This window comes from Phaethon aethereus (genome assembly GCF_964289735.1).
Source record: "Phaethon aethereus genome assembly, chromosome: 8".
NCBI lineage: Eukaryota > Metazoa > Chordata > Aves > Phaethontiformes > Phaethontidae > Phaethon > Phaethon aethereus.
The window spans coordinates 10,242,702-10,386,880 of NC_138584.1; the positions used below are offsets into that span (position 1 = coordinate 10,242,702).

The 144,179-nt window shown below is 38.5% G+C and overlaps 4 protein-coding genes across 4 annotated transcripts in view; 1 reads left to right on the forward strand and 3 right to left on the reverse strand.

Annotated features, from left to right (window-relative positions):
- Positions 1 to 4,608: 4,608 nt before the first annotated feature.
- On the reverse strand, positions 4,609 to 14,557 carry LOC309407296 (coagulation factor XIII B chain-like; the record flags this gene model as incomplete). The annotated part of the gene is made up of 11 exons (XM_082002776.1): positions 4,609 to 4,991; positions 5,317 to 5,499; positions 5,970 to 6,173; positions 7,934 to 8,116; positions 8,800 to 8,892; positions 9,214 to 9,393; positions 10,848 to 11,024; positions 11,165 to 11,341; positions 11,821 to 12,006; positions 12,503 to 12,703; positions 14,476 to 14,557. 11 exons carry the CDS (start codon positions 14,555 to 14,557, stop codon positions 4,780 to 4,782), a joined length of 1,878 nt encoding a protein of 625 aa, XP_081858902.1. The 3' UTR covers positions 4,609 to 4,779.
- Positions 14,558 to 16,075: 1,518 nt separating this feature from the next.
- Positions 16,076 to 47,741, reverse strand: ASPM (assembly factor for spindle microtubules; the record flags this gene model as incomplete). The annotated part of the gene is made up of 28 exons (XM_082003160.1): positions 46,532 to 47,741; positions 44,750 to 44,893; positions 43,029 to 44,385; positions 40,999 to 41,100; positions 40,120 to 40,266; positions 39,003 to 39,248; positions 38,784 to 38,851; positions 38,091 to 38,232; positions 37,882 to 38,012; positions 37,008 to 37,183; positions 36,762 to 36,907; positions 36,599 to 36,684; positions 34,996 to 35,214; positions 33,899 to 34,115; positions 33,629 to 33,774; positions 33,419 to 33,547; positions 31,829 to 32,023; positions 26,353 to 30,975; positions 24,785 to 24,934; positions 24,309 to 24,475; positions 23,241 to 23,397; positions 21,800 to 21,949; positions 19,700 to 19,891; positions 19,092 to 19,284; positions 18,467 to 18,621; positions 17,415 to 17,591; positions 16,261 to 16,433; positions 16,076 to 16,181 (listed from the first exon to the last, which is right to left on the reverse strand). The coding sequence occupies exons 1-28, from the start codon at positions 46,832 to 46,834 to the stop codon at positions 16,076 to 16,078; spliced, it is 10,197 nt and encodes a 3,398-aa protein (XP_081859286.1). The 5' UTR covers positions 46,835 to 47,741.
- Positions 47,742 to 51,970: 4,229 nt separating this feature from the next.
- ZBTB41 (zinc finger and BTB domain containing 41) lies at positions 51,971 to 66,705 on the reverse strand (the record flags this gene model as incomplete). The annotated part of the gene is made up of 10 exons (XM_082003201.1): positions 51,971 to 52,614; positions 53,385 to 53,473; positions 54,484 to 54,589; positions 56,039 to 56,145; positions 56,670 to 56,765; positions 58,636 to 58,765; positions 60,119 to 60,266; positions 62,647 to 62,716; positions 63,340 to 63,547; positions 65,574 to 66,705. 10 exons carry the CDS (start codon positions 66,703 to 66,705, stop codon positions 51,971 to 51,973), a joined length of 2,730 nt encoding a protein of 909 aa, XP_081859327.1.
- Positions 66,706 to 86,302: 19,597 nt separating this feature from the next.
- The window catches only part of CRB1 (crumbs cell polarity complex component 1), a gene marked incomplete at both ends in the record, with an annotated part of 106,657 nt that continues 48,780 nt past the window's right edge, over positions 86,303 to 144,179 (forward strand). The window contains 5 exons of the mRNA XM_082003286.1: positions 86,303 to 86,378; positions 120,338 to 120,922; positions 126,441 to 126,636; positions 129,762 to 129,901; positions 131,117 to 131,299. Coding sequence (XP_081859412.1) covers positions 86,303 to 86,378; positions 120,338 to 120,922; positions 126,441 to 126,636; positions 129,762 to 129,901; positions 131,117 to 131,299 — 1,180 coding nt within the window. The remainder of the gene's footprint in view (positions 86,379 to 120,337; positions 120,923 to 126,440; positions 126,637 to 129,761; positions 129,902 to 131,116; positions 131,300 to 144,179) is intronic.

Consider the following 144,179-nt stretch of genomic DNA (forward strand, 5'->3'; position numbering starts at 1 on the left):
GGGAGACCGGAGGTTCAGAGATTCCGGCGAAAATCTTTAAGTGGGCTCACATGCAGATAAAAGACAGTAGTGTGGGTCTACATGATTAAAGGGGCCACTAGCAGGTTATGCTGTCGATCTAATTCGTAGTGAAAACAATAGCTTCTCGGGACAGGGGAAGAGGAACTCCATACACAAACATCCAGCACTGTGTAGAAGATGGAGCCCGCTGTGTGTGGGGGCAGCCAGAAGCCAGCACTCAACACACCGACTGGTTGGAGTGATTGGCCCATTATCCTGGGAACATGGTGTCAATTTAACATGGACCAGAAGAGCGGGGCCTTTGATTTGTTGCTGTCAGAACAGTTAAAGCTTACAGTAGAAATTACTATCCTCCTGCTCTACCAAACCTGCTGCTCAGTAAAAGAAAATTTAAATTATATGCCACTGAGTGGTGCGGTACTGCTCTCATATACACTCTACCCAAAAATTCCCCAACAACTACCTTCCCTTTCTGATATCAGACACTTTACTGGAGGCCCGTGATACCTGACTGACTGTAAAATCCAGCTATTTCACGTCAGGACTTCAGAAAGTAAATCACCACTTATTAAAACATAGGAAATTGCTCTGAATTCTACTCATAACAAATGTTCCAGAGACTGGCTTTTCATCCCTTTCCCTTCATTTTCCCCAGTTCTGCTCTTTAGAGAAGGGTCTTTTTGCAGTTACCAAATATTCTTGCGCTTCATCCAGAGCTCCTCAAAGGCAACAGGTCTGGGCAACAGGCCCGGGCAACAGGCCCACCAGTTTCACTACATGAAATATTTTAAAGCCAATATAAGTTGTTGAAACTTCACTGGGACACAGGTTCACCTTGGTTAAGATATGCCAGTCCAAATTAGCACACGCAGCGCTCTAAACTTTGACTGTTACCAGAAGTGCCCTCATCTGGGAGTTTATATCCCAGCAAAAGTCAGTTCCCTCAATTATGAGCCATGGAGGCAAGAACTTAACTGGAAAACAGAAATTTCAATCTATAAATGAATCTGAATGCCTTTTTGGCTGATGTTTGCCAAAAACCACATAAATGCAAGGTTGTGATGCAAGAGGAAAGGCCTCTCTGTTGTGACACAGCAACAGTTTTAAACTAAAAGAGGGCAGATTCAGACTAGATAGAAGGAAGAAATTTTTTTTACAGTGACGGTGGACAGACACTGGAACAGGTTACCTGAAGTTGCGGATGCCCCATCCCATCCCAGAGAGTGTTCAAAGTCAGGTTGGAGGGGGCTTTGAGCAACCTGATCTAGTGAAAAATGTTCTTGCCCATGGCAGGGGGGGTGGACTAGATGATCTTTAAAGGTCCCCTCCAACCCACAGATTCTGTGATTCTATGATAACAAATAAAAGGCTGATCTTGAAAAAATTTGCACAAGCCAAACTTTGTGCAGAAGTGTTATATCATCTACTTACTCCCAAGCCAGCACTATCACTGTGAAATGACAGAGCCGAGATATATTGCCATTCTGATGTTATTGGAAGGCTCTGCTACACAAGGAAAGGCACCAAGAGAAACAGGAAATAATTATTTTTATCATGCCTCACACACCCAAAAGTAACCCATTCTTTTCTGAATGTTTCTTAAGAAGAGAAGGCTGGGAGGAGACCTTATTTCTGGTTTTGGCTTCCTAATGAAAGAGTACAGAGACGATGGAGCCATACTCTTCAGACATAAATCTGCATGAAAAGAATTTACAATTAGATATTAGGGAAAAAAATTCTCTATGAGTGTAGAACAGACATTGGAACAGCTACCCCAGAGAGGTTAGAAAATATTCTTGGAGATATTAAAAACCTCAGCCAGACAGGGTCCTGAGCAACCCGATCCTTATTCTGCAATTCTATGCTTAACTATGCAGAAAGTCAGCAAAAGTTCAGGACTGTTAAAGAGTCAAATTGAGGTCTTTGGTATGTTGATGGTTATTTTAAAAGTTATTCGAGCACCATGGTTTGGCAAGTCTCTCTGCTTCCAGACACATTTAGGAGGTCAGAAACACTCTTGGGCTGCATGTCACTAAGTCTCATTTGCACTATATATTCCACATACACTAAGCATAGCATTTTGACAGATGGACTTTCAGCATCCCACCTACACTAGGACAACAGTATGCCTGAGCTGTGTGCCCACAGTAGCTTCTCTGACACCACAGCAGTGTGTGTAGCTGACCTATGTCTTCCCACACCACCTAGCCACATTGGCATGAATATATTCTGGAAAAAGTAAGGTAGTGGAAAGGAGTCATTAACAAAGTTTCCTCACCTTCCAAAAAGCAACTTGATCACTTCCTGTGTCTTCATTAACTTCTGTAAGAATTCTGTGTTCAGTTGGTTTTGTAATGTTCATGTTGTCTTTCTTTTTCAACATTTCACACAGATATTTCTGAGCTTTTTCAGATTTTGAAACCCAAGTTGTAGTGCTCTCTCATTTCCTTTCACTTAATTCTGCTGTGCTAATTAACAGAAATAAAATGGCCCCAGATTTCAAATTGCAAGCAACAAGTCTGTTTTCAAATAATTCATGCAAAAGTAATTGAAAATGGGAAAAATGAAAGAAATCCACATTCTCTTTACCAAAGAAAATACCTGGGTGCTGTCCTGAACATGCTGCAAAAAATGAAGAACAAGAGTATTAAATACACTGGTACGGGCTGGTGTTGGGAAGCAACCAGGAAGATGTTGATGTCATCAGGCCTGCAACAGGCACCACCACAATGATGTGTGGATGCTCCATCTGTTTCTCCCTGATAGCCAGAGAATGTGCCCTCCCTCCCCATGGTTCTTCCATACCATGGAAACGGGTTTGATCTCTGTGGTATGGTCAAGACTAGATTTGGGGTTTTGGCCTGATATGAACTAAGGTGATCAAGTGCAGAGCTGCTTGACTGGTATCCCTGGAAAGTCTCAATTATATCATATACAGACATATTACCCTTTCTCTTGGTTATTGATTCTCTTTTCACCGTGCTTGTACTTCCCTTTCTCCACCCAAATAAACAACCTGCCTTGAATTACTTTTTCGCTATTCGTCCCAGTTTGGTGACATCTATTTGATTTTTCTGATACCTAGGGAAAGCTGACCTTGTGTGGTGTTACCGATATGGTCACGGATGTACTAGTTGCCTTGCAAGATTTTGCTTACAAATCTAGTCCATCATGTAAACACCCTTCATGTTCAAGAAAAAAAGAGTTTTTCTTCTATCTTTGATAGACACAGGAATGATTAAGATGTAATAATTCAGAGACTGAAATTAATTTCTAGGTATTTTGGCCTCAGCACAGATAGTTTCTGGATGCATAGCAAGACTAGATGGCAGCTATTAAGGTAGCAATGCTCAATAAACCAAAATTTACTCATTTAAAAAAAACTTATCACCAATCATTAACTGAGTTCTCACACTATTTCTTAACTGAGACTCACCAATCTACATTACAATTGTTGTTCATAACATGAACTAGAAATAAAAGCTATAGTGAACATTTAGTTCAGATCTACATCAAAACTTCCTTATATTAAATTGCTAAATCTCATTGTTATTTGTCCTCATTTTTAAATACCGCTTTACAAAGCAACAACTTTTTAATCTTTTGAAAATATTTTGGAATGTTATTGTAAATAACATGTAAATGCTATTTTTATCAACCTTTTTTCCCCAACTATAGTTGACTGGTTTTGATTAAATAAGCAGAATTTCTCTATTTCTTGAATGCTTTAATTTCTTTGTTGTTTTATTTAGTCATGCAACACTCTCAAAAGCCTTGGAAAACCATACAGAACAGCATACATGCAATGATATCATAGAAATACAGAGTTTAGAGGTAAAATACAGAAGACACCCTTACAGTGACTTTTTTACTAAAGCATACTAAAATGGATGCGAGGCAAACATTCTCTATATTCCTGAGTTTTCTTCATATCTTCAGTCACACAACATGTTCAAAGGCAGAGCCCCAACAGTACCAATCTTGGTGTCATAGAATCATACAAAGTGGACAGATATTTTAATAGTTTAAATGCTCTCAATTAGTAAAATAAAGATGCTTGTTTGATTTTTTTAAAAAAAGAATAATAAACTACTGAATAGAATTTGCATATTTTTAGGTTTAAAATGGTTTCATAGATCCATTAAGCACAACCTTTTTTTTTTTTTTTTTTTGAATACTTGCTTTTTTTCCTTGTCCCTCAAGCCTTGTCCTTTAGAGAGGCCTCTTACCTGTGAAAGAAGAGATGGGTGCTGTTAAGATGTACAAAGAAAAAACAGGCATCTCCTTTCACTCTGTAAAATTATGGCTTAACATCCATTTGAAGGGCACAAAACTATCAGTTTAGCCATATTCTGTAGTCTCAAAAGCACTTGTGGTATCAAAACCACCAATATCCTCAAAGGGCACTACTTGCTCAGCATCTTCTCGTTGTGGCGCTTTGCTCAAGTCCTCCAGATTGTGATGTATCCTCAAATTTATCACTGTAAGCCTTACAAAACTCCTTCATCCTAAATTTTCCACACGTATGTCAATATTGCATTCTTCTGCTGCATTCCCCTGCTGCATTCCCAGCCCTCATAGCACAAAGCACTTTCACTTCCCTCCTCCTTCAGCCCAGACCCAACAATGCCACTGAACGCTCATTTTTCAAAGCTGACTGTAGTGATCTTGAAAATATGAGGCCATCTTAATTCAGCTGTTAATACTAGATAAAGAACATGCACGTACCTTTCCTATAGGCTTTCCTGAAGTCCATATTTATTTTCCTCTTTCAACACATCTTGGATACATCAACTGTCCCCTCTTACACTGCACTTGAAATAAAGTTGTACCAGATTCCGCTCCAAAATGGTTCTGTTTACAGTAAAATCCAACATAATCCCCATGGTAAAAGTAAACTTGATTCTCATAGAATCCTTGCAGCAACACGTTATTTTTTTCCATTTCATTTTTTGACAAAGTACATGGCTCTAAAGAGGAGAGACATAATCAGTGTTAATAAATCGATTATTTTTGAAATCATATTGTTTTGACTAGCCTACACTAAAACTGTAGATTATTTCCCATACCCTTAATATATTATACGTGAAATCAGTGTAGTTTTGGATACTGCAGGCATTTCACATTTAAGAAAACAAAAAGCCAGACAAGCTTACACTTGCTTCCATTAAAACTTGCATCTCTAGCTGAAAAAACTTGAGATCTTAAATTTCTAGTTGTCAATATTCAATTTATAAATTCTAAGTATCTGAATTATAGAGAGAAATAAGTGCGTATTTATCTTATCACACCTACCTATACAAACTGGTGGTGAAGTCCACTGTCCTTCAGTACAGTAGATTCTCTCAGATCCTTGCAAAAAATGATAGTCAGAGCAACTATACTGAACTGAAGAACCACTGTCATACTGGGTCAGGGGTGGGAGAGTAAAAGCTCCATTTGCAATAGGAGGTGGAGAGTCACATTTTCCTGTAGGAGCTGGAATAATGTTAAAAACATTTGAGAAACATTTCGCTTAAGAAACTAACAAATCGGCAGCTTTAAATACCTGTCAGCACTAGATATCTATCAACTCTCAGATAGTGTATTTTCTTACTATTTCATTATGTCTCAGATCAGAATGCAATCTCCTGCTTAATTCTAACAGTAAGAAATCCTTTGTGTGCATTTAACTGTTTACAGCTGTCTTTCTACAGAGCTTTGAGTTCCCTGGGCTTGGAGGACATCTCCTCCCTCATTTCTACAGCCCTTCCCATCAAAGGAAGGTGTATTGGTTTTCCATGCTTGGATTTATTTAACAATATAGCTGTCTTGTGCAAGGATATATGTGTATATCTGCATTATACATAATAGAAGTTTAGGATTTGGCCTGCACTGCCAAAGAAAATTGTTTCTAAATAGGTCTGAGATTGATTAATTAAAAAGGCAATTAAAAAGTATTCTTTTACCTTGCATAATGCATTTTGGATATTTCAGCCTGCCACGATGACACTGTGTCCTCCCAGGAGATAGAATGGTAGTCTGGAGAAAACTGTACCCCTGTTTACATTCAAACTCTATAAGATCACCATGTAGGAAAATTAATTCTTGCTGTCTCCATTTCAACTCTATGTTGTTGCTGTTCATATCAGTTACGTCAAGAATGCACGGTTCTAGGAAATAAGAACATGATTCAATAAAAAGCAACTTTAAGTGATTTCTTAGGTCGCTTTCGTAGGAGTCAAGAAAAAGTTCTAAATAGTTCTAAAATGTTTTCGAATCTTGCAAGAAAAAGAACTATAGATGCATTAAAAAAAGAATGCAAATGTAAAGAAATAGGCTGAAGTAACAGAAATAATACGCAAAAAAAGCCTAAACTGGGAACAGTAAATCACAGAAATCACAATTGTGACAAAATCTGGCTTCTACAAGTATTTGTAAACATAGGGCAGCTGGGTTTACCATTAAAGAAAAGAACTTTACTGTAACTTGAAAGGACTCTTTATAATGAAAATAGTCATCCATCAAAATTAACCTGTCAGATTTTGCTAGCCCTTCGAGGACAGTAGTAGTTAATACACAATAAATTTAAACCGTTAACCTAAGGAAGTGTTTTGACAGGTCTCTCTCTTTGCTTTTTCTTTTTTTATCTTTGTTTATCACTGTTAAAAGATTTAGATGTCTTCCAAAAACCTTTGGAAATTTTGTGTTCTTCTTTGGGCTTTTTCAGGTTATTCAAAGTCAATATTGTTTTGGTTGCTTTCTAACAGGTTTCTTAAAATTTAGCGCCAGGATCACATCAGGTAGCCTAGCCTTCCATTAGACAGTTAACCTTATTAACTTTTGAAACCACTGTTCAACCTCAATAAAGCCTGACAGAGGGACAGTTATAAAAAGAAATTTCTCCAAGTTCCACCAGAATCATTGCCTGATAGAGGCCCTTATTAATGCTTTGCTGAGGGAAAGGGAAGGATAAATCAGTTACTATGCATTTTGATGACAGTACCACAACACCACGCTGGCATGGATATTTTCCCCAAACTACAGTATGTGCTCTTTCTGGTCTGATTAGGTGAGGATTGAAAAGTAATCCCAGAAAACATGGCAAGGATGATGTGGTTATTTGGATGCTGAAGAGATAAATAACGCTCGTAGGAAATGAGTTTTCATTATTTCACAGGGTTTGTTAAATTTGAGTATTCAGATCCAAGAATGCTGATCTGGACCTTTCAATCCAGACAAGGTACATTTTATTCATTTAGAAGTAAGTAATTAAAACTGAACTGGTTATTTATTTGCATTTTCACAGTAAATTACAAACTTAAAGTGAGTCAATTTAACAAAGGATAATAGCAAAGTAGAATTATTTCATTACAGGAAGGAAGGAAAGGTAAAGAAACAACTCTTGTAGATTGTTTTAAACAGCATACATAAGAGCAACGCAGAAAAATCAGAAAGTCCAGAATGAAATGACAGATACAAAGACACATAATGAAAAAAAAAAAAAGGCTGAAGGTTTAAAAATGAAAGTCCATTGTATTCCTTGTGAATCATATCTAAAAGCCCACTTTGGCAATGGCTGCAGTCATTCTTTCTAAACACCTATTGAAGGACAGGAATTCACTAAACGGAGAATATAGGAGAAAGAAACTAGAGATACAGGGATAGTTATTTTCTAGACTAGCTCACTCAGGAAAACAGAGGAATATGTTTAATTGGGTATTTGGAAGAAGGTATTTGTCCTCCTGCCAAAGGACACCCAGCAGGAGTGGCCTAGGTATATTTGATTTTGGTTCATCCTCATATTTCTGGAATCTTTATTAATTCAAATGAAAGAGAAAAGGTGGTCATGAAAGGATTATCTAGAGGCTCTTCCCAGTTTTACCTTTCTATATTACATATGACAAAGTTTTCTTTTTGTTACAAGACTTACCTAAGCAAGTTGGTGGTTCTGTCCAGTTTCCTTGTTCGCAGTAAACAGTACTAGGTCCATCCAAAAAATGGTAATTCTGACAACCATATTCTACTGAGGAACCATTTTTGTAACTTGTCAATAATGGACCGAGAACAACACCATTTTTAATCACAGGTGGAGAGGTACAGTTTTGCTGCATTTCTAATACGAGGTCTAGAGATAGGTAATTAGATCTTTAAAACAATGTTAACACTGGTGAAAGTATCAGACTAGCAACAGATTGAACAAAAAATTTATACAACTAAAATGGAAACCAATATAATTTCTTTTTCAAATGTCACTTTCGGAAACTCTACACTTGCCTTACTGAATTGCAGACAGGCATTCTATTTCCCTCTACACTCTTCATCTATGTCTGTTCTTGATTCTTGCTGGTTTACACTCAATATAGATTAGTTCTTTTTTTGTGATGAGACTGTCTTTATTTGCTGCTTGAAATGTTTAGCCCATGTGCAGTTCAAAATAAACAAAAGAAACTTCACTGGAACTATGAATCAAAGGATCAGCAAAATACTCATGAATTTGCATGTTCAGACAACATTAACAGAAAGGGTACAAGATGACTGAAGGTAAATGCTAACGTACAAAATAAAATTACAAATACAGAACAGGCTTATAGACTTAGTTTATAATGACTAGAAACAAGCAACAATGGCCTTTCATTCATTCAGACCGCTACATTGATATCTGTAGCACATGCAAGCGCTTTCAACAGTAAGGAACTGTAAAACAGCAAAAGAGCAGTAAGAGTAGTCACAAAATGCCTCTAATAGCATTGGAGAGTATTGAAGGCCCTTTTAAATAGAAAAGCAATGTTCACCTACTCGTATCTTCACTGTGATATGTTTTGCTTGTCCTTACTGCTGCATCTGCCCCGAGTGATGGTGGTGCCTCAGATTCCCATTTATCCATAGCTCCTATAACCATAGCAGAAACTTAGAACCAGTTTTCTCAGAAATAATTCATTTTCAAATACAAAACAGACAGACACTGATGCATTGTAAAATGTAATAAAATCAAATATTCCAGGGGACAACTACACAAAACAGATGTCAGTTGAATTCACCTAGTTCATTCCTTTCTCTTTAAATCTGTAAACTATGAATTGCCTGCAAATTATGCAGTGCTTTACCTCTCAAGCATTTTAACAGAGGACAGTTTTGTAGATATGGAAACTGAGGCTTTCTAGAAAATTAAAGCATTTCTGTTCAGTTGTCTGTCTTCACAAAAGTACTAACCAACACAAATAGGGGGTGATGTCCATTTTCCTTTTTCACACTGGATTTCTCGAGATCCTCTCATTTCAAAGGTACTTTGACATTGTATACGAACTTTGTCTCCATTATGGTATGTTCTTCTAACTGTGATGATATGGGCATTAGGAGGAAGCGGTGGTGAAGGACATTTATTTTTTACATCTGAAAATACAAAATACATATTGTTTTCTCACTAATCAAAACCATGTACACAATTGATTTTACTATGCAGAATGCAAGCCTATCACTCAAAAGACATTTTTGGTTCATCCAGAGTAATTGCTTACTCCCATTTTCTTAACAAAATTGTAAACCAGAACAGAAAAGTGATTTTACATTCAACAAATATAAAATAGAGGTATTATGCTATTGCACTGCTATAAACAAATTTGTAATTTCTCCACATACATTTAAAACGTTCTTTAAAGGATTTCAGGAAATAGAGATTTTCCATACCATCCATTGATGTAATATTTAAAGCAGCTTATGTATTAATTCTAATGCTACAGAAGCAGCAGTAATCATAGCACATTATCTATCGTCAAATTAAGTTTGCAATTACTGTATCCTCAAAACTAGATTTAGGTCTTTTTTTCATTCTCCTGAGCACTTACTCAAGAAAAAATCCTGCTGTGTTATCAGAATAAATACAGGGCTGGGGTCCTAACACATGCCATTTAATTGAGAGATTCTAGTTCATTTTAAATGCTACTATGTCTTCTAGGAAAGGAAGATGAATTTAATCTTTGTACTCAATCATACAGTCTTTTACAAGATTAGCTATAAAGGAATTGCGAAACACTTTTACCGCAAACTGTGCTTAACACATCTATATTTTTAAAATGTTAAATACAGAAGTAATCCTCATAAAGGGGACAATATCCAGATAAGACAATGACACACAACTATCAAAGTATGTTAACAATACTATAAATGGTCAGCTAGCCTAAAAGTTGATTTGTACTGTTTTCTGCTGTATACTAAATCTCATCTGGTTCACTAGACCTTTCAATCTTTGGAAAGTTTCTTTTCTGAGAATCTTGGTTATCCCCCAATGATTGGGGAAGTGATAGTAATTGCTAAAGGTGTGTTTCTGTCCTCAGGATTACCTTTCTAGTTAATTCTGTTGAAAACATGTACGGTTCGGTGAGGCTGTAAAACTCTGAAAAGTACCACAATCTCCAAGCTCAGGAGGAACTTGTTACAAATTTTATTTTTAATGCCTCTCAAGAGGCCTGTCCCCACCTTGCAAGGCAGGATTAAATATGCTTGATTAAACCTTCATGTAATCTGAACATGGTTTAACTTGAGCTTCCGGGGCTGAACAACTTCCCTATGATTGTTGACTCCTGCTTCTCCACGACACAACGTACAGAGAAACAACAGCAAGAGACAGTATTTGCTCTATTGTTAGAGTCCACTGAAAACTTATTCCAATTATCGTTGCCTCCGTCCCTGCTACCTTGGCTCCATGCGCTTCAGTTAACACTTGATTTCTATTTAGGCTGTGAACTGGTATAACAAGCATATTTTTATTTTGTGTTCATAAAGAATTTCATGAAAGGTGCTAGTCTTTCACTAAGAATTTGACATAGTAAAACTATAAAAATAAGTACCTTCACACACTGGAGGGTCTGGGTGCCATCCAAAATAATAACATTGAATTAGGTCAAATTCACTGACAGAATAATGTTCCTCACAGAAAAAGTGAACTACATCTCCCTCTTCATAGATTTTCTTCACTGGATAGAAACCTCCATGTGCTATTGCACTCAAAGAGGAGCAAGTTATTTCTAGGAAGAAACCAAACAGCAGTAAAAACCAGTTGAGGAAGGCTCCCCCGCCCCTTCTTAACAAGCCTTTTTGCAAATTTTTGTTCGTTTGTAGAATAAATCACATTTCAAACAGAATTATTTTCCAGGCCATTACATACTAGTGCAGTTTGGAGTAAGGGACCACCCATGTGTTAGACACACTGCTGCTTCTGTAGTGTTTCCTCCTGCAGTATGATATCCGTCATCACATTTGTATAGCAGTGTTTCATTCAGTCGAAGCTCTTGTTGGGCTGTGAAGTAGCTGCCATGATGTAAATTGGGTACGTGACATGACTCTTAAATAAACAAAGCATATATGCATTATTATTTGCTCTTTTAGATTAATAACAATTCAAGTTATTAATCTAAAATTTTCATTAGGTAGACCTTAAAAGTGGTGATATACAAGGCAAAATCTTGGCAAATAATGAATAATTAAAAATGCAGTAGCTTACACAAGTTTTTCACTTGTCATTTGGGAAGAAAGTTTGGATGGCAATGGGTTTATTTGAAACAATTTCATCTATACTTTTATATTTTCTTATACATCATCTACACTTATACATTTTCATCTATATTTTACCTAAACAAATTCACAAAACTAGCAGCATGTGAAATCTGACAACTTCTTCCCATGAGGTACAGCTGAGAACCTACTTTAGGAGTACTCAAACGATAACTTGACATCGGCAGTTTGGCCCTACAAGGTACAGCAAGGACAGTAGAATTACATACATAAGACAGATGATAAAGGAGAAAAAAAGCAGAATCCTACCAAATTTTTTAGTACAGCTTGGCTGGGAAGACCATCCTTCTGGCTGACATTGTACTGTATCTTCAGTACCGCCGCTTGGAGTGTGGTAGCCTGGGTTACATTTGTACTGCAGTTTCTCATGTACTTTGAAGTACATTTCTGTACCATAAAAAGTGCCATTTTCCAAAAGAGGCTTGTTACATTTTTCTAAATGAACGGAGGCAGCTTGGTTAGAAAGAATTAATGGAATATTTCTGGTCTCTGATAAGCAGAAGGAGGGGTTTTTGGCTATCTTGATCTAATTTTTTTTTCTTGACCTGTTGAAGAAACTCTACCAAAATCATCAAACAATACATCAAACCAATGGTAATAACATGGAACACAACAACCAAGGGATCTAGAGGATTCGTATCTAAGGCGAAATTATCTATTAGTTTTCCCAAAACAAGGAAACTGGGCAATTTTCTTGGTGTTCCTATAAAAACATATATGGTAAAAGTCTTTAAAATATGTATTATTGTAAAAATATTCCATATATAAATATATGTAGTTTGGATACAAAAAGGATTGATTTCACCTTGTTGTCTTAACTTACACATTTTCACCCTCCTGCTATGCAGCTTCTGTTCCTGTATGTTCCAGGAAATCCAGCTAGAAAAGTTGCCTGCTAGAAGCAATGATGAGATTAATAACGCTAACTCACTGTAGCATTGTGGCACTGGAGACCATCCTTTTGCTGTACAAGTTATTCTTCCATCTTGAGTCCCAGTTTCAGTTGTATAACCCACCATACAAGAATAGGAAAGTTTTTTTTCCTTACGCATAGGGAAATAGTAACTTCTGAAATTATAATAGTACTGGGCAATCTTTCCATTTTCTATATGTGGCAAATCACAAGGTTTATCTGCAAAAAGATAAATATATTTCTCACTAAAAGTCTCAGCCCAGACATGAACTTTTTTGCATTAGTTTGTTTAATATCCGTTGGATTGATTCAGGCCTTCAAACAAGGTGAATGAAATTCTGAATACTTACAAGCAGGAAGGATCTTGTAAGGCTCAGTGAAATTAAGATATATTACAATTATATCAGCTTTTGTTCTTTAGGTTCACAGGAATAGCAGCTGTAGAATAAAACTTCCTAATGTGAACTGGGCAAAAGTGATGCAGGACACAATTATCTGACTCTTTATTTAGCCTAGAAGATGTAAGCATGAGCACCGTTTGCTGCATAAACATACTAATGCCTGCTCTAAAATCCAGTGGCAACAATGTCAAGATGAGCTATACCATAGCTCCTCAACTCAGCAGATGTTATCAGAACAGTATGACAAACTGACGGGAGGCAATATATATTTAAACTTGCTGAAGAAAGGAAATTTAAGAACAGAGTCAATGTAAAAGAAAGATGAGATGGAGGTTAAGGAAAGAACAAGAACTACTGCAATTAAAAAAAACCAAACCCACACAAACCAGTAGTAGGAGGAAACATTTAAAAGGAATTGTGCCAAATATGACATTAAGTTAGTAAAAAAAAAAAAAAAAAAACCCAAACAAAAACCAACCAAAAAGCAATACTTGGATTTCTTACAAAATCATCCATTGGGTCTCAAAAATCCTCTCCATGGAATTACAAGGCAACCTAACTTGAAGAATCAAGTTTTAAAAACTGAATCACCACCTATGAATCTCATTATAACTGGGCAGAATTTTCTCACAAGTTGTCACTGCTGCATTCACCCTATGCATAGCAGAACCAAAATAACAAACTACTGCTCCTTCACTCAGTAACACCACTAGAATTTACCGCATTTACTAGAGTTTTCTGGAAATGTAGTATTTTTTACCAAATAGAAAGTGCCAAGATAATTTTTTTAATAATTCCCTTCCTCACACAGCCACCGTATCACATCTAAATAAGTAAAAAACAAACAAACCTGAAGGTAATCACGACTTAAGTAATTAAAAGACAAAAAGGATTGCTACCTACATACCTTTTGTTTGACTTTCCAAAGGGTATCAGTGTAATTTCAACAGCTTTTCATAAGGACAAAACTCTAGTGAAGACAGAGGTAGTTGCAACAAATATGCTGGAGTTAAATATACATTAGCAGATACAAAATGAAATGCAAAAAGAGGGACGCGCTTTCAATTAATGGAGGTGTACCCTCATACACAGTCCACAGCTTTGTGAACTTGCAGTTCAAGGGGTATGTAAACTACATAAACCCAGGAATTTCAAGCAAAGGTGAAAATAGGGATAGGAAATGCAGAACCACCCCAGACTAGCTTATGCAGGTCCCGTTTGACTTCCACTCTTTTGCTTTGTGGTAAAGCCAAAACACTTCAATAACCAAGACACTTCAATATATAAAATGTTTTAATAGTACAAAATTCAATTTGTGTAAGTGCCTCAAAATCACTCAAATACACTTCAAAAGAAACTTTTTCTGAATAAAAGTCAATATTACAGCTTTGAAGCTTAGATAAAAACCTGTAGCCCTGAGCTACAGCGACAAGTGAATCATGATCATCAGCCATCTCACAATAAAATTATATATAAAAAAGCAGTGTTTACTCTTGGTAAAGATACAAAAAAATATTTCACTCAAGTTAGCTAGACTGCATGTTCTAGATTCTATGTACATTTATTAACAATAGAATTCAGTGTATTTACCTTCTGCAAAGAGTTTGCCTGAATACATCATAACTAGGAAGAAAAAACAGCTCTTAAATCTCATCTTCATTACTGTCTCCATCAACAGTTTCTACCACCTGTGAAAACTCCCTCAGTATTACTTTTGTAAATAATTAACTGGATTTTCAAAGGTATTCACAAATGCCTTAGTGTCCATGGTATTTTGTAACAAGTTATTTCACTGAAAACGCTACTTTCATTTATTTTAGTTCTCTAAATACCCTGGACTTGCAAAATTCTACTTCCTTTTGGCATACTTTACATCAGTAAAGAGGACAGAATTTATCGTTTTACAGTGAAACCAGGCAAGAAGCTTGTGGAACAATTTAAACTAATTTAACACTGTTCCCCCTCAGAACCTCCTGAGCTCCAAGTTTAAAGGGCAGGCTGTTATCAGTTATTTACCTTGGCTGAAATAAGAGGAAATACAAAATTCCCCCCTCCTCGAGCCTACCCCCATATAACCACTCAGTTGCATTCTATATATTATTCATTCTGGAGATTCTTACATTAAGAACATAACCACTACTATTACCTGTCTGTTGGGGTTTTGTTGTATACAGCTAGCCCCGCTTGAGTCTTTTTTTAAACAAACAAAAATAAAAAAAAAAAGAACCTCATTTACAATGCATTATCACCTAACTGACTAATAGCTAGCAGTTGATTTATCATCACATTCCACCCTTCGGAGGCATAATCTTTGAATTTGCGGGTGCAAGTGTATAACTTTACAGTTTTCATTTTCTTGGCTGTGCTCTAAGAAAATGCAATTCCAAGGCACAAGAGAACAGTATTTCAGAAAGATGCTGTGATGAACACTATCTATTCTGTCAGATGAGATGCATGCTTGTGTGTACTGCTCACTTGATGGGAAGAAAGCACTCCAAATCATCTCCCTTAAAATATCAGGTCAGAATTTCTAAATTCACCCTTACAACATCCCATTGTTCCATCATAATGGAATTACAACATTACAGCATCCAAATTACATCCAGATCCAATTTGGATACAAATCCAATTACATCCAAAACAAATTACAACATCCCGTTGTTCCATCCACTGTAGTGTTTAAAAAAAAGAAAAAAAGGAATTATAATTTTTTTCCTACAGACACACGTTATCCATCAAAACCTTATTAGACAGTAAACTCAGGCTCCCTCAAAACAGTAGTCACCTTTGAAACCCACAGACTATGCTTCCCTTCCTACCTATACCCTTCCAGATCAGAGAAGCCAACATAACTGACCCACACAAACAACTGTTTTTAACAGAATTTGACAATATTTAATCAGAACACCATACTATTTGCAACATTCACGGTTGTGTAATAACAATACATTACTGCACTAGTGAAATTTCCAGGGCTTAATGATTTTATTGTACAATTGCTTTTGGTAGTAATACAAAATAGGATTTCAAAAGCTGTATACAATGCAAAAAAGTTACAGAAATGTTAATTGCAATTTGAAAAGAACATTCTCAAGGGTAGCTTGACACTTATTCGCCTTCTTTCAAAATCATTGAGCTGTCTACTACATATATGCTGTACAAATACATTTTCATATACATCATTTACATTTTAGTAGCAGGCAATACCGAGTGTATCCACCACCATCAGAATTGCTTGCAAAGGATCCACAATTTCTTGCATGTTATCTTTCCTCAAAACCCAGTCTGGCTTAAGTCTGCAAAAATATTAGTGGCTTGTCATTAAAATATTGTATTGCCACAGCAAAAATAGCAGACTAATTTTTAAGCTCTTACCTTGAAACTGTTTTTATTCTTAGAGGAGTTACTGGAATGAAGGAAGTTCCACTTAAGAAAGTGTTTGTTTTCTGCTTCACAAGTGTTCTCTCTGCATCCATTTTGTGTTTACGAGCTGTAAGTTTATACAGGCTTTGAATGCAAGTAACTGCCCTCGGTATGCTTCGGATTTCCTGAGAAAAGGTGAAAACAGTACACAGTTAATACTACAAGTTCGAAAGCAACTTAGCAAATCAAGAAATCTGTTTTATTCAATGAAAACTGAATGTTTATAATTTAAGATGAAGTTCTACCCACAAGTACAGTGACACCATTTTAAAGCCAGCACACCTACAGGCCAGTGGTATAATGCTTTCAAAATACTTCACAACTAGTATATACCCTGAGATCTCAGAAAATTCAAGCTCTTACAAGTCAGATTTTACTAATTTCTCATTAAAACCAATTTTCACATATGTCATTGGCATATGTCTTCAATGATTGGTACAGAGAGACAAATTAGTGTCGATACCTGTCTTTATAGCAATGAAAGAATAATGCAATGGTCAGAGGTGACTGGTTAACTTATATCTGATGGATAAACAGTTAGTAAATGTATAGCACAGAACTCAAACTACCCTAATAACCTTATTAGAGAGTCTAGCAATAGGCATGAAAAAAGGAAATTTCTTTCAGAAGCAGGCTATATCTCTGTACAATAGAGTATATCAACACAAAGTCATGGACAATTATATTGCCCATTGTTACTGACAATAAAGACCTTAACTTTATCTGAAAGGCAACAGTGAACTTTCAGAAATGGAATAAAAGTTAATTAAGTGGCAACTAAACTATATCTAACACTACACAATTGATAATAAGTCATCAAACACTGTGGAAATTAGGGATTGCAGTATCATAATCTTGCAAGGACAGCACGATCAGAACCTCAATGTGTTATTGAATAGCTCTGGGTGACCAGGGCATACAAAGCACAAAATAATGAGTGTTTTCACCATCTTGAAAATGCATTTTTTTTTAATCAGAGTTTAGTCATAATTACATCCATAATAGAGAGGGATAGGGGAAAAAAACCACCCGTTACAAACACCACCAAAACATGCAAGAAAAACATGTTAAATCAAACTATTAAACCCAAAACATTTAAGTCTTACCAGAGCTCTTCTCGAATCCTTTGAAAGGATGGCCAACAAACAGCAGGTCTTTGTGAAAATGCTTCCTCCTTTCTCTGAAATTTTGTCCCCAGCTTTCCCTCTGTACATCTGCAGTAGGTCTAGTAACGTATCTACAGAATTTTCTACTTCATAAACTGCTTGAGTAGTTCTTTCATACTGTTATACAAGAAAGAGACAAGAGAGCTTATATAGACAAATCATTAAAATATCTCTGAGGTTAGAGGAAAAAGCAAAATCCATGTTCTCCTTAGATTAAATTTGTAGCTGAACTGGCATCCAAGCAATAAATATAATTTCTGTATGTTACACCATTGTAACAGGTTATAAAAAGCTACCCTTTGTGATTCCTCCCTTGTTTAGAAACCCGTAGAATCTGATTTTACGTTTAAAAAAGAATAATAGATTAGAATAAGTTTAGAGAATTTAAAAATAAGTTTAGCCTAAATGTTAAATTATTTTCCTGAAATAAAACTAAAAGAATTTCAATGTAAATGCCTGTAGGATGGATATAAGATCAAAAAGTATGTTTAGCAAATATTTTAAATTTCAAAGTTAAAAACTTTAGAACAGTCAGCCTTAAGTATTTACGAAAGTAATTCCTTCTGTGAGAAATAAAAAAAGTGTAAACATAGCCTATTCTATGATAGGAATTTGGGAAAGTGGCCTGTCTCCTGGAACATATACAATTCTACCTTAAAACAACTTCATAGCTTATCTTAACTACTACAGTTTTGTATTTCTACACAGTTTCATGAAATACTTGGGATACCTTACAATGCAATCAGTTGAAAGTATTACTACTTTAAACCCATGAAATAATTTTCTTTTGCCAAAAGGAAAATTAAATTATAATTATTACAAAGTAGATAACTGGTTTCAAAATAACATAGTTAAAATTCAGAAACTGGTTTTTTTTTATCAAGACTCTTACTTTTGTTGTTTCAAATATATCCAGAAATTGTGTGGATAAATAAATACTACAATAAAATAGTCTACAGCTTATAACACTGCAAAAGCATAATATTAGTTACCTTTGAAACATTAAGTAGAACCTGAATTGAATATCTGATCACATCCATGCATGGAACACTCCGGTTGCAACTTCGGATCAGAACAAAAATAGTGAAGATTGCTCTGCTCTGGGCCATATTTTCACAACAAAGCGGGGACAGCCTGGTAGCCACCTCTATTAATTAAAGAAAAAAAAAAAAAAACCAAGAAAAAACCCCCCTCTGAAGCTCAAGCAACTTAAAAATAAGAGAAAACCCTGATTTATAATTAAGTAGAGGTGCAAAGAAGTAAAACCAGCAATTACAATAGTTTTAATACCAGACTAAAAATTTGGCAGACAAAACAATCCACAGAGAACATGTACTGATAGTAAATATAATTGACTTCTGTAAGGCATAGTATTACTAGGAATGCCAGGAAATTAGAGCAATCATATAGCATTTCCTTTTTCTACACAACCATTTTAATATTGTTCTTAAATCAATAATCTTATTTTAGTCTGGAAAAAACCTCCACTCCACTCTAACAGTTCACATTTTACAATCATACAGAAAACCTAAATATCATTATGAAATCTTCTCAGCTGAAAAATTCCAGGTTCTATCACCCTGGAAATCTATCAGTATAATAAAACAATATACTGACCCAGATGCTTTAATGCTGCAAGAATATAAGAGATATGTTTGTATTTTAGAAGGTATTCAATAGCAATTGCAGTTCTGTTGCACAATTTGTTTTCTTCTCTGCTCTTTTCATTAGCCTTTGCCAAACTACATCTTAAAGCTTGGGTTTTTGCTGTGTCATTACGCTTTCTCCAAGAATATCCTCTCCACAATGCCTACAGAAAAGGAATTTCACAAAGAGAAAAAGGTTGTGAACAAGAGACAATAGAAGTTCCATTACCATTCCAAAGCAATTTTACACAGGTCCGACAAAGTATTTCATTACCTTGGTTATTAAAGCAATTACCATTCAGTGTTTAATCTTCCAAATACTGGATTTTCAAGACAAACTACCAGAACAAACATGCATATACACTCCACACACACTCCCACATGTCACCTCAACGGGTATCTGCTTAATACTGCTTCATGATCTGTTTGCATTTAGCTTTGATATCTAAATTGAAGACGACTTGGCTTGCAATTTAACTCATAAATTCACCAACCAAAGTAAACAGCTTTCCTCTCTCTAAAAACCCAGAAGAGAAAAAAAAATTAAAAATTCATAGTTTTCTTACAAGAGGTATTTACCTGAAATTTAATTATTCCAGCTGCAAATTTTCTCCTACGTCTGCAGGCAAGGAATCTTCGTACATTTCGCTGGATTACAGTTGCTGCATCATTTCTGTGATTTAGCCAGCCTCGAATCACATGTTGTAATTGAATGATTCTTTGATAATCTCTTAGAAATCTCTTCTGTTGCATTTTTGCTCGGAACCATCTCTGTTTAAAATTAAAGTGCCTCTCTATTTATTTATTTAAGACTTTCTCCTAAATTCCCTTTTCCTATCCTAAACAAGCATTGATAAAAACTGAAGATCTATTTTAACATGAACTTTGATAGATACAGGCATTATAAACATCACTAGCACCCATATAACCACCATGACACAGCTCTGATTGGCCTTGGGATAGCTGAAATGCAAGACCGTAGAATGAAATCTTAACTAGGAGCAGTTAGGGAAGCATTCCTTATATTATATTATACGATACTATACTATATTATATTTTCAGTTGGAAGGGACCTACAATGATCATCTAAGTCCAACTGTTTGACCAGTTCAGGGCTGACCAAAAAATAAAGCATGTTATTAAGGGCACTGTCCAAATGCCTCTTAAACAGTAACAGGCTTGGGGGATTGACCACCTCTCCAGGAAGCCTGTTTCAGTGTTTGACCAGTGTTTCTCGGTAAAGAAATGCTTCATAATGTTCAGTCTAAACCTCCCCTGGCACTGCTTTGAACCATTCCCACGCATCCTATCGCTGGATACCAGGAAGAAGGAGATCAGCACCTCCCTCTCCACTTCTTCTCCTCAGGAAACCATAGAGCAATGACATCACCCCTCAGCCTCCTTTTCTCCAAACTAGATAAAACCAAGGTCCTTCGCTGCTCCTCATAAGACATTCCCTCCACCCCTTTCATCAGCTTTGTTACCCTTGTCTGGATGCATTCAAGGACCTGAACACCTTCTTAAATTGTGCGGCCCAGAACTGCATACAATACTTGAAGTGAGTCTGCACCATTGCTGAATACAGCAGGATAATCACCTCTTTTGACCGGCTGGTTATACTGTGTTTGATGCACCCCAGCATGTGGTTTGCCCTATTGGCTACCAGGGCACACTGCTGACTCGTATTGAGCCTGTTGTCGGCCAGCCCCCCAGATCCCTTTCTGCACGGCTGCTCTCCAGCCACTTCTCTCCCAATTTATACTTGTGTCTGGCATTACTCCATTCTAGGAGTTTTCTTCCTCTTGGCTGGCTTTTAAGGAGAACCACCACTCCACTTTTCTCATTTCACAGCTCTGTTTTTCTTCCCCTCTATATACAGAGAAGGGAGACAGGGTACTGTATGCCAGATCTGAGCAAAAAAAGCCTTTTCCACCCATTCGCTCTTGCCTTAAGGGGAAAATGTAACTTATGGCAAGAGGTAACAGATTTCTATATATGGAGGAGTAGTAAAGCAAAGTTTGCCACACCATAATTGACTGGAGATAAGCTATTTTAGGGTTCCTGTTTCAGCCTCTCCATTTATCTAATGCTGACCTTCCATTATTGGTACTAAGCTAATGGTCAGTTTGGAGACCTGAAGATAATTTTTCGTATTAAGCAGTGCTGCAATACAGACCTGATTTTTGATCTTGCTTTTAGAGGAATAAAACATGGTTATATTAAAAATGCTGCAACTTAGACAGGCTATGGTACCACCGGCAGGTTAGAAACATCCAACCACATAAATCACTGTATGCTAGGGGATTGTTCGTGTAAGGGGATGCTCTTCATTTCACGAGCCTTACAGTTTGTCATGTCTGATCTCTCCTACTTCCAGTAGGATGTAAAGAAATAGGCTAAGACAGCACTCAGATTCTTTTAGCAAGCTTGAGGGTCTGAAGGAAACAAACTTTCCCATCCATCCTCAGCTTTAAAGTCCTTAAGCCTCCAGAGTCTGTTGAGATCCACTCTATTATACTTAGCTGGTTATAAGCAGCATTATTTAATAAAACACAGTCCCCATAATTTAGCTTTATTTTCACATGTGAAGGAACTACGGTGTCTTAGTGGTACAGCTTAGCTGACAGAAAAGAAGTTAGACTATGTTAAAAAAAATCATTCATCCTTAATCAGACTAACCTGTATTAGAAAAACAGACGAGATCTGCTTTTGTGCAAGTTTTAAGATGAGGTGAATCCTATATGCCCTTTGAATTTTAATTGCAGAGATATGATGATATGCAGCTGCTGTAAAATAAAGTAGTCTCTTCTTTTGTTTTTGTTCTAAAATCTGTGGAAGGAAAACAAAACAGGGAACATCATTAATTTTCATACTCAGACACAGCTGACCATCTATGCAGACCACAGTATATAGCAATATGTTATTAGATGCTGAAGAATCACCTCAGAAATCATTACCTCAGAACTAAAGTACGCTACCTTTCTTCAGTACTGGGTCTCTGAGCTAAACAATAACACAGAGAAGTGACTGTAAGCAACAACATTGATCTATAGCAGAGAACAGTTTCATTGTAAGTGTGTGTGTGCAAAAGTATCAGTTATAGGTAAGCCACAAAGATCTGAGAAGCTAAAAACACGACCAACAATGACAACCTATTTTAGTACTAAAGGATTGTGAGAAAAGGGTCAAACTGTATTTTGATCTACTCTGACCCACACAATTTTCAAAGTAGTCAACAAGAATTTGGGTTCAACAACAAGTGATCAGGTTCTCCTTTTCTTGCCAGCCAGAACTAATGCTAAAACAGCTCTAGAAATACTTTACATCAAAAGTATAGTTTTAATTTGAAGTATACCATGCTTTTTTCTGACTAAAGCCCATATAAGTGCTTGCAGTTTAATGAGAGCTCCTCTAGTTTTGTTGTATTTCATAAATTGAAGCCTGCCTTCCTGTCAAGCCCTCAGATGTTTTCAGATAATTACAGCAGCAGTTTTTTATTGAACAAGTTTCCTTCTTGCCTTGAAACCTCTGTGTGATTTTTGGATCAAACATGAAGCTTTGGAGCTTCTGAAAAAGATTTTAAAGAATGCATTGATAATTAAACTTTTGTTCATTCCTGTCATGATCAATATAGACTTATATGGTAGTTCTAGATTTTTTTCCATCATAAGAAAAAGGACAAAAATAAAATAGGAAATAGAAGCAAAGTCATGCTACTAGTTTATATAAAAATACACTTTGACAATTTGGAAGGTCTTTTCCCTTACCTAAATGGGGTCAAAATATGGGCAATTTAACTTAATCCTTTGTAAGCTATAAAGCCAGCAGAAAATTTTACATTTTATCTTGTATATCTTGTAAAATATATAAATATTTTATCAGTATAGACAGGGGTAATTCAACAACTGGAACTGTTTGAAAACAAGACGCAACCTCATTGCTCAAAGCAAAAAGGAAATTTAATATTTTGAAGATTGAACAGTTTTGATTTGAACAATCTTTGTTCTAGCCCCACCTTTTTTCTTTTCTACACTTCTGCATATTGATGACAAAAATCACTCAAATACATTGAAAATTTTTAAAGCAACCATGACATAGCAGAGTCCAAGTGAAAACATACCTTTAAGTGTCTTCTAGCCCTGTACTGTCTATATGCCAATTGAATCTTAACTGCAGCATTCTTAGTTGCCAGAAACTGATGTTGAATCATTCGTGCAGCAAGGGTTGCTCTCCATCTTCTTTGAATGGTAAGTGCACAGATCTTCATTTTTAAAAACCTAACATAAAAATGCATCTTTGCTTTTTTCCGAAAGTTAAAAACACTTGCATTACGGTTTACAAAATTATTAAGACAGATATTGTGAAAGCAGAGCTGTTATCAAGCAAATCTTGGAACACTAGAACAAGGGGATAGCCAGCAATGTTGGCAGAAGGACTATTTTAAAATAGAAGATGCTTTCTGTTTTCCCACAGTAGGTACTTCCAGAACTTGCTGCCAAAAGGAGGTTGGGGAGGAAGACAGCAGTTTAAACTGCATTAAATAGATTGACATACAACAGGCCCATAAAAGGATAATGAAGGCAATAGGCAAGGATGTAAGTTCTAGCATCCATAATCTAACAAGTATGGATGCTGAGAGAGGACCCTAGGAAGTGGTCAAGTTAACATACTCTCCTTAAACAGCATCTTCCACTGCTATTGGCAGAGGACACAGCTCTGAGTGAGATGAGTTATCAGGCTGATCTAGTAGAGTATTTATTGTAAAACCGCCTCACAGCAAAATAAACACAAACTAGTTTAACTATTTCATTATGCATTATAATGAAATAGCTTTTTGTTATAGCTATTAGTTTTATACTGGAATTTTAACAATATCCAGAATAGCCTTCCTGTAAAAAAAGAATGATAAGTGAAAAAAGATCAAGGCCTACTCTTTCTAGATCCCCAAGATGCAAAATTTAAGTTTGTGAGGTAGCTTCCAGTCCAGAAAAATATTTAAACATAAGAAAAATCTTGTGCAGAATAATCCTACCTGCATCAACAGGATTATATTCATGTACGTTACATACATGATGCGGGGTCAGAGCCTGATAATCTATAGGCATTTGCCAGAGTGCAAAACAGTACTAAATGATTATATAACAAAAACTTTGAAAAGCTGAGAAATTTATATCAAATTCAGTATTACCGGGCCCGCTGCTGTTTTGTTTTGAAGTGACTCTGGATAACACATATAGCTTTTACCACAGATGCATATTCCTTCCGTGCTCTGCAGCCTCGAAACCAGGCTTGAATTACTTGTGCTGCTCTCATTTTGTTAACCCACTGCCTGGCTTTATATCCTCTATATGATGCCTATTAAATATATGAAAAGGAAAAAAAATTCAAAACTTGATTTTTTATTTTGTTTAATGGAACAAACAAAATTAAAAGGAAAAAAGTCACATTAGCATGAAAGGCTTTTAGGATTCCTATCTCTACAGTATAACAAATACTTAATTTCTCACGTCCTGAAGATGTTTTCTAAAGCAAGTGAAACACATCAGGGAAACACCACAGATGCCCCTCTCTTTAATGTCTATAAAAATAATTATGTCATGAAGACACAAATATAAGAGAAATTAAAAAAAAAAAAACCCAACAAAAACCACCTTATCGGATTACCTGAATTCTAATGGCAGCTCTTTTCATTTGACGGTATCTTTGTTGTTCAATATTTCGCATCTGATGGGCTCTGTAGTGCTGCTGTATTAATACAGCAGAAAACCTGCACTGAAGGTATTTCTGTCTCTCAACAAATCCACGGAAAAATGCCTTAAAAGAAAAAGAATATTTCACCACTTGCATGGTATTGACTGGGAAGGCGTTTGCATATTATTAAGTACAGCTGTATTCACTGACTTGTTAGAAAAATAACAATATAAGTAAATATATTTCTGATTTCCCAATTAATTCTTTTTTTCTACCCTTTTTACCTTTTTTTCTACCTTTTAAGCAAAGTAATCATACTTATATTTTTCAGGATATGCAAGTTAAACATTCAGAAATTTACTAAAACAGCTACCAATTTCCCCCAAAACATAGAGGTGAGGAAGGCACACCTGTTTTCTTATCTATTAAGCAGAGCATGTGCTCTCCAACAAGATAATAGCAACCTAACAAATTATTATGAGAGGTTTTTTTTTTTTGCTTTCATCCCTGATTTGGGGGAAAAAAACCTAACCCTTTCCTTCCAATAATACCCTAAAGAGAAACACCTTCCCTTAGGGTAAAATAACTAAGGCCACCACAGGAAGTCACTTAAAGCTTTTCCCAGAAGGGGAAAAAAGTGTACTCCCACTACATACAAATCATAATTAATATAAAGAAGAAGGAAACATATCTTCCTCCCTCCCTCATCATAAAAAAAAATAAAAAAATTGAAAAAGCACTTCAGAGTAACTAATCTTCTAAGCTTCTTTGAATTTACAATGGATGGATATTTAGCTCGCTACATGGAGATTAAGAACAATTCTCATTACTTCTTGCTGACCACACTTTTATTGCATCAATGATGGAAGGAAAAAACATCAAACTAAACACTTCCCACTTCCTAGAGTACCTCTGAGAAATCACAGATACAGTTTCACGCTAAGTTTCATGTGGTGCCACTCAAGATACCAACTGAAACATACACCAAGAATGCAGTTTCTCTCCTTATATTCCTCTTCAAAATGTTAGGCAGGCACTCAAATTAGTCTAGATTGATTTACTCATGCCTTCCTAAATACAAGTCTTAAAGAATGCAGCAGTCCTGCCTTTTTTGCCATTTACTTCATTTTATACCCAATACCAGTGCCCACTCATTTCAACATATCAAGACAGCCTTCATTCACATTCCAATCAAAGAAAACATTAAGATACTAACATGGTGAAATCCAGCTAGAATAAAAATATTCTTACAAGAACCACAGAAACACACACAAGTATCAGAATTCATTTGAAATAGTAAAATTCTAGTGGAGAAACAAGAAGAAAAAGCGAATGTTACTTCTTAAGTTGAGTGCCTCAGCAAGGAAAGACAAAACAGACTGAACTGTGCAGTGTGGTAGTAAGCTTTACACATCTGCCGTGCAGTACGCTTCAGAAATGAATTCTATTTTAACATATAGGTTTAAACGTTTGTTTGCAAGAGCAGCAATATTTAAAAAACAACCCACCCCCAAGCCCCACTACTATACATTTAAAAGTACCTGGATTTTTATTGTGCTTTCTTTAATTTTGTGAAACCTCTTCTTTTCAATGAATCCTCTGACTCTAGCCTGCACAATGATAATGTTCCTCCGTGTTTGTAAGTAAGTCATTCTTTGGTATTTCACAATCAAGTGGGATCGGTAGCATTGTTGTAAGACAACTGCTGCTTTTTTATAGCTTGCATACTCTGATTGAGTTTTATGCATTAAGTAATAGGCTCGTAACGTAATAGCTGCTGTTCTAAGTTGAATAAATTTTCTACGCTGCACAGCCATCTGAAGAAAAGACTGAATCTTTCTTGCAGCTCGTACTTGTCTTGCTATTTTTCTTGCTTTCATACCACGGAAGGCAGACTGAATAATTACTATTGCTTGCCTTTGAGCAGAATACTCTGCTTTCTGTAAACGAGCCCTGCGACATGCTCTGTACCACCTCTGAATAGCAACTGCTGAACTCTGAATCAACTTATAGCGAGTCCTTGTTCTTTGGCATCGGAACATAGACTGGATCATTATTGCTGCTGCTTTCTTTTCAAGAAAACGCCTCCTCTCTATGCGCATTTGTAAGAATGATTGTATGCACCGTGCAGCAACATTGGTTTTATACAACTGCCGAGCTTTTTTAGCACGAAAAGAGGACTGAAGGCAAATGACAGCCTTTTTTATTTTTGCATAGTTTTCCATGTCAGCTTCTTTTGCCATTTTGGCTCTGAACCTTTGCTGTATAACTCTGACAGCCCAGCACAACTGTTTGTAATATCTATGTTGTCTGTACATGCGATAATTAGACTGTATTACAATTGCTGAAACATGAATGATTTTCAGTTTCCGTCGTTCCTTCATGCCTCTATAAGATGCTTGAATAACAAGAGCAGAATTCTTCATTGTCAGGTATTTCTTTCGTTGATTCTTTCCTTTAAAGTAGGAACGATAGTAGTTCTGTATAACAATAGCTGCAATTCTCATATTTTGATAGGATCTCCTATTCTTGTGCATTTTGTAGGCTGACTGTATTGTACTAGCAGCTGAATGCATATGCTCAATACTCTTCCGCACCCTGATGCCTCTGTACACAGCCTGTATATGAATAGTTGCTCTGCGAAGAGAAAGATACTCCAAAGTATGCTGTCTTGACAGAATCAAAGCTCTGTATCTTCTCTGAAAGACAAGAGTAGCTGCTTTAAGAGAGAGATATCTTTGACGTTCTCTAAAAGCTTTAAAATTTTTCTGAACAACAATAGCAGCACAGTGCATTTCTCGATGTTTTTTTGCTTGCCTGTCTCGAAAAGCCTTCTGAATACAAGTTGCTGCTTTCTTTAGTGAAGAGTACTGCTGTACTGCAATTTTCTTTAGGTTATTGGCTCTGTGCCTCTTCTGTATTAGCTGGGTTGCCCACTGAACTTTTCTGTAACGGCAGTACTGCCTATACATTCGGTAGTTTCTCTGTATTGTAAGTGCTGCCTCATGTCTTTTCTTCAAGAAACATCTTGTTTTCATTCCTCTATAGGCAGCCTGAAGAACTAAAACAGAATTGTACAGTTTTAAGTATATTTCTCTTACACGCTTCCCTTCCCTGTAAGCACGATAACGTTGCTGTATGATTACTGAAGCACGCCTGACAGCTTGATAAGAAATGTAAATTTTATGCATTCTTAACATTGCTTGAATAACTGTAGCAGCTTGATGCATCTGCTGCATTTTTTTTCTTACCACAAAGCCTCTATAAGCAGACTGTATGATAATAGCAGCATTAAGGAAGGACAGATACTTTTGACGTTGAATTTTTGCTAGTTTTGTTGCCCTGTATTTTCTCTGAATTACAACAGCAGCTGTCTTAATGGAAAGAAAATGTTTTCTTTTGAGAAAAGTTCTAAATCTTCTTTGAATAAGCTCAGCTGATTCACTCATAGTTCTTATAAGTCTTCTTGTTTTCATACCACGGAACGCAGCCTGGATACAAAGTGTAGCACTTTTCATAATCATATAGTTGTGAACTTGTGTATTTCGCTCCTTACAAGCACGGAACCACTGCTGAATCTGCCTAGTTGCCAGCAACAATTTTCTGTAATCCCTCTGTTGTTTGTACATTCGATAATAAGACTGTATTATCACTGCTGACTGATGCATAGTTTTTAACTCTTGTCGCACCTTCATGCCTCTACAGGCAGCCTGAAGGATAATGATAGATTTCTTTAGTTCCAAGTACTTTTTACGTTGTACTTTGCCTAAGCAAAATGCTTTATACTGTCTTTGAATTATAATTGCTGCCATTCTCATTGCCTGATATTTTATGTTCATTCGATGCATCTTAAATGTGGCTTGGATACAAATAGCTGCTTGATGCATGCAGTGAATTCGTCGTCTAACTCTCACACCTCTATAAATAGCCTGCATTTTGACTGCGGCTTTTTTTAAAGACAAATATTTCTGCTTTTGATGTTTAGCATGCGTAATTGCACGATAATGCTTTTGAACTACTATAGCTGCAGATCTAAGTCTTTCATAGTCCTTTTTGACCAGGTAAGATTTGAAGGCAGCTTGTATAGTTGTAGCAGCTTTGTTTTGTTTGTTCAATTGTTTCCTCACAGTCATCCCACGGTAAGCAGACTGCAAGACTAACACAGCTGCCTTTGTTTTTAGATAAATTGCACGTTCATTTTTTTTCATACAGTAAGCTCTGAAGTATTTCTGAATCACTACAGCGGCTTGTCTTAGTTTCTTATATTTTAGTTGATTTACATGCATTCTGTAATAGGACTGAACAATTGTTGCAAGAATATGTTTCTTTTGAATTATTTTTCTCACAGTTTTCCCCCTCCATATTGCCTGAAGACGCACTACAGAGTTACGCAGCTGAATGTATTTTTGCCGTTGTTTGTGGCCTATAACACTGGCTCTGTAATGCTTTTGGATAGTTAGCACAGCATGGTTGATAAGTCTGAATTTTTTCAGAGCCATGAATCTTCTGAAGGCTGACTGTATCTTAGTAGCAGCAATACGTTGTCTTCGAATCTGCTTTCGTACCTTCCAGCCACGAAAAGCTGCCTGTAAAGAAAGCACTGCCGCTCTTGTTATTAAGAAGTTCAGTCTTTCCTTGTTGCCAGTCTTATAAGTTCTGTACCACCTCTGAATCACAATGGAAGCTTGAACCATTGCCTTGTATTTCATTCTTGCAGCATGAGCTCTAAAAGCAGTCTGAATTTTAATAGCAGCTCTATACTCAAGTTCAAGCTTTTTGCGTACTTTATAACCCCTGTAAGCTGCCTGTAAGCACACAGCTGCTTTTTTAACTTGCAAGAACTCCTGCCTCTGACACAGTTGCTTTCTGTACGCGCGATAATGCTTTTGAATGACAATGGAAGCACTATAGATGCTTAAATAACGTTGCCTGTTCCTTCTCATTCTGTAGCAAGCCTGGAGAAATACTGCAGTCTCCCTCCACCTCTGTATTTGTTTCCTGACAAGATAGCCTCGAACTACAGCTTGAATTCTTATGCAAGCTCCCTTCAATTTCCTATAATCTTCTTTAAGTTGAAGAGCATATCTATGAGACCGATACCTTTGCTGGACAAAAAGCGTTGCCTCCCTTAATGCACAATAATGCGTATGTGCTTGCTTCATCTTTACAAAAGCTTGAATCTTCACTGTTGCATCTTTCAAGCTTTTAAATCTCTTCCGGACAACATAAGCACGGTAACTTGACTGAATTTTTATCACAGATCTCAACATGCAAGCCTCTCTCCTAGCTTCCATTCCTCTGTAGGCAGACTGTAGGACAATAGCAGCCAGACGCATCCTCTGGAAAGAAGCAGCTGCTTTTTTAGAAGTGACATGTGCCCTATACCAAGTTTGAATTACAGAGGCAGCATTTTTAATCTCTTTGTATCTTTTTACTTGTTGGTATTTTCTCACATGTGACTGTAATGTAGTAACAGATTTTTTTAATCGTAGGAATCTTAGTTTCTCTTTTTTCATTCTCCACAGTGACTGAACAACACAAACTGCTTTTGTTTGCCTGTATACTTTACGTGCCTTCATGCCTCTAAAAGCAGCTTGGAGAGCTATCACTGCTGCACGCTTTTGCAAATAGTCCTCTCTTTCAATTTTTCCTAGTTTATAAGCTCTGTAATACTGCTGAATTGCCACTATTTTTGCCCTGTATTCCTGGTAAATACGTCTAGCCAGCTGACATCTGTACCAAGCCTGAATCTTGATAACACTTTGCTTAATACGTAGATACTGCTTCAGATCTCTGTGCATCCTATACCAAGCCTGTATGACAAGGGCAGCCCTCTTTCTTTTAGCCAGTTTTGAAGATTGCCATTTTCGGAAGTAAGCCTGAAGCACTAAAGTTGCTTTAATTTTCTGTTGAATTTTGCATTTTCTCCATCTTCTGAATGCAGACTGAATAGTAAGTGCTGAAGACTTCAAGGTTTCATATCTTTGACGATCTTTTTTTGCCAACTTAAATGCACGCAGATGACTCTGAATTGTAACAGCAGCCCAAATAATTCGTTTATATGCAGCAACCGACTTAACCATCCTTATCCTTGCTTGTACAAAAATAACATAGTATCTTAGCTGTAAATATCTTTTCCTAGTAGAGTATCTCCTCCAAGAAGCCTGCAGGGAAAAAACCAAAAAATTTAGTATTTCCTTCATGGTATCTCAAGTTAAGCCTAAATTTGAGGACTACCAACCTCAGACTTTTTAAGATCTCTTTATTCCTGCTTAAACCCTAGGAAGATAAGCCCAGACATCTACATTAAAAAAAACAAACAAAAAAAACCAAACAAAAAACCCCATAAAACCCCCACACCTAAAAGCCAAATGCTTGAATCATTGCTTTTTCTAAGCATTTATTTCTGGGGGAAAAAGCTAAGTTTGCCCTGACAACAAAGGATTCCTTTTTAAACTATTTGATAAATCAGTGCTTCTTTAATCTCCACTCCAAAAAATCTTAAAAATGTAATATTTAGCTTTGAGTAATAGTGGGGGAAAGTATCTTGAGAAACTGTATTAACTGCCCAACCACCAATTGGTAATTAATGTCTGCCATTTTGAACGTGTGCACTGCAGGTGTCATAACACTAAGAGAATAATTTTTATTTTTTTTTAAAGCTTCTTTAAGTAACATTTAGCAGCTGCAAAGAAGCAAGCCGAAACAATCTGATCAGTCCTTATGTTGACTGGTTTAAGGCCCAGTGTTTTAATGTTTATGGTATACCAAAATATTAACTAAGACGGAATAATTGTTGATTTAATAGCAAATTACCATTTCTCTCTGAAGAGAGAAAAGTTACCAAAACATCTCAAAAAGGGGGTTGGGGAGGTGTGGGGCGGTAGGGGGAAAAAAAGTATTACATTTTCATGAGACATCAGGTGCTGCAAGCAGAACAAATGACCCTGAGCAAGCCTTTTTCTTACAGGTTTCAGAGGGTTGCCTTGCTGTGTATCTCACTTTAGAACATGTTACCTGAATGACCATGGCAGATTTACTTCTGGCTTCCTCCAGTTTTGTCTTTTTCAGATTTAAAAAAATCATCCTGGCTAAGTATCTTCTCCAGTGCTTCTGGATGAAAACTGCTGCATTCACTTTCTTCAGGACGCGTCGACGAAACAAGAAGTTTATTGCAGATTTTTGAATTATCCGAGCAGCTCTGTCTTTTTCCTACAAAGAGTGAATTTCCACTGAACAGTTAGGATTGGAATTTTCACTCAAATTTTTGATGTATCAAAATAACTATCTAAAGCAATCTCATAAAAATTAGGCTTGTTGATACCACAGCTTTTCTTTAGTAAAAGAACTTTTCTGAGACACAACATTTATTGCAGCACCAAGTTCTTTGTAAAATAGTGTTATCACTTAAATCTGCAACCTCTCGCCTTCATAGTTCTTCCTCCTTCATACTCAATTTTTCAGCACTCTTAAGCAACCCATTTTTAAGCCTCAATATTAGTTTTCATTCATGAGTTTAAGATACCCTTACTAATGGAGCACACCAGAATGCTTTCCAGCTATATTCAAATAATATGAGTATATAGTCATACCAGCATACCAGCTTATGACCATCTAGTCCAGAGTTTTGTTTACACATACAAACCAGTGTTTTTACAGTAACCCAGAGCCTCTAGTAACAAACTGAAGTACATTAAAGTAAAAGGAAGAAAGAAATGTAACATGTCAATATTTAGATCATCTTGTTAGAACCCTACTATTAGCCTAACAAAGTGCACATGTGCACACTGTAAGATTAAATAAAAAAAGCCTGCAATGTTTAGGGGTTTTGTTTTTGAATCCCCCTACCAGCATCTTGACTATTAGTTATTTAAAAACAGTTATAAAGGGAATAAATGTTTTGTCACCATCATTAAGGCTATGTAGTTTTTATAAAGTATAGAAACTAGAGATGAGAAAGCTGACATAAATACAACCTCTGCCCCCTTCTACACCACAAATTCTTAGAATATTTCACTGAATGCTGTTCCAACATCGAATAACATGTATCTCAGTTAGACACAGTGGGGCATTTATCAACCTTAATAGTGTCATGTTTTTAAAACCATAAAAAGATCTGGTATAACTACCAGAAAAGCAAGAAACAAAGCATTAGAACTCATGAGATTCAACTCAAAACACTGGTGAAGTTTAGCTTCTGAACAAAAATAGTAAATCCATGCAGCAGTTTAATTACCCTTTTCATCTTGTAGACATTAATAGTAATTAAAAATTAACTACTCCCTTTGTATTTTAGGGAAGCAGTGCAACTGTTTTATATTTGAAATATTGGGAAAAAGGCTTAAGGGTTGACAGGCTTTAATCAGAACACAAAAGAAACAACAGTAGCCTTTAAACAAATGTAATTACTTCAGAATAGTCTTATACGAAGGTGTGTTTTAGTAGATTACACCACCAAGAAAGCTGTATATTCTGATAATAAAAAATGGTACTCTAATTTAAATTCTATTATGCTAATAAACCAGTATACTCCAAACAGTGAATTTATATTCTTTATTTACTATTTCTCAAAGTAGAAGCTATGAATATTGCACAGGCAAAGAGTACCTGAGAAAGTTTCAGTTCCCTTTTCAGCCTGTAATTCCTCCAAGCAGACTGAATTAATCGTGCAGCTCGAGTTTCTTGCCGAAGATCTAGAAGCCGCGAACACAGAAATGATAGGTAGGTAATAACAACCTATATAAACACAAAACACAGCAAGTTAAGATCTATATGGAAGAGTAGAATATGTTCACATCAACTCTAAAGGCATCTTACCTTCTCATCAGGAATTGTATTTGACATGTCTGAGTGATGAATCATTGCTGGTATTCCACCTAGGTCAGAAACTGCTGCATTGATTAGCTGGAAGTTTTTCCTTTCATTGTCCAAGAGCTCCTTGGACAGGACTGAGGTAGTTACAGCTTTGCAAAGAGAAAAAGTTTTGACAAATCAATTTGATTGCTCCACAATTTGACAAGTTTTTATGCACAAATTATGCATAAAAAAAGAGATTTAACATGAATTTCTGTACATCAAATAACTCACTTTGGTCAAACATTCCTTCCATAACATTTAAAGAAGTATCGGACTCTGAAGAGGATGAGGGGGAACAGTTTAGGCCCACTGTATGAGTTCTTGAGCATTCTACTGTTTGTGTTGTACGTTGGCACACAGCTTCCAAAGGCATGTAACATGGATGATAATGATGAATCAAATGACATAAGACTCTACCATCTGAGAAACACACTGTGAAGTTTTCCACCTATTAAATAAAATACAGTAAGATACAAGTTCCTTGAACTTTTATTACCAGTTAATTGGTATAAACTGGATATAGAATTTGTTATCTTGTACCTTTGAAAGTGACCAAGTGCAAACAAAAGAATTTACGTAGCTAGTGCTTCCTTTGAAAATTCACTGTACAGTGACATACAGCTGTGAGAAACCAGAAACAAGAGGCGTGAATCACTATAAAGTGAATCTCCAAGGGAAACATTTAAGAAACCAAAAAGAAACCAACCTTTCTACAGAAGGATTCCAAAGAAACTTCTATAGATACCTTTACACTATGTATGTAGTACAGTAATAAGTTTTGCATCAGTCTTAAGTGCTCTATTTTACCCTTCAGAAAAACTAGCAGGTGTGACTGTATTCTGACCAGAGACAAGTCTCTGAACAGGGCTGTTCTTCTTGGAAGGAACAAACAACATGTTCCTTTAAACAAACATCTCTGAGGAGAGGAATCTCCCTTATCCCAAACATTAGTTTAATTCTCGCAGTTCCTATGAGTGGTGAAAATTTTACGCAAAAATACCTTAGGATGAACGTTCATTGAAAAAAACCTCAATCAATCCCATTTTCCAGCAAAAATGTTCTATGTTTAAAAGGCATTTTTATGTATAAGACTAGCTAGAAGGGGAGATCCTTTTGCTCAAATTTGTTTAAAAAAAGAGCTGCAGCTGAACCCACAGAAAGATGGTTATTTCAAATCAGATTAAACAAAGTCCAGAAGGATATTTAAAACTAATTATCATTGGCGTCTACTACATATTTGATGACTTGAAGAACTCTGCTATATCAAGACTAAGCATTCTTATGACAGCAAAGGATATCTTTGCTGAAATGTACACAAAATTGTTTACCTTAATATTGTAAAATCCACAAACAGCATTAATCCATGCCATCAGCAGCTTAACATTTTCACTGTAGCTTTGAGGTGAGGAGTTACTACTATTATCTTCTTGTACTCTACAGCCATTTGGAAAAGTCTTGAGGGTACCCAATTGTGTTTTCCTCTTGTGTGCATTCTTTAAAAATTCAATTTCTTCTTTTAACTGTTCCACATTAAGAAAAACATCCACCTAATAAAAAAAATTTAAAAAACAAATTATTTATGCCACCAGCAGTCTGACATTTCATGCATTATAGCAGCTGGATGCAGAGGTATGCATGGCATATCTTTAGATAAGGCTTTTTAAAGAGAAGCTACTCTCACCACTTAGCAGTACCTGCCACACTATATCAGTAGCAGATAATCTGGACTTGCCAGCATAGATGCTAGTGTTTGCTACCAATCACTTCAAATAAAAGCATCTAAACCAACACTCCCTCTGTGTAAAATGGTTACTTCACTAGTCAACAGTTGGAGGAAACAGGCAAATTCCCTGAAACATCCTGTGTAATTTCACCATGCTTTCAGAGGAAACAACAGAGTCTCATCTGCATTTCTACCCAGTTCATGTACCACTCCTCCTCATTTAAGAGATTCTAAGAGGACTTGAGCTGGTGTTGTGATGGTGTGAGAAGATTTGGAGAACAAGTAGCATATCCACATGGCTTGGATAAAGCCACTGCTCACTGAAATGTCTTTAATCAAAAGCAATGCAACTGTGACACATGCATAGATGTGTCAGTAAGAGAACTAACTGGAGGAAGGTTACTATTCAATACTGTAACAGTAGTTAAGTAAGAAAATAGTTAAATTTGGTTTTTGTTAAGTTCTTCTGGCTCTCTGGCAGTTCTGTGGCTATAGTCTTTGAAATTCTTGCTCTAGATATAGTTAATTGCACTTACATTACTGACTACTTAGTGGTGAAATTCTACCTCAATCTGTATCTTATTTTACCTTTCATACTTTATATTCCTTCCAACTGGATTTGTCATCTAGATGCTTATTTTCAAAAGACTATCCAACTCAACTCTTAAAACAGTCTTAAGAAAACTATTTTTGCTTCCTCTATCAATTTTTTTCCAGTGGCTTTGAAACGTCATTGCAGTAATGCCTAGGAAATCTTCATTCTTATTTCAAGAATGTTTCCTCAAATTGACTGTTGGAAAAAAGCAGAAGAGCTATAGCTTCAGAGCTTACTCTATAATTGTCTATCAGTATAACCTCAAAATATCCTTTTCATTTAGTAGGAGATTCACCTGCATTTTGAGACCAACACTGTTTTACTCTTAATCATCAATTCTGTTAACATACAGCATAAACTCAAAGTTTTTTCAAAAAACTTATATGAATGTATACAAGAAAAAGCACAGTTGAAATATTATCTAAATGTATTGTTAGGGAACAGGTAGCAGATTTAGGTAAAGTTTGAACAGCACTTTGAACATACAAAGCAGATCATTCTATAGTCTAAATTTTGATCAGTAGAGGCTTTCACAGACAACAAGTATTCCTGAAAGACTGGTGTTTTCGTTTTCTCTCATTTGTAACAACCAAAGTAAGTAATTGAATAATACCTGGAAGGCAAAGACAATTTTCCACAGGAGTGCTAACGTTCGTTCTCTGTGTCTATCCACAATATCCCTGGAATCAACTGAAGCACCTATCAAATAAAAATTAAATTAAAGTGTGCACTAGTCCTCTGATGCACTGAGAATAACCCTGATTTCTAGGCCTCACCACTTTCATCTTTCAAGTGAATTCCTCGCTCTTTAAGGACATTAAGAGCAACATCAACATTATGCATCTTCTGTAGACGACTTATTGCAGGAACTCTCAGTTGTTTCGAAAGATTCCAGTTTTTGGTGAGAAGTTCCATTGTTCTCCTAACAAAGGGAATTTCACAGTTCAACGTCTTAGCTGAGCACATATTAAGTATTATACAAAAGAAAATAAATAGTTCAAAATAATTCTGTATCAACGCACACAAGACGAATGCCACATTGTAAATCCACAGCCAGATTGGTTACAGCAAAATCAAATTCATCAAGTGGAGTCTGAATATGACTGACAGGTAGTCCTAAGAAACCAAGATGGCGGGAAAGATCACCTTCACCACTCAGGAAGTCCCGAGAAAATGCAAGCAGCAGGTCTTTGCTTGCCTAAAAGAAAAAAAAAAGAAAAAAAAAGAGGAAAAAAAAAAGAGAAAAAAAGGTAAGATAATCTTAACACTGCAGTATTTGTCAAACAGAACACAATTTTCATCCCTTGTCCACCAAACTGCATTCCATATTTCCTTATCCAATACCTAAAATTATAATTTTTTTTTTTTATTATTTTTAGCCGTTTCACACAGCTTTAGTTTCATCGTAACTGGCTACCATGTCACTGAAAGCACACCAAATTCAGGAATACTTTTTTCTCAGTCTGTCTGCCTACATAGTACAAACCCAATCAAAACTTTTGTATGCCAGATATTGCATAGTCTGTCTTATCACAGGAAAATAACACAAAAAACTAATACAAAAGCCCATCAGACTGACTTGCAGTTTAAGATCAGCTGCAGTACATTACAGTGATATCTAAAAAAGAGTGCAGAACATCAGATTTAGAGAGGGAAGCCAGATAACACAAGATAATGGTATCCTTCCCACAGGACCAACACCTAAAAATTTTCTTGGGAATTCCTTAACATGACTGTGAGATGATGTGTTAAGAATGTTCATGCAAAAGGCTGAACAGCCAAGACTTGTTAAAGAAAAGTCCAGTCAGACAAAAAACTAAAAAAAAACAAACCCCATATTCTACATTGACTTTTAGGACAATACTGGAGGGAGACATCAAATCACAGCTCTCTTACCTTGAACTCTGCATCCTTACAAAAAAGGCAAGGGTCATGGTCAATCATTCTGGACCGTTTGGCACAATCCAGAAAGCAAACTAACAACAGCAATTTTTTCAGTGTGAATTTTGACAACGCTTCTTCATGACCTAAAAACATAGAACTCATTAAGCGCTAGTTCAAAAATTAAGTGCAAAAAATAACCCATTTCTGGAAGTACTAGTTACCTTCTCGGTAAAGGTGAGGCACAGTGGGATGCCTGTATTCAGCTGCAATGTCAGGGTTCCAAAGCAATCGATTCAGGATAAATAGTGCTAAACCAGTAACATCACTATTACTCTCCAAAGCTATCAGTTCTCCATAAACAGTCTAATATGAAAGAAGGGGAAAAAAGCAGAACCATTAAAAATTACCTCAAATACTATGAGGATTTTTTTGAACAACATGCATTACTGAAACTCTGAAGTAGTAAATGGTAATTAGTCTCTAAAAATCAAACAGTTTTTCAAATCGGTCACTGAAGGATAAAACCCAATTAAATTTCAGAATATCCAGGCTCATTTCAAAACATGTATGATCATCTACATGTGAGGAATCAATCCGGAAATTCCTTAAGACAGGTGCATTTTTCTCTAGTTTAGTAAAAAGTGAAACTGATAGGAACCTGCTTTTGTGTTATTGGTCAGGGAGTTAACTTTCACTTTTCTTGATTAAATATTTTCCTTTCTAATAAGGTAAGCACTTTTTAAAACCAAGTGTGTTGTAATAATTTAAAAGAGACCTAAACATGGTATAACTGAATTGAACCTACCTGGTTTATTAAAACAGAAAGTACAAAGAAACCTGAGACATCCCCTAATAAAAAAATATTGCTAGATGTCCTTTAAACTTTGATTATAGACCATAAATTCTGCACTTACCTCCAGACCTATACGCAGCCACAAAGGGTTGTAAGATAAAAGCCAGTTAAGGACTTTCTGCCTCTCTCCTGCAAGAGAGCATCATATAATATTACATCCAGCAAACATTTCATATAGCAAAAATTTCTATCACCCAATTTTAGATCAAATCAACTTAATGAGTAGAGAAAGGATTATTCACACAAGAAAAGAGAGGATGCAAAGTTTTAGTAATCTTACCTACATCTTTCCAGAGGTGTCTGTCTCTACGAACTAGCAAACGTCCAGATTCAATCTCAACTTCCAGCTTCTTAATAGCTTTAACCATTGCTTCGGATGTAAACAAACGGCAAGCATCACGTCGTAACTTATTCAGCTTACGATGAGCCGTATAAGCTTTTAGAGACGCTTCATCTTTCGTTGGTGCTTTAGGAACACTGGTTTTATGATGGTTCTCTTCTCCCAAGATAAGAGCAGCTGCATTTACTGTTTAAACACACGCAAAAAACATGCATTTACATGTCAAATAAAGGTAGCTTCGCCCACCTCATTTAATTTTCTCCTCTCTAAGTTCACATTTTGTTATTCTCCTTCTGACCAATGATTTTATCACCCAAGAAGCTTATCAGCTGTTGCACTAAACATATATTGTCAAGTACATGCATATTAGTCAAATATTTAACATAACAACGCTTATTTCATAAGCAAGCAGCATGAGGAATTCAGTCTTAAGACTAATTGTACCATCTTCAATTTTTTAGATTGAAGCTAAAAATAGAGATAAAATACTTTACCTTCATTTTAGTAGTGACAGCTATAATGTTTTTCAGCAGGTGGGGATTCCCCACTCAACACCCACTGAGAAGTGCTGCATCCACACATTCCATTGTGTGTTTCTTATTGCACAGCACAGTCCCCATTCAGGTGTGTGGTATGCTGTGCTTGGTGTGAGCAAGTGCACTATCCACACTTATCACAAGGGGAAAATATGACTCTGAAAAGGGTTAGGTAGTTATAAAATTCTACTGGGATGGGCAGCACTGTCTCCAATGCGAGACCTGCTTTTGTTTAGCATATTTCATATTTTCTTGCATAACCACCACTGAAACACATTACCAAATACTTGGTTTATGATCATCACAGTGCTAAGTCAGAGGCTCAAAAGGAAAACCCAAGTGATACAGAAAAATGAAAACCCAAAAAATCTCCTCTTACCCAAGAGCTTAATCTTACACAAACTAAAGTGAGAAGTTGGGACTAGTGTTAAGCTAGTACTACTATTCATTAACGTTAACAAAGCACATTATATAATGTTTAAGAACATTAAAAGACAAAGTGAAAATTCATGTACTCTTACCTTGTGAGGTGTTTGTTTTTACATTGAAGTCATCAGGGGTAAGTACAAAATTTAACCACCAGGTGAAACCTCGTTGCTGCTTCTCCTTCCAACGCTCATCATAAAACATGTTTTTAGCAGCAAAAGGCATTGGGTGTCTAGGGATGACTTTAAAAAAAATAAAAAATGTAAGTCTCTGATAACCAATATGCATTTCATTGTGGAAAGGATTAATGTTTGACATTCCATTTAGCACTATAGCAGAAAAAAGCAGATTGTTAGAATCTTCAGTGACTTGCAGATCACCCACCATTAAATAAAGATTAGCCACAAAATCAGCCACATGAAGTTATTAAAGCAGTAGAACAAAGACAATATTTCTAGAACCTAGGCTGTCTGCAATGCACATCTTGGGGCAAAACCAAGTTGAGTTGGATTACATCCAGAAAGAATCATTTTATAGATGCGTTTTTCTGATCAGGTCAACATAGTATTACTAGCTCTGCAAAATCAGTATCTTTTCGGTAAGAAATTTTCTCTTCTTAGGTATTCTGTTGTTGTATTAAGATGTTATCAGACATGGAAGAGGCATTTCACTGATAACCATCAGTCAGCTGGGAATATACCTTTAATGTAGCTTTTACACTTACAGGAAAAACTGGAGGCAAGTAACATTTACCTTCAACTGGCCTTGTGTTGCAACCAATTTTCTTACAAGTAGTCAAAATGGAACATGAAAGTTTGCATATATTTTTCTAATAAACATTGATTCATTGTAGGTACAATCTTCAATTTCATCTCAACTCTAATCAGTTGGGTCTTACCAACTACCAGCAGTACAGTAATTGTGACATTCAGTTCAGTGTATACTGTTTCACTAAATACCAGAAGTCTGCCTACCTGTTTTCAGTGGTTTCACAAACATTAGGTGAGACTGAGCCAATCCAGGAATGGGTTTACTAATTCTGTTGGTAGTTTTAGATGCTTTCTGAAGTGAAGAACCTATAGGCGTTAACACAAATATCAGCAATAAATATGTCAGTGAATGTTAATGTATAAAGGTTTATATCACTTATAAAGTGTGGAACTGGAGTAATTCCCCATGAACCCATACAAAATACCAGTTATCTCCTGTTGATGGAGAAGGTTAAGCAAAGCAGTTTGACTACAATCAAAAGGGAAAAACAGTTAAGAGTAAATAAGAGCTATCGTATTTCACAGTTATTCCATACACTAAGGAAATATACTGTTTACAATTCATTATCAGATGGATAGAAACACTAAGCTAATTGGTAAAAATATTCATTAGAACATGTGAAAGTATGTATTCCTGTAAGCATCAGGGGTAAGAGGTATAACCTTGACTGGCCTCTTCCCACAGTTTGATGGCATGCTATATTGATACTCATTTCAGAGCAGCCCAACTTGTGTTAAGTTTAGGCATCAAGGCATTAGCTAATAACTATTATCCACCACATAGTGATAGAAGGACTTAAAATAAAACACATGGAAAAAATGGAGATCTAGGCTTCCTCAACATATAAAAATACACACTTTTAACACAATCATTTTGTTACATTGACACCAAATGAAGGATTAAAAAAGTATGCTGTTGCAGATGGACTATAGTTGCTGCCTGACACTACCCGACAAGAAGCAAGAAAAGAGAGAATATAAATTACAGGCTGCACTTTCCTGCTTAGCTGAAGTTTTTCATAGAGCATTCGGTTCTAGAGAAGTGAAGAATTCATTCGAATCTCTCATGCACTTCTAATAAATTTTAAATACATTCTGATAATTTTAAAATTGGATCTTAAATGGATTAAATTAATGATGGGCTTTTCTAAGTTAACTTTTAGTAGTGAAATAACGATTTTTCTTTGTGAAACCCAGAGACGATGCCTATGCAATTAAAAGAATAACAGGTTATATTTCGCAGGAAAAATTTTCAAGAAGAACGTAACTCAAAGCTGTCATCATTTTTGCATTTCACAACTAGGATTAAGAGACACCAAAGTCATTTTGGGCTCACGGAATACTTCCTTGTCCAGCCCATCTATCCGTATCCCAGTAGATGAATAGAAACAACCTGGTAGATAACACAGCTTTTCCAGCTGCACACTAACATTGTTGTGTTATGCTTTTGTGTAGACTATCTTAAAAAGCCCAAAATCAATGTGTGTTACTGAAAGCTCCAAATCAAACAGATCATTTGAACTGAATAAAGCAGTGTATGTTATTTTGATCTAAAAGCCATGATGAATTTTTCCTGTTAGTTATATTGCAGGGACTGCATGAAGATTCTGCAAATTAAATGCTTCTTTCAGTTACAGAGCCTCATTCTTTTTCTCTTCTAGAGCATACTTGGGAACGGGAACATTTAGAAAACTCAGAATACATTGAAATACGAGAAGTTAACTTCTGATCTTCAAGCAAAAAAGTACTGTCAAGCTGTAAAGGCAGAAAGATCTACCCAAGGCTGACAATAAGCTAATTACAGACAGTAAGAAGCACACAGAGTGAATGAGATATGAGAACTACATGTTTGAAAACAAAGGACAACAGCAATGGAGTCAAATATTCACAATGGTAAGTGTAGACATGGTAAATCCCATGCAGCGAGTAAGTTTCTAGTAAATTTGAATTACATAACAAGGGCTCCACTTGAGAACTGCCAGATACTTTTCCTGTTACTGTCATTAAACAGGTTTACAAAAGAATAAAGTAAATTTGAAGCCAGTTACATAGCCAAAACTCTGACCTAGTTTTCAAATTTTTAAAATGCAGATAATATCTAACAAATTGCAAAGGCATACATTTCAGAAACATGAAATATTCCCCACTGTTGCTAGACAGTTCCATTTGATATTTAACTTTCATAATCAAAAGCATCTTCCAGAAAGTGCTAAATGAAGGAAATATTTGCTCACCAGCTTTCTTTCTCTGCCCTACTCTCTCTCGGTTTGTCGATTTGAAGGCTGATGGCCTCACAGTAATATGCATTTTATTGTCCACACTAGATGTAAGAGTTCTTTTTCTTTCCACTTCTTCCACATACGCCGGAGCTGTAACTCTACTATTTTCTACATATATTTCACTTTTCCTCTTACGACACAAAGAAGTTGATCCAGTATATGAATTTACTTTGTCATTGTGACACTTATTTTCAGCTGAAATGGGACCTATAACTGGAAGGTGTTTTGATATTTCTGCTTTTGTATGTACAGGTACCACATTAGCACATTCCATTATCGCTTTACTAAGGCATTTTTTAGATTTTGGCTGGAGGTTTTCCATTCTCTTTTCTTCAGCAGCATCAGGCTTATTTTTGATGACAGTGGCAGAAAGAACTGGACGCTTTTTTGGTTGCTCTCTCCGAGAAGAATGGTGAGTCTGAAATTCCTCTGTAGAAGGAAAACTGAAGTGATTTTCTTTGGGTTTGTCATAATGAACTACCTGTGATTCTACATTATGCTTCTCAAAGACTTCATTTAAGTTTTGTTCTATATGAACATGTGTTTTTGTCTCTACATCTCCATTTTTTTTCCATTTTGAGGGTAGGAATTTCTTTACAACGTAAGTCTCTGTAGCAGACGATATTAAAGCTGCCTCAAGCTTAGGAGTCTTTGATTGTTTATCTGACAAGCTGTCTTTCACAAACTGATCAGGTGACAAAATTGGAACAGACTGCTCTATTATATCTATTTCCACTTGATAACTGTCATTTACAAAAGAATCTGGACTTAAAATTCTCCTTGTACTTAAAACAGGCACAGATGCTGATTGTTCTGGAGTGCAAACTGGTGAAAGTGTACAATTAAGAATTACGTCATTGTTTGAAATGGGCAGTTGTGCTAAGCCAATAGAACTGTATGCACTTTCAGATTTTAATTCATTGTGCTCATTATCAGATTTTTTGACATTACAGCTATCTATTTCAGGCAATAACTCCTCATTTACAGCGGCAGCAATATCTGAGAATGTAGTAGATCTTCTCATTGCAAGCGGTGTGCAAACAGTATTGCAATGTTCCTCTAGCGTTGGTGCAATAGGAGATATTGGCAATTTATTTTCTGAGCCCACAAAAGAGTCATTTCCTGGGGATATACTATTTTGCATTGTGTTCTGATTTTCACAGGGTTGGAGTGGGCTCCTAAGTCTATCCACCTTCTGGGAAACTTGAAAGGTTTTATTAACGTTTTTGACTTTTGAAGTACTTTTTTTAACTTTTATTGAAGCTGATTTTTCTGAAGAGTTTTTCTTTTTTATAGTATCCCAAAGACTCTTCTGAAAAAGAACCATAAATAGAAGTTAGCATTACATATTTTTATGTGTAAAATGAACATTACTAGTGTATTCATTCGAAGTCTAAAAATAACATAAAAAGAACACCTAGTCCAAAATTCACCGTAAGTTATTTCCAGGCTTGAAAACAGTGGTTTTGGTCATGTTTTAATTTTATTCTCTAAGCTGTAATGTACCAGTACCTACTTTCCAACCCAGCTGAAAAAATTTGAAGACAATGGGCATTCCCACAGAATGGGAAACTTATCAATTTTTCATTCTCCTTCATTGAGCTTTCTACTAATAAAAACAGTATTTGTGTCAGCTATGTCAAAGTAATAGAATTAAGACACATAAACGCACTCACCTTTTTCTTCACAGGCTGCTCAGCAACACCCAGGAGCACAGCTTGATGTTTTACAATGCCATTAATAATAAAAGTTACCAGTTCTCTGACTTTTCCTTCTTCTAGTGGTGTCCATGTTACAGAAACAAAGATTCTTTGTCCTGACTATTGGAGAAAAAGAAATGTTTAATATCTAGCACTTAGGTATACTTATGTAATATCAAAGGGCAATCAAATCAAATGAGAAGCTGTATACAGCATGAAGTGATAAACAATTGTTAAATGTTTAAATGTAAATTTTCCCCTCCGACATGTAAATTTAAGCAACCTCTATCAAAAATGTTGTCTTACGAAAAGGGCATATTACTTCTTAATGAAACTAATCAAAGCAAGCAAGAACACATATAAATATATAATATCTATATATAATATTTATATTATATATAAAAACACATATAAATATAATACATAGTAGAAAGGACAAGATTTGAGTAAGGGTAAGTATATGAAATAATGTAATTTTTTGCACACATTAACCAAATAAGTCCTCTAAAGTAATTTTCAGAGAATTATATTTGGACTAACAATCAGAGGTTAATTTTTAGGACCTTAGCTGACTCTAAATAAAGCTGTCACTTTTTTTTTTTTAGTCAAATGACCTGCAAAGATGAGTTCTGACACACAAGTTCATTGAAGAAAAATTAAGACACTGCGAATGAACAAGGAAGTCGTGGAGCTATCTATGTGTGATCTATACAAAGATTCTTCATGCACAGTGATCTCCACCAAATCATTTTGGTGCTCTGCTGATATCAATACTAATAGACCAAAGAATGGTTACATCTCAAGACAAAAATCAAATCGACCATGAAAATGACAAATCTCTCAAGCATTTGATTTATACCGTAAAGCTGGTCAACAATGGCTAGCATTCATTAATTACTGTAGGAACTTGTTATTCAAATACTTCACAGTGAGACTCTTGTCTGTTTTTATAAGCACATTGTGGCAAGAGATCTCAGAGATTTTCCTCTTACAGAGACTCTGGAGAGTCTAGATGACTATAGATACATGTTTGTCTAAATTGTTCTTTTAAAAATCAGCATTGATCGGATGAACCATAGTTTATAATCCCCTGGGAATTGTAAAGACTTATTCCTAGATTAAGCCTGCTCTGCTCTCTATTGTGTTACCAACATGCATTACAGTGAATTGGAATCCTCTTCACGACAAGCTTTCCTCAGCCTTTTCCCCTAAACTGATGTCCTCCAACTTTTTGAGACGTCACTTTTTAAACACCTCTTATTCATCCGTCGCTAAAACTACATTCCCAGAAAACAATATTTTTTTTTTTCCACCTTAACTGCAACATAAAACCAAACCCTGCTGAGCCAGGATTTACTGCTTCCTTAAGCCTGTGACAGCCCCCCGGCCCCGAGAGGCCTAATCCCGCCATCTAGAGCTCCAGAATTGCCCTCCCGTGAGGCACGAACACAGCACCCACCACCACCACCCACAGCGGGGGTGCAGCTTTCAGGGTACCGGCTACCTAAAAACATAGCTCTACGCGCCCAGGTGACACGTGACATCTCCCGGGGGAGGATTACGTCCCAAACTCGTAACACTCGTCACGCCGGCGGAGGGACGTTCTCTGCCGCCGAAGAGCGAGCGGCTCAGGCGGGGAGCGTCCTGGCAACCGCAGGGCACGGCGCGGGGTCCCCTCCACACTCGAGCACACCCAACCACCCCTCCCCGCTCCCTGCCGCAGCTTCGCGGCCCCCGCGCCCCGCCCCTGCCCGCTACCTGCACAGAAAAGCGGCGGTGCTCAATGCTAAAGCCCCTGGCAGAAGCGGGGAAGCGGTCGACGACCACCTCGGCGTCCTCCGCGTTGGGGTTGTCGATGCCCAGGAGACGCGTGCGGGTCGCGCCGACACGCAGGCTGCCGAAGCTGAGGAACGGCGGCCGGGAGAAGTGGCTCAGAACCAGTACAGCGGGGCCTTGGTCCGCGTCTTCCTCGCCCCGCCGGGCGGCCCAGCGCCGCCGCCTAGGGCTGGCGGCGGAGCTCAGCTCCCACACCGCCGCTCCAGCGAAGAAACCCGCGGCCATGCCCGGGGCAGAACCCAGGAGCAGGACGGGCTCCAACTCTCCACACAACCAGCGCGCCGCCACCGCCGCCACACCAACCGCCGCGCCCCCGCCCGCCCGTTCAAACCCGGCACCCCTGCCAATCCCCGCGCGGGACGCCCCGCCCCGCCCCCTCACTTCCCCGCCAATTAGCGCTGGGCGTTTTATTTAAATCGCCCGACCTCGCCGGGGCAGGAGGGGGGCGCCGCCGTGCGGCGGCGGGAGGGAGTGGCCCCGGCCCCCGGCCCCACGCAGTCAGCTGGCCTCCTCCAGCCACCGCGCGTGAAGCTTCCGAGTGCGCGGCCTGGACTGGGGAAGGGGAGGTGGCCTTAGGCTTAGCGCTGGGTAGCTTGAGGGAGGCTTCAAAATTAAAAAAACAAAAAAACAAAAAAACCCGGATTTAGCAAAGCCCCATGCTAAAAAGCTCTTCCTATATTACAAAAAAAAAAAAAAAAAAAAAAAATCAATCAAGCAAAAGGAAACTATTTTTCTAAATATATTTAATTTACAAAATATTTTAAAATAAAACGTAGAATGTGATGCACACAAATTTGATGAAAAATATTTGCCTGATCTGTTTATCTTTCATGAGCTTTAAAACTAATTAGAATACTGTGTTTCCCTGATGTTTAAAAACAAAGGGGCAGAAATCAAAACTTAGCGCAAGCACCCCTGCAAGAAATCCTGTGAAGCAAGCAATGTTAAGACAAAAGAACTTTACTTTTCCATAACAAACAGAATTACACATAGGACTGAGTACTTCTACATTTACAGTATACTTCCTAGCTTTTCCTTACAGCAAAGAATTTCCCCTAAAAGACAACTTTACTTAAAGACTTCCATCTAAAATATCAACCTATACAGATCACATTTAAAACACGTTATCTCATATACCAGTGACAAAATATTATTTCACCTTATTCTTTCGTATAAAAGGACCAACATTTAAACATGATCAAAATGGTTATGGGGGATTCAAAAATTTTTGCCATTGTTACCTTTACTCCATCAACTCCTTTTAAACCAAAGCATTTCCTATGAACCGTGAAAAAGACCCTTACAGGCTTAAGCAAAGTGACTGCCCTGCATTATATTCTGCCAGTGTCGTTCTTCAATGCATATGATAAAACAACCAAAGCACTGTGGGATGACAGTGTAGAAAAAGATCACATGTGACAGTAGTCACAAGGACCTACAGATAAACGCACTCTATTTCCATTAAGCTTCAGTCCTATGGAGAACATGCCATCTGGGTCAGTTACGCATGTACGCTGAATGTCGAAAAAATTCTCGCCTCTTACTGTTTTCGTGGGGGGAAAAAAACTCCATCTGCAACAGCCTTCTCAGAATTCATTCGTAATTCTACATTCACGAACTTCTACACAGCAATTATTTTAAATTTAAAAACTCAAGGATCACTTATACCTTAGCACTCTGTAACACATTTCATGTTTGATCAAGCACGTTAGGAGGCAATTCCTTTGAAGCCTTCTTGAGTTCCGGATGTTCTTTCACACTCGTTACTAGGGAAATAAGCTTAGCTGTTTGATGATACCAAACAAATCTTTTCTCATTGTGTTCTGGCATGACTCATCTTTTAAAATACCTACACAAATAATAACCCAGACTAAAGTAGCACTACATTTTTAAGGAAACCACAGTCTTACAGAAGAGACATCATCATTGTAATTACTCATGTTCAGCATAAAAAGAACCCATGAGAGCCATACCTCCGTAGGAAAAGTGTCAGTGCTCAGAGGAAATTCCAATATAAATAAATAAACTGAACATAAAATTCACTTAAAGAATTATGGGCAGTAACCCAGACAACAACGAGAAATCTGTTTATCAAAAAATACAGAATTCAATGTTAGAACGAGTGCAGTAAGTTCTCAGAACCATGTAGCAATTTAGAGTATCAACATGGACTCGACTCTTCTTCCCAAAGGTCAGCATGTGGAAAGGACCAACTTTTTGCAATGTGTTCTTTAGAGGTGTTTTTAAGAGAGACCCGCTTCTTCATTCTTTGGCAACAAACGGTCAACTGAGTCAATGACTGCCAGATAAAACATAGCCTTTATTGTAAAAGTGCCCTCCAGATCAACAGGACATGCACTCTTGGATGAATACATATACATATTAAAATGGAGGTACCAGACGCCTAAGGAGTTTTGACCCATGCAGCTGTGAGGTGTAAATCTCTGCCCTTCAACTTCAGTCCTCTTAAGAGGAACTGTCCTCAATCAAGCAGAGACCAGCTACTTCCACCTACCGAATGAAGTACCAGTCCATGAAAATTTACTTTGCTATATACGAATTTTAAATAGATGTAAAGCCATAAGAATTATAGGTTGTGGTATTAAAAAAATAAAAACTATGTATCTAGCACATAAGCTTTCCTACTTTCTTTCACTGTCAACTGGCAATGATCCAGCCTGACCAGCAGGTAAAAACACTAACTAGTAGAGTTATCTGCAAACAAAAGAACGCCAAAGAACTAGTAGGTCATTTTTTCCAGGAATGACTAGTAATTCTGGTCACCCAAACAGCAAAGATAGCGCTCGTTTTTCTGAAAAACGAGTCCTTTTGTAGTCTGTTTCTTGTTGGGCACCCAAAACCATGAAGCCCTTTGGAAGATATAGACCTTAATGTTTTCTGAATAATCAACTGAACTAGAGAAAAAGCCATTATTCGGAATATATAAAAGGCACAATCATGAAAGAACTTTAAAAAGGACATTATCAAGTAAATATGCTCCAAATTCCATTTTAGTATTTTCCTAGAGTGCCTTCCAGACAGACTGGATTTTAAAAGAAAAAGGTTACCAACTAATTGGTAACTAATAGTTACCAACTATTTTTAAGCCACTGTTTTGTCAAAACCCTACAACATTTTTTTCTACTGTAGGACAGAAAAGACAAGAAATAACAAAGAGTTAGGGTTTTTAGTCTGAGAACTGCACTGACACCATTGATGTCGGGTTATTTTTAACAGTACAATCACAAACGCTGGAAATCATGTTTCATGTCCACATGCAGTAATATGAATATGATAGATACATGTCAACTTGAAAACTACACCTATAACAGCTGTTTTCAAGCCATGGAGTGTAAAGACAACAGAAACAGTTTTATTTTGAAAGGATATGAAGGTGGAGTTAGAAAGCAGGAAGGGTAGTACTTGATAGTGTCCTTTCAGATGGTGGCATTCAATGGCCTTATTATTGCTGTATATTTGCTAGTATTCAGCTTCTTACCAGATATATTTACAGCATGTCAGTCTGAACATTCCCAGAGCACAGCTCTAAATTTTACTTTAGAGATACAAACATAGAAGAGTTAAACATATGTAGTCCTGTTTTAAAAACTGAACTTTTAAAGTTTAGGACTTCTATTGTGCTTCTTTGGCTAAGTCCTATTTAAATATCGATAACATTTAAAATTCTATAACTCTGCCACTATCTAACAGCTAACAGAAATCTTTGGTGTGTTTAGGCTAAGAATCCATTAGGGTACAAGCTTCAAAATATGAACATTCAGGCAGCTCTGGCCCCTCTCCTGCAAACTGCTCAACACTGAAGTAGATGGGGATTAACAGAATCTAACACTGAAGTATGTGAATGGGATTTAAAATGATCCATGTCACTTAGGGTTTATAGAACTGCAAAGATAAAAGGACCTTTCCACCACAGATCACTTGTGCTCAGGACATTGGATAAATTTAACAGTTACAATAATACACATATACCCAGTCTCCCATTTTAAAGTTTCTTTAAGGTAATAATTTAAGAATAGGGAAGACTGGGGACAATTTTGCCTTATTATGTAATTCTTGTGAGGAATAATGAAGATTATAAAATTACTTCAGATACTTTCTTTGGCATAATATTCACCAAACACACACAGAATAAATATTTTTAAAGTAGGCTTAAAACAGAAAGCTTGATGAGGTTAAATTATACTAGATTTCATGGTGAATTACACTAGACTTGTAGTTCAAAATGGTTCTTTTGGAAAAAACCCTTATGCCTAGTAAATAAAAAGGTAAAAGTAAGTAAAGACATAAAATTCTCAAGAATTTGACTTTATGTACTGTACAAGAAAGTGAGAAACAAAGCAATTTCATTAGCAACTCATATGAGTTTTATAATTACTGATTATTTCTTTTTTTTTAAATAGAAGTTGAGTACTGTTATGGAAATAATATCCTTTCAATTCCTTCTCTATCACAGATAACCTGAAAACGGGCATGTGTCCCATGTGGGACCCTGGTATAACTTACACAAGAATAAACCATGCCAATCCTTTATGACCGTTCATAGATTAAAATGACCTCGCAAATACTCCCATTTCTTTCAAAGTTAGAGTGTGGGGCACACTTTAGACAAAATTGAAAAAGCAAGAAAAATGCATATTAAAATTATATAGGACTAGCTGTAGAAAATTAGACAATACCATTGTCTAGATCTTTTCACATAATTCTGTATTAGAGATCAAGGAAGAATTAAGACGCCAAATTTAGGCAGCGTCAGGGGGAGGTGATACTCGGGGGGATCACCAAAAACCCTGTTTAGTGTCTTCATAAAATATCTGACTCGATTTTCAGAGGAATTTAGTTCCTGTGTCCATTGGCTAGGCTCTAGAGTCTGGCAGACTTCCAGTTTGTGTGAAACTTAATTATAAGTTTGTGTTTTATATCCTTGCCTGCCCTTACAACTTTTAACAAACTTGATACAGTCTTTATTCTTCCAGAATGCTTTCTCTTACACTTAAAACATTAACTCAAAGTGAGATGCAGGAAGGCAAACAATTTTTTTAAATTTATAGCCAGATATGTAATTACATTTTTCAGCCACTACCCTTAAAAGGTATTTCAGAGCATAATTTTTAAAAGACCACCTATAAGATTTTTAAAAACTCTTAAAATCACGAGAAACACTCTTTCAGTATGCATCAAAACGTGCCTAAATGTTCAAATATTATGTAAACAAACCTGTTTTTCCAAAACTATGCAGAAGACTCATGAGTCCAAATAAAATATAAAATATAAATCTTAATTGCCATATCAGCCTTCTGTAGGCTAATGGCTTAGTAACTTAGGTGGAATGTTATGGTCTGATCATGAATGTTCATTGTTTGAAATATTCTGTACAGTAGGAGCTGTATCTAGCCCCAGCAAAGTTCCAAGATATGACTGGTCTCTAGGATCCAACATTTGCTCAGGCCTTACAGGATGAACAATATTTGCAGGTTGTGGAGTAAGAGTGTATTTTTCTAGAAATGATAGATCTGTTGCTCGTTGATAATCTGTCTGCTCAGGTTGTGGAGGAAGAATGCCATGTGACTGCGTAGTATGCTGCACTAGATCAGCTTGTGGATCAGACATCTGAACTGGTACCAGAGTCACAGGCACACATACTTCTGTAGATACATCCTGTAGCAAAGTTTTGGCTTCCGACTGATACGCTTTGGACTGTTCCACATATTGCTTATCCTCAGTTTGGTAAACTTTGTCATCAGAGGTGTACTGGACTGGTAAGGAGACTAGCTTTTCCTCTGAAGAAGATGTCAATGCCTCTTCTGCAGCCTTTGATCCATGAACATGATCGATATGATATTTCAGCTTGTCTTTTCGTTTAAATGTTGCATTGCAGTGTTGGCAATTAAAAGGTCGAGCATCTGAATGAATAACCATGTGTTTTGTTAATGTCTTCTTAATTCTAAAAGACTGATTACAGATTTGACATTTGTAGGGTTTCTCGCCTGTAAAGACAGAGAAGTAAGAATCAGGTATTCTGAGTAACACCATATCACACAAATATGCAAATGGATTATGGCATAGAGACCTAGTACAAAACAATTTTACTGAAAACAAAGAGCATATGTTTAGCATCAATTTTGAAATCAAGGGAGCCATTAGAAGTTTGTTTAGAAGTTATGTTAACGTGCCCTTCTCCTTACATCAATTCTCTCAACACTTGGGATTTCTGTCAGGTACACACAAAGATAATCAGAATAGAAACCAAATGAAAAAAGAACAGTCTTTAAACTGTTACAAAACTGCTATTAAATGAGCTCAATTTGTATTCCTATACATTTTGAAGAGACAATGATCTTCCCAAACATAAGGCGGGAAAACCAAAGTCAAACAGGTAAGGATATAAACCTTTCTAAAGGGATCAAATCCTTGTTTAGATTACCACTTGAAATGGAGTATTCTCTGGACCACAAAAATGATTAGAAGGTCTAGGTAAATTTGGCAAGAACATGCACCAGTAAACTAAAGGAGGAGGTGCAGAGAGCATACCACAAACCTGTGTTGATGATTTATCAGTATTTCAACTGGTATGTTCCGAAGGTAGTATTCAGGAGTAACCGACATATGAGATAGAATAAAAAGTCTTGCTGCTTCCTGCTACTCTTGCCCTGAATGCTCAACAACTATGATGAATTAAATAATCCCATCAATGTTGATGCATAAAAATACATTCCTACGTATTTCGTGGTTTCGTTGGAGTTTATTTTGTTTTTACCTGAATGTGTCCTAAAATGCATTTCCAAACTTGATTTCCCTTTGAAAACTTTCTTACAGACTTCACACTGGTGAAACGTGGCTTTGTATCTTTAAAGAAGAAAAGATACTTCACGTTAGATACTTTTTTTTAAACCAACTAACAATAAAGCTACGTGCACAGTCCTTTCTGAAATCTTTAACTACAAAATAGCCGAGCATCAAAGTTTCCAAATTTCCTCACTTATGTTCCTATTTCCTGGCATCTGCAGGATCAATTAGATTCTTCTAAATATTCAATCTTATTCTTTGCTGGGATTAGCACTTTCTATTCAAAGAGCAAAAGCCACTAAAACTTCTTTTCTGACCCCAGAAACATCCTTAAGTAACAGCTTTTGCCCAAAATCCACAAGAGGCTTTCATTTTGGCAGAATTATGCCATAAATAAAGTACTAGGAATGGTTTAGGCTACTGGCTACCAAGAAAAAACAAACAGAATAAGCAGACAATGTACTATACTTTCAACACAGACACATCTGTAACAGCTTCTACACAATGCTAATGAGTAGAAGCCATTAAACCACCTCATTTGCAAAACAACTAGGTCTCAGCTTATTTTAAATCTCTGAAAGGCTTATTTCTGGAGCTCAAGAATTTTAAAAATCTACTGTATTTTCAATTTATAGACATAACTCAGGTTTCCAAGTTTTTATCTACTTTCAGAGCCACTAATCTACCAGCTTCTAAAATACCTAAGTGTGCAATAGTTCTGAGAGTGCTCAAATGATGTCCAATAATTGAGTCTTAACTAGTCTGCAATTACAATATCACAAGCAAACCATCAATTTACAACAACATTGAGACAGCTAATTGACAGATTAAAATTTGATACTTTTATTGGTTTTATTTTATTTACTTAATTATGCTACAAAAAAAACATCTTGCTTAAACTGTGAAAATAATTTTCTGACATGTGCTTCAAACCATTATCTCCATCAAGACTAAGGTAATGGGCATGACAAACACAAAGACTACTAGAATTCTGCACAAACTTGCAAGTCCCAGCAAAATCAGTTACAGTACAGACGAATTTACGCAATTGTAAAAAAACCCACACTTACTTCTGCCAGACTTTTTCTCCTAGATGAACACTTTTATAATGAACAGTAAGGTGATCTCTACGGCCAAAACATTTTCCACATTCCTCACACTGATGTGCTTTTTCACCTACAAGGGCAAAATTCAATAAATTTTGGTTAAATCTTCTGGAACTTATTAAATGTCTACAAGCTGTAATTGTAAAACATACTGTAGATCCATGTTCACAACGTTCAGCCAATCAAGCTCTTCCATATCTTACTCAGAGAAGGATTCTCTGTTACCAAAGAACAAAATGCCAGAGGTAGGTTGGTTCCCGACTAAGGATTTTTACCACTTGTTGACTATTACTGACCGTCTGTCATTTCTACAAAGAAATTCACATTCATAAGAGACACTTCCCCAAACACGCACTGCATGAGAGGTACAAGTCAATGACTAGGAATCTATTCTCTTCATTATGACCCGAAATGCGGTATCATCAATAATTCAGGGGCTTTAAAAAGAAAAGCTTATTTAAACACACCTATTATTTTCAGCTACTAGTTTTTAGATCTTAAAATTACATAATAATATTTGTCTTTGTAATTATCCTGATTTACATAATTACCTTTTTCTTTTATGCTGCTGTTTAAAAGTATCTTGATTCTTTTTAGTCATCTTGAGATCTTCCACAAAGTGGCAGAATATTTCTTCTCAAGTAAGTAGGAGGAGTGTGGACAGTCAAAGAATGTAACTTTCTAGAGGGGGGAAAAGCAAATAGAGTAGAAAAGAGGATTTTTTGGGTTTTTTTTTTTTTACTTGAGTTTTCAAAGATTTCTTTATTTTATAGCAGGCATTATGATTTCAAACATCAAAAAAGAAGCTGTCCTTCAAAATAAAGGCTCAGTAAGTTTAAACGCTGATCACTTTTATATTTTCATGCTGCCTAGTATTTTGCCTCCTAGAAGGCCCCATTCCCTTTGGATCCTATTCCGAAAAAGGAAAAGTCCCTAGTGAATCTTGGCTCTTCCTATACATTTGATAACCCTTCTACTCTCAGTGCAACAGATGATTTTTCTTCCTCCTGATCATCCCCACCTGGCTTTTCTCCAGGTTGACTCCCATCACCTTCCTTCCTTCCTTCCCTCTTCTCTGTAACAGACTTCAGAAAACACCTTTTTGATGTTCTTACATTAAAGTGATCAGTGTACAAACTTTGACAGCAACTATGACAGCTTCTTCTGTGTTGTGGTAATAATGTTTCACACAATTGCTATTAAAAAAAGAAATCTGAACTCATTAAAAAATCCTCCTTTTTCACTTTTGCTTTTTTTATTATTATTTTTAAAGCAATTCACTGTTACATGTTTTTGACTGTCCCTCGGCTTTCTATGTTAACGTGGAGGAAACACTTGGCTTTTAAATCTTACAAACATGTAAGATTAACCCTACTGTAGTAGACCTTAAAAATAGTGAGAGGAACTTTTATCACGCCTAGAACATTGCATGTACTGAAAAAAGATCCATAATTAATTTTTTTTTTTATCTTATTTCAAAACAGTAATTTTGAAGCCAATTTTCAAAGAAAATGCCTACCTGAGTGTATTTTTTTGTGTTTTGTCAGATGGTCATGCCGAATAAATGTTTTCCCACATTCTTCACATTCGTATCTCTTGTCATCATGATGGACTCTTAGATGAAGTCTGCATATTTACAGTCAAATATAACCATAAAATGCAATATTGTTAAAATAACCTGTACTGCTAATTCAATTGAAAATACCAGAAAACACAGTCTATAATGCTTCACACAAATATCAGGAAAAAACTTTCTGTTGAGGTATGCTTAAACTGTTAAACAGTTTATGAGCTAAACTCTCACATCTAACGTTAATTTAGTAGGACATTTTAGTCTTCCACTTATTTTCTCTTTGAATAACAAAGAGAAATAACTGCAAAAGTTTTAGATGTGCAGGATAGTCAACTTTGTTAGAAGATTGGTATGGGATTCTATCTGTGTTTAAACCACTAACGTATTAAAAATCAAATGACTCCTCACAGATTATTAATATATTTTCAATAATTAAGCATGTCTAAAGCATTTACTGATGCTCTCAGAGTTGGAAAAAATCAAAACACATACATTACAAAGAATTATGTCGATAACATGAATGCATATATATGACCAAATAAGCAAGACAGTTTTGCAGTTTAAGTAAGAGCTGTACCTGTAAGAGCTTCCATGACGAAAACTCTGTCCACAAATACTGCAAAGATGAGGCTTCTCTCCACTGTGAATTCTCAGATGTTCTTTCAAAGTTGTTCTGTTTAACAAAGGCAGTAAAATTTAATTTTAAGCAATGTCACTGCCACTGTAAAGTGAAACAGACCATCATTTTCTCAATTTCTTTAACTCTGATGGATCACAATATATCCAAATAACTGCATCAATTTTTTCAGATACACACACATACACATACATTCAAAGGCAGTATGGCAACCTGCTATTTCCTGAACCAGCTGGGTCTAGAAACAATACAAAGAAAGAAACAAAACATCATCCCAACATACACTTGGACAACATCTGTTAAAGAAAACCTCAATTTGACACTATTTTCTATGTAGTAATTTCCTGTTACTATATGTATACCTAAGCCAGAGCTTTAAAGTCAGACTTGAAGAAAATCTAGATCATGGATGTTAATTTAACTTAACCCAGCACAGAGCTTATTTAAATACATATATATTTATAAACACATGTATACGTATACGTATGTAAGTCTACTGTTACTATTGCTTTTCCAATGCAGGAAAAAAAAAAAAGTGCACATAGTGAAAATCCCTCTCAAGCAAAGGAATAGGACAATAAAATTTACTGTATGCACAGCTGATAAGTGTGTCAACTCAACAAAAGGGAAAACTCCTTCATCTCCTTCCAGTATTTATTATAAATATTATTTTTTGAAGATTTTTTTTTTATGCTTTACACAAAAATTTTGACTTTTCTAATGAGAGCAACAACATTTAAATATTCAACTGCCTAACAATGTAAATGAAACTTGAGGTGTGCAAACTTACTTTTTTCAAACAGAAATTATTCTTGCAGTTATATCTGTGCTTATAGCTTGTTTGTTTACTATTTCAGTATTGCATTAGTACATTTTCTTTTAACACACACATACCCTATTGACCTAGACATACCCTACTGACCCTACTAGAAAATGCACATTACCAACAAAACCCATTAGGGACAAATATTCCTCTTACAATACTTCTGGGGGAGTCTTTGCCAGTCATTGGAAAAAAAATTAAAAATCAAGAAAACATATTGCAGTATACAAACTCAAATCTTTTCATATTCCCCAAATAGAACATAACTAGAATCTTAGTCACAGTTATTGAGACGAAGCTGTATTCTGTCAAAATTTAAAAAAAAATAAGCCTTATAAACTTTTTATGTTTCAGAACCTGAACATAAACCACCACTTGGAAAACTTAAAAGATCTCCTTTATAGAACAGTGCAAGACACCTGCACTGAAGCCATGTTAGCAACCATTTAAAGTTCATTTTTTTTTCCCCTCATACATGTAGAATGGAAAAGGGGGGTGGGGTGGGGAGCAGGGAATCTTATTTCTAGTTTTTCTATGCTCTTTTTCTATATAGTAGAATTTATCAGCCAACTTTTAGAGCTTCCACTTTTCAAAGAGCTAAATTAACATTTTTTCCCTCCATTTAGAGACACAACAGCAAAGGTCGTACAGTATTATTCCATCTTCCATGAAACCATGTTTGTACAAGTCCAATTTCTTCTTAGTCATTCCCACCAGTCTTCCTGATCTTCCTGCCCTCATCAGTATATTTACCAAATTATCTGTGGCAGAAAACCCTTTCCCAAACAAATGCAAGATGTTCTTACACAACACAGGAACCCTAAGTGAAGTGAGTTAGAGGTAAGACTTTCTTAATATAGTTCCGCCTCATAACTAATTACCTACAATTGTCACCCTTAATTTTAGAGGTCATCAGAAAATCACAAGCTACCTGGGGCTCTGATGCTACTGTTTAATAACTAGCCCTCTGAAATGGTCTCATTTATGTTAAAAACTCAAAGCTAAAACACAGTCAGAATCAAAGAAAGCATGCTAAATATTCTTCTGTTCTGATGAAGTTCAAGTAGTCAAGCAACTCCTTACCGTTCCCTAACAGATTTTCCACAGATGAAACATGTCCATTTTCTCTTTCCTCCATGAGTACATTCTATATGGCGTTTCAGATTTCCTGTATCGTTAAACTGGCGTCCACAAATATCACAAGGAAAAGGCCCTACAAGGAGACAGACATATATAGTACTGTTAAGTGTCAGTTAAACCAAATGAGATTGGTTACTTGTGAAAACCCTGATCAATTTACAAAGCAAAAGTTTTGCCTAACTGTGCTGGTTTTGGCTGGGGTGGAGTTAATTTTCTTCACAGCAGCTAGTATGGGGTTGTGTTTATGCTGTAAACAGTGCCGATACCACAGGGATGTTTTAGTTATTGCCAAGCTTACACAGAGCCAAGGCCTCTTCTGCTTCTCACCCCACCAGTGAATAGGCTGGGGATGCACAAGAAGCTGGGATGGGTCATAACTGGGACAGCTGACCCCAACTGACCAGAGGGATGTTCCAGACCACATGGTGTCGTGCTCAACATATAAAGCTGGGGGAAGGAGAAAAGGCGGGATATTGGGAGTGTTGCCTTCCCAAGCAACTGCTATGTGTGATGGAGCCCTGCTTTCCTGGAGATGGCTGAACACCTGCCTGCCCATGGGAAGTGGTGAATGAATTCCTTGTTTTGCTTTGCCTATTAAACTGTCCTTATCCCAACCCATGAGTTTTCTCACTTTTACCCTGCCAATTCTCTTTCCCCCATCCTGCTGGCAGGGGCAGTGAATGAGTTGCTGTGTGGTGCTTAGTTGTCGTCTGGAGTTAAACCACTAAGAAATGATTTGATGTTTAGTACAGTCAGCATATTTTAATTAAGACTTTGTGCACTTTCTGTTCAGGTAAGTTATTTCTAACACCTAGTATACTGGCAAGTTTCATGGTTGTAAAGCAAAAATTTAGAATTTATAGTCACAGAATCACAGAATCATTAAGGTTGGAAAAGACCTTTAAGATCATCATGTCCAACACCACCATGCCCACTAAACCATGTCCCTACGTGCCCACGGCTACACGTTTTTTGAACACTAAAAAGTAATTAAGCCCACTTAAGACTGACTGAAAAGCCAAATTCCCATTACTATCACCAGTCTAGTTCCTACCTGGCAGAAATAATTAACGGTAATAAAAAAAGTCTTTGAAATACTTCAAGAGGATAGAAAAAGGTCTTTGGAAAACTTCATGAAGAATCTGACTCCATAGTTGAGAACCAATTTCATGCAAAAAAGTTTTAAAACAAAACTCACCTTAATTCTTCTCCCTCCCCCCGCCTCCTTTGCATTTATTTAGGTACAATACAACACCTCCAAAAAACAGCTGAACAGAAAAGTAAACAACTAACTCTCCCACAAAACCGGAAAGGGGAGAACTGGAAAAGGAAGTGAGGTAGAAACCAGAGTGGTTAGGACATAGAATGGTGGAGGAAGGTTTTACTTTAAATCTACTGTTTACATGTCAGAAGGAAGTTTCTATACCGAGATGGAATTTTTCTTGATGTTTCAGTCTTGCAAATCGGGATTTAAAGTGCTCTTCACAGTAGGTACACTTAAAGGGTTTATCCTGAGAGTGAAGAATCATATGCTCTTCTAAATGAGGTCTTCGAGTGAAAGACTTCTTACAAATCTAAAATGATAATATGCTTTGTCAAAGATACATCAGTTATAACCAGATTTTTTCTCCTATTCATAAATTCTAACAGTTTAGTTCATCTGCTCTCTGCAGCAATGTAAGATTAAACATGTATTCTTCAAAAGCCTACTCTATCCAACTTGTAAAGCCTCGTAGTCAACATCAAAAAAATCTGTGTTCTACATAAACCCTAGTGGACTGCACTACATAAATTAGGGTGACAATCCATGGCAGCGTAAACTACTGGCAACTCTTGCATACAGTTATATGCTCCACCCCCACTTCTTTCTACTGACTCCAGCACTTACCACTCTTTTCGTAGGGTGTTTCAACACCATAACTCAGCAGAAAATAACGCAATGGAAAAAAAACTAAATAGCTTTGGCTTGGTTTTGGATGCTGAAACAGCTCATTTGGACTGTGGTAAAAGCTGTTTTAGCATAAGCTACTGTACAACTAGTGTCATACCTGTCCCTTTATTTCCCCTGGGAAATTCTCCGACAGCATGTATTAAAGAGAAAATGCCAATACCAACAACAAAAAAAAAAACCTCACAATATATTTTAGAGATACAGAACTTTCACAATGTTAAAATTATGTGAGCTTTTTAGTACTGTTTTCAGATTAATCAAAACCAAAACATATAATAATTATAGTAGTCATTAAAGTAAGCATGCAGTTCAATTACAGAATTGAAAACACAGCTCAAATTTCGGCATTTAAACTAGGTATAACAACTTAACATTGGGGTCCTATGCTTTAACATAAATCAACGTGGTGCTCACTGATTTCACTGTGAAACTGTTGTCATTGTTTGTAATACCTGAATCTAGTACTACGTAACTGTCATACATGAAATCGTGCAGTTTTCTCAGAGTACACCTGAATAACACTTTTAGCCTCAGAAAATCAGAAGCAACAGTTTTATTTGTTTAAAAACTCATTAATGTTAAATGTAAGTGTAAGAAAATCTCATACCTGTAAAGTATAATAGCCTTCTTGCTTTTCTTTACTATGAATACTCTACTGTTTCTGTGAATTTGCTCATGTATCTCAAGGATTAAAGTATGGCCACCAAATCCTAGTGTTCACACATGGACTAGAGCATAAATCAACAATCTGAAGAAATCCTGCAGCTTACATCTGTGGCACCTCAGCCCTCAGAACATACTAAACAACCTGTCACAGCTCTTAAGGGTTCTACATGTTCTCTAACTGCTATAAAAGCTAAAATTCTACTCCTGCTTTCAGTTCAAGTCCATTTTCAATGCATGTCAGCAGTACAAGAGCAGCAGCTCACTTTTTAAAAACTTCTACTGAACACAAAATTTTCAAGTAAAAAAAAAAACAAAAACAAAAAAACCCCAAACCACAAACTGGAGTTTACCAAATCATTCGTGTGGTAAGAGTACTTTCTGTGAAATGAACATCAACATGTTGCATGATTGATTCCCACTCTTTAAATGTTTCTTACCAAGTAACAAACAGAATCTGCAATATAACTTCATCTGGAAGATAACACCCTTTGGTCAATCATGTAACACCTCCAACCATGATACCATCACCAGCAGAACAAACACCAAAAATTCCTACAGTTGATATCTCCCAACCTCCTACTACATGTTTATAAGTGAAAGGTCACAAACAAAGCAAGGTTAGTAATTATGTTACAGCACCTAATGTTACAGACACACAGGGGCATATAGCAGTTTGCATAAACAAAACAGTTGCCCTGAAAAAAAAGTAAACCCCGCATTTGAAGCCTTAAAACATTATTTGGCACCAGACAGATGGAGAATGGACGTTCTACAAACTTGTTTTGACAGTAGATGTAGTTTCACACATATACCTCTCCTGCGGAAAATCAAGGAAAGGATTCTATGATTTTACAACCAGAGATAAATTTAGTACAAATTTAGAACTCTCTTGATGTGCATATGCAGCTAAATGAGAAAGTGTTTCATATTTGACATGTATTTTCCTCACTATTGAGAGAACCTTCCAAAAAAGTATACTTTATGGTTATGTTTGATGTGCATAATTAATGGCAGAGTAAATACTCTATTTTTAAAGCATTTGCAACACTCAAATCTAATCATCTGCAAACTGATGTATTTTAACAACAGTAATAACTGATCACATTAAAAAATACTGCCTTCAACTATTTTAGAATTCAATTTCATATCTACCTCGACATAAGCTGTACAGACCAAGTTCAGCCTTTAAATCAGCACATAAAGAGGAAGTTTATACCATCGCTTACGAAGCTTACTGAGATTTCACAGAAATACATACCACATTTTCATTTAAGTATTCATGTCACAAAGCATCATATCTACATAAAAAAACCCAAAAGTACTGAAGTATTGCTTACATCACATTTCCAGCCTTCACTCTTTGTCTTCTTTATAGAAAGAAATTCTTGTACATTCTCTGGATGAAACCTAGGAGAACAACAGAAGCTGAAAGTAGTTATAACTTTCCAAGATGAAGATCACCTAAATACTAGATATCCATTTCTAAGCTTTATGTGGCATGAAAGTTGATCACCAAACCATCAGAACAGAACACCGACAATTAAACAATGCTAAAGGCACAAGTAACTGGAAAGCAGTGTTGACTATAGACTCATATGACAACTGGTAAGAGAGAGGACAGCTTCAATCATAATGCTTTATGGATATTTACAAAGACATAGAAAAAAGCAGTATGTAAATATTAATACCTTGTAATTGAACCTGTCACAAACAGATTATTCACCTAAAGAATCTGCATGAAAATGGTTTATCCACCTATTATCATCAACAGCATAGCATCAACATCTAAAACCAAGTAAGATATGTTATTCTTCCTCCAAATTAAAAGCAACACAAGTATATTAAGACTGCTGCACTCCTTATGGCAGGTTAGTTGATACTGCTAATTTCCATGCCCTTTGAAAAGATATTTATTTGAAACAGTAAAGAAATAATGCTGAATATGCTATGTGCATGCATACATTTGTCTTCGCTTTTGAACTGAAAAAAACAATTCTTCAGACACGCAAGACAAATCTGCTCATACTTGCCTCTTCACATGCTTCGCTAAAGTCTTTTTGCTTGCATGCAGCTTATTGCAGTAGGGACATTTGTGTTCCTTTTTATGAAAGTCAGTATCACTAGAGTGTTTCTTTCGGTGTACTGTCAGGTTGGACTTTGTTGAATAGCGCTGATGACATATATCACACTCAAAAGGTTTCTCACCCGTGTGTACACGCGTATGGCTCTCATATTTGCCTGTACAACAACAAAAAGGTCTGTTCGCATAAACTGTAACAGGTATCACCTACAATATACACATTTAGGATTTGTTCTATAATCTCTCTACAGTCTCTCAAATGCGGTCAAGATCGAAGTACCTTCCACACACATCTAAAGATTTCTACTGGTTTACTCCACTGAAAACTGCATGGTGATCACATGTGTTTGATCCAAGGTTCCTCTATACACTTCCATCTTCACAATTCTTAAGATAAAAAGTAAAAATAAAAGGGCTCTGTATTACTGTTAAAACTGTGCGAGGGTTACAAGCCCCTCTTGTTCAACCCTACAGAATACTCTGTTCTTAAGTACTGAAAGTTAAACTACTACTCTTTCATTACACTGATTGTGAAGTACCTTTTCAGAACAGGGAACAGTCTTGCAACAAACTGGTATTTTTAAGGTACTTTCAAATAAAAAAAAAAACACTGAACGACTGTTACAAATCCTTGCAAATGATCTATATTTGGGATCCAAGATACTACCATAAACAAAAATACTACTCTCTCATTTCTTTTACGCTTGCATTCCCTCTTCTGTTTGCCAGGTTTTTTCTCAGAATAGAATTCCGTCCTGCACCAAGGATCTACCTACCTCAAGTCAATAACAGGCTCTCTGCTTTGTACTAGATTTTTTTTTTTTTCTCTGTAGAATACGCATCATACTTCTGGGAGTTAGATGAGGGGGAAAAAAAAAGGACCATAGCTCAAAAATTTAAAATACAAGTCAATTATCTACCGTAATACAAGCTTATAAAGAAATACTTTATGTATCACTTGTCTTAATGCTATTTCCTATGTATTTTTTGAGCACAAAACTAGAATTCTAAGTTATGAAAGTGCAAAGAGAAAAGGGCTTCCAACGTGTGCAAAGTCAAAATGTACCATCACAACCCTAAATACTCATAAGCCATTTATTTCTGTACGGTAGCCTTTCAATACAAATAACAAAGCTCTCAAATTCAGAAAATTTCCTATGGTACTTTAAATTTAAGATATGGCATTACAAGTACAGTTAAGTCCCACATTTTTAATATTAAATAGCTTCTATGGTACAATTTGTGACCCTGGAAAATTCATTTTACCTCAGCAAGCTAATTCCTACTCACACACAGTGTGTTTAACACACACACCAGCCCCATCCCATTTTCATAAACTCCTAAAATTTCAAAATTATGAAAGACACAATGCATCTATTGTAAGAACACCAAAAATGCCTAGAACTGTTTCCTTTCTAATTCCCATGATTGAAAGGAAGTCAATACCTTACATGACTATAATTCAACATTTATTCCAACTGAAAGAACACAAAAATTCTGGAGGATAGTAGTATTTCACTTTTAATGTGGGAAAGAAGGACAGGAAAGTATTGGATGGGTCAGGACTGGAATTTTTACTCTTCTGATATCTCAAGTAACTATACACCTAGATTTAACTATAACATAAACAGCCCTAACAGGTCAGATTAAGCTGACAAAGTATTACTCGGTGCTAACTACAGACCAGAAATATGAAGCTAGAAGTCAAGAGTGACTAGGTCCTAAGCACATACACATCATGTAGAACAGAAAAATTTCAGGCTGTTTGACAATAGTGCTGTTTTACTGCAGCAATGACAGCTCTGTTACTTAAAATTAATTCAGCAGAAAATACAGTACAGACTTCATGCAATTTATCATTTAATATCTTGCTATATTTCCCTCCTTTTTCAAGGCTGCTTTTACATACCATGCTAACAACCAGAATGCAGAGCAGTGAAAGAGAAACAAATTTAGTATTTGCAGATTTTTCAAATAATGCACTCAGTTCATTTATCGAAACTGTTTAGCACCACAGACATAACAACTTAACACACTTAGAAAAATTAGCAGCATACTGGATCAATGAGACAATCCAGAAATTCTGATCTTCACTCCCTAGGACAGAGAAAATGCTGTTTATTCCCACACGAATAGCACCACCATATGGTAAAAAGGAAAGGAATCAACCTAACTTGCTCTTACCTACTCGATCAAATTTTTTGTCACACTTGGGACATTGCAGTAGTTTTTTGCTACTGCTTTGAATGATGACTGGAGCTAAGCCTTCAGGAATATTTCCCACTGAATCAACTGCCTCAGTTGATTCAGAACCCTCCTCAGTATCATTCTGTTCTTTTTCACTTTGTTCTTCAGACTCTGAATCTTCACCTGACATTTCCTCTTCCTGTCCCTCTTCATCAGCATTGCATTCACTTTCACTGTCTTCAAATTCACTCCTATCAGATGTTTCCTTGTCAGAACTGACTTTTTCCAAATTGCTGTCAGAGGCATCACCACTTTCATTATCACTGTTATCAAATTTAGCTGGACATTTACGGTTTCTTGTAGAACGTCTAGTGGAAAAGCTGGCCTTCTCAACCATTTTTAACCCATGTTTTCTTTCCTGTGAAAGGGATCTGTGGGCTTTAGCCAAATGATTTTCTAAGGACTTCTTGTAACAGAAACTTCGACCACAAAAAGTGCACTGATGACTATTTAATAGTTTACCTGTCAGTTCATTGAGTGTTTCTACTGGTGTAGGTACATCAGTTACCACATCAGTCTGTATGTTAGAAGCACTTTCATTATTTAGTAACTTCACTGCATCTATGATATCTAAAAATTTTGCTGCTTCCAGCACTAATGGAATTTCATTTTTATATACAAAAAACTCAGAGGTGTAGAGAAACTCAAGCAAATGCTGAAAGACAGAATGAGTTACATGATCTAATGTGACGACATCGGTGCTTGGATTTTTGCTCAAGCAGGCGTGAAAATAACTACTCCCAACAGCCACTACAACTTTGTGAGCACTAAATTCTTTTCCTTCTACAATTATAAGTAAATCACAAAATGATGGATGTTTCTGTCTATCGTCATTTAAGTATTTAAGTAGATTTTTGTTATACTGCAACGAGCTAAGGAGCTTTCTCTGTTCTGATGATGGTGAAAGTTCTTGCGAAGATTCAAGCTGATCTGCAGGAGCTATTTCTGCAGACTTTGAGACAATTTCTTGTGCACAGTCTACTACAAGAATCTGCTCTGAAGTATCTTTCTCATGGCCAAGATGAACCTTTTCATTCAGATTTGCAGCGAGCCGTCTCCTTTTCTTCATTGCAGAAGTGCAACTTCAAAATCAGGAGCTTCATAGGTGATTGGCAAAAAATTCTTGTAGAGACTTGGTTCTCCTCCAGACCTTGAGAAAATACGTTAACAGTAATTTCATAATCTGCAAAAGAATTATGGTAAAAATTACTTTTAGCACTTAACTTAGCTTCCTTTTTCAGTAATGCTTTCTGTATTTCCCTCTTTCTCTATGCTGCATACCTTAAGCTTCTATTACATTATTAAAAACTCATCACTGACTATTCCAGACCATGGCGTAACGCTACTCAGAGCGAGAGAACCCACACTGCCTATTATTAGATCTAGAGAAGCAGCTGGGCCTGGTTTTGCTTGTCTCCTAGACGAATGTGGCCTGTGAAATACCGCGGGATGGGCGTCTACTGTTATGATTACACCTAAGGGCATTCGCTTCCCGTTTAACCCCAGCACGGCAAGCCAACCCTTCTGCTTTCCCGCCCGGTGCCCGTCCCTCGGGCCAGCTGGAGAGCCGCCCGGCGCCTGCCAGGGCGGCGGGGCTGCGCGGGCCGCCGGCACGGCCCTCTCCCCGCGCCTGTCACCGCCAAGTGTCAAGTCCGCGGCCGGGCTCCCCGCCTCCCTCGGCCCGACCCGCGGACGGAACCTTTGTCCGTGCGCCAGCAGGCCCGCCGCGGAGCCGAGGGACGGCCCAAGCGGGGCCCTGCGGCATCGAGCTCGGGGGCAAAGAGGGCGCCCCAGACCCGCCCCCCTCATGGGGGTGGCCGCGAGGGCCCCCACGCCTCCGCCGAGCGGGACATAAAATGGCCGCGCCTCCCCCTTCCCCTTCCGCCCCCCAGGCCCGTCCCCACCCGCTGCCCCGGTGGGGCAGCCTCACGCACCTGTGCGGCGCCGGGCGCTCCCCGGGGCCCGCTCGGCCTCTCCGCGCCAGTGCGCTCCGCACCCGCACCCGCCGCTTCCGGGTCCCGGCGCCGCGCGCGGCCTCGCTCCGTGCGCCGGCGTGAGGGGCTGACGGCGTCGCTTCTGAGCATGCGCGAGGGTGGCCCGCGCGGAGTCCTCGCACCCAGCTGGTGGGCCGGGCCGGGCCGGGGGTTTCCCAGCGGAGGTGGCCGGGGAGCGCGCAGCCCCGCCAGCATCGAGCCCCCTCGGCACATCCCTGTCTCCTCAAGCCCCTCAGCTGCCGGCTCGCTGCCGCCGGGGCAGGGTGGGCGGTGGCGGCCTGCGGGGTGGCGCCGGGAAATCGCCGTGAGCGGTAACCATATCGCGGCTGCGGCAGGAAAGCCACTCCTGTCCGTGGCGGGCGTTTCCGAGCGCCCGGCACCCGTGGCCTCCGCAGAGGTTTAGGGCGGGCAGCGAGACAAGTTTGTGTGGCGTGGCCGCTGCGGGGCAGCCGTTAGCGGCGGGCCGTGCCGAGGGCCCCGCACCACCCCAAAACGGCTGCACGCCTGAACACAGCCCTGTGCTTAAAAATGCTGTGTAAAAGCAAGGCGTGCTGTGCCTAAACCGCAGTCCGTTACAAGGAACTCGGGATTTCCAAGCTGCCGATAGTTTTCCTCAATAGTATTATTTTGCATTTGTGTTTTACTTGAGTGTTTTGAAGCACTTCACGTACGTGCTTGTGAAATTTCCACGCTTCATGCTTCCCGGGTGGCAAACAGCAGACCCCCGAGTGGCCCACGGCCCGGGCGAGCATCCGCTTGGGGGTGCAGTTCATCAGCATATCAGAAGACATCCATCCTTCCTATAATTACATTTTTAGTTTTGCAAAGATAACTAATTGCTAGTGACAATGTGACGCCGAAAATGAGGGGTTTTTTTCTGAGAGCTTTAAAGAACTATAATGTTAATGCAGGTTTAAACTTTATTCCACGGTACATATTCTGTATTGATGAGTATGATTTCTAAATTGGTATTGGTTATCACTTAGTATAATAAACACTGCGTGACTTTCAGGTGTTGCATTTTTCAGTAAAAACACTGAATATTCTCAAAGTATTTGTTACCTCCTGAGTGTTGTTATACTGTCTGTACTCACAGCCCTCTTACGCATTTTAATTGAAGTCTACAATTACTTAGTTTCATTTTTTCACTGTAACAGTACATTTAAATTAAATTATATTTTAATATTCCATTATTTCAAATAATATTTTAAGTAGTATCAGTTCTTTCATTCAGTTATTACTTCCAAGGTGAAACGATGGCATCAATAAGTAATAATAGAGCAATCAATATTACTATGTTTTTCTTGCAGTGAAAGCAAAAATCTACTTATCTTCGAGGCACCTGCTTTTTCAGGATGTTGCTTGTGCTTGCCTGACTTTCATTTCTATGGAGTCATAGTTCAGCTGTACATAAACTGTAAAAGTATGTTTCTCTATTTTGATATTGCATGGAAAAAGGAAGTTTTGAGAGCAAGGCACTGTAAGGTTTTAGCTGAACCTTACATTTCACTCTAATCTGAATAGCAGGTACATGAAAACATCATTTATCAGGTAACTGGCTTCTTGGATCTTACTGTTTCCACAGCAAATATCATCAGTTTGGAAGTATAAATCTGCATGCTTCATGAGTTTTTGTGAGTGAAATATATAGGGAAAATACAACCTTGATGAAAGCTATTTTGCCAGCAAGTGTAACCAAGCTAGGAAACTGTTCCATAGAACAGGCCTGAGACTTGCTTAGTTGTCACTGTACCGTAGTGGGATTCAGGTCTTTTTCAGTCTGTAACTACTAGATTTCCACAGTCCAGAATTTCCATACCTGTTCCCCGACATGGAAAAATTAATGCAGATACTCAACATACCGAATTTTTTTCTCTGAGACTTTATATTTCTGCATATACTTGGGAGAAGCTTCAAACGCAGAAAGTCATATTGCTAGTAGAAGCCATTTATTCCCATTTAAAAACATAGTGCCTGTCCTTAGATGCAAGTAAGCAAAGAATTATGGCCAAACAAAAATATTCTGGGCATAATTACTTCTATCCACAGAATTTAGAGTTAGCATCCAGTCTCCCCACAAAGAAAGTAGAAGTTGCACCTCTGCATTACAGCATGGACTTTGGCCCAGTCATCATTTTCTGTCCATTGTACTTTAAGAAGTAAATTCAATGTCTTTGATAGTGCCATTTGTTTCTTCTGTGTTGTTGGGGGTTTTTTTCTCTCTAGAAAAATACTTGATTTTTTATTTACTTGTTGCTGATATTATTTACTCTGTGTTGAGTACTATATGGTTTCTTGGCAGTCTACAAAGCATCTACATCTGTCCTAATTGTCAAAGTCTATGAGTTCAGCAGGCATTTTGACTTAGCATAAGCCTAGGTAACACTTTTCCTCTTTTGCTGTTTTATGCTACATGAAGGATTTAGTTCAAAGAAAAATTATACAATGCTAAGTGATCCATTACCATGGCTGGCATTACTACAATAATTACGCTCTGGAAACAAAATGTCCTTGAACTCTCAGGTCATTATGGTTCTTTCAGCATTAATTCTCTTATAGTTAAAGTGGTACAGGCAAAATTTAACTATATTAATCCTTTTTGTTCCAGTGCTTTTTCATACTAAATTTCCTTGCCAGTTAATAGAATATCTCATGTAGATAAAAAAAGCTGACTTTTACATTAATTACAGACAGACATTGGTCAAAGAATAAGTACTTGCATACCTATGTGAGACTGTACATAATTTGCAAATGCAGGTGTTTAGATTTGTCCAAGAAAATAATATATTTATCAAAGAAATATTCTTGAATTGTTGGAAATTAAGAAGTAGCTGTGTGCAAGAGGGTTTGGTGTTGGAGGAGGTGGTTTCATCTTGAAATACTCGTCTCCAGCTCAAAATCTTCACTTCTGAGACACAGTAAAACTAAAAATGATACTTGAACCAAATACAATTTAAACAATAAGCAGATAGAGAATCAACTCTGATCTAAAGCACTTAGCTGCCAACCAAACAGAAACAAAATTACATAAAAATAGCATGCAAGTTTTAAGACCTGGCTGAGTAATTTCAATTTATTCCCAATATATTAACAGCTGTTCACTGTAAGTACACAGTTATAAATCTAGTAGCATAAACATTCACATCCCCTTCTAAAGAGCTGCCTTCACTTTGGCCACCTCATTTATCTAAGTTAAATGTCTATCTCTATGGGAATTTTAGGGCTAATTTGCTGTGGGCTCACAGTGTATGATGCTGCTGAAACATGACCCATGCTGTCATTCACCTTTTTTGCATCCCAGATGTACCAGTGAAGGCAGGAACCTAGGGAGGAACCCACAAAGCCTCTACTTCCTCTAGTCTGAGATTTTTCTCTATTTTATTGCCAGGCACCCCTTACACACAAATGTTTTAAATTAGTCTGTGAAGTGAAAGGTTATAAGATTGTCTAGAGACTCCAACCAGTTTTCTAGCCAACAGTGCTGAATAAAGTCCCTTGCTGGAACCATTGCCAAGAAATTCTTTCAAATAGGCCATGAAAAGACCACCCCAGTCTCTCAATTCAGGTCTCTCTGGGGCACTAATCAACTGGAAGCTTGTTGTACTGTTATGGATGTTTGACATGTGAATCCTGTTGATCAGTCTTCTCCTCTTGTCTCCTCTCTAAAGTGCAGCAAGTAAAATGCGTAGAGAAGGAGGCCAGATCTACTCTTACTGTATCAGCCTGCCTCACTCCATTTGAGAAGCTTAACGCAGGGGAGGGCGGGCACCGTACCTCTGCTTGGCCTCTGTTCTTTTGAGTGTTCTGTTAGCGGGTATGGATTGAATAACAATGATCTTGGCCGACACTGTCTTTTCCGGGGGATGAATGCAGCATGGAAGTTGCAGAGAGCTGTATGGCTACAGACTCCACAGAGCAGATTTCCTCCTGGAACACTATTCCAGGGCAGCCCCAAGGTGAAGTTAGCAGCGGCCAGTTAGAAGACGCTCACTGCTGTCACAATAATGCAGAAGTTTTGTTAAGTCTGATCTCGGTACTAGGCTGCTGTACAGGTAGATTCATAGATGCGCTACGTTCCCTTCGCAGTTTGAAAAATATAGCAGCTGGAGAAGTCCTTGGGTAGAGAGAAATTGGCCACGTACATTCCTGCCAGTGCTTGTGGTGCTGTCATCCGTGCCTGCTCCACCTGATCCGCTAGTGCTTGGCAGCCCAGGGAAAGGAAGGAGGGCGAGGGGAAAGCTGAATGAAAGAAAACAACACTGGAGAAAACACTTGGTCTGCCCCTCTACTGATGTACGTCTCAAGAAGTGTTATAAAATCACTGTAAATTAAAGCTGTACCTCTTGCCTGACGCTGTGTAAAGAAGAAACAGACTTACATATTTTTTTCTGTTGTTTTGGGCCATGCTTTCAACAGAACAAATTAAACCTTTTGCAATAATACATCACTAGCAGCAAAGAGGTATTTTCCTATAAGCAAGGCAAGAACTGGGAAGAAATGTAATATCATTTATTAGTTCAGATGGTGTGTGTGACCATATGAACTGAAAACAGACCAGCTTTGCGCATGTGACCTCAAGAAGGCTTCACATGCCCAAAACCATCTTTATTTTTCCAGCCATATCGGCTGGATTAGTAAAAGGTATTGCCTCTCCTAATAAACCTTGCCTTGTTTATCGCCTTAGACCATCATGACTGCAACAATATTATCAAATTTCCAGCAAAAAACAGACTTTCCTGTACAGAAATAATCTTGGTTCTCAAAAACATATCATGAAAAAGTATGGGGTAAAACAACTTGAAAAGGTTTCTCTGTGTCTTACATTGCTGTATTTCTATTGCACTGCACAACAAGAGACCTGTAAAAGCTGCTGGAGCACCCTACGTGCCGAGGCCCTATTACGAGACAACAAGAATTTCAATTATGAAGGGTAGCAGAGAGCTGATGTCACTGTCACTTTTTTCAGTCAACCAGAAACCAATTATCCCAGGCTGACAGGCCCAATTAAATCATAGGGTAGAGGGAAATGCCAGCTATCCTCCCCTAGAGTTGGGTAATTGGGGCTTTATTACGGTCAGACCTGGTGCTGTTTGTTGGGCCACAGGATACGAATAAGAGCCATTCTGATCTTTCTCTCTCTCCATCCTTTCCATAAGCATTCAGGTTTTTTTACCTCGGAGAAAAGTAGTTGCATTTTACATTAAAAATGCTAATCTTTTAATACATATTCTCTGTCATAGTAGGAATCTGAAGGTGATTCTTTCTCTTCAAGTTTATAGGGAACATGAAAAGTTAGAGTTCTGCCATGAAAAGCCTCAGTTGAAGGCTTTGTATTGATGGATTCTTAAGATCCCTGGTCTTTTTTTCTAGTACTCTTGCAAGGATATAGAAAGTTTTTAACTCCTACTACTTTGAAACTTGAGTGCATGTTTGACATAGTCTTAAACTGATATACTGAGGGGTTGCCTAGTTTACTGTATGGGTTGTTTGGAGCTGAAGAAATGAGGCACTGAGAGTGCCAAGGTCCATTCTAGTTCTGGTTAGGACTTAGTCATGGCCCTCCAAGGTCTTAACGAACGCATTGCTTGTGATGACACAAGGAAGAGGTATTGAACTAGCTAGCTCACTTAAATTACCAAGTTTAAAAGCTTCTTTAATATTATAAGCAGTCCAGCTATGTTAACACGAAGTTCTATATGAGCTAAATGCCCTGTGTCTGTTATCCAGCCTAGCTTGTTTAGGGTATGGCACGATGCAACCAGATTATTTATGCCTGGACATAAACACCTTCTTGAATTAGGTATGAAACTGAACTGTGTTGCCAGGGAAAGCCATCTCCTGCATCTTTCCACAATGCAGCTCTGTCACATGCCTGTCCATCCCACTGACCCACAATTCCTTTGCCAAGTCAGAAAAGACCTCTACTAACAGCATGTTACAGTTCACGCTATCAGAGCCAACTTATGGCTGCTTGAGCTGTGGATGTGACAGGCGCTGTCGCATTTGAGCCACATAGTCACGCGCTTGCAGAATGCTTACATTGGCCAGTAGGAAGTGGACTTTGGTGCACAGGTTAAGATACAGCTATATATGCATATTGAAACATTTGTGTACAGTGTGCTCAGTAATTTTTATTTAAAAAAAAAAAATTGCCATTGAAGACATTTGCAGAAATAAAGTATAATGCATAGAAGTTTCCGAATGGGGTGAAAAATTAGAAGGCTGGCAATGGTATTTTGATGGAAGGTTAGTGCATGAAGCTGACAAATTACCAACAGCTTTTAAACCTTTGTGTCCTCAAGTAATATTTGCTAACTAATTATAAGGACAGCTAGAAGTAGTCAAATAGGCCTACCAGCTCAGTGTTTATCAAGGCTTTCCAGACGTCTTCTCTTTCCCTTTGTGATGAACCTTCACATGGTTACAGTTGTCAGGCAACGAAAATTCATCTCTCTCAGAGAGGCAGGGTGCTTTGAGGTGTAGGAGGAGATTAAAATGCTATTCCGTACTCTCCTTAATCACTATCCGTATGATTTGTAGATGTTATGTATTTTGAATCATAAAGTTAAAGGTATGTATAATCTACAATATATTTTTTCCCCAAATAAACCCGATTGTAAAATCTGAAGGAAGTTTTAGGGTTATATGAGCATTTTAATCTGTCATTGTTCATTTGCCTGAGGCCAATTTACATATTCTATGATGCATTGCCATCAGTTTACTTACAGTCAGGATGAAAGGCTGCAGTTAGGAAGCTTACATCTTACTCTGCTCACTATAAGAAAGAAACAGTACATAATGAAAGCATTATATCTGTTTCTGAAGCATCACTATAGTGTGAGAATTTTTTTAGGTGACATTCATTATCTGATTTCTTAATTATATTTGAATAGTAATTACAACATTTTCCCAGGAAAATATAATTAGATTCTGATATCAAGAGGCAGAATACAAGTAAATTAATTACACTCTGAGGCCACAATTAAAAACACAGAGCAAGACAAACTTGCTTCCCATCAAAAAAGCAGTAGTTAGAATATGCAGTGTGCAAGCACACAGCACAGAATTTAATTACAAAACCTCAGAAATACAGAATTAATTCTGCTTTGTTAGTGATCCAATATGCATAAACAGCAGCGTGTACAAGAAATCTCTACAGCAAGGTTATTTAAAAAAAAAATCATGCTAACCAAAATAAAAAAACATATCACCAGATAAATGACAACTGAGTTAGTAAAATGTCTGTATAAATGCAATGGCAGGATAAGGTCTTCCTGCAGTCATTCCAAAGTAAGCGTAACACTATGAAATAATCCTGTAACTATCACCTTGTCACAATGACCCTTCCAAATGAAAAAAATAAGCAAAATCAACTTGCTGCCTGGGGTGTCACTGAAACTAAACCCATTTCGGTGAATTTCAGTACAACATTATGATCAGCTGTTCATGTGTCTCGGCGTGGTTAGTTGCTATCCCAAGATTAACATTATTTCATTTTAGGAAAAAGCCTGCTTTTCCAGTAAAAATAGCTGAAAGGGAGAACCAGTTCTTAAATTAGTTTTCCTTTACTAAGCAAAATTGATAGAGTACTGTAACACTTATAAACAAAAGGCTAGCAGCTTTTCTTCTGGAGGAGTTACGCTTGCTCATGTCCCCTTCTATAGTTGAATTTTGTGCCACACATCTGTTTGCTAACATTAGAGCAGCTTCACCGATCTCAGCCACAAAGACCATGGGTGCTCTGAGAACTGTTTGGTTCGGTGGTGAAAGGGTTGACAGATACTTGGGTGTCTTTATGTGCTAAAGATCTACTATTGCTTTTCCTCTTCTGAGTGTTTTTTTGAATGCTGCTTATACTAGTGCATTTTATTTGAATCAAGATAGGGAGAAGAGACTTCAAAGTAAATCTAGGAGTGAGAATGCTTTCCTCTCCTCTGAAAATATTTTAATTTTTCCAAACTAAACCACAGATTGAAATCTTTACTATTTGTTTTCTACCTTGAAAATATTTGATATAAGAAGTGGCTTGGATTAGTTGAAAGATTTGGTTGAAGGAATCTTAATATATGTTCCAAACTTTTGAAAACACTTTTTTTAGTAATAAAAATAATTTTAGTAAAATTATTTTACTAGTCCAAAGGAAAAAAAAAAACAAAAAACCACAACAGCACAGCAAGAAGGTTATACCTTTTAAAATTGTCAAAACATTTTTCCAGCAATTTTACATAAAAGACAGCTAAAAAACACCCCACAGCAAAACACACAAAAAACCCCAACCACAAAACTCCATCCTCTTTGCTCTAAAAGGCTCTAAAAATTCCTGGCCAGCTCCACTTCAAAGAGTGGGTGATTGAAAGAGACCGCCATTTAACTTTGTATTCCCCGCTCAGTTTTGGGAAAACAGCGCTCACATTTACAGTGACATACAGTCCAAAACAATTGTGCTTACATTTGCTCATGATAAATGTGAATGGATAAATTTGCCTCTTATTATTGCTAGACAACATGTCAGATTTGCATCGAGCTTGGCCACATACAAATTTTTTCTTCCTGTCTTGAATTACAAGTGCAACACATATTTTCAGAATCAGTGTGGCTTCTGACATGTAGAAGGGTATGGTCCTGAAGATATGCCAGACTGTTAAGAGAGTCACGTCAAGTGACCACAAACAGTCTCCTAGGCTAGTGTGGCGGGTTGGCCCTGGCTGGGCGCCAGGCGCGCACCAGAGCCGCTCTACCACTCCCCTCCTCGCTGGACAGGGGAGGGAAAATGTAAAGAAAAGCTTGTGGGTCGAGATAAGGGCAGGGAGAGATCACTCCGCAGTTACCCTCACAGGCAAAACAGACTCGACTTCGGGAAGTTATTTTATCACCAATCAATCAATCAGAGTAGGGTAATGAGAAATAAAACGAAATCCTAAAAATACCTTCCCCCCACCCCTCCCTTCTTCCCAGGCTCAATTGACTCCCGATTTCTCTCCCTCCTCCCCCTGAGCGGCGCAGGGGGACAGGGAATGGGGGTTGTGGTCAGTTCATCACACGCTGTCTCTGCCGCTCCTTCCTCCTCAGGGGAGGACTCCTCACGCTCTGCCCCTGCTCCGGCGTGGGGTCCCTCCCGCAGGAGACAGACCTCCATGAACTTCTCCAACATGAGTCCTTCCCACGGGATGCAGTTCTTCACAAGCTGCTCCAGCCTGGGCCCCCCCACGGGTGTCGTCCTTCAGGAACAGGCTGCTCCAGCCCGGGTCCCCCCGCAGGGTCCCAGGTCCTGCCAGCAAACCTGCTCCAGCTGGGGCTCCTCTCCTCACGGGGCCACAGGTCCTGCCAGGAGCCGGCCCCAGCGCGGGCTGCCCACGGGGTCACGGCCTCCTTCGGGCATCCCCCTGCTCCGGCGTGTGGTCCTCCCCGGGTGCGAGTGGAGATCTGCTCCCCCGTGGAGCTCCATGGCCGCAGGGGCACAGCCGGCCTCACCGTGGGCTTCCCCAGGGGCTGCCAGGGAACCTGTGCCCTGGTGCCTGGAGCCCTCCTGCCCCGAGCTGGGGGCTGCAGAGCTGTTTTCACATGTTCTTACTCCTCTCTCCAGCTGCAAATGCTGCCTGCTAGTTCCCTGCCTCTTAAATGTGTTATCCCACAGGTGCTGCCACCATCACTGATGGCCTCGGCCTTGGCCAGTGGTGGGTCCGTCTTGGAGCCAGCTGGCACTGGCTCTATTGGACATGGGGGAAGCTTCTAGCAGCGTCTCACAGAAGCCACCCCTGCAGTCCCCACCGCTACCAAAACCTTGCCACACAAACCCCTTACAACTAGTTATTTCTATAGCTTCTGATGTAACGAACAGCAAATACAGCAAGTTCTGCAGGCCCAGCCTTCAGGAAGTTAATTCCATTTCTTGACGAATTAACCAATTGCGATTACCATGTCATAATGAAATTTAGTGTAATTATTTACTTTGGGGTAATTGGTTTCCAACTGTATTATGTTATATAAGGACATGTTACATCGATCTTTTTCACTAAATTAATACTGAAGTCTGACTTCGCTTCTGCAGGAGTGGAGGGTGTCAAGGTTAACATGGCGCGTGTTTTATCCATCCTTCAGTATTCAGATGCTGCCAGAGACTGTTTACTTCACTCCAATTAATCTCACTTAAGAAGAGTGAGCTGTGGCTTTAGACTACAGTTAATTTCTACCATTTAGCAACATTCAGGGCTACATTTTTGAAATAGCTCAGCATTTACTATTTTGCAGTTTAGTCCCAGCCAGCAACTAAGTCCCACACAGCTGCTTGCTCACTCCCCCACAGTGGGTCGGGGCAGAGAATAGGAAAAGTGAGGAAAATCATGGTTTGAGATAAAGACATTTTAATAGGTAAAGCAAAATCCGTGCACACAAGCAAAGCAAAACAAGGAATTCATTCACTGCTTCCCATGGGCAGGCAGGTGTTCAGCCATCTCCAGGGAAGCAGGGCTCCATCACACATAAAGGTTTCTTGGGAAGACGGACGCCATAACTCCGAACGTACCTCCAGCGCTTCCTTCTTTTTCATCATAACTTTATATAACAAGCATGATATCATATGGTAGGGAATATCCCTTTGGCCAGCCTGGGTCAGCTGTCCTGGCTGTGTCCCCTCACAGCTTCCCGTGCACCCCCAGCCTACTTGCTAGCAGGCCAGCATGAGAAGCTGGACAGTCCTTGACTACTTAGCAACAACTCAAAACATCAGCACCTTATCAACATTTGCTCATCCCAAATCCAAAACAGCCTCACACTAGCTTCTATGAAGAAAATTAACTCTATCCTGGCTGAAACCAGGACAGCGATGCTTCCGGCATGTGAGTTGTTCCCGTAGGTTAGCTGAAGACCTGAAGCAAAAGCCTTTCAAAAGTCTTGTGGAGATGTGGAGTTTCTGCTCTCACACCAGTGGTTAATGTCCTCAATTCTGAGTGCAGCTGAAAGCAAAGTGGAAATCTTACCCTGCTGGCATAAGGAGCTCCTGCAACACGTACAGGCCTTCAGATGGCAGTTGCTTTGAGGACTTTTTGTTTGCTACTGCAAACACATCTTTTCCTGTAGATGATTCTGTATGGGACAAAACAGCTTGCTTTTAGTCAAGGTATTGAAGATGAAGTTTCTGATAGCAAAATTGTATTTCTCTGATTGTGGTAACTACCTTAGAAGTGCTAGCTTAGAGATTCTCGTACGCCAGAAACTCAAGGTCTCTGATTTAGAAGTCTGAATCCCACAAAACTATATTTGGTGAACATTGGTGATGAGGTTCAAATCTGGGTGCTGAGACGAGACCTCTCAGCAGCTGCCTATGCACAACAATCATATCCACCCAGGCGTTCACCGTATTGGAGGAAGTTAGTATAAAAATGCTGTATTTATTTAAAAAAAAAAAAAAATCTTGATACCCAGGAAAATGGAAAGTGCTGTGTGAAATTCAGCCTATGCAAAGATCTTGGCATGCCCACACACAAAATTTAAGATGCAGTTCAGCAACTGCATTCAGCAACAAACCACCTGATGATTTAAGGGACCTTCTGGATACTAACAGAATATAAATCAATTACAGTAATAACGTCCACTCTTTCCCCCTCTCACATCCAACATGATGCTTAGAGATCAAGCTGTGCCATCTCCATCCAGGGGACATTTTCCTTTCACTGGCATGGGAACATGGTGACATTATGTATGTCATCTTCACCGAGGTCAGTATCACCGCCAGTGATTAAGATAGGTGTGAAATATTCTGAAGCAACACAAGTTTGGAAGCCAGAATATTTCCTTTTACCTTATGAACAATATAATTAAAACTGACAGACTTTCAGGATTGAGTTTGGTACAAAACTGTGGCCTTTGAGAAATGCATTGGCATTAAGATGAATGCTGTCTTAACCAATATTTAGCAGGAACTTGATATCCCTTTGGGGCACTTACTGTTACCTATTGTTCCCATAATATTATCTAATACTTTAACACAGAGGCCAAGATTTCCAAGAGGAATTTAGTACTTGCAGGACCCACACTGAGACACTTCAGAGATGCCTGCAGGGAAATGGTGCTTTGCACTTTCTGGAAGTCACATCCTTCAACTGGAAACCTGCAAATGAGGGACCTCCAAATCATCAGATGCTTTTCAAAACCTTGTCACAAACGGTCAATACAACGACTGGATAAAGAAAAGGGGAAAAAATTAGAAGGGTTATCAGAGATCAGGAAAAACTAAGAAGCTTCTCTATTTGCCTGTTACAAATATTACTTTTTGATAAGTACTGTTATGCATTTCCATTGCAAATTGCAGTACCTCTAAATGATTTATCACTGAAAACAAACATCGCTTGCCTCACCTGCAAGCACAGTGAGGCAAAACTGGGGAACGAATTGGTTCCCTGCCCCCAGCCCAATGCTTGGCCTGTGTAACCAAGTGGGTTGTCAGCTTTCTCTATTTGTGAAGACCAAAATTTGAACAACAGTTTTAGAACCATCTCCTACTTCCCAGCCTCTCCATATGACTGAAATTATCATCCTGCCCTGTCCCTAGGACAATTACAGTATTTACCAAAAGTAAAATGTTTACATATATAGTGTGTGTTAAAATCAAGCAACTTGGTTACTAATCCTGCCTTCCTGATTCTTGCTCTTTCTTCTCCTTTACACTGTTGCCTGCTGGAGTTGTTGGGTCTGAATTACTTCTGAAACCACTTAGTACTGATCAGGTGAAATTATGCTACATACTAACTTAAATCTTTTCCAAATACCTTTGAAACTGTTGCTTGCCTATACAACTATCTCCTCTGGAACAAATGTGTTTTTCAATTTAATTACAATACTTAGTTTTAGGACTTTATGGTTTGTTGTATGAGTTATCTCACTCTGAAGTAAAGAAAAAAGAATTAGAGGAGGATTTGTAAGTCTGTTGACATGTTTACTCTGCTGAAGAGAAAAGCATAAAGGTAAAAAGTAAATTTACAACCTATTTAGCATTTAATATATCAGTGCTTTTGTAAAACCACTATTTGGCTCATTTTTCCAAGCACTCCTGTAACCTTGACATTCACAGGAAGATTATTGGTACAGACAGAAACTGCCTGATTAGACGGTTCATTAGCAGCAAGGTACAGAATACTAATTGCAAATTTTCATCTGCATTTACAAGGCCTGACCAAGCATTCATCTGACAGTGGAATTGCCTCCCTGGTGATATCAGCACACACAATACAATAAAAACGTGTTATTTTGCAAAAAATCATCAAAGATGAGGATAAGTGAATCACACGCTATTGAGTTCTGCAGGTCCCAGGGGAATCCTGTCGTACCTTACAGAGTCACTTTGCTTTGCCTGCCTAAGTGTAAAATACTCAAGAGAGACTTCATATGAAAAACCAAAAAACTTAAACTCCTTGCCAGAAATGCAGTATTTGCCCCTTAACTAGACCATGAGCAAGTAAAAGGTCCTAGCAAACACTGCTTGAAATTCACGTAGTTAAAAATACAGTTGGAAGTGGAGGCTGGGTTATTGTTCCCACCATTTCTATCATGTCCAAAATGAGATAGCTGAATGAATCAACTTGATACTTTTTGTAATCTTTGGTTAAATTTATATTTTTGGTTAGCAGGTAGAAATCCATCATTACTTAGTAGGAAAATGGCTACACAGAGAAGCAAAAAAAGTAGTCATAATTTCAAAAAATGTATTACATTTAAGGAAGCAATAGGCTTGGCAGATCTTGCAAAATAATTTTACATTTTCAGATAAAGCCCTTCAGTTTCATAAAAACATTTATAACCTGCAAATTGGCAGAACTGGAAGCTCATGCTCTGCTGGGTCTTCCTGAAGAGAACTTTCGGCTTTGAAGTGCTACTTAGGCTGAGGAAGGAATAAAAAAAAAGCATAGCAAAAGTTCAAGGGGGAAAAAAAAAATTGTATGCACCAATAACAATGAAAAAGAAGCTCAAAAGAAGTAATATTTGCAGACTGATATAAGAAGTTAAATATAGTAATAAAATATTTATCTATAGAAAAGTACAGGCCAAGGGAGTTTCCAGTTGTCTCTTGTAGGCAGTTAACTTTGCAACTGTTGTGGGAAATCAAGGCACATAGTTGCAAGGTGCCTAATTAAAATGTGAATAGATCTATAGCAATTTTGTTAATGAGGTAAAAAACTTCCTGTTACAATACAACTCTCTACCCACAAGACCTTTTAGCCAGCCCTTATTCACATTGGTTTGTCTGTTGGTTTGTCCATTCATAATTACCCAAAGAGCTATAAGCTAAAAAAACCAAACACTATCTATGAGCTGTTTCATAATGAGGGTGTAAGTACCATAAACAGGAAGATGATCTGGTCAGGTCCATTGTTGTAGCAAACTCCATCATCCTGAGTTTTTAATGCTTAAGAATGTATTTTAATGCCCAAACCATGATGTCAGACCAGAGTGACTTCAAGCTCTTATGCTCCATAGTTTTCATACAATGAAGTTCTCTCAGTGGTGAAGAGCAGCACATATCTGTGATGAAAGTCATCAAGAACTTAACAGAGGCTACAAACAAGGAGTACTGCTGAATGCTAGCAAGAAAAGCCAAAGACCCTAGGAAAAAACAAGCACCATTTTGTTGTATAAAGCAGAAGTTTTCTGCATTAGGTATACCAACTGGGGACTCGGCTAATATAGGCTGCATCTGTGCAGAAAATCTAATGCTATATTCAGAGAATCACAGGATCATATGGGTGGGAAGGGACCTCCAGAGGTCTTTAGTCCAACCACCTGCCCAAAGCAGGTCTAGTTTGAGCAGGTTGCCCAGGACCTTGTCCAGCTGAGGTTTGCATATCCAAAACCTCTCTAGGGAATATTATCTTTAGCTCAGTTACTCTTCCACTCTTCCATGAAATCACTCACCTGCTCCTGACTAATTACCAGTGTTTTAATGGCCAGTGAACAAAAAGCATTTCATAAAAGCTTCAGGTTAGTCAGCAACAAGCATTCTGTAAACTCATGTCTCCCAATTCCGAAGGAATTTTACACTTTATATTAATTAACAGTTCTAATTTCTGCTCATTTTGTAGTTTAGATTAAAACTACCATAACATTTTACAGACTGGAAAAGAAGTACCAATTACTTAAGGAAATTACCTATAAATTTATTTGACCTAGAAGGCACAGGATGGCATCAATAAAAATTGCACTTTAAATTGGAGCAACATTGAACAATCAGAAAACAACATGCCTAGTAGTGAGAGGCAGAAGATACACAATTAATTAGTACTGCTGCCATCTGAAAGTTGAAAACAGCCCTTCTATCAGGCAAAAAAAGATATTAGATAATGAAGTCTGTTGGCCAGAGTTCCAGTAAAATATTTTAGAGGACATGACACTGACTAGCATAGTCTGATACCACACCGCACTGTCATTATTGCAATGAAGCAGTCGGAACAGAAAAGGGAAGCACTTAAGTGAAAGAAAATGGCAACGCAAACCCTTTTTCCCTGAGAAGATGGCATAGGTTCTCCCTTATATGACTGCAGAATCTCATCAGAGCTAAGCTGTACTGAGAAAGTACGGAAAATACATTTAGATGTTCTGTTTCACTGTGTACAAGTGATGTTCATGAAGTACCAATGCTACAGAAATTTGAACTTTCTCCTGTAGGCAACTTCAAGGAATTGGGGCAGTGATATGTTAATTTCGTTTGCTCCCCATTAAATTCTGGGATATGAATAGCTCATGAAGAAGAAGCAGCATTTGAAATAGGCATTGAGAAACGCAGAGCTAAGTTTCAAACAGGGTGAAAAAGCAGGTTTCTTTGGCTATCCTGAAAGCAGTTACATTTTAATAGCTTTCAAAAGACTTCAGTTCATACACTTGCTGTATGGCTTGTAATAACCCCAGAGTTATTTGGCAAATTATTTAATTCAAATGTCAACACATGCATTTACACACTATAGGTATGTTCTCAGATCAATGGCATATCTTCATGACTGATAAGTTTGATTAAAGATTTTACATATACTTGTGTAGCTTTCAGAAAAACATCCAGAATTAATGGATGTGACTTCTTCCTTGCAGTACTTACCATGTATTCCTCAGAACTGAAAATTTAATCTATTTCTGAATATTCGAAAGATATTTTTTTTTTTTTAAATTGACTGGTATGTTGAGTCTTCAGACCAAATACATTCTAACAATTGTTGGAAGTATGCCTCCTTCCTTAAACTTTTAGATTAGTACACAGTGTTTCCCTAATAAAGGTGAGATAATTGAATCAGCAGTCATAACCACTATAAGGCGATGCATCAAATTCCTGTTAATAGAGACTAGTCCCACAAAAACAATTTTTAAATTGTTCAAAATTATAATGGAAAACGTTGTTGTTCTAAGTTATATAGTAACAAACTTAAATAATTACACACTTAAAGCAGGCGATCGGCACTGAGCTTAGCTGCATAATTTAGCCCATCTGGAAGAATTCCCAGATGGCAGAATAGTATTTTCACATTCATGTTGTAATGCTTATATATTTTACTATCTCAAACAAACTAAGTAGACAGATGGCAAGGAGAGGAAAACATCCAAACAACTATAAACATACATATAAAACAAAGGGGATTACTAAAAGAGAAAGAGCTGAAAAATACAATTAGCCAATTACATTTAACTTTATAGTTAGCCATGTACTTTCCACTAGGAACCCCGTTCATCATAATGTCCGTAGCTTATGACATTTGACCAGGAAATCCAGCCTGGGTTGCCATCGGAGAGACCAGAGCTCTCCGCAGCCCCTGAAGACCGGAGCAAGGCGGCTCAGAGGAGCTGGCGGCTCAGCCTGTGGCAGCGTGGAGGCCTCCTGGGAAGCAGGGCCGACAGAGGTGCCGGTGCCGGGAGAAGCAAAAGAGGCCTGAGAAGATGTGCCACAAGGTTAGCGGCGGGTGAGTGCAGTTGCCTATGAATGAGGTGGGAAAGAGCAAAGGGCCTTGCAGCAGGAGACATTTTTAAATTGGTCACTGAGCGGAGAGAGTGGATGTGAAAGTGCCTGCCCGTTGTAAACAACTTCCTTAAATTCACGTTGGCATCAACAGTCTGCTCCCGACTCACCTGAGGCCTTAAGCATATGCTTGACTTTAAGTCTATGTTTAGTTCAATTATGTATTCATGTAAAGTTAAACACATTATCAAAAGCTTCCTGAACTGGGGATTGAGATCCCCTTGAATTGGGGAGGACAAAAGACAATACCAAATTTATTGAGCGTTATCTGTTTTACAGTAGTATAACACAGCAATGGCCAGGCAGATTTTTCCGGGTTGTTCCTGGGCTTGGGAATGCCTGGTCTCTGAACTGCAGCAAGGGGAGCAAGCGCAAAGCACTGAGGGCCAGGGGCCAGAAAAGCTGGTAGGAGTTAAGATGGCGGAAAGAGAAGATTCACTGCCAAACAGGCAGCTTGCCTCTTTCTTGGCCTCACAGCCTGAATGATGCTACAGCAATCATTGTTATGGTATAGCTTACCCATAGTAAACATACAAACTTAATGCTGGGTTTGTAATGTGCCAGAAGGCCAAAGTTTGTACTGGGATCACTGTACCTGACCATGGCTGCTGGGGCTGTTGCTGTCTTCCGGCTCTTTCCCTTCTGCTAAACCAGGCCAAGGCTTTAATAACTGTGAACAAAGTTGTAATCAATGGATGAGGCATTAGGCAGAGACAACTTTGAGCAGAAACAGAGCATCGCCTGTGCCGTGCAGCAGTGAAGGGTCGCAGTGCTGCACTGCCGTGGCAGCTGGGGAAGGCTCCTTTGAGTGCGGGCAGACTCATTGCACTTGCACCAGCCACAGTTGTCTAAGGCCAGCTCTGGCTAAAAAGAAACGGAGTCCATCCCCCCCTGCCCACATCCCCTTCTTCTCTTATCGGTCTTACTATGTCATCTCCTGAATCTGTAAGTGACTGCTTCCTCTATGAGCAGTTCAGAATTACAACACAACCTATTGAAGCTCAGAGGACTCATGCCAGCTCCCAATTATTGTGCCTTTTAGTGATGGCAAAAGCATTTAAATGCAATGTAAACAATAACAACAAAAACAAAACAAAGGATTGTGGAAGACAACAGGCTAATATCTAACTTTAAAAAAGATTGAGAATGGGGATGTTTCATCTTTTTACTTCATGTGCTAATGACGTAAGATACAGAAAAATTGCAGAAAGAGAGCATTTGTTAGCTGACTTTATGCAGGAAAGCGTGAAGTGTTTATACTATGAATCAAGAGTGTGATGTAACGGAGGTTTAGTAGAAGATAGCGAGTGATATATTTTGAAAGATTAAAAGAGCGCAGTGCCTTATCTGCTTGCGGTGTCAGTCAGACACAGTGCACCGTTCACAACACAGTTCTGCAGCAGAAAGCCAGGGAAAGACTCCAGTCCAGCTCGCAGACAAATCTGCACCAGGTTTGAAAAATCACTCAGACCTGCCGAAGTAAAACCTTTACAAGCACAACTGCCTTTTGAATCAAAGTCTGTAGGTTTGCAGTGAATAGGCTGATGAGGGGCACAGGCAAAGATGGCTTGTAGGGGACTGAGTGCCTTGAGTATTATCTCAGTTTCAGAGATGCAGAGAAAGCAGTGAGGATCAGCACCCGCCCTTTGGACAACAGACAACTCAGCAGAGGATGTCCTATCAAGATGAATATGGCTCAGTCAAGAATTAACTCTCTGCTTATCTTCTACCTCAGTTTTTTGCTGCTCATCCATTTAAAAAGTAAGATTTTCTCTTTTTATTATTGTTCTGACATGTCCTCTGGGTAGATGGCTAGATGTGCACTTCTAGTGGGAAGCTTGTGTTGTCAGAAAGCTTTAAAAATTTGATGGAGATGCCAAAAAGATTTGGTCCATGAAACTAAGTTGTATGAACCCATTGCATGATAGCTTTCCTGATCTTCATGCTTAAACATTTTTTTTAAATGGCAAATGAAAGCATTTTTAATACCTTGCTTCACATATTGAAAGCACAGCAACAAAATGTTCTGTTAAAAACCATACCTGTACTTTAAATCTGCACTTTGATACCATTCATCTAGTAAATTTAAACCTATCTGATTAAAATCTAGACTAATTTATCCTTTGCTAAAGCTGTTCATGTTATGTATTTTAGTAGCACCCATTGCTTTATTATATAAGCTTTTTCAATTACAACCTCTAGAGAAATCAGTTCTTAAACAACTGTGATATATTTGGTGTTCTAAATATTTCATTATGAGGGAGTGTAAAAGTCCAACTATTTTTTTTAGAGAAAATATTCTCAGCAAACTTCCACATAAACAGAAGTATGCAAAATATTGGAAGTCACAGTGGGTTTCCTTGATAATTTTGTCAGATGGTTGGGGTAAATACAAGCCAAGGAGGATAAATGGCCTCAGCTGGTGAGGTTGATATATGTTTATAAAAAGCAGTAGCTCTCAAACATGTTTAAAATGAAGACAGGCGGGATATGTGTCTGTCAGAGGAGGCTGTTTGATTTGTTTCTGTTGAATGTGAATTGCAGTAAGACAAAGCTTTGAGCAGCTGCCATTAAACAAGAAGGCTTGGCATTACCGTACGGTGTTGTGGTATCTGGGTCACCTTCTGTTGCTGCATCACTCAAATTGTTACTTGGACAGTTTACAGCACAACATAAATTAAAGACTGAAAAGCAAACAGATGCAACTGGATCAGCCAGCACTAACAAACACGCAAAAACATTAAGATACAGGAAAAAATACAGAATGTCATAGAAACATCATTTTATCCTAGTACTTTTCTCCCTTGGGGATGTACTGATGTGAATCAGGGAAGTCAAAATGTTCTTTCTAAATTAACTCACAACAGGACATATCCCCCCAAAAAAGAGAATAGATCTTCCACTTTCAAAAAGCAATTTAAAGTGTAGAATGAACAACCAGAAAGTATCTGAGGCAGTCTGCTACCTAATTAAAAGAAAGGGACCGGAATGGTGTTAGTTAAGAAAATTTCATTTATACATGAGGCAGGTAAATTAGAACAAAATATAAAAGCTTTGGGAAAGGAAATAAAAAGTTAAGTGCCTATAAAATTTAAAAGGTCCCATTAAAAATATCATGCACAAAGAAAACATTGCTAGAATGTAAACAAGAAAAAAGCCCCCCCACCCCCCCCACCCCAATCAGCTAAAGAAAGAAGATAAACACAAGTTTTGGCTTTGGCCTTGGGTGAGCTCTGCTCAATGCAGAATGCCAGAGGAAGGAAAAATAGTTGTATGTCATTTCGTGCCTTTTCCTTAACACAGTTGGCTGGGATGATATTTCAGATGTGGCATGAGTTTTCGCTGGGTTATGGCAACGTGGCCAGTCTCAAACAAGAGGCTTTTCCGTTTTGGAGGATTCTCCTTCTCAGGTAGATTGTAGTGGCTGTTGCAAACTGATGTGAAAAAAACTGATATATAGGACAGAGCAGCTACAGCAGGAGCCAGAATCAGGCTCAGGACCATATCTGTATATATTGATGCAGTGTATTTAGTGATCTTGATAGGTATTTTCTCTCGAGAAAATTTGTCCACCATTTGAAACTGCTAACAATTTCCATTAATAAAAATATAACTGTGAACAGATAAAACAGAAATTGAAGCAGAAGAATTGACTGCAATTACTTCCTCCCTTAAAAATTAAAGCTGAGAAACACTGAGATAGAAAAGCAGAGGATAAAGCAGAACAGAGACGATTTCTGATATTTATAAAAATCATATCAGCCATTATATTTTAAAATCAATTTACTGGACTTGTCTGTCCTCCAAACAATTCTAGTCTTAGGTCCTGTTTAAAGTCTCCCTTAAAATTATTTATTTTAAACAACTTGGGAAATAAATAGTATTTAGAAGCTAGGCCTTCCTAAAAACATATCTGCATATAACTTTTCAGGTCATCCATTTTCCTGAGGTGAACAGTGTTATGCATAGATTGAGGACTGTCCCATTCAGATAGTAGGTCTTTAGTAACAGTGGAAATGAAATTAAAGCATTTTTCAGGAATGTTGTTACATGAAAACAAAATATTTTAATATAGCAAAATTAATATGTTGAACTGGAAAGAAATCTAAGCAAAGTTCAACTTTATTAATAATTGTGTACTCTCTTATTTGCAAAATAGCTCATGTGTACTTTGGAATATATTATGAGACACTATTCTTTAATTCCCATACAACACTAAGTGTCAAACAGATGGTAAAATTTAAGAAAAGACATCTATAAAGTTGAAGACTAAGGTATTAAAGAATGTAGTCCTGTCACTTGTGGTTCCTTTTGAGTCCCCAGAATAAGTTAAAATGGTATTTTGTATTTGTTATCACTCATAACAACACTTAATATTAAATTGTACAACGACAGGGATTTCAACATGTAAATCACAGCCTTCCTACAAACAATACCAATTTTTTTTTAAATTCCAATTGTATAAAATGCTTTTGGAAAGACCATTTGTAATTAATTTAGTCTACCGGAGCCCCAACTGATACCTGATGCTGTCAGGTGCAACATCTGGACAAATACAAATATGGATGCTCAGAAATACACGTGCTTGATAAAAAAAAGAACAGGTGTAGTTGCATCCCTGCAAAGTTCTGTTTCCAAAAAGATTGTGGCTTAGTGCTCTCTTGGCACAGAAAAAAAGTCTGTTGAAGAGCCCTTGATGCCTCTTTGTACACTGGCAATAGCATCCATCAAGTTGCTCTGATGTTTGCTGCTGTCATATCCCTGAGGTGAAGGGATGCTGCTGGTGAAGATGTGGAGACTGTACACCCACTCAGGGGCAGGATTTCTCTGCTGGCAGGCAATGTTTATCCCAACTCACATTTTGTCTTCTTGACATCACCAGAGATCATCACCACCACAACTATGCTACAGCACAGCAAACCTGTGGAAAGAAGTGGGCAAATAGTTAGCATCTAGCCCCAAATTCATGTGTTACATGTCTCCTGGGGCTCTGCAAAACACATATTCCACAGGCTGTTTCCTTTCCACACTGGTTTAGCGATAGAGCTATGAATTGGTTAAAAGAAAACTGTACCTTCTTTTCTTAATTATCCTGTGCTGCTTTCTCCATTGGAAATTTCTGTTTTGCTGACACCGGTAGATTTTATTTTATTGGGGCAATATTAATTCAAATATACTAATTATCTTTCCATTGCCAGTCATTACTTTATATATCAAGGAGTTTCTCCAACCCATAGGTGCTCAAGTCTTAATATTATAGTAGTATATATTTTTTTTATAATTTTGTGGGAGGGCAGTGTTGGGGTTTTTTTTGTTTTGCTTGTTTGTTTGGGGTTTCTTGTTTGTGGAGTTTTTTTGTTTTCATTTTTGTTTTGTTTTTTACACAATCTCCAAAACAAAAACCACAAAGATGTCAGACTAAACAGAACCAATTATTTTTGCCTAGGGGACTTTCTATAAACTGTTTGAGGCTTTGTCTAAAATTGCAATCACATGAGACCCTACCAGTGGTCTTCCCCATTCCCTTCATGTGAAGATAGTGATACAGATCTGCAAATTCATTTATGCCTTGTGCCCATGGTTATGAGTATTGTATGCAAGCCCTCAATACACGTTGGTTTTATATAGTGTTTTGTGAACATAATTTTTTTCCACAAATTATACCAAATGAACTGCTTACAGAAAATTACTCTGGAGGGCATGCAGAGACTGTCAGCTCTGTATGAGGAGGGACCATGAATCATCACATCCAATAGTTGACAGGAAGCATGTCCCAAATCCAGAAGAACATTGATAACTAATTGCTGCCATATTATTGTCTAACAGGAATTGCAGCATAAAACTCTGGGCAGAGAGTTGCTTAAGAAACAGAGGAATAGAAATTATGATAAATAGAGGTATATTTAGGCATCAGTTTTAGAAGTGATTCTGTCAAGGGTCAAGTGCAAGTTCAGAATCTTTTATCTTAATTCAACATCCAACAACTCATTCTTTTTTTTTTAACAGGCTTTACAATGCATTATCTATCACTAATGCAGAATTATCTTCTTTTCCTTTCGTCAAAAATTCAGTAAAAAAAATTTTAATTTCAAAGCTATTTTTCTCCATTTTAATGACTTCATGACCTTTTGACAGAGCTGAAAAAAATTACTATTTACTTCATAATAGTTCCCCCAGATGTTCATCAATTAAGAATGGAATTTAATTTGGGATTGCTGTTAATGCGAGCAAAATATCTGAGGTTTACTTGCACCCCTTTTCTGCCCCTATGAGATGTTGGTTCTATGCAATTTTTCCCCATGGACAAGATCTTTTAATTTCCTGCAACTATTCCCATTACTCACACAACTTCTAATTACTACTTAATTACTATGTTAGGAATAAAGTTCTACTTATAAAGAAATTTGTGGTTTTGCTCATACTGCTCATCCCTCATGCACACTCAGATAATACAAGCAGCTTTCCAGGAAAGTATTATTAGGATGCGCATTTGATGAGCTCGTAGCAGATTTGGCACTTCAGCAGGTCCTCATTAGCCTGTTGTGGAGCACAGTGCCTGTCAGAGCTGCAATCAGCACCATGCAATCAGCACAGGCACCAGGAGCCCTACAGCTTTCCTCTGTCCTAGCTGTCATACATTGCATCTACATCATATCAAAAATGAAATATCTTTCAGATGTTTGGCATCATCTTAAGTGAGTTTAAAGCAACAGCTTCTTGACCCAATTGTAAGGTTGTTGGTTTATTTTAGATTTTTTCCTTTTCATGTATATACTTTATTATGGATAGCAACTCCCTCTCTGGAATCAAAAGAAATCTTAAGATTGTAAAGTAGTAACCCTGTAATTTTTAAACAAAGAAGTAACTTCTGCAAGGTGGATCCATTTGCATAAAAGTGCCATTAAAAACATCACAGCCACACCTGCATTTGAGCCTTTCATTTCAAATTCTTACGAGGCATCCTTAAGGTGCTACACCTATATTCCAATAACAGAGCAAGACTACCAGATTACAGATAACCTCTGCGCTGTGTGCTTTGTAAAATGGGAGCTGTCGACACTGAGAATCTCTGGGAGGTTAAACATTTCCCCACCATCTCGCATTAGTAATCCAGAAATTACAATGCAAGAAATCAGCATCTTTGAAAATTTAGCCCTCAAATGACATTGATTTTGGCAATACAGGATAAAACACTAAATACGTTCACAGTCAAGGAATAGAAAGGGAATTCTGTAGCAGGAACACTGATCAGTCTCTGTAAGCAGGTGTTGTTTGTGGCTAATGACTATTAGGAAAGAGTCTGATGGAAAAGAAAGGAGGTTGGGCAAATGCTCAACTTGCTGCACAGACCTTGCATGGATCTTGAAACACTGATTTGTGCAGCACCAGTGATAATGTACTGGAAAGACTGATGCTGGGATGTTGTAGTGTGTCACACAAGCAGAGAACATAAACCTAATGTTTTCATAGGTTTATACAATCCAAATCTTACAACTATATCTAGCTATCCATATGTGGTTTTTCCCCCCCCTTTGTTACTTTTGATGAACTGGACACCTAGAGAGTCCTGTCGCAGTGCAACTCCCTACTCCTTTTCCTCTCTGCAGGAAGAAATTCAGGGGAGAAAAAGTGCTGTTTAGAGAATGCTCAAATCTTGATGGCCAGATTAAATACTTCCCTATTGAAAAGCCATATGCAAAGGCAAATATTTTGCTATTATATGTTAACAGGAATATGACATGCAAGACAAGGGAGAGTAATCAATCCACTATTCAGTACTGGCTATATCCACTTTTGAGCGCTGCTGTGAGAGAGGCAGGCAATTAGGAAAATGCTGAAAAGGAACAGCAAAAATAGGAAGACATTTAGAAAGATGTGCCCTATGAGAAAGGGTCACGGGAAGAGAAGCCTGAGGGAGGACATGATTACAGTCTTACCTACAAAAAAGATAGTGGCAATCAAGGAAGGCAATGAGATCAGTTGCTCTCTGTGACCTTTGGAAGGGCAGGCTCTGAAAAATAATAGATTCCACATGCAGCAGGGAAGATTTAAGTAAACTTTCCCAATTGAAGTATAATCAAATTCTGTATCACAACTTTTTAATGAACTGGTTAGATAGATACCTTCCAGAGAATGTCTAGACTTCTGTTTCACAGCTGGTGTTACACAGATGAAGGGCAGTCAGCACCACCTTGGGGGGATCTGTGAAGATCTCAGATAATGGATCCCCAGAGAAGCACAGGTCCCTACTTGCCCCAGGGGCTGCGGTGTCACTGAAGCTCCTGGGCTAGGCAAGGGCATGGCTCCCTTCCCTCCAGGACCACAACCAGGGATTATCTGCTGTTCAAAACAAAGACAGCCCTGCACCCAGCCCTGTTTGTTGCATCAACAACAAAATTGTTGCCTAAATTTCAGTTAGAAAGTAGTCTACTGTTATTCTTTGAGACATCAAGTACCCACTCTTAATTTTTTTATACCTTAGGCTTTAAATAAGCACTTTGGGCTATTGAAGGCACTCATTACAGTGGGGATTGATAGTCCACCCCATGCTAGAAATAATTTCCAGATTTTTGGAGTCAAATCACTTATCTTTTTACTTGCAATTTGAGTATCCTTGATATATTTTATTGCATCATACTGCCAATATCATTAATAAATTGATTATTAATAGTATAATTTTCATGGTCCAAAAACCTGGAAAGGAATGGAAAACATGGATTGTCTGCTGAACCTAAATTTTACAGCCAGTTTCTCGCTCCATATAAAAAGGTGACGCAAGAGTGGAACCTAATGCACCAACACAAATATCAGGAAATTCCTAGGTAACTTTCAAGTGGCCTTTCTGGACATGCTACAACAACTAGTAATTAACAGTGTTCTAAGATTCTTCACTCTGATGCTTCATCTAAGAGAAGTTTAATATTTTATTTTTAGGAGAATAAAAATAAATATTTCTAAAACACTAAGATTTAGAAAAATGTACATATATATGCTGCCAACTACCAAGCAATAAAAGGGTATGCGCTAGTCCATTTTCCTTAACTCCTGATATGCAGTGCATTCCCTCTAATAAATAAGTTAGAGAAATAGCAATCTAAGTGCCAGGGATTTGCAGCCAAAGACCTCTCAAGGATACTTGTACTTTTTTTTTTTTATAATTCAGATGTCAGCATTAAGAAAATCATTTAGACAACGCTTCAATCTCTAGGCAGCCTTGACTATTCCCTTTGCTCTTTGTGACCGCCCAAAAAGCAAAAAAAAGTCCTGATATTTACATTTTCTAAGGGAAACCTTTAAACTTAATTGACTCATCTAGAGTCACAGACAGTAGGCAGCAAGTAGATAAGTGATGCATATTATTTTCTAGATTGATATCACAGATTAATTTGTTGGTTTTAGAGACTGACATGTTTCATCAGTTCTCACTGCACTTTTCTGTTTCCTCAGCCATTCACAGTGCCATAACATATGAGATCCCTCTCGCACCAGCAAATAGCAAAAAAACCCCAACCCAGATAAACCTTTTCTCAATTAGATTCTTATGGTTGCTTTACATTGATTATATTTTATTCACCCATAAAATGGGTCAACAGAAAATTGCTTCCGTCTTTTGACAAATACTTCAATTGACAATGCTTCTCCACGGGCAGCCTGACACGCGGTGACACACACACCACACAGCTGCCACTGGAGCTCTAAAGGACTCCTCCAAGCTGAGCAAAACACATTCCTCTCCAGGCATCAACAAAGCAAGGCTGCAGTTGCTGCTGCAACTCCAGGGTTAGGGCAGCTTCTGCCTGCCTGAAATCTTATCAGCAGGGACAGAAATCAAAATATTTCTAGGTCTAAATATTTCTGTGGGTAGAAAAGGGGCATAGGCTGCTAACCCATTGCATACAGTGTCCCTGCTCCAGCAGCTAAGGATCAGGGCACTTGCCTGGTGCATTATTCTGTGCTGGGAAGTGCTGTGCTTGAATAATTGTGGCCTGGGTGGATGCCCAGGGGAGAAACTCCTTACTTTTTACTGCTCTTGCTTGCCTGCCCAAGGCCGAGCATACTGGAATCCTGTTCCTTTAATCTTTCCTTGAATAATGAGACAGAGAAAGCATCTTTAATTGCATTAGTCAGGGAGACTTCAGACAGGATGCATTCCTTCAAAGTGTCCTCAATTACAGTGACTGAGATCAAAATTGTGGATAAACAAACTAGCCTGCACAGCCCAGTCTAAGAACTGGGCCATGGACACATTAGCCTGACATTTTCTTTGCTGACAGTTTGAGAGGTACCACAATGTTCCTGCATTGTGGGACTATCCTCTGAAGTAGTTACGCCCAGGGCTGCTCTAATTCACATTTAGACTGCCAGGAGAGCTATAGAAGTAGATGAAAGGCAGTATGCATTGGTCACACTCTTCCCTTGACAGTTCCTGTTCTCCCTTGTTGGCATTTCTAAGAGGGATGGTACAGAGCACTTTGTTAGCTCTTTGTTTCACAAGGAGGGCCCTAGCTCTGAATTTGACTGTGACACATTTCTTCCTTTCTTTTAATGTGAGCTAGAGGACTTTGCAAACAACGTAATTTGTCAGGAGGCCAAAGCAAGGACTTTGAGAGACAGTCATAAGTCTGCAAGGATCCAAGCAACTGCAATTTAAGTAACATGCACTGACGGATTACTTACAGCAGGGAATCCAAAACTCTTACAGTAATAATCTAGCCTTGAAAAGACATCTGTATACAGCAGTACCTTCAAACATGTTTTGCTAAGCTTTGTGGCAATTTGTAGGTACTTAAAAAGCGGCTGTGGTACTGCTCCCACTATGGCTAAACATCCATGAATCTGAACATAGTCAAGTGTCCACACAGCTGAAAGAAGAGATCAGGCTCTGTTGCCAGCAAAAAACCTGCAGTACAACTCACCAACCTCCTAACAGCTAGAAAGAGAGCCCCTGAGAGTATGTCTGAATTAATACACATCACCTTGCTGCTGCTTGGAGATCAGCTGCCTCTGGTGCAGAAATGGTGTAGCTGTGTTAGCACCGTGCTGATTCCAAGCTCGTGCTGAGAGGCACTGTGCCATGCTAATACAGCTAAATGGCACCTGAATCAGAGCTGGCTCAAAGCATGCAAAAAGGAGCACCCACCTACCTATACCTTGTTATTTATATAGGCATCTTTCCAGTGTCTCTCAAATGCGAACAGACTATGCTAAATATACCACAGCAGTCTGCTGGTAATCCCATTTTGGTGGAGTGGAAGAGTAAACTGGAGCTATGAATTACATACAGAGTTCTGGAAATGTTAATTATGGACCACAGGAGATGCAATTCAATTGCAATGGTCAAAATATGGCCACATGGTATGTAGTTCATCTTTGAGTATGCTGACTCCAAGGGCAAAAACACTGCTGAGGTTTGACACAGTGTAAAGAAGTCCTAACTATACCTGCTCTTCTCCAGCAGTCCCTTACCTTCCTTTGATAGCCTCATGGGTAAGGTACAGAGAGAGGAGGTACCAATCTTGTAAGATAAGCAAACAGAGACTGCATAACAAAAGAAATATGTAATGACAGTGAGAGAAGAAGCCAGTGAATGACACTGATATATCAGAGATTACATCAGATCTGTTGAATGGGACAAAAATGGCCTTTGTAGTCTCTTCCTGTTCAATCTAAAAAGCAGAAGTCAAAAGAATGTTGAAAGTAAAGCTCCACTTTGATTCCCACCTTAAAATGTAGGAAAATATGAAAAATGCATTTGTGGTAATGATAATCCAAGCCTCTTTGATCACTATCTGTATATGTATTTGGAGCAGTATATATCATGACAGCAGAATGCAAATAGGTACCTATACAATGCAACTACAAAAAGGAAATATCTGGCCAACATTTTGTAGGACCCATCAATTTAGACTTTCTAGCTAAACCCATCTCTTCTCTCACATTAAACACAGCTGACATTCATAATTCTTTATTCACTATTAATGGCACTGAACATTTTGCAAGCCTCAGTCCATGTAAAAATGCCCCTCTGCTTGATATAACAAGAACTATCTATTCTGTTCTCTCTTGAGTATGTCTTAAATGTCTGATTCAATTTAGTCTAACATCTACCCATTTTGGAGCTCATGGAAAAAGTGCAAGAGTAAAGTGACTAAAACCAGTTGCTATTTTAACATTCAAAAGGCTGTTTTCAAAGAACATTAGATTTCCTGAAGAACAGACAACTCAGAACTTCCACCACTGTCCATGGTAGTGAAGTGACAAGACTGAGGTGTTTGGAGGAAAACTTTCATGGGATTAAACAGTAGAAAGAAGGATGGGTACTGAACACCTTTGAAGAATCTGGATAAAAATCTTTAAGAAAGGAAGAAGATTCAGTTCTGCACACACAGCAGAACAAAATCAGATCTATTTCTACTACATCACTTCTACTATAGCCTAAAAGCCATAAACACTCCTTCAGATACTGCATTTTATTTGGGGAAGAGCCCACAAGTTCATAGATTCATACAGGCACTTTCTGTTCCCACAGATCTCTGTAAGTATTCTCACTGCCCGGTGTATGAGGAAAATAGCTTACAGGGGACCTGCTGTATCCCCAACCATCATCTCCAAGCTGACAATGGCTTTGCTGCAGTAAGATATACATACATTGTTGGTACTTCTGCTATTCCATGAGCAGCATTCAGCAGAGTTGATTTCAGTATTATTTTTTCTGGTTTAACTTTGTAAGTCCACTTGTTTCAGTGAAGGTGCTGCTGTGCTATGTCCAGTCAGGACCAGCATAGCTTTGCTTTATACAACCACAAACCTCCTGGTTATAATCAAGAGGGGTTTCTTTTCAAGTTGGTTGAGAATTATGCCTTTTGAGATACTTGTGATGCACCAGAAATAGGACTACATACTTTAACCTTAAAGAATTTGATTGGCTGGCAACAATGATCTCTGCTCATTATATCCCAGCTCTTAAATTAAACTTTGAGGGAACTGCATTCTTCATTACTACTAAAAGCAAATGGAGACTGTTATTACACTTTACAGGGATTTTTGTGTAACAGATAAGCAGCAATCAGAAATGTGTTTGCATCGTGAATTGCATAATTTCTTCTTTGGGCTAGCATAGAAACATGTTGTTCTAGAGGAAACCCACACAACTACTTGCCAACACTATTTAATTGTGCCTCAGTTTCAGACATGCTGTGACAACTTTTCTACAGACAGGGGAACCCTTTCCTTACTTTTATTAAGATAACTGCAAACATCTAGAGAGCCAAGAGACTGATTTTTCCTGTTGTCTTTTAATCCTGCACATCTTTTATGCCCTGTCTCTGAATCAGCCTGAGGAATTCCAGGTCTTCATGGGTGACTGCTTCTTTTCTGCAGTCACTGATAAGCATCAACACTTCCATTAACCACATTCTTACTGTAAACCTGGCTTCCCAAAAATAAGGGCTTTTTGTGAAATCATTATGGAAAGTTCCGAGAAGTAGACGTATCACAGGTAACAGGTGCTGAGCTTTCTGCTCTAGTGATGCAGTTTTGAGCAAGTGCATTGGACTAATGATCTCCAGAAGTCCCTTCCAACCTTGTCTATTCCATGTGAACCATTATATGAACCATTTTCAGTTTAACTGAGCCCATTACTATGGTGCTGGTAAAGCAGTCATTTCAGGGAGTATATCAGAAGTGCTGTCCAACCAATTCTGGAACATTTATTACCATTCAGTAATAAAAAGATAATGAGAGTTTGTGGGAAGCTGGTTAGTGGCAGGAAAAAATGGGAAGTGGAAAGTATGAGGAAGAAGACTGCAAAGTATATTTCAGGCTCTATTTGAAAAAAAAATGGACAGAAAAAATCAGTTATTAGCTTCATAAAAAAAGAAATCTAAAATCTCCACTCTGTTACCACTCTAGTGCAGATTTGGTGACAATCTTCAGGACCCCCAGCAGAGCAGTAGCGCAGTAGAAATGTGAACATGGTCCTGAATAAGACCCCCTGCTCAGAAATGCATCCTGACATCAAGGCTGAACACAGTCTTAACACAGGGGAAGCTCCTATGTGCAGAACAGAGCTTGAATGTTATAATGAATGCTCAGCTGCCACAGGAACATCTGCAAAACTTGTCACTTGCCTCTAAAAAAATTCTAGTGTTTTTAAGATCTTGACCTCAATGAGAGGTCCAGTGATTCAGCCTTTCATACTGCAGTCATGCCCTATTCCAGCTATTACATGCCTCATTTCTGTTAATCTTCTCTAATTAGTTCTGCTTCTCAAGTGAAGTCTTGGAATCTAACATTTTCCTGTGCTAATAGCAAGGGCTTTGCTTTCATGTTCATGGTCAGTCCAGCATGTCACCTTGTAAAACTCATTTGTCCTCCTAGCATTTACACTTGTATATTGAGTTTAAGTTTAGGCATTAGTTTAGACTCTAAGACTTTTACTGACTTTAAAGTTATCGTTAAAGATGTGATCATGCCCAAAGCCAGCAGTCATGCAAGTGTGGAGGAACAGGCTTCTTTTGGATTCTTTCTCTTCCTTGCAAATGTGCAGAGAATTTTTTTCCATAAAAATACTTTCAGCTTTTTCCTCATGCATGTACTGCATGTTTTACAAAACACAAGCAGATTGAATCTCATAGCTTGCAAGTAGGCAGCATCTCAATTTTACAGGTGAGAATGCTGAGCTGGAGAAGGGTGAAGTGAATAGCTTGCTTGCAGAAAGCTGTGAATACAATCCAAATGATCTCCCTGTTCAAACCACTAAATTTAGATCTTGTGTTTATCACTTCATATGTTATACACACATATATATATTAGGAGGAGAGGACACACAGTTTTCCAGATTTTTGTTGAACCTGAGAGCGCCATAATGTAGCAAGTATTCTTCTTCCTTTCTTTAAAAGATAAAATGATTAAGTGTTTATACATTCTTGCAACAAACAGAGGCAGTCCTTGTATCTGTGATTTCCAGTGCTAACTCTAAGGATTTCCTTTGTGTATCACTTCTTTTATTTGACAACTCTTAGCCTTCTTTTGTGAAGGGATCAATATATTCTTTGTAGTCACTACCTTGCCATCCTATAGACTTCCCTTCGGAAGGATTGGTGAGATTCAGTGATTACTAGAGGCATAGGATGGCCAAGGTGTGAACACTAATGGGAGGAGGCATCTGAGCCCCAGGCAGGAAAAGACACTCTTCTCCAGCTGATATTTGATTCAAAATGGCACACTATTTTCAGGTTAACAAAACTTAACTGGGCAAGGGGGAAAAGTCAACCCTCAGCAATGTATAACAGCCTACAATCAATTTAAACAGCTTAGAGCATTGCTGCTACAGGTCTGGATAAAATTTGCAGTTCATCTAAAAAAGTCATCCGGGTTCACTGCTTTTGGATTTAATGCTATCATGAATTGCAAATAGACATAATACAGGAATAGGGTGATGATAGAACAGCAAGCATCTCTATGGTTAGTTTCTGTTAGGCATAGGCAACATGGGCATCAATCATAGGCAATAAGTAAGAAAATCTGTTAACTACTCAACCTACTTCCTTAAAATAAAATAAATTATAATAAACATGTAAATGCAATATCTAGAAAATATTATCCTTTTCAATTTCAAGTAGTTAACACCTAACTCATATCTGAAAATACTACCCCTGAAGTATTTTGAGGAGTTTATGGTACTTTATTCCATAGAAACTATTTAGGAGTTCATTTTTCTTAAGCCTCCTCAGTGGAATTTATGAAGTCATTTAGAAGTCATTAACAGTGGGGGGTTTATTTTTCCAGAATTGCAATGATATTGACTAATATCCATCTAAACCCTCTTACACCTGATTATCCTGATGCTCAGAAACAGGACCAAAATAATAAGGAAACCCTTCATTCTCCCCATCTCTAAGGCTGAGGAGGAAAGCAGAGCACACATGCACAAAGAGACAATTCACAGCAAATTCAAGACCAGTGCTTAACTTTAAATCCTGAAAACTGCTCTAAAGGTGAGTAGCACCTCACTCTGCATGAGCCTTCAGTAGAGCAGAAGTACTCCTGTAAAGAGCTTTGATGCCAGAATTCAGCCCCATATAAACTGTACATCTGTTCCTTATTTGCCCTTGTAAGAATGTGTCTCCTCTCCAAGGATATTTCAGAAAAAAATACACTGTAGGGCTGAATTAAATATGCACCTTAATTCTGCACTGACATGGGAACAGAATACTCAGCACCTTGCAGACCTGAGCTCTGAATGTGATTAGATCATGCTCTAGACTGTTGCCACAATCATGGTGTGCCACAAGCAGAGGTCGTGGTTCATGACACCGAAGAAAGTATCCTGGAATTACGTTAAGTGGGAATACCCTCCACCTTTCTGTAGGTGGGCAATGGAATATCTTTCTATCTGAGGTATACTGTTTAAAAGAGGAAAAAAATATATTTTTGATTCCCTGTTCTTTGACTTTCTCAAAAGTGTGCTTGTTACAAATTAATATGCCAGAAGCTTAAATCAGAATGGTGCCTATTGATTAGGGACTGGAACATAGTCTAGAATATAATATGCAACAAGAGTTAGGGAGGAAAAGCATCCTTGCAAATTGCTTTAAGTCCTCCTTTAACTCCAAGTTGTCACCCAGACACGTTCATAGTGCAGTAACTTAAATACCTCCATTTTATTCTCTCAGTCTTGCTCAGCGCATGGTGACAATGGTTTTATCATTGAAATAATATCTTTACAGAGCACCCTGAGTACTGACAGCTCTTTTCTCTTTCCCTCCTTCACACTGTCACCCTTATATATTTGCCTTGACATTGTCTTCACATTGTCTTGACATTGTTCTGACAGTTATGAAAACTCAATCACTACAGCAAACAGCCGTAACAATGCAGAGAAGAAAAAGGAAAAGTGTTATGAAAATTGTTAAGGGATTGTGAATAATTATAGACTAGGGAAAACAAGATTTTGCTTTTTCAAAATCATATTCCTAATGAGTTTTTAATAAAACCTGTTTTATAAAAACTTCAGCCAAGGCTGGCAAAAGGCATCTCAGTAGTCAGTTGGCAGTTATGGGTTCTATACCTGAAATTCAGATAGCCCTAAATGACAATCCCTCAGGTTACTGCTGTGAGTTCATCTCCTATATGAGCTACTTGAGCTCACCTCTCAGGGAGTGGGGCATGCTGGATTACTGTGAAATGCTGTTTCCAGGAACTCTCCAGCTACGCATTCTCCTAAGGATGCTGTTCAAACTGGGATTCCTTTTGGGGGCAGCCAGGAAAGAAAGATGGCAGAGGAGGAAGAATATCATAACAGGTTAGCTGACACATCACTTCCCTTTACTAACAATAAAATAGAATTTTGTTTTGTTGGCTCACAGCTTGGAAGAGAGTAGCCTAGAAAAATAGCATCTCTCCCTAGCAATCAATCTAACAAATTCTGAGTATTGTGGCAACAGGCAAAAAACCCAGCATGAGTGGAATATGTTTAGTAACATAAAGTGTTAAGAGTTCCTCTGGTTGAATTAAACTTCAGAGCAACTTCTTAACTGACTTGTGATAGTAGGGACACACTGAAGTGCTTTGAGTAGGAATTCTGATCATCAGGAACCATAGCAGGGGCTTGTTTGGGTTGGGTTGGTTTTTTTTTATATTTCAGAAAAGAAAAACCTGTATATATACAGTTTTGATGCTAATCCAAATTCTTGGTACTTATAAAAATACCTACGTAATACCAAAGTTACTTTTAGAAACAACTTTATATTATGTTTGCATGCATACAACCCACATCTTACCTGAAAAGCATAGTGAAAGCACATCCATTGCAAAGCAGAACAGAGCTCATCAGCAGGGCAGACTACATTGCTCTGTAGGTGGCATGTAGTGTTTCCTACAGATCAGACAAGCACTAGCTCTCCAGAAGGAGCATAGTTGTCCCTCTCCTGCTCCATTACTGCAGCTTGCTTTCTTCTAAGTTAATTAGGGCAGGAAGACAGTCTGAATCCTGCTCCCTTTACTGCAGAGCCCCAGGCCTTTCTCAGAGGCCCTAGGGACAGCAGGGCTGGTAGCCAGGCACTGAACCTCTCCTCAGAGAGCATAGACTCTTCACCAACATCTCCCAAACTGCAGGACTAACGTGGCAACAGACACCCAAATGATGTGGCACAGACTTGGGCTCCAGAGCTATAAGAAACCTTAGCCCACCCCTTTCCACCCCCGTTAGCTCCCTAAGGAGCCAAGGAAGGGCAAGGCTTGTAATCTGCGGATAGACCTGCACCTGGCTCTGCATAGCCACCCCAAAAGGAATCTGACCCACATTGCTGGGGAAGTAAACTTTCTGCTTTCTCAGATGTAATCCATGAATGCAATACATGGAAAATACAGAATTCCTGCGTGTATCTCCAGCACATATATTTAAGACTGCAAGATGAAGAAAATGTTAGTAAAAGCTTCTTGTGACATCAGAACTCACAGAAATAAACCTCTTTCAGTCAACAAATGTAATTTGTTGATGACAGGAATGAGTCAACACATCAAATAATGAACACATGATGCTAAGAGTAAACTGAGCATGCACATATACAGACTGATGCTCATCTGGTTAATTTTGTGGCTAATTTCATATGTTCAGTCATGATGACTAAAGCACAGAGGCAGAATTAGCCTAAAGAATTATTAGCAGAAACAATATGCTTACATTTATCCAGGGAGAAAATTAAGCTTTAAACGCATCTGCCTGAGATCACTTGATGAAGCACGGGCTGGATCCAATTAAGAAAAATGTCACAAAGGAGAGGGCTCCACATAAGTGCAACCACTTTTAAACTGTAGACTCTGATCCATAATCTAAATGCTATGTTGGATGATGATACTCCAGTTGCCCTGGCAAGCTGAATTGACAAACATTTTGGTGCTTCCTTCCTACACTGTTATGCCTACAGGCTTCCTTGATTATTAATGGAATAATATTTGTTACAGTAGGCTACCACACACATCAATACCAAAGCGTCTTGAAAAGACACCACAGCTGAACCTCTAATTAAGTAAGATATTTTGTTCCTTTTAAATGAGACACTGTTTGAGGAATACAACAGCAGTGCCTTGTTCTGTTCAAGGCTATCTATAATTAATAATCCAAACAATCAAAGGAAATGTGATCCTAAGAGAAAATTGCTTTTGAGAATCCCCAGGTATTAAGTACTGAGAATTACTTCCCAATCTGTGCGGCAGTCTCTCAGCACAGTGTGTTGTATGATGCCCTTTGGGATGATAAAACAAGCTCTGTTGTAGAGTGCTCTGCAAAAAATGCTCCCAGTGAGAGCACTAGATATTTATCACGTATTCATTATTGCTATCAAATCTTACTTAATTTTTTCCTTGCCAGACCTTTAGTATTACACAGATCTCATTTATTTATATAGCATAATTTAATACAAAGGAGGGTCAGGATGCTGCCCTGTAATGTAATGTTAATTCTGTACTGGATAAGTCTGGACTGGTATCATTGTGAGGAAGGTCCCTTCCTCCAAAACAGGGTATTCTTTCTGGTTTTTCATCATTGTATGGCACCAAAGTTTCTTTAGATAGAGAAAGCTTCTTGATGTCAAACTGTGGAGGATTTAGTTCTCTCCTCCTGCTTGCTAATTTTACCTTCCGCTCCCCAGCCACTACACCACCAACACCCTGATCTCTCCCTGTGTCTTAAGAGCAGATTTGCGTGACATGGAACTCCACTGTTATTGCAACAGGGGTGGCTAAAACTTATATCCAGGGGAATAGCAGAGCAGAGCATCTTTATTGTCCTCCGAATCATTTTGTGGAGTGTGAGCACTTCAGCACAGCTCCGGGGGCATCTGTGTTACCCTGTCGAGCTGGTTCCTTGAGAGACCTTGTGTCCTGGGGCTACAGTTACTGCAGGCTCCCTTACCAGCTACACGAAGTTACCGTAACTTCCCATTGCTGCCCTGTAACTCCAAGTCTGCTTTGGATCAGGCCTCAGAGGAAGAAACAAAGAATTCATGGAAAAAATCTAAGGCAGAAAAGTGAGAACTAGGAAAGGAAGGAGAGACAAGGAGTCAGGTCTACCTCTTACATAAATTAGAGGAAATAAAGATGGCTATTAACAAGGAAATAAGATAATAAAATACCTTCCCAGAAATGACACCAATATACTGATTGCTACTGGATAGTGTTTATTTATTCATGGTTTTAAATTTTGTATCATTTTGCTGGCAAAAATTTTACTGATCTAATTTTGAGTAAGGCTTGATGGATACCTTTTCATTTATAGCAGATATTTAATGCCCTAATGGCAGGTGTTTTTATTATAAAACACACCACCACATTACACTTAGAGACACAATTTGACTTTTAGTGATATTCCTCTAACATGAGAGGTTTATTACTTAGTGTGTTCCGCAAGGAAGGCTCCTGGGCATACCCTGATGCTGGTGAATGTTCTGGTGTTGCTTTATTTCTACAATGAAGCATCTTACAAAGGTTTCAGAGAAAAGCATCACTAATTATAGAATGGGTTTTCAATACCTACTCTTGCTCTTCCTTTGGGTCAGTCACTCCTCCTCAAACGACACACGCACACTGGAGACTGGGATCAGTGCTGTGAGACCAAGAGATTCCCTGTGAGATCTGACTCTGCATGGCTCATGCTAGTATAGTTGGTGTAATTCCCCTGAACTATAGTATGCTTGCACAATGCTTTGAGCATGAAAAGTGCTTTGAAAGCACTAACACTTCAGTGTAACACTTAAAAAAAAAACCCCAACACGTCCTCCTTCTTCACGTCTGGCACATGTAGGTTTGCAGCTTGAGATTTTCTTAACCTGAGAAAAACAGTTCAATCTGAAAGCCATGGCCAGGGAGCAGCAAGTGTGGGCTGCTCTGCAAGGGAAGGGAAGCTGGGAGCAAAAGCAGTGCCCATACCTTGAAGACATCAGTCCTACTTGACCTGAGCAAGGCAGGCAGAGCAGGTGATGGCAGCTGGGGTTCACCACAGTCTAGTGATTGCCAGACAAGTCTATAGTGATGTTGAAGTCAATAAGTCAGGATCAGGATCAGTTCTGGGGCACAGTAACCAGGGTCAAGCTATGGTCCAGTGATCACCAGGCAGGTCCATAGTGAGGTCAAGGTCCAGGTCAGGGTCCAGGACTGGATCACTGGAGTACACAGCCAGGCAGATACCAAGGGTGAGAGCCTGAACTTAAAAGCAGCTTCCAAGTAAAGGAGTGGGGAGATCCCTGCTGAGGCTTCCTAAAGCCATGGAGCTGTGCTGTCAGTGTCAGCCCTGAGCCCTGGCAGCCAAATCCTCAGGAGAGGGGACATATTCTGGGCTTGAAAGGCAACAAATTTCAATAAAATCCTGTACCTGAGTTGTGGGCAATAACAAAAAAACAAAGATGAGCTTGTGATCCATCACTTCAAGTGAACTTTGGGATAAAAGGCCAGTCTGACATCCTGCTTTTCTGTGGGGAAAGGTTCCTGATACTTTGAGTTAGAATAGAGACTTTAGTGTTGTAGAGATATAAGGTGCCTTAGAAACAACTTTGGCTATGGCTAAACTGCTAAATGGTCTTCTAGGGATGATGTAGCACATTACTGAACTGAGTTATTAAAGTTTCCAAAAATCAGGCATAAAAATGAGTTTGTGAATAAACTATAGCTCCAAGTTTTTTTTCTGTTATTGTTATGTAGGAGACAAGGAAGGAAAATTGTCACCTCAGCGGAGCGTCTGGACTAGTGTGACGCATACAGCCTTGAACCCTCTGAGAAAGTCAGGAAGTGACTCAGTCACCCAGACAAGTGCTGTGACAGAAAAATATGCTAGGGCTGATGAGAGCGGGAGGTCTACCAGCCCTGTCTGGCCTGGCAGTGTCACAAGCTCAGTGCACTTTGCTGTGATCGCCACTACACAGAATCATCATCGTCTTCTGCTGTAAAGTGAAAGGCAGCCAAATGGGCTGCGTAAATAACCATGCGATAGAGCCAGCTCCTTATCTGAACAGAATGGTAAATGTCAAACTGAGGACTTGCTTTGTAGATACCAGTAGAGTAAGAATTCTGATTTTCCCAGCAACCTCCAAAAATTCATGAGTACCTCTCATAGAAATAGCTTCTGTTGTCCCACAAACTCAGTTCAATCCAAGTTCTCATATGACAGAGAAGACAATGTGACCAACAGCTGCTATTAGCTTGGCTTTTATTTAGCTTTCATTCTTTCATTTGATTACACTGCATTGCTGTCAGGGGCAATTGAGTTCTGGGGTGTCAGCACGCAAGGACTTGGCCATCCTCTCTAGGATTGTAGTATGGACAAGGAGAGGGGGGTGGCTCTTAGGGAAAGGTGGAGCTGGTGGAACACCATCTTTGCAGGTTATATAGCATGTTGGGGGTGGACATAGAGTTTTGCCATTAATCAGCAAGAGTTCTTGAAATCAGGGGAGAGGAAACCATGGTGGTCTGTGGACTAAGACCAGTAATTTCATATCACATGACTTATAGTCTTATTAGGATCTGCTTCTGATTTTACCCTTGAAATAAAATTTTGTACAACCATAAAAGATATCCATTCTTCCTCTGTTACAAGTCAGTAGAATTTTTAGGATGCTACACAGTACAAACCGTACAGTCTGTTTGCAGGTCAGGAAAGCTATCACAGGTCTTGTGTCAGAGCTGTGACCATGGCAGAGCTTCACTGTTACATGAAACTAGTGTTCAAAAGACTAGCTCTCTGCAAAAGTTCATGTTATAGCATCCTTCTGTTGGGCCTGTGACTGATTTTTATCTGTATGAGGTCAGTGAGGGCAACTTGTGCAGATCATGATCACATCATTGTTCTTCACCAATCTCAATGTTATGACCTTGGCCCTGTGGGTAGCTGCTCTCAGCACAGGAGCTCAGCAGGAGAGCAGACGGAAACTCCAGTTGTGCCAGTTCCCCCCATTAGACTTTAGCCTGTCCCAAAATACAAGAGCTGCGACTTTCCCCAAGCAGTCTCTAAATTGGTAATTAGCTCATGCGGAGCTAATTGTAGGTGATTTCTATTGAAAATAACTTAGTAAATAACAGAAAGGGCTGGAATGTGAACTCCTCTACAAAGTTCATGCTGGAAAAGAATGACCTTTGTTTCTTTGTACTCGCTGTGCATTGTAGCTGCACTGAAGCTTTCTTTTGATTCCTCTGGCATTTAAATCACAGTGCACTGTATTTCCAGCAACATTATGCTGATCTGCCACATGGCTGATTACTTTTTTTAAAGTCTGGGGAGACAGGAGAAGCAGCATCATGATTTTGATATGAGAGTACTGTTACGTAGTATGAAACTGAAACTGTGTGAGAAAAGGACTACGCATTCAGCAAGCCTAGAGGGACAGTATGCACTCCGGTGGCTATTGATATCAGTGCGATGCTGAAGTTGGAGCTCATCCTGCTGTTCTGCTGCATTTTCTTGGCTTCAGCCACATTTAGTTGTCAGCTGTGTTACTGAGAACCTACTGGAGGCAATCTCAACATCTGCACGCATCAGTACACAGCTTTGCACCTAGAAACTTTAAAACATTCATTTCCTTAGAGACTTCAGAGCAGAGCATAGTAAGCCAGCTGGGAAAAGGAACAGATCTATAAAGCCCCCTATGTTTTGTCATGTTTTTTTGCCCCTGTTCTTGTACATTAAAAAACATCATATTCTGAATGTGCGGATTTGGCTGTGCAAGAAGGGATATAGTGCATCTGATATGATGTGCCTTGATGGGATCTTCTGGTCACCCGAACGCCATAAAAACAAATGCTTGTGGGGACTACATTGAATTAGGAGTCATCAAAACCTGGCTGTGAACACATGCCTGTGTGATACACCTGACCATAACATTTTCCCTATTATTTACTTGTGTAGTACCTTTCACCAATGAGCATATACATATTTTCTTGAAGACAAAATTTAAGCATGACTTACAGAGGTGAAAATCTAATTTTCTGAAGTCTGTGATTTGCAAAGTGGAAGTGAAAATATCCCTCACCAGAAGAGAAATTCTTGCCTTGTGTTACAGGCTGGTATAATGCATTTCTAACAAACAGGGCTTTAAGCCTATCCAATTTTGACTCACAGAAGGAGATCACATCTGGGTCAGTGTTACAGACATTTGAGGCTATGTTTTAAAATCACAGAACCTTTATGCGCTGCTGTATATCGGAATCACTGCTGTATGCTGCTTTTTACATTAAGAAAAGGAAAGAGGTAATGAAGCGGAGGGCAGAATCACAGAATCTCTCAGAATCATTAAGGTTGGAAAAGACTTTTAAGATCATCAAGTCCAACCATCAACCCAACACCACCATGCCCACTAAACCATGTCCTGAAGTGTCACGTCCACATGTTTTTTGAACACTTCCAGTGATGGTGACTCCACCACCTCCCTAGACTACCTGTTCCAATGCTTGACCACTCTCTCTGTAAAGAAATTTTTCCTAATATATAGTCTAAACCTCCCCTGGCGCAACTTGAGGCCATTTCCTCATGTTCTATCGCTAGTTACTTGGGAGAAGAGAACACAGAAGAACCACAGATAAAGGAGAACGAAGAGGATGCTTTCTAATGGCTTTCAAAAGCAAACAACACATGGACACAGAATTTGAACCTGAAGTAAATTTTTTACTCAATTTTTAACCCCTGTACTCCAAGCTCAGTAGATCAAAGATTTAGCAGCATTTCTGATGACTTTTTGTTTCCCATGTTAGTAGTTAAGCACAGTGATAACACGGCTGCTTGCATGTTCTAGCCTAAATTGAAATCTCAGTGCTGGAAGTCCGTGGTAGCTGGTCGGTGCGAGGGACAGCATCTCCCAGCTCAGCCAAGCCCCAGCTCCTTGCTGAGGCTGAATTCAGTGGGAGCCAGGAGCTCAATGGGAGCCAGGAGCCTCTGTCTTACACAAAGGCAAAACGCCATAAACTCTTTCCAGACTCCAAAGAAGCTGTGAGACCTTGTGTCTCTCAAGGTGAGATCTGGCCTCTTTGAGAGGCAACAGCTCCTTTGCTCCCTATTTTCCACTATTTGGAATTCAAACAGAACCAGGAGCAACTGGATTTCACCCAAACTCACAAACTGACAGTTTTATGCTGTGTTACTCCCTCTGTGTTCCTGAAAATCCCCCCATTGATGCAAAGAGGTGAGACTGTGCTTTGGTCTTTCTGCAACCCTTTTCAGCTCTGGCACCATTTACTCCATTGTTCTGCCATGCGCCTGCTTCCAAGGTGTATGTTTTAGCCTTCCTCCTTAGTGTAACTGTGAATACAGGTGGTATCTTTCCAACTGCAGGCGTTGCTTTCATTTTTCCACTTCCCCTTCCCCAGCACCACTTGCACCCCTCACTGGGTTTTGATATCAGGCTTGGAAATGCCAGATTATACTTCCAGTAATTTTAAAAGGCTTGATGCTGCCATGTTTGTACCTCTTGGGAGCAAGGCAAGAGCAACACCTTTCACAAAAGCATTACAAATCCACCCATCCAAACAAGTGCATCTAGGCATGCTGAGAAACCTCACTGAGGGCAAGCAATACAGGATAACGGTTTAAAGTGTAAGACATAATTCACACCCCTAACTAAACCACCTATATTTTCTCTCTTTATTTCTGCAAAACCTTTCATCTCACAGGAGAGATCTTTAAACACACACAGCTCTGTATCTTGAGTTATATGCTGAGGATATCCCCAGCTTTAATGAAGCCCTAAGAGTAGTGCATGCAGGAAAGGTATTGATTGAATCCTTAGGACAAAGATATTTAACTTGCAGAATTGTTGTGGTTTAACCCTAGCCAGCAACTAAGCACCACACAGCCACTCGCTCGCTCCCCCATGGTGGGACAGGGGAGAGAATCAGAAGAGTAGAAGTGAGAAAATTCATGGTTTGAGATAAAGACAGTTTAGTAAGTAAAGCAAAAGCCACGCACGCAAGCAAAGCAAAACAAGGAATTCATTCACCACTCCCCATGGGCAGGCAGGTGTTCAGCCATCTCCAGGGAAGCAGGGCTCCATCACGTGTAACGGTTTCTTGGGAAGACAGGCGCCATCACTCTGAACGTCCCTCCACCCCTTCCTTCTTCTTCATCCCAACTTTATATGTTGAGCATGGCATCACATGGTATGGAATATCCCTTTGGCCAACCTGAGATCAATCAGGTGTCCTGGCTGTGTCCCCTCACAGCTTCCTGTGCACCCCCAGCCTTCTTGCTAGTAGGCCAGCACGAGGAGCTGGACTGTCCTTGACTGCTCAGCAACAACTCAGAACATCAGCACATTATCAACAATTTCTCATCCCAAATCCAAAACATAGCCTCACACTACCTTCTGTGAAGAGAATTAACTCTAACCCAGCTGAAACCAGGACAAGAATCACCAAATCTTTCCTACAAGCAATCAAGTTTATTACCTAAATAAGATTGTTTCAGATTTTGAGCACAATAAGTTTTCCACGTTCTTTGCCTCTGAAGAGCTGATACAAAGGCAAACTTGAAGCTGGCCCCCAGGTTCCCACCACCACATTTTGCAGTTATTACTCACCTGCCTATTTATCTCCCATGTCCCACTCTGGAGGAATCCTGTTCTATAGCATCAAGAATAAATTCTGCTGTGTGAATTCAACTAAAAAGAAATTTCATCACTTCTAAAGGGGCAAGGAACACCTCATTACACTCATGTCATTACTATTCTGCAGACTTAGAAGATAAGAGTGTGGAGATGTATCGTAAAACTATTAAAAAGGAAAGTTATATTCAGATAGAGAGTATACAGTGGCAGGGATTGCACAGCAGAAATCAGTTCAGTTTCTACATCAGTGTCTGCATCATTTACTGTAATGGATATCAGCTACCTTCTGGGCCTGATCAGCCACTGTCCTGCATCTTATACAAAAAAAACCCACCTGTGCATAGTAAAAGCACACTGATCACTAGGCACTATTAACTTAAACTGCAGTGCTGTAGTGCTAAACATAAAGGTAAAGAAGCAGTGGATAAACTTTTTTATTTGCATTAGCAACCGGTCTGTTTGCATTGCTAGTAGCACCATGCCTTGATGTCCAATTGAACCAAAAATCCTCCAAATTCAATCTGTAGGAGCCCTGTTGAGCTCCTGGGCCTGGTTCTCCTCCTGTTCCCAGCACAGGCACTAGGGCATGATGCAAAATAAAGTGAGCGCCAAAAAATATTTACTTTTAGAAGTAAAGAACACATTTACCTCATTTTTGAGATGTTTATTTGTCTGCTGCTGACAACACAAGTCACAAGCTAATGAGCTGCACCCATTACCCCTTTTCTCCAGAACTCCTGCACTAGCTGGAAAGCTGCCGTGCATGTGTGTGCACCAAGCAAGTGCCTTTGAACTAGCACACCTCACCGTGGCATGATAAAACAGTCATTGCATGGCTGCTTTGTAGGAAAACCTGTCAAATTGTTGCTGTGTTTAGTCTTATCAGTCAGCGCAGCTCTAAGGACTGCTGCTGCTGAAGTGCTCGTAGGGGAAGGAACTCTGGGATGGCACAAAGGCAAAAAGACAGCGAAGGAAAATGACAGCCAACAGTAACAGCTTTCGTCTTGGAGATCAGCACAAAATTAGTGGGAGCTTGCAGAAATATTTGGAAAATAGTGAAATGAAGACATTGATTTAATAACCAGTTCTGTAATTTGAATCACAGATAGCTTTAAAGTGTTTCCTAAACAACATCTTAAAATTTTAATGCTATTCAGTTGTTACTCTTATGCTAATATACAATACTTCTGCTTCAGGAAATAAGTTAATTTACTTTCCTTGGTTTTGCTTGTACAAATGTACCTGAAAACAAAATTGGCTTTTTTGATAGAAATGTAATATTTGTGTAACCGCCTTTTTTCTTTTCTGCCTGTGTGTGGTGGTGGTTACTATGGTAATAATAGTGATTCAAGATTTAAAGCCTGAAAGTGGTTTCTATAACAACATGCTAGGATATTTTGGACACACAATTGAAGTTAAAGATTCAGGATTAACCCTTTATGACCACAATATTTGTAGACACAACGACAAGCGCTTACTTGTTTGGTAAAAGATTGTTCATACCTTCCCAAGGTACGCTTTCTCATTGAGTAATAATTCCAGTTGTGGACAGAGCAGGTCAGGTCCTGGGGCTGGTGCTTTCCTCCCATATGAAGCTTGCAAAGGAGAAACAGCACCACAGAAACTACAAGACACTCATTACATTAAATAATTAAGATGCTATACAAATGTTTTGGGAGATGGGAAGGGAAGGGGTAAAACAGCATTAAGTGCAATGTTTAGGAAGGTTGAGACTTCAGTCTGGAAATCAGAACTGTGTGGAAAAACTGAAATAATCTATTCACAGAGAATCTCGATGGAAAAGCTATTTTGAGGGCTAAGATAGCCCCTTACCTGACTGTTTTATCCAGAATGGCATGGTGTCATCTGCCCCATCTGCCAAATGCTGATCCGTGAACAGCACCTCAACCTTTCAGTCCATGGTGAAGGTAGCTGATCCCAGTCTCTGTCACTGTCGATTATGCAGCTGTGTTCACCTCTTCCCTAGCTCTTAAAGATACATAAAGATTGAATATATATGCACACCCACAACTTTCCAAGGTTGTCTTTGCAAGGAACTTTTGTCATAGTGAACTGTATTTTCTATGTCATGGTGCACTGCAGATAAATGGAGACATACTTAGTTTTTCCAAAGCCAAGCTCTTTTCAGGCAGCACTAAATGCCTTGGGCATATTTTAATATTTCCAGTTAAATGCTGATTATCTCAAGATCTCGCTAAAGTCACAGAGCTTGATATTTCAGTGACACAGATTTGCACACATGTTTCAAAATCCCAGGGGCAAGATTTAAACAAGAAATGAACACAAGCATAGTGTGTGAAGGTACTCATTTCTAACTCCAGACACTGGGCTATCTAAACCCTTGCTACCATCATGTTATCCTATGACTTTCATTAGTGACCTTATTTGATCATGAAGTAAGCCTTCAGTTGTGAAAATATACTGTATGCTGGTTTTGATTCAACAGAAGACAGATTGAAATAGTAGCACTAAGAGAAGAAATGGTTGCTTCATTTATCCCTATGAAATTTTATCTTTCTAGTGATGAGCCACAAGGAAGATGTCAATTATATAAGCTGCTTTAGCAAATTAAAAACAACAAAAAAAACCCACCCAACACATTTTCTGGGTTGTTTATAAAAAAAACAAGTAAACCAACCCTTTTTTTTTGCTGTTGTAATTCGATCATTTTTTCCTTAGGAGTATTTTTAAAGCTTCATTTCTCAACTCATAGACCAGCATATTGGTTTTTTGCTATCCATTTCTTTCCAAAATATATGAGTTAATAAAAAGTCAGACTTTGCTGTGAACTGCTTTATCTGCATTAGCTGATGTAGCTTCCTAGTTTTAATTCAAACATGTGAAGCAATAACTCGTTAAAAAAAAAGAGAAATAAGTCCTTCTCAAAGCACAGTAAACTCAAATGTTGATGACTATATGGGTATCAGGAAGTTCTCAATATTCTCATAGGTTTTATTTTTTCATAGAAAATAGACTGTCTCTGTTAAGAAGGTCAGAAAAATCTCTGTAGTGTATGTAAAAGACTCTGAAGCTGTGTTGAGAGCTTCTGTGAAGCTTACAGTCCTCCTTCAGGGGAAGAAGGCACATTTGAAGAATAGCATTGCAGAATACAAGCAGCCTCCAGGCACGATGAGATGATTAGCAAAGTGCAGGCATGACCAGAGTCAAGTGAACTCTGGTTCATAACAACATGATTAGCATTGATTGACATTTTATTTTAAATTCTGCTGCTGATTATGATATTTCACCAACTTGTAGGGTTGTGTCCTAGAAGAACAAGTCTGCTGAAAGACATTTCTGACGCAAACAACCCAATACAGTTTGCTAGGTGTTGTTTCTGGGCTTTGAATGGCTGAGGTTGCTAATCAGATTCTCAGAATTTGGGATCATAATTCACTTCACTTTTGATTTTATCAGTTTAAGGTAGCAGAATATTTTGAAAAGCACACATGAACTCTCTTAAGTATTCAATTCAAACAGGCTCTAGAAAAAGAAAAATATCTCCAAATTATCAGGAAAAATATATGGATGAGCTCTTCAAAATTACCTGCTCCGCTGAGGAACACTAGTTTCCTTGTCAGGAGTCAGAAAATTTGTGCCAGATGGCTTTGGTCCTTTCAAAACTGCTGCCCTGTTCATTTTAAAGCTTTCCCACTAATTTAATTTTGCCCTTCTATGCTTATTGTCATATATTTCTAACACCTAAAACAAAAATTGTTTTCTATCACTATAGTGGTTTCTGATCACTAAGGAGAAGTATTTACCAGTCAAAATTATGCATTTTTAGTGCCGATTAGCTATATAAGCTCAGTTATTCATACACTAACCAGATCACTTTAATGAATTTAAATAAGCTAATCCAAGAGGAAAAAAACTATTGTCCTTTTTTTGGCATTTCTTATACTTAATAGTTTGTGCCAGTTCTTGTAAAAGATGCAGGTATTGACATGTTTCTGGTAGTACTAACGATTTGCCGGTAGATGGCAAGCTTTACTGCAAAGAATTTTACTGACAAACGTCTCATCTGCATCAGAAGGCTTTAACTATGGGGTAAAATGCTTGGCACTAATTCCTTTTGTAATTAGATTAATGTACCAATGTTTATAAAGGGACTGATAATTACCTCACGTGTCAGTCAGTGTAAATCCAAAGTGATCAGCATTTTGTTTCCATTCTTCTAATCTTACATACAAGTTTTAAGACTCTGTCAGAACAAGTCACTGCTGAAGTGATCTTAATTGCTTAAGAACGAAGACGACTCCTCTGCATATCTAAGCCAGAACATGAGGCCTTTTCAGGTTATCCCTCTGCAACCTTACCAAAAACCGAGCTCCCCAACGCACCGAAACATTTCCCTGCCTTAGAGCTCTTTCCTCAAATGTAGTAGAGGATATTCTTTAGCAATTAGCTCAAACTGAGCCAGCCTTTGCATCAGACACCATCATACTCTGCCACATCACATTGCAGAGCATTGTGGAGTTCAGTTTCCATGTGCTATGAGCTTCTTCCTCTCTTATTTCCACGTAGCTCTCAATAGCTCAATAGTTTTGCAAACCCATCCTTACACATCACTCCAGAGCAGCAGGTAAACTGAGTTTCCATGGGGCAGGAAGGGAGGTAGTGTAAATAACTTGTCTCAAATAGGTGGAAAATACTTAGCAGTCCAGGATACAAGGATTTTTCATTTAGGAACATGGCTTTTTTCAAAAAAATCATGGGAATGACCTGGTGAACTGCATACTGTTTGACAAACACAGAATGATAATTGCATACCCTTTGATAATCACCTTTTTTGAGATGCAGTTTTGCTGCTGGGGCAAAACTACTGTATAGCACCCCTAACAAAAACTCTTGGTCCTAGCCTTTAAATCACAAGCAAGCTAAAACTCAGTAGTTATGACATCTCTGCTAAGACCTTCAGAACTCCTGTGTTCATCAAGAACTATACAAATATTAAAAATCACGGTACAATGCATTAGAATGAAGTTAATATTCAAAAAACTTCATTGTTCTGCTCTAAACTTGTAGTACAAATAAGACAAAAGCATCCTCTAGGGAGCATTGGATTTATTGAATTATCTGTTGGCAATTTCTGCATAAGAAATTTGTTTTATAAAACCAGAGGAGTTGAAATCAAGATACTAGTTTTAAAAAAATCCAGGAAACGTTTTCTGTTTCATGTTTTTCCCATTGTGTTGTCACCTTGGAGACAAGTTGGTTGCCTTCACTACAGACTGTGCTTTCAGGGCTTGCTTTCCTCTTCTCTCATTTTCCATCCACTCAGAGAGCGCTGAAGCTTTTTAACCAGCGCTCAAAGCTAGTGTGTTGCTATCAAAACTGCAGACTGGCAAATGCTTCAGTTTCCCTCACACACAGTCATTACAACAAATTGAGTTGTTGCATGCAAAAACTGTGGAAAAGGAGTAATAGTTCAATGAATTGCTTCTCACATCACAGTGGTCCTGCTTAGGAAGCACTTGAATGATTGACCTCGCCTCTTGTAGTTTACACAGTACAATAGTTAGATTACATTATAACTTAATCATAATTAATTTCTTCAAATTTGCAACGTTTATTCAAACATGCACTTTTAATGAATTTTAAGTAGGTAGACAGGCTGAAATGAAAGCTTTTTAAAGTTGTGCAATCCTAAGAAAATTGCGGGATGCACAAGTTCCTAAGGAGCACAGCTTTGCTCATTTTAACTGTAATTAATAGATTGCAGTAAGCTTTTTATTATGCAGGCTAAAGAAAAGAAACTAAATACATGGGTAATATACAAAATTATGTAAACTAGGACATCAGAACACACATGAGGAGGAGAAAGGTCTGTGATACTGCTGGCTATGGAGCAAGTCAGTACACCATGGCTGATGTCTTGAATTTTGCATTCAGTGAGAGCTGCGAGCTGAGGGAAGTACAACTGACACTTGCATTGGGGTGAAAAATCTGCTCCCAGTGCAAAACTGAATGTTAACAGGTTTGGGGATGGTAATTTTAAAGGCAGGCTAAATCAGAAGTACTATTTTTGTCCTGATTTCCTTCAAAGAATGGGAGGTAAAGCTCTAGTTCTTTTGCAAATCAATGTTTATCTTGCTTTCTTAGTCAGGTCTATCTTAGCCTGCATTAAAGAAAGATAATCTTTACCAAGAAAAGACCATAACTTTTCTAGGTATTTCTCCTCTGCATCTCTGGTGTATATGAGCATGACAACAGCTAAAAGTAGTTAAAACAAGAACGTTTCTCATGTTTTACTTATACATGCAACACCCCAAAAGAAACAATCAAGAAACTATTTCTATGTAGCCCTTAAGAGCACTGTTAGTTTTAAATCATGATGTCACTGTTGCTATCAACATTACTACATAAATCTCTATTCCACTTGTTCAAACAAGTATTAATTAGGTATTTGACTCAATAAGTACACCTATTTATGAGCATCAAGTTCATTCAGATTGGTGCTTTTTATTTCACAGGCACCGCTGCTCCTGCGTACACCTCAAGTCAGAAGGCACAACAATGAAGCACAGATAAATTTTCCAACCTCCACATTTATTATCATAGCGTCATAGCTACATAAGCTGTCTTTCCTAAGCTGATAAAGTCTTCTGAGGCTTTCTTCCTCCACTTCCCCTCTCTGGGGAAAAAAAAAAAAAAGATATTAAATCATATTATGTATTAAAATACGCATTATGAAAATGCACCCTTATCAGTCAGTTTCTATTTGTTGACAATCCCCAGTGGCTGTTTGTTATCCTCAGGTGACCAACCCTAGCCTCTCACTTCCCAGCCAGCCAAGGTTCTGTCCCAGGACTTTATCAGCATTGCTTTAGCCCCAATTCTAGCTCTAGCATCTCTCCATGCTGCTTTTCTTTCAATGCTTCATCTTCTCTATTGTGTCCACTCTCCTGAATCTCAGTTCCAAGAACCAGGAAGAAATTAGAGGCTGGTGGTAGAAGGGTCTGAATTTCTCTGAAAAGTTCAGCTCAGAACATACACTGTTCTGCCATTCATATTCAAGTAACTGTTGTAGAAAACATATACCCTTTGTATTTCCAAACAATACTCCAGAATAAAAGTATAAACAGAAAGAAGAAAATAGGGAGTTTACAGGACTCTCATATAGATCATTTAATGCAACTTTCATTCTCCAGTCCACTAGTCTTTGCCTTCCCAAAAGGAACATTCCACTTAATTTCACAGGTTCTTGGCCAAGATATGACTGCTTTGTTTCCCCTCCTGTGATACAAATAATTTTTTTCCTCTAGCAATATGCAAAATTTTTTTTTTACAGCTTTACCCTCATATTTTGAGGAATGTCACATTGTAATCACAGTAGTCTGATGGTATTCAGATGTTCACTATGCAGTAGAGGGTTTCTTATAGCATGGTAAAAATCACTTGCAAGAGAAAAAAATGTACTGGAAAGAACTCTTATTATACTGCAGATCAGATTTTCCAATTTGATCGGTAGGAATTAAAACACGACACATGCATTTGGCTTTTTAGGTCAGTATTTATATGGTCCCTGTCTTGTAGGTGGTTTATGTCCGTAAATAACTACTTAACTTTCTTTTCTCCATTAATCACTGTCTATGAGGTTTGATCTGCCATTATTTCATTTTACTAACACAGTATTTGGAGGCAACTCCAGGATTTCTTCTGCTAGCCTCTCCTCAGCATTCAAGATCTTGACCTTTAGACCACGATAGAGGTCGAGAGCAAACACCCTATTTGCAATCATCCTTTTGGGTCCTACCATCTCCAGAGCCTTGAGTCAGTTCATATGTGAATAACAAAATTCCCAAACACTGCAGGGTGCGTACTGATGGATTAACACTAACCCATACTAAAACAATGGCAAGTCATGACAGAAGTAACATATTATGAGATTAATTTAGTGATCAATAGAACCCCATTGTGCTCTTCACCTATGTCTCTGCAGCATGTGGGAGACCTGATTATAACACACATAGAAGTAAACAAGCTTCAGTCTAGCTCACTTGATATTGTTGGCAGTGAAGCTTTGATTGCAGAGGATTTAGCCCAGGTCAACACACCAGCTCAGATGTTCAGTATTTGGCACCTTCCTGCTATTGTTTAGTATGCCTAACACTGAATTTAGGGCAGCAGGTACATATGTTATGCTTATCTAAATACAGATATTTATTTTGTTATGGAGACAATCATGATTAAAAAAAAATAGTTTCATGGCAAAATTCTTGTTTTCTTTCACTAGAAAGAACATCCTGCACTACTTTCACTGCTTTAACTCTATCAGTATTTCCTCAGTTGTGGGTTATGAACAATGCTGGTAACAGCTCGCTCCTCTTTGATTGGGAAGTGAGAAGTAGCTGTTATTGTCAGCCAGTCTTTACAATAGCAAGGCAACTCCCAGTGGCCTTTAATTACTGCCAGGAGTTCAGTTCCTGGAGGGTAAGGAACATGTTTACACCATGTTCACCATGTCCTTTCAGCCTCAGAGGCTGGAAGGCTCTCAGAGGACTATATTGAATCTCAGGTGTTTGGGAGATTATTTCTGGTGGAAATGCTGTACAGCTGTCAAATTACTATATATAATCAGGAAGTCAAAATCAAAGTGCATGATGGTTTGAACCACTTACTTGAGCTATAACTGCAACAAAGTCATTTAGCTTTGTTGAAATCTAATACAAAAAGCTTCCACCACAAAAGAATACAAAGTTGTATTGAACTGAAAAATGTGGTTCAACTCCTTCTTCTAGTTAAAATAATAAATTTTCCTTAAATATACCTAAATGCATTCCATATTGTTGGAATCTGTTGACCACCACCAATATTGTTGCAACTGTACTCTTAATATAAAGTGTCAAACAATCTTGACTCTCCAGGCCATGGTTGTTGGAAGAGGCAAGAACAGGAAATTACAACCTACTAATATTTTCATAATTGTTTTCATTTTACATTTATTAGTCTACTGATACGTGTCACAATAACCAACCCTGTTTTCTTCTCAACAAACCAACAATTGGAGGTGTTGGTTTTGAAACACAGTTGTGTTAAGAGTAGCACTTCTTTCACTCTTGTTTACTCCCAGTGCTGTGGAAGTCCTCAGGACTTTTTGCATTTCCTTTCCAGAGTCACTTTGCGTGAGGAATGATTCTACGTGCCTGTCAAACTCTTGCCAAAAGAACACTACATGTGTTGCTGGTCAAAAAGACGATACTTGCAGTTGTGCAGATGTATCAGTGGACAATGTGAAGGAACTCTGCAATAAAACCTCTGATCCTTGCTCCTCAAACCCTTGTCTTCAAAATGCTACCTGTTTAAGCTCTGCTGGAAACCTCAGCTTTACTTGCGAGTGCCCTACCGGGTATAATGGACCTACATGTGAAATAACCATGAATGTGTGTGACACAAACCCTTGTGAGCATGGAGGCACCTGCCAAAATGGCCTGGCTGGGCCCACCTGCCTTTGTAGCGCAGGATACACAGGTACACTCTGTGAAATGGATTTTGATGAATGCATTTCCAAACCGTGCCACAACGGAGCAGTGTGCAGGGATGGGGTTGATGAATACTCCTGCTACTGCGTCCCAGGCTACCAAGGCAAGCACTGTGACCTGGAAGTGAATGAATGCGTGTCAGATCCCTGCCTGAATGGAGTGACGTGTCTCAACCAAATAGGACAGTATGACTGCATCTGTCCACTTGGGTACACAGGTAAGGACTATTAAAACAACTTTTTCTTTGAGTTGTGGAGAACCATCATAATTTATGTTCTAAGTTCAACATACACACACACTTATTTAATCATATCTGTATTACCACCTTGCCTTCAACTTTGGCACCAGTGGCTGTTGGTGCATTATGGGTTACCTTATCACGGTGAACTACTGATATCAGATAGAGAAGGATTAAAGAAATCTCACATTTACCAAAACCTACAGAGCAGTTTCGTGAACATCAAGCTATGTCACACAGCTAGGTTAACTTTCCTTTTAAAATAAACATTCTCAAAATGCTTGCCTGAGGACCAAAAACTGTGTATAACATTCTGAGGACAAAACCTATATTTTACAGCATTAAAAATTCGATCTAATTAGACTATTGTACTCTTAAACCTAGAGGTTTCACATTAACTTCCTCTCCCCTGCCCTTCCCAGAAACAAAGGACTCATTTGCAACTACATCATGTATATTATATAGGAAGAAAAGTATTATCAGGTTCCCAAAATGCCCATTTTTTGATAATCCTGTTTTCTGTGGCTCCATTTTTAAGATATGGGTGTGATTTTTCTTGCCTACTTCCTCTACTGGAGAGCATATAATCCTTGCGGGAGACAGCTCCCTTCAAATTTCAAAGTTGTATTCAGGGTAGGACTGCAAGAGGTAGCACACTGAATCATTAAAAGGAGAAAAAGGGAGGCATTTTAGTGATAGATTGCCAGTCAGGTAAGCAAAGGAAGGGGGGGGGGGGGGGGAAAGAGTCATACAAAAAAAGGAGTGGGAAAGCCAGCTATTGCTTAAAGTGATTCAAATGAATAAGAAGAGATGTGGTTTACAGCTCCATCCCCAAATCCCCATGCAGGAGGGGAAGTCAGAGGTAAAAAGGAGCTTTCCCATGTCTGACATGGCATTCGTTGGAAGCCAGCCCTCGGTTAATATCCCTTATGAGCATGGAGAATGTTGTTTGAAGGAAGCTTGTTACCTTCCCATCACCCCGCTGCTGCCAGCAGGTGTCTGAGCCCAGGCCAGCTGAGGAAAAAACTACACAACTAGGGGAAAGCCGAAGAGCAGAAGGAAGGAAAAACCTATTAACAACCAGCATGGTTACTCTGCAATGATCAGACTCAGCCCAGACCTCCTGTTGTATTCAGGAAACTGTATTTGTTTAACTGGCACTGTTAGTGAGGTCCAGGCCTGGATCTATAGCCCAGGAACTTGGTTTTAAAGAGGCAGAATATACACCTTAGAGACAAAGAGAGAGAAAACATAATAAAATAATAAAGCCAAAAGAAAAAGAAATTAAGATTTAGATCAACACAAAGTGCTGGAGGAAACTCACTCTGCTGGAGTTGCTCCACTTTCTTCACAACATTCTGCTGTTTCCCGGGATGATTCTCTCTGCTCTCACCAAAAATCAAGTGTTCACTGAGTGCTCAGCACTCCACGCATGCAGCATTAAGAAACGATGAAAGAGCCAAGGAAGAAGAGGTCTAAAATCCAAAGCAGAAGAGGCTGCAGTGTTTTGACATGCAGCTCTACACTGTTTCCAGCAGCAAACAGACTAATCATCATAATTCTCTAAAGGAGTAGCTGACTGTTCCTTCAGCAGTAAAACACCAGCTTTTAAAGGCTACTTAACAGAATGATTTATCAGAATAATTCTTTTTTGTTGTTTTCTGCACCTTGCTGTGAGTTGTGCTAAATGCACAAGCCAGAGCGATTACTGGATGAAAGCCCCTGAGGTGTCCCCACTGGTAATAAAAACCCTCGTTTACTCTGTCACAGGGGATCTTGCCAACCATTATTATCCTGGCCTGACACCATGAATTACTGTGGGAAGCTATCTAGCCTCATCTAATTTCCCTAAGATGTTAAAAAGGTTATATCTCTTGATACGTAGGTAGAAAACGTACAGTAAATCTACAACAGTAATGTTAACCAAATGCTTGAGTTACTGGCTGTGGTTGCTACTTGTTTCATGGACTATGACTGCTATTTTGTGTGATTGGTATGCTGCAGCACTTCTTAAAATAGCTGAGAAATGTCACACATAATTCTTACACAAATGGAAGAGGTTAGAAAGCACCAAGAGCAAGGGGGTGGAAAATTTAGCATGAAATCTGCAGTTTCTATGATAATGCTCTGCATGTGTGAAATTATTTACAAGACATGTGTCATGCAGCTGTTAAATAGCGAAGCTCAATTGGGTTGTTGAAGTTTTGCTGGCTACCTTAAACCAAATGCTTTTTTTCCTCCATTGCACTAATTGCACTTGCTTTTAATTCACCCCAGCAGAGCATGGTGTAAGAGCCTGTTATTACCCACAGCTAGGTATGTTAATTACCTTGTTGGACACAGCTGAAGCGGGTCCTCCATTGCCAGTGAACATTTTAGTGTGAACTATCAGGGGCACGTGGCGGTTCCAAAAACCAGTCTCAGCCCAAGATGAGAGGAGGAGAAAGTGTTTCAGTGACAGATGCAATAGGTACAATGGGCTAGATTCGTTCTTGGTGCAATACCTTTTACTATGATGTAACCATAGCTGGGATGAACTCTGCACAACATGAAGAAATTATTCCTGATGGATCTTTAAGTCCTCATGCAGTATTCTTAATAATATGTACGCCATGCAACCCTTGATTGGATTTAGCCGCACTGTTCTCCTCCAATTGCATCTGGTTGGTGCAGTTTTGTCAGACCTGTATCATCTCATGTCTGTGCATGCACACAGGTAACTGGTGGTTTGTATAGACCTGTGTGCAAAAAGGACAAGCCTTGTTCCAGAAACTGAACTCTTCCCTCTATCTAGTTTTCGGTGAACTCTCTTCCTGCCTTTTCAAAGTTGGTGCCTCGAAAATAGCTATCTGGCAGTCTCTCTCCAGATGATGGCAAATAAAATTACTATATACAGATTGAGGAATTTTGGGACAGTCTTCTGTACCTTCCATACCTGACCACAGTACTACCACGGAGGAGAGCAGGTGACCCGGATACCAACTCCCAGCTGTACCAAGAACACACAGGTCCACCTGGAACTACCCTGAGCCTGCAAATCTCTAGCATCTTTGACCAGAAGGTGACTTTACAATATACCTGTAAGCAGGCAAGTCTGAAAGTGTTGGGTGTATCTCTTTCATCCTCGCCTGCTTTTACTTTTTATTGACTGGGGCTGTACAAAGAAGTGCACAGTAGGACTCATTTAAAAAGCAAGCAGTCTAAGAAATAATCTTAGTTCTTCAAAGAAACCGCAGAAGTTATAAATATCACTTATATCCACCTGCGCAGTCCTTCAATTCAAACCACTTGTGCAGTTCAATATCTGCTGAAACACTCTGCCTGCTCTAGGAGGGAACACCTTTGCTCTTGATGCTGTAGCCCCATGCAATAACTGTGGCAGCACTTGGTGGTGGTTTTTTGTTTGGTTTGGGGGTTTTTTGGTGGGGTTTTTTTGGTTTGTTTTGGGTTTTTTTGTTTTTTTACTTTCTGGCATATGATATTTGGCATACAGCATATTTATGACAGAGTGTTAGACCGAGGTGCAAATGCAGATCTAATCTTTTCATCTCTCTTCACATATAAGAAAGACTGACAGGAGATTCAGTAGAGGCTAGGAAGGAATTCCTCCCATTTGCATGGCACATCACATTGGCTGGATGCATTATACAGAGAGAAGTTTTCTTCTGAGGCAACATTGCCGAAGGCAGGTTACTGGGCTTGATAGATTAAAGACATGAACCAAAACAACAACGCTATGTTCTCATGTTAATCGTCAGGCTGTTCTCAGGCCTGTAGTTTTAAATTTGGCTGAACTGAGGATCAGTTGAATAGGGCTTGTTTTGTCACATGATTTTTAGTGTTCGCAGTAAGCTGTTAACAAGCTCTGGCAGATTTACGGTCACTAGACATACTTCTGCAAACACATTGTTTACAATTACAGTGAATTCACAGGGCAATGACCACAGAGGGACTGCTTGCTATATCTGGATGTAATGTACATTTCCATAAAGCCATAAGAGAGTGTTCCTGTGCTAGGGTCTCGCAGCAGGCTCCTGCTGAAAGTAGTGGCTAGCTGAGTCAGTGAACCTTAAACTGGAGGCACAGGACCGGCAACTTCACACATCCACTGTTCTATATGTGGTCTCAAGAAACTATAGAAATATATTCTTTAAAATTACAGCAATAATATTTCACAACTACTAGAAAGATGGACTTGCACTTTTATGTTTAAGTACAATGAAAAATATCTATGAGCTAACACCCTCAAATTTTGTTTTGATATTTTTAAGGTATTTACAGGTATTTATCTAGAATATCAATTTTCAATCTTTTTTAAAAAAGATTCTACATTCAAAAGGGTCAATATAAATTAGTAATCAGTAGTAAATTAGGAACAGTGCTAAATATTAGCAATCTCAGTTTTTTAAGAAAAATATTCTTAAGATGTACAAATAATCACAGCAAAACAGAGTTGGCAAAAACAGCATAAAGAAAGAATTAGACATGAGCTCCTAAATAAATTGCTAAGACAACACCCATCATCAAAATGTGTGTGTTCTTACCTTTTGAAAGCCTGCCCCATCATCTTGTACTGAAAACTTCACATCTCCAAAAAAATGGAACCCATTCTCAGGGCTGCAAATTCTCTTTCAAGTAGGAAATTCCCCTGAAAACAATTTACAATACTACTGATACTTTGGTAAGCCAAATAAAAGATAGAGAAGTCCACTTAAAAGCAGCTGCTTCATTATAATTTGCCATTTTGCATCTGTTTTGTGGCTGATACTGTAGCTGTTAAATTGACTTGGCAGTGAAAATTATTTTTAAAATTATCACTCTTTATTAGTCAAAATACTAAATAAGTGCATAAGCATACAGCACCCTGAAATAATCAAAGCAGGAGCTTCAAGGCATTAGGTATGAAATCATCTTCGTATCTCCTGGATTGTGCTAGAGATAAGAAAAAGGAGTGTATATTTAACCTGCCAACTATGACAAATAGCTATAAACTAATATCAGCACGGATTTAGTGCCATCAATTATCTCTGAAGAGCAGCTCCAAGACTCCGACCTGTTGCAAAGATGGCATCATAGACCAATTTATTTACACACTGTTAAATCTTAAAAAACAAAATCACTAAAGCACAGCCAAACCGACAGCTTTAACTGTGCAGCTTTAAGTGGACTCTGAGGTCATTAAATTACTAGTCACTTCTGTATAACATAAATATGATAGTGGCATGATTTGAATAATCTGAAAATTAGTTTGTTCTGTTTCCGTGTTCAAGCTAATGTAAGAAGTTGTTATTCTACATATTCTCATGAATAACAGCTGTTTTGTTCTTTTGTAAATTCTCCCAAGCCTTGAAAAAAGTAGTCTTGAGGAAGAAAACACTGAGGGGTAAATACCTTTTAAAAATAGGTAATTACTTAAAAAAATAATTATGTGAATATTGTACTTCTAAATTTTTAAATTTTAAATTTTTTAAATTGCTCATTTTCTTTGCTTTTGAAGGTACAAACTGTGAGCTGGAAATAGATGAGTGCTCATCACAACCGTGCCTGAATGGTGCCACCTGCCAGGATTCCCTAGGGAGCTTTGCGTGCTCCTGCACACCAGGCTTCCTCGGAGACCTCTGCGAAACCAACATCGACGAGTGCGTCAGCTGGCCATGCCTCAACGGGGGACAGTGCACAGACGATGCCAATGGGTACGTCTTCTACAGCTGGGTTACGCTAATGTGAGGTGCTATTAGCTCCTCTGCTTGCAGATGGGAATGCTATGAGAGCCTGCACTGTCATCTTCTCATCAAACTTTAGTTCCAAGAGAGATGCAAGAGTGTACAAAATTGAATTTGCCAATAGCAGCTGCCCACACTGACAGACAGAAGCATTAGGAAAGAGAGGCAGAGGAAAACAGTAATAATAGTAACCACAGTAACAGATCTCATTAGGAAATGTGTCAGGAACTTTACAGGCATATGGGGCCACAGCTCCTTATTCAAAACAACCTGCAGTCCATGGACAAAGAAAAAAATAAAGAGAATACAAGGCAACAGAAAAGTAAGTTTCTCCACCTGATGTTAATAGTCCTACACAGAGGTCCAAGCACAGCCCAGGCAGCCAGAGCTCTGGCGTTTGTTCACCAATACTGGCTTTGCATACTCAGCACAAGATTCCCAAAACTGAAAGTGTGTATAAACGCAAGACTATGTTATAGGGAGGAAAAAAAAAAAAAAGGTGAAAGTTCATGAGTGTGCTCATGCAGGCACTCCCCTCGGCAGTATAAGATTTGTCCTCTACTGTGTATTTTCCAATTTTATAAAGCAGTTTTGAAGATTTTAGTGCCACAAACATCAGTCCAAAAAACATGTCAGTGAAAGGCACGTTTGCCTTGAATGAGAGGGGGAAGAGATCATGTTCTGGGAATGAAATTTTGTACAGTGTGGTGACATGGCACCAACCTTGTGGAGCTCCTTTTCAGCAGCACTGAATGACTCTGAGCAGGACAAAGCAATTTACTGTTTTCCAGCGTAGCTAAAGCACGACAGCAGGGAGAGGGAGGGCACCTTGCGCTCAACTAGCTGACAGCAGACCCACTTAGTAACCTACAAGCCTTTTGAGGCTACACACATGAGGTGAGCAACTGGGATGCTCATTCAGGCCATACTTAATCCTACTCATTTTTCTCCTAGCTTTTAAAGCTGAGGTACATATAAAAGCAATTTTAATTGGCTTGTAATACCGCAGGATATCTGGAGAATGATTGGAGCTTTTCCCACATTTGTTACATGATGAAAAGGGTTGGACAACAAAGCAATTCAAAACAGAAGGGTGTCTAGCAATTTCCTTCCTTTTGTGTATTTTGGGGGTTAAATGAAGAATTGTAGTCTTTTAACAGTAGTTTTCCTTTTCTGACTAATGCTACAGTACAGCTCAGGCTTTTGTGTGTGCCACCAGCTCTCAGAAATGTGCAAGGTGACAGATTTGGCATTTAAAGCTGTAAATACAAACACCAAACCAAATTGTCTCCCAAATTTCAGGCCAATTCTTCCAGTGAGGTTTCATGAATGCAACAAAGTAGAACCCCTCCTCCTAAAAAAACCTCAAACAGTTTCACATATTTGTGCATTTCTTATTTAAATTCAACGATTTACAGAGGCACTTTAGCTGGACCTAGAAAACCTGGTGTGCACAGGCACAGAGGATACCTCTGCATGCTCCAAGCCTATTTTCCTTAGGAAACATTCCCAGGAAATAATAGAAATATAATAATAATTATAATAATATAATAATAGAAATATTTTTTAATAGAAAAAGCCATCTGCCTGCTCTGTCACAGCCTGCCCACAAGCAGGGCGCACTCCAGAATCCCTGAAGGTCCACAACAACATCAAACACTTAAAGATACCCAATAGAAACCACACACAGGTGGGCCTTCACATTAAGCAGCGAGTTGTGAATATTCCTCACTGTTCCTTCTGGACCAAAGGGAAAAAGGAGCATGGACTAAGGCAGAAAAAAATCTTTCACCACAAAGCTGAACAGCACCAAACTGAAGGCACATGGAGGAAATGTGTGAAAAAAAACAGCAAAAGAAAGAGACTTCTGTTTTGAGAACGTACCTCGGAAGGAAAATTATTTTTCTGATTCACATCTTCCTCATTACTTTTTATATGCTAAATTCAAATGCCAGCTGGTCTAAGTCATCTCTGATTTTGATTTAAGAATAATTCATGCACTAGTAATAAGCAGAAACGTCTGGCAGGCTAGTTTATGTACACTTAAATAGTGTAGTAAAAAAATCTACACTTTTTTGGTTTGTTAGATTCCATGAGCCAGTTGTTCTCTGATGCTCCCTTATGTTCAACAATTTCGCTTTCTCTCCATGTATTTACTTTAAGTCTAAGACTTAGATATTAAGCACAGAAATTATCAAATAAGTATACTTATCTCTTGTTCAGCAAGTTTCCCCATGATTTCAATTGTACAATAACCAGTGCATCATTTTAATGTAAAAAGAAAAAATATAAGGAATAAAAATTTGTTTCTGATAATTGTTATTAGAAAAAGATCATCCAAGCATGCACTTTTAACATAATTGTCTTGCAAAGGCCTGTCTTTTCTTATGACACGTACAGGTTGACCTTAGCTCCTATGCTTGGGTCATAAGGTATATGTATTTTATAATTAACTTACCTGAAGAAAACACACAAACAAAAAACCCCAGACATACTGATTACCTGCACATTGTTCATTTACATATACTAGTTTGTTTACTTCTAAACCCATAACAGTATCATTGTTATCAAAATAAAGCTTTTATTACTGTTATTATTGCAACTATGCATGCAATTGACATTTTTCTACTAACCTAACAACAAAAAATATTGTTTTTCCTCAAAGAGAAAAATATCACCTAGTCGAGGAAAAGAAATTGCCTTATTTTCTGGCCAGTTCAATTTCTACTGCATCTCCCCTTTTCATTTTGTGAATAATGTTAAGCCTATAAAAAATTGCATTGGAAATTACAGAAACTTTTTCCCCTCAAAATTAAAAAAAGAAGAAAAAAAAATTCTTTGAAGAAATGCTCTGTCCAAACCAATTTGAATTCACAAGCAGGTTTCTTCCCCAGACAAATCCACATATTTCAGGAAAAAGCTCATTGTTGGTTCCCAATGGCTGTGGTTTCTCCTAGAGAGCCAGATGGCAGTCTCGAGCCTGGACTCAACAGTGCAAGCTAGCCAAGGCTACACAAGGAGTCTGCATAGGTTTGGGAACAAAGCCCAGATCTCCTGACTTCCAGCTAGAGTGAACACTGCATTGTGTGTTGCAGGTACAGATGCAACTGTACTGGTACTGGATTTATGGGTGTACACTGTGAGACCCTAACTCCCTTATGTTGGTCAGAACCATGCTACAATAATGGCACTTGTGAGGACAACACTGACAATTACACATGCCACTGTTGGCCAGGTAAGCTCCAAGTTCTCCTATAAACACTCTTTTTCACTGTGTAGAAGGTATGTCCCCATTTTTTTTCTGATACAATAAAAGGTTGAAGCTATATAACCTTAAAAATACTCTATTGGCTTGTGTTTATAAGGGCTTCACTCCTCATCAGGAGTCAGAGCCCTATGGGTAAGTTGCTCTCTTTTCCAGCTAAGGATTTCCCTGCACAGCAGAAACAAAAGTGCCAGTATTATGGAGTAAAGACAGGAGATAAGTCAAAGTTGGGATCCATCTTCCAGTTGCTTAATCCTTCAACCCATGCAATACACTGCTGCAGCTGACCCGGTTTTTACTCTTCACTAACATGACCTTCAAATCAGTCTAAAAACTTACTTTTCAATGCAAAATATTGCCTGTTTATAAATAACAATTAAACTAGTTGTTACATTGGGAAACTGGTCTCCTTCATATCACCAATGCAATTTCTTCTGTCTAGCAGTGTGGGGTGAAACACACTGGGCTGTGTTCTCCTCTACCAGCAACGCTTGCATATCCAGCCATTTGCAAAAAGGCTCCCAACAGCCCCAGTGGGGACACAGACACCGTGCTGTTCAAGAGACTTTGTGAATCTTTCAGCAGCTGGACTAACTACAAGTCTCTCTAGAAAGTTTAATGCCTGTGTCCTTACTGAGGACACAAGAGCAAAGCACACTGTGAGGCATAAGTGCCACAGTGTTGTTGGGCTACACAGTTCTTGGTGCATTAGGAATGGAAAGATTAGAAAGAGCCCCTAGCGTTTTCCAGAAATCATGGAGTTTCGTGGCACTTCAAACTCCAGGTAAAACACTTTACAAACACCAAATAATTTATACTCCCTGCCCTCCTCTGTCATAGGGAGGTGATGCAAATGGAAAACTTCACACAACCTGAGAGCGTATCTACACCACAATGCAGCACCTTGTTATCCACACAGATCTCCACCTTCCTAAAAAATACTGAAGTCTGAAGAGCACAGCAAAATGCGGCTAGCTAATGCAGAATAGCCATAGCAACATCCTGCTGCTGGGCCCTGACAGAGAGCTGCAAGGAAACGTTCACGCCTTCAAGCAGCGTAGGAAATCTTTTAGCACATGACAGAGTCTGAAACCCACTGCACCTAACCTTCACAATAATATTTTCAGGTCTGGAATGAATGGACAGCACATCAATTAAACGCCTTCTCCTCACGGCTCTCCACAGGCTATGCGGGTTCCCGCTGCGAGGAGGACATCGGGGAGTGCAGCAGCAGCCCCTGTCTCTCTGGGGGCGACTGTGTGGAGCGCTCCTGGGCCAGCCACTACGGGAGCATCCCAGGCCTGCCGCCGGCCTTCAGCTATGACAAGGCCGAGGGCTATATCTGTAGCTGTAAGCCAGGCTTTACCGGTAAGATTCCTTTGGTGAAAGCTTAGGAAATTATGTTCTGCAGTAGCCTGTTGTTTAGGTCTGGCTGCAAATAAATCTTTAAAGTAATTTTGTGTTTTAAGGTGCCATAGTGCAAAGGGTCCCTCTGGTGGTCACCATACACACGTTTCAGTAGCGATTTGCATGCAACAAAGGGAGCTGGTTGCACAAGTTGCGAAGGTAGCAAGAGAGCAGCAGGCTCTAGGCACGGGCCCTAAGGCAGCCCAGGCAGCGGGACAGCGACATGGTCCCTCACACTACCTCGTCTGCAAAGCTTCATCATTCATAACAGCATTTGCTTGAATTGTGCCGTAAACTTCAGTTAGCGGGTGTTTTATCACGAGTTTGAAATTCACCATGCGCAGGTGTTACAGTGCACATACGAGAGCAATGAATAATATAAGAGTATTTTCATAAAACAACCATGAAACAAAACTCTCAATCTTGCGGCGTTTCTGTCCTCATGTAATTCGACATAGCAGCGCTGAGGACTGGCAGGAACACTTCTTCATCTGGGGACAAGGCAGTGTTTTGTATAAAGTTAGCAGTGTAGTGTGTTGGTGATATTCTACAGCTTTAAATGAAAAATAATTTCAAGTTGTGTTCATAGCTGTGTTCTTAAGGGGAAAAAACCTATCGAAATTACAGATATCCATAATCCTAAGAAAGATGTGTTGAGATTTACATTTAACACAGACTACACTATTTAGCACAGTTAGGTTTGGATTGTACGTTTCGGGGTTTACAGTATTCTTCTGTCAACTCCATTCCCTTTTTCCTTCTGAAGGAAAAAATACCTAATTACTCGACTAATTTAACCAGTCTTCAATTTCTCATTCTGTTCAACTCCTGAGCAGCTTACAAAATTTCCTGTGTTTCCCAGTGGGTTGCACGACTAACATCTCCAACATAGCAGATACAGAAGTGCCTGGATAGCACAGCTTTCACTCTGAATTCCCAATTTATTTTTCTTCAAAGTGGCATTGAGACTTGTTTGCTTTTGTTCCATCCCTTCCCCTTAACTGTCCTTCCCTATCCTGTCACTAAGTGTTGCTGTTGTACTTCTGTTCTGCCTAAGAGAGTATAATATGAGGCTTCTACTAAGGCTTGTGATACCCGAGGCTGGCCTAAGCACCCTTACCTCTTCAACATGCCACTTCTTTCTCTGTGCTTCCTTCCAGTGATGTCCAGCTTTCACGTTTCTTTTACTCCCCTCTTGCCCGAATTTAAAAACTTCTGTGCTTTGACAACCTGGAAGGTGTTTCCTTGTTTAATCACCAGCCTTTATCCTCCCACTTCCATATCAATTGCCTTCACCTGGTTGGTTTGCCTGATTTGGGTCATGATTCTGCTGGTTTCGTTAACATGGAGGACTGTCTTACTCCCCAGGGAGTCAGCAGACCCATGTACTGGCAGATTCTAATCAGTGTGAAAAAAGAGTGTCAGAATCTATTTAAATCAATTACTCTTAAATAATTTTTTTCAATAGGTAAGCTCCTGAATCACAATACAGGACTCTCCAAAGCATGACTGAGAGAAGTCTTGGAGACCCTGAAATTTCTGCTGACTTCATATGCAAATTACATTACATTTTTTAAAATATTTTGTAAGTTTAGTTACCCATGTACCTGTTGGATACTATATATAACTGTCACTAGGAAAAAACCAAAGTCATTATTCTTACCAACAGTGTGCCCAGGCAGCTGGAAGCAGGAAGAACATAATCTTTAACAGGGATGGCTGTAAAAGTTGCATGTGAAATGTCATTCAGTAACATGCTGCAAAATAATGGCAAAACAAGGTTAATCTTGCTACTCTTGTCAGCTCCTTCCCTGCCTTTGTTTTTCAGCAGGGCCCAAATTTTAAACTGTTTTAAACTGCTGGCCTCTGTGATCATTCAGGTGTCTTGAAAAATACTCAGTAGTCCTACTAGAAGTCTTGAAAGGAACAAATCTGCAACCAACATTATTTACACAATTTGATTCTTAAAAATAAAAGTCCCTGTCAGGAGACTTATCCTAGCTAGGAAGTCTTTGAGGCCATTGGATATATGTCCTGGATCCAAGATAGAAAACTCCTGTGCAGGGTCTACAAAGGGTTAAAACTTCTTCAGCTCCTTTAAATCAAAGTGTTTGGGGATACTCAGATTTCAAGAGGTCTCAATAGTTCTGCAGTAGCAAGCCCTAGATTTTTTTATATTATGTTGGTCTGCTGGCCTCCTAGCACAACAGTACTTTTAATAGATTGGGTTTTCTTTTAAAGGGCTTGTAATTTGTTACTGCTAGCTCAAGGTAATGGTTACCCTAGAACTATGTCCTTTCATATTGTGGATATATTGTATTGCTCTAGCACTGCACATTTTTTCAAAAGACTGTTATTTGAAAGGTTAAACTTTTCACTTTCCTCATGAAAACATGTGGGAAAGGAGGAGGGCAGAGCTATGGATTTGGTAGTGACTCATTTCACCAGGTTGTAATAAACTTAACACGATGTCAAAACCTAAAGAGCCTCTGAACTTGCAAGGTCTATTAAGTGACACATTCCAGTGGTAAACTGAGCCCGAGGAGGGGTGAGTGCGCAAGGCTCCCCGTGCCTCAAAAGCCTTCATGGCCATGGTCCCCAGGTGGATGGGACAGTGCTGCTAGCAAGGATGAAGACCATCCATTTTACTTCTGCAGAATGAGTGTAAGAGGAGCAGAGCCATTGTTGTTGTAACCCATGTGCCTGCTGACATGCAGACGAGTGCTGGCTGCTGAGGACCTTACCACTTCTGGTGTCTTGTTATCAGCTATGTGCCAGTTGTGCCAGCAGCGCCGCTGCTTGCTTTGGCATCATGAATTCCTAAGTGGTTTTTGGCCTTTTCGTTTATTTGTCTTGCTTTATGTTTTCCCCATTTAAATCTCCTTGGCCCTTTTCCCAGTCTGTTGGACTGCTGTAAGAGGAAATAATATGATCAGACTGGTGTCGTATGCATATTGAATTCCTGGCATATGCATGGGGGAAAGAAACTGTCTCCTGGAGCCAGAAGATGAGGCAGATAAATGGCCAGTATGGGAGAGTGCTGAACACTCAACTAACTAAAGAAAATCTCAACCCAGGTACTGAACTATGAACATCGTTGGACCAGTGCTTAAAAACCAAATCATTTGGACTCTCATTCTGCACATAAGCTGGGGGAAAGAAACACAGAAGCACACAGGGCGTCTGGCTTCCATTTCCCTGCACATCTTTAGATGCTGCTGTAGGCAGACCACCCAGCAGACAACAGGGTAAACTATGTCTCAGCGAGCTGTACTCCTCTCCCCTGGCCTGTGACAGTATTATACAGACATAAATATTCTTTATAAGTAACGGGTAGGATAGTAAGCACATTATCACTAACTTGGGAAGCTTAAAATACATACATATATTTTTGCTTGCTTTATTTTTTAAATCCCCTTCTTAACCATCAGTACAATGATCACAGAGCTGCCAACTTTCTTAGTTATATAAAGTGATGTGAATCTTACAAAAATGAAATCAAGCAGATGAATAGCAGAGCTCTCATCTTGTCCCCAAACTCCAAATTTTATTTTTTCCTTTATTTCCTCATCTGTCTTTCAGGTGTGCACACCACAGGGGTCAATCATTCCTCCATTACACCAGGTTAATTCACTTTATTTCATGTTCCGTCATCACAGTTTAAAAGGTTATTTTCTCTTGATTCTGAGACCATAAAAGAATACAAGACTGTTCAAGGAAAGAATGAGGACAAAAAAGGAGGAGACACAAAGAGAAAAGACAATTTTTAAATTAAGAAGGTGTCAAGGGCACTTTTCATGTTTTCAGTGGCACTCAGGTTTCTCCCACAGGCAAGGCAAGCACTCAAGTTCAAAATTAACAGGTCTGGAGGTACTGTTAGCTAATTATTATTCCCATACAAGCAAAGGTTCAAGAAGGAAAATGCTGCTACTATCAAGCACCCATTCAAGGCCAGCTGGTTTAAAGAGAAATTCCCCTAATACAAGTACTTCACATGTGAATCACCGAAAAACAGAATTAGGGCTTCTTACCATTCTGGAACTGCAGAGAGGCAGTAATGGGGATGCAAGCATACATCTTTTCCACCTAAATTCAATTTCCAATCAGCACAGGATCCCTTTTACACTGTTAGACTGCTGTGAAAAGTTCCCTCACAAAATCGATTTTGTGGTGCTGGGCAATTGTGCAGCAAAACATCAAAAAGCATCACTACTTTCTGAGCATGGGAAAGAAGTTACTGCTTTCCTAGAGATATTTCTACAGTGTTGCCCTATCTCCGTTCCAGACTCTGTGATCGCCATGTATTCCTGTGTTCAAAAGCACAGGGTGTAAGGAGGGGAAGGACCTTCTTTCACTGCTCCCAGCCAGTCTCTAGCTGCTCTGGCATTACAAGACCAGTGTAGGCAAGGGCTGTATCAACACAAGATGCCCTCAGGCCCTGGCAGGCACTTGCTGCCTGTAAAAACCCTACACAAAAAAAGAAAATTAGCACTTTAAAGTACATTTTCCATCTCTACTAAAGCCTCTGATCTTGAAAGAACCTTTGGATAGGCTTTTAATGATCCTATCCTCTAATACTAGTTAACATTTCTTCAATCAGTAGCATCCTGGTAAGCAGTTGTTCACATTGTCATCAGAATTGGTTCCTTCTCAGTTTTCCCCTCCTCCTCAACTTTTGTCATGGACTTCTTCCTTCTCTTTTTCTTAATTTTTGGAACTGGTCAGGATATTCTCTTTGAATGACAGTGTGTTCTATAGCCCTGGCCTATGGACTACTCCAGGGGAAGAGGCAGACAGGTTTGCAAATGGATTCAGGCTCCAAGAATGCTTGTCTTTTTATTCACTATTGATCAAACTGTTTTCTTTGCAATAAGCACTAATCACATTTCACATGCTTAGCTCACAGACCAAACTCATTGTTAGGTTAGTCTAATTAGTCTGTCTCTGGATAGTCCTCTAGAAGGAAAGCTGAGGTTGCACTCACAATTCACACACTCTGTAACATAAAGGCCATAGAATCATAAAGGTTGGAAAAGACGTCTAAGATCATTAAGTCCAACCATCAACCCAACATAAAGGAACCATCAATCCATACGGAGGAAGCATACCTCAAAACATTGATGATAGCACTGAAATTAGCCTGTATCTGGAGGAATTTATGAATTTGCTATTCCTTTATCAGTTTCCATTACAGAACTCATGGGACATTTCTATTTCATTTCTACTGCAGGTAGTGTTCCTCTTCAACAACTGTAAGAAATACCATTTAGTGCAAGAAAGTGTAATTTTTACATTCTTCAGCCATATAAATCACCACAGCAGCTAAGACTGACTTGTGTTATTCATAGCAACTCTTTCCTTAACAGCCTGTGTCTTGAGATACTTTGTGAAAGCCTAATAGCATTTTTAGCAAAAATTAATATTCTTATGACTTAACTTGCCCCCCTGCATGGCAGCGGACTGTGAGAGTGATTGTTTAAATGCATTAACTCTTGTTGTAATGGTTACCTAGTGTTTGTCATGGATTAAAGAATTGCAATTTAGTGGGAGACACTTCAGAAAACAGCAGCAGGTATCCCTAAGTTATATTGATACCACGGGATAATCTTTCTGTATTTACCACAGTATTCTGTAGCTTGGATGTTGCTCTCTAAAATCTGAACATTTCATGAATGCAAGCAAATTCAGTCATATATCATTACTGCGAAGTGCATAAGTATTATCCCCACTTCAGAAAAACAAAAAAACCACTAAGGTCCAATATGATAATAAGGTATGATATTACCTTATGAACAGTGGAGTCTTGCAACAACACCTGGAGGGTGAATTTGTACATCATTATCAGATCCAGTCATCACATTTAATGTGCTCCAAGTAGAGACTGAAATATTTTCAAATCCTAGGTACAAAAGATGAACTTAGCATGTGCGCTAACTATACAGAGGAATCCTTTTAATGAAATAAAATTAACCTTTATTGAAAACTTCAGCTTGTCCCTATTATTCCTATTGTACAAGGGAACCTTTTGACACAAGAGTATTTTTACTGGTAATGATGGTGGGTGTCAAAATTTTGTGAAAGCTGAACCATGATAATTAAGAAAGAAGCCCTTGAACTTTTCATGACAATGCTTTACAGAATTAGTTCCCAGACCTGATAATTTGCTTGCAACTCTGAGAATTATGTTTAGGGTCCTGATACACCTCTGTATGTTTTTTCATGAGAGATATGTATTACATGAGAAATACCTCTCCTCTTCTTGGTGCAAGTTGCACTGGAAATGCAAAGAGATTGCAGCCACCACTTCTGCATTATTCAGCACCGAAAGAATGCTTAAATGTCAAGATGTTTGGGGGTTTTTTTTGAGTTAGAAACATATGAAATTAAAACACTAGGAAGCATCTACCAAGATTAATTTGAGAAAATGTAGAGTTTTATGCTTTAAAATTTCCCAACTGACCCATTGTTACTATGATCTATTTTCTCTAGTTACACCGATATGTTAAGTTGTATAATGTAGTCCAACATGATTGACAGAGCCTGCAAGCAGTGGATATTTTGAATCTGGCACATCTCTCTGTGTTAGACAGTGTTGCACATAAACACTTCTTAGCATGAAAAGCTTTTTTCCTTGAAGGGAAGGAGGAGGGGATGAATGGCTTTTTCATCCATAAGCTCCCAGATCTTGCAACACACAGATAGGTAGTGTCCTTAGATTTAAGGAATCTCTAAGTAAGTCCAATACCTGACAGAAAACGCTTTAAAAAAAAGAAAAAGACAATTGTATATTATTTGGCAGCAGGAATAATGCTTTTCAAGCACTTATTATTTTCTTGACATTCATTCCTGGCGGGTCATTTCATGATGTGATTGACTCGTTAAAACTAGTCTAAATATCCAGTAAGAATTTTCCTGCTGGGGCTTTCTTCAGGTTCTGCCTACTTAGCTTTTTGATTTCTTTCTTAATACTGTGAATAAACCTTTCCTAGCTTTTTTAATGGGCATACGCCAGAAATTTATAGTCTCCTACGATCCAGTTTTGCACCTCTTGGCTAAGCTTATGAACCTGCTCGGTTCGGTCTTTCCCTATTGAACAATCTCTCTGACCTTTTCATTTCTTGCTTGCTTTGCCCCAGCCCAGCGGTGTGTTACGCAGCCTGGAACTGAACATAGGACTCACTTTGCCCTGCTCTTCCTGTTGTTAAAAAAACAGTAATCTTCATTTCCCTAATATAAACAGAAAGTGCTGTGTATCTCCTGATACACATCCTAATGCTAGTTCTACATGTCTAGCACACCCCAGCATTACAGATGATCCTATATATTTCCTTGCACTTATGTAAGGTGTTTCTTGCATATATGCATACATCCAATGGCAAAGACAACCACTAGGAAGCAGAGTTTAAAGTGTGGTCTAAGTGATAACCACACACAAACCTTGGTGAAATCAAAGGTATTGAACATACAAAACTGTCAGCGGAACTTTGCTCATCTTCTTAAGAATCTGATTGTCCATCTCAGGAGCTACTTTACAGCATATGCTTTTTAGCATTGTATAAGCCTATATCGTTCTGGTCGAACTACAGTCAAATTGCAAAGTCAAGCAGGTGCACAACTTTTCCCCAAACAGAAATAAACTTTCTTTAAATCTACACATTGTACAGTTATCACTAATCTGGAGAAAGTGCTTAACAAGCAGACAGTAAAGAGAAGACTTGTACTATGGGGCTAATATATTTTACTTCCTCAATACATTCTAATTTATGGAATATTTAAGGTCAGATGTCAAGCGATAAACAAAATGACCCAATTTAATAGTTCAATGTTTTACCCAATGGATGATTTCAAAAACAGTCTTAATAATCTCACCATTGTGAACCCCGTTAAAATCCAATTTATTGGAAATACACTAAATCATGCAACCAAACATTTAATAGACATTACTTCTCTTCCTCCTGTGCCCCCATAACGGAGGAACTCAGGAGTGACATTGAAGAAGCTGGAGAACTTCAGCCAGAAATAGCACACGGGCAAGTAGTCCTGAACCATATGCAGGTATGTATAGATGTGTGTACACACGCACGTATGTGCTAGTACACACACATATGTATACATATATATGTAAACACATACATAATAGCTGCTTCAGAGTACTTTATTGCTCTGCTTATAGAAAGCCTTTCTTTTGTCACTAATTAAAAAGGTCCACAACTTTCATCTTTTCTATCTTGAAGTGCACATTTTTCCATCTGAATTGTTTTGTGGTAAGAATGAAAGATTTGTCTCTGTTCCTTTCTGCAGGATTTGCAGCATGCCATGTGTATGCTTGTTAATAAGCAGAGTTTATGTTGGTCTACATTACTAATTAATTATTTTAATTGCACGGCCTCTGACAGTGGGAAATGTGTAATGTTTGCATGCCAAACCTGTATATATTTGTTTTGCAAGGAATATTGACCCATATTCAGATAAAAAGTCAAGATGCATGGGTAGTTAACATTAAAGTATGCAGGCTGCTGTTATCTCACTATGGCATCAAATATAAATGGTATAATTCCATTCATTAATTTGTTCTTGTAGACATTACAGTTTTTGTATAGTTTAGCTACTCTATTTTCGTGCTTACAGATTTTTACAGGCCTTTGAAATACCACTTCTCACATATAAACATCCCCAAATAACTGACAAGCAGTGAAATGGCATTTTCATTCCTCCTTGGTAAAGGGCTTTACTTGGTAAACCACTATCTGCATTACCACCCCCCAAAATATAAGCTGCCCTAATACGTGAAAACATGCAATTTGTTTGAAGTAGCATCAGCATTTTAGTACCAGGAGACCTCTGAGAGAACTAAGAGCTGTTTGAGCATGAAGTTCCCTGTACTCCTGTACCTGTCAGCCAGTAGAGGGAGCATGAAATACCGCGTATGTGTAGCATCTGCTACACATTAGCAAAATCTGGTTTTAGCTGATATTTCAACGCAGTCATCTGGAAGATGCTGTTTCTCAAAGACTGTGTGATGAACGTCGTTTATTAGTACAAATTCTTAACATCAGTTTTTAGCTTTTTCACTACAGAGTTTGATTAGCAGCATCTTCCACGTAGAGTTCAGGGGATATTGGTCTTCAGCTAGTCATGCAAAGTCCACTCAGAGCTGTAAGGGCTATGGGAAAAACAAACACTATGGTTTTAAGTACAGAAGAGTAATTTGATGACTCAGATCAGGACTATTCCTAGTTAAAATCTGTTAGCACTTTGGAGGCTTGGCTTTCACACAAGAAGAGTCATGTAATTTTCCATCCCAAAGTGTTGGGTTTTGATGATTATGCCAGTGGCCCTGCTGATGGAGCTATTGGGGTGAAAGGAGACAGAGGAATTCCTGTCCTGCTGAAGGCTAAGCACAATGAATTTTTCACCCTCGCTTGACAAAAAATATGTTTGACCCAAGCATTTTGCAAAATATTCATGTTTTCCTTTTGATCCTTAAAATACCAGCAGAGGACTAGTTCAGACCCTTACATAAGGTTCCTATAATGCTGGTGGGCATAAATGACATCAGTTTTTAAAGCATAAAAGGCACCTCATCTAGGCTCAGAAACGTCAGTAGTAATTACAAACTTTGTTTTCAAGTATAATCAATTCTTTATTTATGGTGTGAAATGTTCTTTACCCTTTTGAACTTTACTATTCTAAGCCAAGCAATATTGTTGGCATGTTCCTTTAAAAATAATTGCTTCTGGACTGAGAAATTGAATGTCAAGTTCCAACTTGATGTAAATTAAATGCGTTACATTAATAGTCTGGCCTGTGGTAGAAGTGAGTGTTTCGATTCTGGGTTTGACTTCAGGACATGACCTCTTGATCACACAGGTCAGCACAGATGGGAAATATTGAAGAGGTACCCTAGGTTGACGTGGGGAAGAAAGTGTCTTGTACTGATGTATCACAAACTGTCTGATCCATTAAACAGAAGCAATGTCAGACTCCACAGAGAATAAAGCTTAGTTGTCATAGGTCATTATGCTCTTCAAAAAAAAAAAGAATTGGAAGGAAAATCACAATGATGGAAATCCTCAGGGCTGTCATGTACACATAATCTTCTAAACCTTCCTGAATTAATGCTGCCAAGCCTATATCCAGGAGGAACTGAGTAAAGAATCCAAATATTCTTGATTTCTACAGTACAAGTATGTCTCACATTTCCCACTTGCCCCTGTTATAAAGGATTATTTAACAACATACAGCATTTTAAATTTAAAAGGATACCTGTACAGCTGAGCCTCACACTTATGTGATCAGGTCTTAAGAATTGCATGCATGAGAGCAATCATATTCACCAGATCAGCCAATATAGAGTTCTTCAAGGGGGAGGAACAGGTGGATTGGGAAGAAGTTTAAATGTGGGGTTTTTTCTTTGAAATGCTATCTCCTGCCTTTAAAATTTATTTTCATTTCAACTTCTGAGCAACCCCAGCTCTCTCAGCCTCTCCTCATGACAGATTTTCCAATCCCTTAATCACTTTCACAACCCTTTGCTGGACCGGCTCCAGTACAACCCCTTCTTTCTTGTAGCAGGGGATCCCATACCTGGACTTGATGTGGTCTCAGCAGTGCTGAGTAGAGGTGAAGAGTCACCTCCCTTGACCTGCTGGCAACACGCTTCCTAATACAGCCCAGGAGGCTGCTGAACCTCTTTGCTGCAAGGGCACACTGCTGGCTCATGTCCAACTTGTTCACCAGCAGGGCAAAGCTGCTTTCCAGCCAGCTGGCCCCCAGAGGTACTGGTGGATGGGTTATTTGTCCCCAGGTGCAGGAATTTGCAAATCCCTTTGCAGAACTTCATGAGGTTCCTGAAGATTGCTTATTTCTCCAGCCCTGTTGAGGTCCTTCTAAAAGGCAGCACAACTCTCTGGTGATAAAGAACTGTTCCCAATTTTGTATACACATATGTATACATATATACAATTTCAATTTTAATTGTTAATAAATTAAAAAATCACTTTAATGCTTTTGTTGGATTGGACTCGGGAGTTTTATAGTTTGCTGGCAATTAATTACCACTGATGAGTCCCAGGTCTAAGGTCTTCTCAAGAACTTAAAGAGTATATTTGGACACTGAGTAATAAAAACAAGCTGGTAAAATGAGCATCAAAATTAATTTTATGTGATATACTACATAAAAGCTCTTAGATGAATTGTTCCCTGTAGCATCTAGCTCTTAATTATTCAGTGTTTGCTTAATAGGAGGAACAAGTGATAAATTCTAGTATTTTTATGTCTGCTTATTTGCACTGTTTGAAATAAACTCTGAGGTGACTATAGTAAGGCACAAACCGCTTCTTTTTAGGTATCCAGACTGTTTTTTTCAGGTACAAATTAGAACTGCAAAGAAGTTAAGCTAGCCTTTTACTGATCACCTGGGTGCTGATAGCTTTTAAAAAGGTATTTGAATTAACTTAGAAAAGGACTTCTGCTGATTGTATAGGGAGAACCAGATTAAGGAAAGCACACTCTTTCCCTGGCTGACAATGAACTTTGCACTCTCAATAAACAGTTTCAGAGAGAAGAAAAAAAGACCTAGTATAGACAGCTAATTTATGCTGATAATTAACTGCTAGAATAGATTTAGTGGATCTGATTCAGATTGCTCTCCCACAGCTGTAATTCTTTGAGTCTGGCTGTGTTAACAACATGACACTATTACAGAGAATCATAATGATCAATACAATTATGGCTGTAGTCACTGTCCTATGGGCACTATTTTTTCATAACAAAGAGCCTTCAGAATCTGTTATTAGGCCTGTTCATGAGCCCAGAACATCATGGTAAATCACTACCTATAGTAACAAATAAAGAAAACTATTTAAATGGTGTGCTGTGAACATGTCTGAACAGCTACAGAAGTTAACTGTAGCACATAAAGACATAGAAAAACTAGATTTAACCACATACCCATAGTATGACCCAGGAAATCCCTCAATAAGACAGTCAGTAGTCCATGGCGAGCACACACAATCTCAGCTCAAGTCCATGCTATGCCAGTGCCATTGGGATTGTTATGTGACCCAGCAGAAATGAAGCTAGTTTGGGTCTTACACTTCCCAGCTTCAAGATGTGTTAAGCACATGAAACCTTGGATAAACAAAGCCATCATTTAGATGAGTTTTCACACTGCAAAAAAACTAACATCACAGGGAATGGGAGAAATTAACACAGCTGCTGAAGTGAAGAGAGGTGTGATCTTCTGTCATTCCCATTGATACAGAACTGGAATGAAATATCACAGTCCAAAGTCTAAGGTCTTCTGCATCTACATCTGCTCTATAGCAAGACACTGCTATTTACACAGGAAAAAAACATACATCAGGTAGATGTATGCTTGCCTTACAAAAAAATTGTAGAAGTGGATAGTTCAGGGTAAAAGACTTGCTTTTCTGTATTTAAAGTGATAATACATTACGTAGAAATATATACTGTAGGAATAGAAAAGTGTAATTATACACAGCATAAATACAGATCATATTCACACTATTTATACAACTATGCTATGCGCAACTCAGAATACACACTGTATAAACATGTTATGCATGTTCACACATTCATATTTTATATTTTTCTATTCTCAGGTCTACATTCTCAGTTAAGCTCTATAGGCCTTATTAAAACCATGATTTTCTAGCTTACCGGATTTTTCAGTTTGTTTCAATATGGACTGACAATGAAGTTGTGCAAATACAGTCACTTTTGTATGTTGCGGAGATTCACATTGGTTTTAACAAAATGAGAACATCTTGTAAATGACTGAAATTTTTCAAAGCACAGTTTCCAGGGCAGAAGCTGT